Genomic DNA, 142,529 nt, shown 5'->3' on the forward strand with positions numbered 1-142,529 from the left:
TTTTCAATCGTTGATGCGGTAAGCTCGGCTATCAAAACAAACGACGGTGCCAGTGGGTCAAGGACCGAGTACTCGTCACCACGTCAAAAGTGACACGACGACGATGAAGCTGTAGCACAAATGTAAACTATGAGTTTTATAATGAGTTTTTTTTTTTTTCTCGCTAAGGTAAATGTCCCTATCAAGGAATATTGTCCCTATGGTGGAACGATTTCTTATTTTTTATACCAAAATTTGTATTGCTTTTTTATAAATTTACAAGAATACACCGATATGAGAATAAATAAAAAATAATTTAAGAACGTGCACTTTCTGCATCTAAAATTTATGAGAATAAGTGACACTTACTATGAAGAGAGAGCATTTCTTTACCCATGCTGTAATAATTATAAAGCATTATAAGTATCAGCTCGGAGTTAAATTTTTGTGCATGTATTGAAGCTATACTTTCGATTTATATGTATAGTTTGATGAAAAACTGAATATTTTTATTAATTTTCGCACGTTCCGTTCCATGTTCATTGTCGGTCAAAATGTACATTAAAAGGAACAGCCAAATAGGGACCCCGCGATAGGGACAATGACTGCAGAACAGAGCTGCCTAACTACTGCAGACGTTCCGCTTAATGTACGTTTTGATCACCATCTAATTTATCACAAATTTTTTAATTCTGCGTACATTTTGATATAAAACAGCAACTAACGTTCAAAAACAGATAACCCACCATTATTGATCGAAATTTTATGATTAAACGTTAAAAAAAATTTTTTATCTGTAATAAAGGTTAATCGATACCAAAATTCGTTCCGTGGTAGGGACATTTACCTTATACAAGATTTTCAGCGCAGAATGTTATGTTCGATGAAGATGATATTTCTTTCACATTCAACATAATTATAAATTTAAGTTAAATTTTAAATTAAAGTATTCATGTTATGCTAAAATTTAAATGTTTATTCCCCTGGCCTTCTAATATTAATTATTTTTCTGGCTAAGTTGAGTAGTAGCATTACACAAGAACGTTTGTATGGACATGAATGTACCGCAGAAGTACCTTGTATTTTCACTAGATCAACAAGTGTAACTAAACATAGTAAATCACATGCTTTTGTAAGAAACAAATTTTTGTCCTAAAACAAGTGTGGTCTGTGTATATAATATCTACTTTGCATCATTTGTGTAATCAAATATATGTGTGTAGGTATTGGGTTTGCATAAGAAATAGTGTTCATAGATTGATAATAAGGTTTTTCTTGTTTTCTAGCGATAAATGCATCTAGCCGTGCATTATGTATGTAAAGGAGCGTAGTATTTTTCATAAACTTGTCGAGTTTTCACGTTAATAATAAAACTTAACCCAAATGAATGGTAAAACATTAACTTTAAATATGAAAAGCGTGAAAAATAAAACATTGTGCCTAACAAGTCTCCTTAAACTTCACAAAAAAATTTAATCAATAAAATAATTTCAAGTCAAGCATAAACTAACAATCAATAAGTTTAGTTGCCAATAAATAGTATAAGTAAAAATCTGATGAAATTGACTGCACTTTAGAAACGTCAGATAGACAAGCGAAGATTATTAATTTGACAAAATCCTTCGCATTATTCTCCGAGCAACCTGCAAACATTACACACCAAAGAGCGGCTCCCTCTCTCTTTTGCAAATGTTATTTCTATGGATGAATGTGTTTATCTCCACGATGATGTTTTACGACAGTATGGCTCGCCTGATCTCACGAGTAGGTGGTGTATTAGGACGTAGGCCGCGTGCACCTATACACGAAGCATATATTATATATCGCGGCGGTGCGACAAGAGAGACGCTGTTTTGTGTGTCCACGGATTAAGCCGTTATCTCCCGCCCGGACTCGGCTCTGTAAATCACGTCTCGCTCAAACCTCGATAAACAAGAGATGAAAACGATGGGATCTCGTTCGCCTTTATATCGTACCTGCAAACACTTCGGCACCACCGAGCGGATGAATGATTTAAGACGCAAAAGTACACAGAAAGCCGTTAAAAAAAAAGGGACAATGGTCTCGAGAGCTTCGCAACATCGAGATTGGGTATAAGTTCACGCGGTAAGGTGGATTTTTGGCCCTTGCGTGTGGTTTTGCCAAATAAGATTTCAAAGATTTTTCACGCATCAAAAACCATCGCATCGATAACGGCGGGGAAAACAATTTTCAAAAATGTCCCTTTCCGCCAACAGCGAGAGGAGATGGAAAAAACGGTAATTCCGTACCTATAGATATACATATATTATACGTACATACAGTGAAAGTGCGTACAGAAAAGAAGTGAAGACGTTGCAAAGCTACTATACTCCTGCGGGAGCGACGAGAAAAACGATCACGCCGTAGAAGCGAGGAGGAATGAGCGAATATGATTGATGCGGTGCCACCTCCGTGCAAGTTCGGTGAGTTGGGTAAAGTAAGTAGTCATGGGATAGGAAAAAAAAAGATCAACCCTTGCTGTTATTTCCATCGCTATATAGCCATTGCACTATATCAACAGCTGTCGGTGTAAGTTCAAGCCCAACGTTGTCAATTGTATACACCCGTATACTCGAGCAGTTGATCGATAAATTTTTTTTATTTATTACGTATAGGTGTAATTATTACGTATTACAATATGTACCCAAGTGGGTGACAAGTGTATCATCGTAAGGTGAGTCAGTTTGATTTTCAATGTTAAGAGTCAACGAGTGGAATCGCGTCGCGGTCATGGCCATCGCGGGACAAAGACGCTACGCGTGAATATGCACCTTATACCTATTACTTACTTACCTACTTAACAGAATTATCGGACGATTTGCGCTCTGGGGTGATAAATCGATGCGTGTGTATGAAGGCACGATGTACGGGTATTAACTTTTAACGATAAGCTATAATACGTAGGTGTACGTTATTATCAATTATTTATATATATATAGTTTTGTTCGACGTTATTTTTTTATTTGCATCGCGTGTACAGGTATGTATATACATGGCTGTAGAGCTTTGCTTTGAACAGGGGAATTTTCGACCATTTAGCTATACGTCGTCTACGCATGTGAGTGAGTGTCGCAATAATAACGCACTTGTCGTTTGTGCAAAAAAAAAAATCATGTTTCTTTATCGTTTAGTGGCTTATAGCCATATCGCGTCGGTCTTTTATTATTTGGAATCATTTTTCTTTCTTCTTTCCTGTACCGCTAGAGTTTAATAATGAGAGTTTTTCGCATTGTCTCTTTTATGTTTTTTTATTTCATGATTCTAAATGTGAAAATACTTGCATTACGTGCAATATCGAGGAGTTAGTGGTAATCAGCAGCTTTGATCGGTCAATCGAAGTATCGTAAATTTTATTGGTTTTATAGCGCCTCGTGTACGGGTTTTTAAGCTTTTCACGAAAAACGCGCCTCTTGCGAGTAAACATTACATCAATTAAACCCATGTACGAGTCCAATTAACTTTTTGGATCGATTGTTTTTTTGTTGTTATCAAAATCACGACTGCTCGTTTTTAAATATCTGCAATCGGAATAAGCAAGAGGCACTCGAACGAGGATCCGATACGACCGAAAAACCAGATCAATCGACGCAAGTATATAAGCACCCACTCTCGCGTTCGGCGCTACAATGTGGCATCGATATCAATCGGTTCAACCGTTGAGTTAAAAATAAACATTCCAAACAAAATAAACATATTTACCCGTAGTGTACCTATGTATAAGTACACTATGATAAAAATATGTCGCTCATATGCTTAAACGTACACGAGAAAAAATTGCAAATCGGGGTATTTTTGAGTTCCACCGGCCAGTATCCATACTAATTGATGATATAGGTATAGCTGTGAGTACCTCCGTGGGCAGCATCCAGTGCGATTTCGATCGCGAGAAGCGCCAACCGTTAGTCCAGCTGTATCTTAGACGCTGCGCACCGAATTAAATCGGTGGTCATATATACGGATCAAAACGCGCTGCAGCATCATAGACCCTCGCGATTCGCGCGGAAGCAAAGGGGATGGTAATGTACCAACTTGGCTCTCTGATTCCGTATACGATGCGACTGGAAATGGTTATACAAAGTTATATGGGGAGGTACATCATCCGCGCCGTGCAATATCCTCGTATCCGATGAAAGAAGTGACGCGCCGCTAAACAATAATCTCGCGCCTCGCCCCCTTCGGCACTTGTACACCACGCACGTGTGAACTGCGAGCTATAGTGGGCGAGCGGGGGTGGCTCTGCGTATACGTGTGGACGGGTATATATATGCCACTGGACACAGATGAGCCGAGGAGAGGGTAAAACGAGTGTGTATGTATATACACCAACTTACGTATAACAGAGGAGAGACCAAAGTGTTCACGGATGAGAGAGTGCGGGCGGTGGAATGGGCGTTCCTCGGAGCTCGCGGGTAGGCGGAGCCTGTCGCTCGCAATCCTCTCTCTCTCCCTCGTCCGCATCACGAAAATCCCGGCTTCGGAGTTTGTCGTCTGCTGCTCTGGGGCTCGTATACATATATACTTACACACGCACTCGTCCTCGCCGCCGTCGCTGTTATTGACGTCGTCGACGCGCTGTTGTACTCTCTCCCTCGTAGTCTGTTAGCTGACGGCCACTGCGTCGCGCGGATCTTCCTCGGTCGCGGCTGTACGTAAACTTACCACATCCTAGGTATATATATATATATATGTAATATTATAACTCGTGTGATTCGTCGATCGCCCGTCAGTCGGTGGCCGGACAATTTTATCACGTTGACACCGTGCAATACAGTGTGTGTGTGTGTGTGTGTGTGTGTGTGATTATTATTATCATTATTATTATTTGTATACTTGCTCTGATGATTCGTGTGCAAAGTAGTGACCGCGATGACGGACGATAACTCGAGCGAGGAGACTTTGTGCTGATTGATGAGAGGATAAAGAAAAAAAAGAGTGCGTCGGTCGAGGATCGAGTTGTTGTCGGGATTGTTTTTTCAACGAGTAGATACGTACAGAGAGAGAGAGAGCAAAAGAGGAGGGGAGAGTGAGGGTAAAGCGGGGGTTGTGTGACTCTTTTATATTTCCCGGGTTTACAAATATGATGGAAGTGCAGCAGCAGCACTCGCCGGTGGGGGTGGGACCACTCGACTTTTCCCGGCGAGGAGTAGCCGAGGCGTCGGCCTTTCGCGTCGTCAAGCCCAAACAGCAACAGCACCAGCAGAGCCCCCACCAGTTGCGAGCTCTTTCCGAAAAGAACAACAACAACAACAACAACAACAATATCAACACGAACAACAACAATCACAAAAACGACAATCCACAGGAGAGCACGAGGATAGTGACCAGCGATGCCGAAGGTAGGTGGTATACCGCCGTCCTGTTTTTTCTACGACAGATTTTTTTTTTTTTTTTTTTTTCACTTTCAACAATCACCTCCACGAGGTCTCTCAAGTTTTTTCCTCCATTCGACGAAATATTGTCATTGCTGTACGCGTTTTAAACGTTTTACCCGCACATCTGATTGGAAGGGGTTGACGTTTTAACATTCGCGCGTGTATACCTGCTCTCACGTATAGGAAAAAAAGCTCATTGCTGGGGATTTTTTTCTTTTTAACCAGGGAAATCGTTCGATTTTTTTTAAAACTCGTTTATTTGATTGATGCGATTGTTTCATATACCAAATGTTTTCGTGTGGAGGAACTTTTGTTGCGCCAGGCACTAATCGGCGTATAAAATTTTGGAGTCAACTAGAATAGCGTGTAAAACGTATGATCGACGGGACAAGGGAGAATTTGAAAGCTTTTTCTCATCTGAGCGAAAAATAGTCATTCATCACGAATATATGTTCAGTCTACTTACATCGAGTAAAATATATTAACCAAAGTTTGGGGACTAAAATACGAGCACAATTATCATGATGGCTGTTCCTACTGTTTTTTTTAATTTTTTTTTAAAAGGTCGAATCAGAAAAGCTCTCATCACCCATTGAAGTTACTCTTGAATGTACCAGTGCACAAAAAAAAAAAAAAAAAAAATAAAAACGCGCAGTACCAATGCAAAGCTCGATAGAGTCTCACCCTTGCCCTCTATACATGTACAGGTATACGCACCCTCGGATGGTTTCACCCGCGGCGATTGTAAAGCTCTCGCATATTCCCTAGCGAAGCATCGCAGCAGCCGACAAACGCGCGTCACTCATCGCTTCTCCTGTACAGATACATCCCTCCTCTTTACACCCCGCGCATATAAACACGCAGGTACACGCACTGCACCCTCCCTGTCATCGGTCTGTCCATTACACCCTGCTATTATACCGCTGCTCCCTGCAACCGAGCTGCACTCGCACCCACACCTGCGTCCCGCAAGCTCGTTTTCGCTGCATGTGCTTGCACGCACGCACGCCCGCGCCCATATAGTGACACGTTACGTATATATGACGTATATACGTATGTAGACACATCGGCAACGCAGCGAGGCTCCCTGTAATTAAGCGCGCACTTTAAGCCTCGCGAGGCACGCCAAAGCGCATCCCCTCTGTTTGTGCGTCTCGCGAGCCCTCTATGTATATAAATATACCGTATCTGGGCGGCAATTAGCCGCCCATTGCATCACAGATTTTTCTGATGCAGGTAAACCCTCATGTTTTTTTTTTTTTTTTGTCATCGTCATTTTTTCCATTGAGATACTTACGTGGCTACAACGATATCACTAACATCAGTTTTTGTTCAATCATGTGACACGCATACGTCTATAGGGATTTGGTAATACCGATCGTGGGACAATCAACTGTGGCACATCCTTGGTATAAAAGTTTATCATTATTTCTTATGAGCAACATTACATAAGAAACGTTGTAATTCATGTATAGGTCATATTGTTTGCTCGACTGTGTTGGATACACTTGTGCTCCTGCAGGGATACCTGCATACGAGGTAATAGCATAATGCGTCACACGCGTGTTAAACACTCAACACCTACGCATATTTTACTATTGTATGGATGCACATCGAACGCCTCACGTGTAACAATTTGTTTGCTCGTGCGTGCATGCATTTTCGTATACATATAGGCCTATTAAGAATATGTTACTACAGGTGTGACTATAACGCGTAAGTATAATGAGTGTTGTTCAACAGGTGATGATGTGAAACCACCGAACAAGGCTCTTGTGCGTCTGTAAGTCCATACTGTCCTCGCTAAGCTACGGACCATCATCACCTAGCTGTGTAATTAACCCAATGAATTGCGAGTTAACGCAAATAAGTAAACGATAGCGAAAAAGTGATGATTAAAATTTTACAGAAACACCTTTTTTTCCTACCTTGCAATTGCCGTGCATATATGTACGTCGTGGTCTTTTCTCGCACTGGTTGCCTCCTTTTTTTACGTGTTTCACTTTTTTTTTTTTTTTTTTTTTTACGGTGACTCTGTTACTCCGGATTAATAAAACCAGTTTTATTGAAAAATAAAAAAAAGGATAAATTTATCTTTCAAGAAAAAGCAAGTTTACCTCGTACTCATCCGCTCACCGAAAAGTTTGATCCAATTGTACTCGTAGTATTCAAATAGATAAGTGTCAGTCAGTTATGAGGTTACTCAACTTTTCCTCTCAATCGGTAAAAAAAAAAAAAAGAAAAAATGATGCGCTTTGCTTCTACAATAAAAATTGTCTTAATTTTTATTGCTGCAAACATTGACGGGAGTACATGCATCATTTTATACATTGTGTACACTGCGAATTTCCAGACAAAATGTACCAAGTACGGCAATGCTCACAAGCAAACAAATCAACGCCCCCAAAGCTATTTCATCAGCTCCATCTCAACGAATGATGTTTTACAGAAAAAAAAATCGACACATAAATACCACAGACGAGTATTTAACAATTTTTACACACTTGTCCAGACTTTGATTTTCAGTGAGATGGTCAAATCTATGCGTGCCCATTTACGCGCACTTGCACGAGATTTTGCCTTTTTTGTACCATTTATTGGTATAATCACCAACGATGCAGCTTGGCCGGATTTCACGTGAACGAATTGCGCGTCCAAAAGCTTATCGACGAAATGTTACGTAGTTCGTGGAATCGCGCTTTTGTCGATCACACAATTTAGTATTGTTTATCGGAGGGGAAAAAAAGATGAAAAAAAAAACGTTTTCGCAATAATTCGCAACTAGATAGAAAGAGTCGAAGGTGCATGTTCGATCGATAAGGTTTGCAGGTGTAAGCAGCTTATTTTTCGTCAAGCGTATGGATGTGCCGAGGAAATGAAAAATCTGGATATCGCGCGCTCGCGGCAAAGCTCGCGCGGGCAATAAAGCCGATGCATCGGTTGCGAAAAGAGTCACGGGGATTAAGTGTGATTTGCCGGATAAGATCCGCCAAGATTGCAAAGGCAATTGAGTTCCCAAAGTTTATATAAATCAGATCAGGTGTATCGTCGGTTTAGTTATATTCAAACGACAACGAACGCATACCTGCACCGATTATTGATTCGAACGTATATTATCGAGTACCTATATACCTATACATACTTATTGATGCCAACGCACTTCTCGAAAGGCCGATACGTCATATCTCTGAGGAATAAAAATGTTATCGTCACGTTAAGAAACATTTAACATAAACACCCCAATTAGGCTACCCTAAAATCGAACATCCAGCACTTGTAAGATAATAGTCAAGGATGTGCGTTGTTGTAAAGAACCGAGTGATAGCCGTTGAACTTTTGTCTAATGCACGATGTGTAGCAGGACGTAAAGGTATATATATATATACTATTAGGTGTACAAAAGAAAATCGTCGCTTTGGCGTTATCTCTGTTTCTGCCCTCATAGGTATACACACACGCGTATGGAGAGAAACATGATTTATTTTCGCTAATCCTGCCGCGGCGAAGATAACTTTGCGGCTCGGCTCTTTAATCCTCGGCGGATTATCCGAGGAGCCCGGCGCGCTTCTATTACCCCGGATTAAGGATTTTTCATTTTCCCGCGCGTTCTTTCGCTGCACACAGGTACACACAATAGCCGCTGGTGTACCTATAACCGATCCGATAAGGTACCGTGGTGGTGTAATCTTCGGGGACGACACGCGTGAGCCTCTTCCTTTTATTGGGCGCACGGTCAACAATAGCACCCCGATCTGTCGCGAGGAGAACAAAGTTCAAGCACATAAATACACATTGTACGCCACGGCTAAGGTTTTATTGGTCCAAGCTTAAAATCTCATTCCTCCTTGTTTGCCGTCGTTTTTTTTTATCCCGCTTGTGCGTAATCGATACCTCAGAAAGTAATTTTGTCCTCCCCGATGAGCGGCAGATTCACCGATAAACGCCATTCAAGACGAACGAGCGTATTTTTTAATCGAGAGAAAAGCGCGCGTTTGGATGGAGGGGGGGCGATTTACTCGCTCGGAGCGAGCGAGGGAGGCTGATAAATAGAGGAGAGGCCCTCCCTCCCCGTACTTTCTAATGAAGACACCACTACTCGCGGAGGGGCAAATTTTTCCGACGCTCGAGGAATACGTAATTCATCAGAGCTTACTCCTCTGCCAGATTCACTTTTACATTTTTTTTTTTTTTTTTTCCCTCCCCAATCCAAATCAAGCCAAGTGCCGCAATTTGAGAGAGAAGCCGAGCGGAGCGGCTGTTTTTGCAATTCGTTGAATAATCAGTCGTTGTTGCCGTTGGTGTAAAATAATAATGTTTTGTTTGTTGCAGGTTGCGACGTACGGTTGATGTTTCCACGGCTGTGGGCTCCGTTCGCCAACGCCAGCGAAGTCACGAGCCTGCCACCCTTCCCAAAATCTGATCCAGGTGAGGGGGCTCGACCGAGCCGTACATTATACGATAAACACTATTATCCCCAACGGCTCCGTAACTCACGGAACTTTTCTCATTCGGGCGATACGTGTATGTGTTTCTTCTCCTCCCCGTGGAAAGGTAGAGGTTCGCCGATATCGATGATCATTTGTCATATAGCGCATCAAAAGGTGAAACCTGTACAAACTTTCGGGATAAGTATACCAAAGCCATCATCCCCCCACCTATGTATCGCTGGAAAATGAGGATAAGTTGTATGTATGGTTGGTTTCTTTTACGCAGACCTTCTGAACGATACTCCATACAGGGGAAAAAAAGCTCGCTTGCAAGTTATTTTTTTGTCAAACGCTCGGTTTTCCTGGCAAGAAGGCTATACATTTTTTTTTTGGTGGGTTTGAAAATGTTCGTGTTGGCCAATATACTTGATTCAATACTTTACGGGCTAATTCTTATATAAATACCAAGTAATAGTTTTTCGTTGATAACAGTCAATATATTTATCGAGCAAAAAAGTACATAATTTCCAGCGAAAATCGGTAAAAACAACTAATTTGCATGTCTCTGGCTAGGAAATTGATTACCTTGTCACGTAAGACACGATCAAGTAGTAATTTTTCAGGGCTAAATATAAGAGAGAGAGAAAGGAGTATCTACACGGAAAAGAAAGATAAGTTCAATGATTGGAATAAACGGCAGCACGCGCCCGGCCGTTCGTGTCCGTGTACCCCCCCATCACCTATATTGTAACAACCCGCACAAACGCGTGCATTCGTAATTATGTATAAATACATACATATGTACCGTAATCCTTTCGGCGCACCGCCTCTGGCCGCCCCTCTGTGTGTTCCCGTGGTCATCGGAGGCCCAATTGAGGCGGATCGCAGAGCCGCACGGGCAAACCGGATTTGGAGTCGGCTTCTTTTGCGCCGCGGCACCGGCCTCCTCAGCCGACGTTGTTGATGTACACTATTCTTTCTCCCCTCCCTCCCTCCCTCCGTTCTTTCAATCACTCGATCTGCACGCGCTCGTCCAGTACCGGCCACGCACGGGCTATCTTTGAATTAACGAGACATCGTCTTCGTTCATGCCGCCTCCGTGCATACGAACCAACCCAAGTACTCATCTGTATATAGATTTTATAGGTGCACGTGTATATATTATATACATACGCAAGTACCTACCACCGGGGCAGCCGAGCTTTTCTTAATCCCTTTAGCTTGACTGCAGCTTCCTCATTATACTCCGCCTATAGTTGTCTGTTGTTCGGCCGAGCCGCTCGGCCGCGCGTTTATTCGATCGGTGATTGCCTACGTGTACGTAATAATGCGCGATGCACGTTTCATGATTTACAATCCCTAGCTGTGTATATAAGCAGGTACTTGGACGTGTATGTACGTATTAATTCAGTGGCAGGCGGATACGCGGAAAATTCACATCGGAGATGAAAATCACGGAACATCATTATCGAGGCTTAGTTGACAGCTCTTGCTTTTCCATGTATATACATTGGGATGAGGTTGCATCATTTTGCAATAACCATGAATAACTTTTTAAAAAATTTGCAATTCTTGCTTTGCCTTTGCGTACAAAGTACGGCATCTATGCATTATTGAGCACTGTCCAAGACAATATCCACTTGCTGGAGTATGGTGAGGATTTTTTTGGGCAAATGTCTGGATCATTTCCACAGGTTTTTTTTACAAAGGCCTGGTTTAAAATTTTTGTTTTACGGGCATTCATCCCCGTCCAGTATACACATTACAAACAAGTGTCAAACTACCCTCAATGGCGTGGGCTCGTCTTTGTACACGTACCAAATACGTATATGCCACTGTGAAGGTAATGAACACGTAAATAGACAGCGAAGCAGCTACCCCGACAGCTCTTACACTCATTGCAAAACTAGATTAATATTTTATTTGACACCAGCTCGCCTGTGTACAACAAATTCTGTATAGCTCGTCTTTTTCTGAGATTCAAATTTCCTCGAGTGGAATCCTGACGTCCCGCGATTGATTGAGCTTCGAGCTTACGTATACACCTTCCGCGCAAGGTAAAAACTATGTCTACGGATGTACCTATAGCGTTTCAAATATTACGTGTCAAGCTGTACGTATCATCCCACAGGTGTTGCATTACTGGTCTGTTGGAACGATCGAAAAAACTGAAAGTTCAATATGTACGTCCCTCAGCTCGCGCGCAAAGTTGGCCTTTTTTCCTTCATCGTATACTAATAACCCGTTGATGTTTACGGCGGCTAAACTTCCGCAGTCGAGTAGCACCGATCGATAAAATGGGTTTTCCCTCGAGAATGTCTCGGTTGCCGAAAAATCAGGTATGAAAGATGAGCCACCGAAATCGTCGCTCTGCGTATATAAGCGTAGTTAAAATATCGCCTGAAAAAAAAAAAAAAAAAAAAAAAAAAAAAAAAGAGCGACAAAACACATGGATCTCACAGTTATAGTGCTCGGGCGTAGATTCGAGAATTCAATATATAATTGAATAAGCCGCTGTCGCGCGACATCCTCTCTCTCCCTCTGTACTAATCGAATCCATCCATTCCGCGCAGCGCGAACCGATGCAATGTATAATCGGCAAAACGCATGTGTGTGTATATATATGTACGGTAGGGATGGATCCATCATCGCGCGCGATTAGAGAGAAACAAGACTCGAGTGCACCCTCGCGCTCCTCCGTCCAATGAAATCCTCGTCCGCGCGAACACAAGATGGAGCATCGTCGCGGCGTCTTATACGTCCTCAGGAGAATGACGTACAATATACATCACGTATACGGTGCAGAGGCCAATACTCGGGTTTTTTGTGCCGTGTACGATTGTGCATATACATATATAACGTCAAAGTGCATCAGCGGAGCGGAAGGGTCCGCCGCTCGGAAGCTCGAGCGTACGACGGCTCTAATAGCGGCAGATCACTACGCAGTAAACGACTGACGGACGACAGAAGATTAAAGTTGCTCCGTTAACTCGATCTAATTGTCTCCCCCGGGCCTTCCATCCTCCTCCTCCTTCGTCTTGGCCTTCTGTTCCTCTATTAATCTTCTAAGCGCCCGCGACTACGCAATACATATATATATAAGTGCTAAACTGTACCTATACTTTTTTTTTGGTCTTTTTCTCTTCCTTTCCCCCTTTTTTTTTTTTTCGTTTATTACAACTTGTTTGTTCCTCGTCTCCTTTGCTCGTGTCACTGGACGCGCACGTGCTGTCGTCGCGAGACCCGTCACCGACTCGGTATAGTACATATACTTACGAAAAATCTGAAATCCCGCCTATACATACTTACTACACGGGAGTACCCGATGCTGATGCACTAATGGGTCTCTGCTCGAGTACATACGGGTGTTGACTCAACGCGCTCTGTCCTACTTTGTTGTTCGATAAAAAGCATGGAATAAACATTTGTAAGAAGAAGTGCTTCCACATATTTTCGAGACTACAGATTTTATGTACTTTTTCTTTTTTTATTTCATTGGCCCTTTAATTTCAAGGAGAAAGATTTACCCTTATGGTATTACTGTTGGAAAATGACTCATTTTTCATTACTAAAAGGGAGTTTGTTCGTGCCAGGAGCCAAACGAATCTTAGCTGACTACGAAGATCGTTTTTATTAACACTCGAAATTTGTAACCCGAGATGTGTGCCGGCTAATTAACGATCTTTCCGATTTTTACGAGTTTGTGTACTTTCCCATTCAAGTTCCCCCATGGGCTTGCACCGATAGAGAGGTCCACTTGTTAAGTACTTGACGAGTGATTCATTAACAACGAGATTTTGGATTGACAACAAACGAATATTCGTCAACATAATTTACAACTGTAATCAGAAATATACTTACATCCGATGTTTCCTGTATACCCATCGATCCAATTGGTAATGCTACATATCTGTCATTGACCAACTCAGATAAAGCACTGCTGTGCATATATTGTAAAGTAAATCATAGCAAAAATGTTTTTTTTTTTTTTCTTTCATATCGCATGCTTTTATTATTTAGTTTAAAATCAATATTCTCGTAATTTTGGGCCCGAATAAAGCTCTTTTTCTGATACGATCATCGCGTTGTAAGTGCACTGCCTGAAGATGCGATACGATTACTTTGTATAAACATCGCACTCGAATGACTGTACACGAGTACAACAATTAAAAAAAAATCTTCTATACGCCCCTATAATGTGAGGATAGCCGAGAAGATGGTATCAGATTAAATAAGATGATGATAATAATAACGGGTGGAGTCGGTGACTGGCGTGTGTATAATACACGTTGTAGAGCGCGTCGTTCATATATACCTATATATATACGTATGCAACAGAGACACGCGCGCGCATTGGGGAAGCAGCCGGTGGCAACGAACTGACTTCTTTCTCCCTCTTTTTCCCTTTGCTCTTTGCATTACGCAATTAATTTGATTTCTCTCGCATGTCGTCGTGCGAACCAACCCTTTTTTTTTTTTTTTTTTTTTTTGCCCTGCACCAACTGCATCGAGCTGCCTTCATGGAACACACGACGACGAGAGAGAGAGAGAAAGAATTCGCGCATACAACGAAGGGCATCAGCCGTGCTTTTTACGTCCGGGCGCCCATCTGTCTCCCCCGTGGTGCGTCTTGCGCGTACCGAGAGCCTCTCTCTCTCTTTGTTTTCTTTTGCTTCGTCTTCATCATCACCACATTATATCCTCGCGCTTCTTTCCCAGGCGCTTTTTTCCCCCTCCTCTCCCCCTCTCGTGTGCACTAGCTGCGCCGAAAAGTCATGAGAGCCGACGAAGCTGGTGCTCGAGCAGACCCTGTGCAACTTACGTGTATATATATGCATATACACATACGCTCGCAAAGTGCATTTCGCTGAGCTGGAATTTGATTTATGTGCACCGTCTTCCACAATGATTCATCGCCTATACATGACGACGTTTCTCAAGACACCACAAACTATTTTTTTTTTCTTTTTCCATTCCTTATTGCGGGCCTTTCTTTTTTTTGTTTTTTGCAAAATCTTACCCCCCCCCCCCCCATCACACTTAGCGGGTTCACGTTCGCTACAGTTTCCCTATATGTATATATAAGCTGCTAATCGGTCGTCTCCGTCAACTTAATAAACTTACCAACCACTCGCGAGTGGTCTCTTCCATCGAGCGAAACAAAGTCCTCCCAATACTTGAACGGAATAATATCACACGTGAAAATTGAAATTGAAATAAGGGAAAAACCAGCCCCTCCCAGAATTCGATGCAGATGTACGGGTATCCTGATCGTGCGTTATCCATTAGGTGACGCGTGCGAGCAGCCAAACGCCGCATTGACACTTTTGTATTAGTATTTGTCCGTAAGTAAGTATATTATATAGTTGGGAAAGCCATTCGCGTGCAGATATGGATCACAGACAGATAGACAATCACGATGAGGAGGGGCGGGAGGGTGTCCGAAGTGGCTCTCCGACCGTACGATCAAGCTGCAGCTATCCACCCACGTACCATATATATATATACGTGGGGTGGGGGAGCTTTAAACGCGATTAGTCGGCCGCATAATGGCTGTGCAAGTGTATATAGGATGCGGTCCGTGGAAGGGAGGCGAGACGTATAGAGTAGTCGGCACGTGCCCGCGTGTCGCGCGCACGGATTACGAGTTTAATATCCAAAGGGAGAGTGGATGAGCGGCATGATATTATAATAATGGGAGAACGAGTAGGTGGTGAGGAAAAAGGCGGGGGCGCCCGATAGACACAAGAGGAGGAGAAACCAATGTGCTGCGTATGGGCGCGATCCCTTTTCGCTCGCGAACCGATCGGTCGAGTTATAAATCACGCCGGGCCCCATTGAAATCTTCAACTGCTGATGCTAGCGCCTACTCTTATAATTTTATTTCATATTGCACCGTGACTCCAGGGGCTGCGGTCGTTTTGTTTGAATTTAGCTGGGACGTGGTGTAGTATCGGGTATACGACGTATCGATCACCGCGAGATGACGGACCGTGCACTGTATATAGCGGCGATGAGCCGGGGAGGGGCCGCGTGTCCTTTGCACTTTAGACGATTGCACTTGCGCAATTCCTTTTTGGCTCCTCGGGCGAATACACTCGGTAGGGGTGAGATTTTACGTTTTCCTGCTGCCCACAAAATCGTACACGTGTAGGTATATATATGTGGGACATAAGACTCGTCCTTTCGCTCGTTTTTGCTGCGCAACAATTTTTTTTATCATACTGCACTTTTGTTTTCCGTAGATTTTACCTTTTGCTGAATATAGCATCCATATCATTCATTGTACGTTACTTTGATCGATACGCGGGTATATTTAGTGCTGACAAACATGAACAGTGGCTGTATGAAATATGTAAATTGTACTCAGAAACAAAATCTGTTGTGGTAATCCTTATTTTCCAAGTACCGAAGTGAAGGGGTTGGTTAATTGGAATAGTCAGGATTACCCAGTGGCTTGGTGTAGGCGTGCAAGCGGAGGAAAGAAAAAAAGAAAAAAAGTGAGCCAAGTCTGCGGAGGTGAGATTAAACGAGAAGCGAAAATGTATTTGATCCGAGAAACGAGACCCATTTCACGAGATTGCCTGGCTCCTCTCTGCTCTGGGATTCCACGTTTCTGATGGTGCCACGCTGCAGCCACCCTATAGGTAGGGCGCCTCGTTAGCGTTACAGAAAGCACCTCCTGCTCCTGCTCTCCGGAAAAAAGACGTACACTACGTGACTCAAATTTCATTTCCGTGGGACTTGCTCTCTCTCTATCTCTTCTTATCTATGTATAAAGCGTACGAGGGTGTGCGTACAAAAGTTACACGTACATAACAGGTACACACACACACACACCCATACATCTGCCCCAAAAAAGAGTAGTATAGGTACAAACGCATATCTGTTATAAAGCGTATAGATCTCGTGCTTGGGATTCTGGAGGGTGCACGTCGCTCCACTCCACCCGACCCTACCCTCCCACCAATGTCTTTTTTAGCTTTTGTCGTTGTCTTTTTATTTTCTCTTCTTTCTCTTTCTCTTATATTCACTCGGACCAACTGCAGGAAAATCAATGGAAAATTATAGTATGATTTACGCCGAGAGAAAAAAAAATTAAATATTTTTAACAGTAAAAATTTATTGTCAGTAAAAACTTGTATGCGGAAAAGTAAAATTTGTTAACCAATCATTTTAAGGTTGACCGTTCCAGCGCGGTAATGTTTACAGTTCAAACTTGTAAATTTGTAATAAAAGCTTTCACGTATATTCGATATTGACCGTATTGTATTAAAAGCGCCCAAATGCACTGGAAAACATTGTCTAACGAAGGACGTTTGAACGTTTGTCTGGATCCACAGATCAGTTGTCGTTCAGCGTGGGCCGGTTGCTCGTCCGCTCCCCGCTGCTGAGGCTATCGAGGAGCCCGACGACGCGGCGCTCGGCCTCGCGCTCGCCATGCACGGACTCGCCCCGCACCGAAGACGGGGAGATCGACATCGACGTCGAAGAGGTCGACGAACACGTCGACGACCACCTCCAGCAGTACGACGACGGCTCGAGCCCACCCCGGTCCACGACACCACCCTCGCCCACGTCGCCCCACTCGACGCTGCTGCTCACGCAGAGCCTCGTCAAGCAGCCGTGCACCGCCGAGTCGCAGCAGCGGGGAAAACAGTCGATTAGCAGGTCGGGCGACTCGTTCAGCGTCAGTGCCCTCCTGAGGCCGGACCCGCCCTCGGCTCACCTGCAACAACAGCAACACCAGTGCCCGACATCGCTACTCTACTCGACCTTACCCATGCAGAACGGCGTCGTCATCACGCCCCACCACCACCACCACCAGCCGCATCAGCAGCACCACCCGCTCGGCTACCTGCACCCCCAGCTGTTGCCCCACCACTTGCTGCCCCCGCATCTGCATCCGCTCCTACGCGGGGTCCATCCTGGCGGGGGCAGCAACGGCGGCGGTGGCGGAGGCACGTCCGTGGTAACGGCGGCGGCGGTGGCGGCGGCGGCAGCTGGACTGCAGTCCCCCGGTGGGTCCCACGCGCTCCACCACCACCACCTGCATCACCACCACCACCCCCTCGGGGACTACGGGTGCGTCAAGTGCGACAAGACCTTCACGACCCCGCACGGCCTCGAGGTCAGTATATATGTATATATTATATAGTACGTACGTATATGTTTGAAGCTGTTAAGTACATAACCAATGAATGAATGAATGATGCGAGTACAGGTGCACGCGCGTCGCTCGCACAACGGTAAGAGGCCCTTTGCGTGCGAGCTGTGCAACAAGACCTTCGGCCACGAGATAAGCTTGACGCAGCACCGAGCCGTCCACTCGGCGGAGAAGGTGTTCGAGTGCAAGCAGTGCGGCAAGGCTTTCAAGCGCTCGAGCACCCTCAGCACCCACTTGCTCATACACTCGGACACGCGGCCCTACCCGTGCTCGTACTGCGGCAAACGCTTCCACCAGAAGAGCGACATGAAGAAACACACGTACATACACACTGGTGAGTCTTATTTTATCATATACATTTATACACCTATACGCGCAAACTTTGTACTTTCAAATTACTTTTTTTTTTTTTTTTTTTTTTTTTTTTTTTTTTTTTCTTGCCTCCCGTTTTCGTGAATACTATACAAGGGACACTTGATAATTTTGTACCAATAAATATATTTAAAAAAAAAAAAAAAAAAAGAGAGAGAGATAGATCAGCGAGTCCAGGTGGGTCCTTCACCTCTTAAGCCGCGCACTGGATGGTGGAATATAACGAAAAGTAGAATTGCAAAATAGCCTCGCGAGCGAGTATATCAATTATGACGTTGGCCCGGCTTGATTCGGAACATTAATAATAAAAAATCCAACGTCTGGGGCGAGTCAGTTCCATGTATATATATACGCGAACCACCGTGTAGGTGCTCCGCAACTTCCATATGCACATAATATCACGTATATATATTCCTATATGCTATATGTGTGGCGCTTATTTGTGTTGCATACATACGTACATATATGTATATATATAATGTGTATAAGCGAAGAAAAGAGATCGAGGGAGATGGACGGAGGGGGTGGCGGGCAGAAGCTCTCGGGTGCGGCGAACCCTCGACGTTTGAGTTTGGTAATAATCGTAATGCCTTTTTAGGGCACCCGCCCGACTCTCTTTCCCCCCCCCACCCCCCCCTCCTCCAGCAGTTAGGTCCGACTTTCCCATGGATATATATGCGTATATATATATATGTACAAGTGTACGTCGGAGAGTCGGGCTCTTCTCTCTCTCTCTTTGCCGGGCTCTTCTTTGTCAGCGCCGTTTTGGCAGACGATGCCGTCCCCCTACGGAGTTCCGGGCGGGTGTAATCCTAAAATAGATTTTTACTGCCGACAAATTGTCTGTGGGAATCAAGTGCCCGCTGCTCCTTTCCGATGCCTCAGGATATCAAGTGCGCGCCGATTAACGACCTGCAACTTTATGTATACGGCATATTTACATACGTATATATACCCCTAATTATATTATTTTCCCTTTTTTTTTTTTTTTTTCTCTCCCTTTTCTCCAACACGAGAGAGAATCGTACTTTTGATTTTTCATCCTAAACAATTTGTCGTGAGTTTGGCGCAAGCGTACAAAGTATATATACAAGGAGAGGGATGGGCTACAGGGGTGTTAAATAAGAAACGAGATCAAGAGGAGGAGGGACACTCGTCTACGGTACTGAACTGGTATTTTCTGTATTATACATCACACAAGAGGCCAAGGGTGGATTTCAGCGTGAAGGAAAGGAAAAGATATATAGTGCCGCACCGCTGGCCCTCACCTACGATAGGCTGCCGAGACAGAGCAGATGAGCGAGGAAAAAAAAAAAAAAAAAAGTTCCAGAGCTGCGTGGAGAAAGAAGAAGAAGAAGTAGAGTAACCGAGAGTGGAGGCGAAAAAGGCAGTCTCCGGTCGCCATGGCAACCCTCCCGATGCCTTATCAAATTATCACCTCGGCCCCCTTCCCCGCACGCGTACACACACATCTGTATTACCCTGGGCGCTTTCTCTCTCTCGAAAAAGACGTTTTCCTTCCAAGGGGGGGGGCAGACAAGACAATGGCCGAGTCTGCTAACAACCTGGGGGACCCACAGGCTGGTCAAGAGCGCGCATACGCTCACGCAAAAGAGAGGAGACACGAATGGAGGGGGCCGCTACGGAACATTTAATTCATTATTCAGGTGGGATGAAAAATTCAGGCGCGGAACGAGCTGACCCGTGTATAATATGTGCCCATCCGCGTCATGGCTCCCGGGGAATTACCTTTTTCCCCCGATTGGCGCTCCTCTCTCTCTCTCTCTCTTTTGCCTCCCGTCGCTCTCTCCTTTCTCTTTAATTAAGCCAGCAGTTTCGGACTCTGTTTTTGTTTGGATCCCGTTAACGCTAGGGGCGTTGGGGGGTAAAATTTGATGAAAATACTGGTGGCGACAAATTTTTTTTTTCTTCTCTTCCCCCCCCCCCCAAAAAAAAAAAAAAAAACGAAAGACCAAAAATCGTGCCGCAAAGTGGTTCAGGTAAAGTTACGAAATAAATTACACTCGAAATGAGGGGGTATAGGGGGATGGAAAAATTAAAATTGAATCGAGTAACGAGAGCAGGGCCGGGAGGGGGAATAAAAGTCAATCCGAGCGAGGCACGGACAAAGGGGGCGAAAAAAAAAAAGTATACGTATAAGACGAGGTGCAAGGAGAGAGAGAGAGAGAGAAAAAAAAGAGCGGGCCATGTGCAGAGTAGGCACGAGGGCGCGGCGCCGTCAGATTCCCCGGGGGACCGTGGCGTAACGTGAAATCATTATTAGGTAGGTGGGTACCGCCACTGTGTATGTACGTATATATACCAGCGCTACAATAATAATAATAATAATACAGCACACGCTCCCACTTGTAGGGGGAGGTAGGTATACGGTAACAATCGGCCTAGAGAGCGGGAATAAGAGCTGAGCAAATATTGCTCGTGCAGCCGATGAGTAGTGGGTATACCTAAAGCAGCGACGGCGATGGTGGCAACAAGAGCCAACTAGGGGTGGAGCTGCTGTATATATGTTTAAGGGGAGGCTGGGTGCTGGTCCTTGCTCTCCGGTGATGGCGCGCGCGGGCGCAAAAACGAATCAAGTGCAACCTGCCGCAACAGACGCGAGAGCGCACGTGCCGAGTGCTCGGCACACGGTGACAGTTGAAAAAACAGACCCTCCCGATGTTTAGCCGTACAGCTTGTAATGGCGTGAAAAAAAAAAAATAATAATAATAATAATAAAATCATCTTGATCCCGGATGATGAGGAGCTTTGTTGTACATTACATCGGATACACCCGATTGGAGTAGACCTACGAGTTCTCCTGTAAGACCTGGATTGAGTTTTCTTTTTTTTTTTTAACTCAAAGTAAATACAGGCGCCACCGCATATAGAGACACCTACGACTCTCGTACTATATAGGCACTCCGCGATGCGCGCGTGTGTATACAACTCTCGTCAAACGGTACAGTGCCTCGGTTGTGCCGGCAATCACCCCGTGTGGCTGTTTTCACAGTAAACATTGCAACCTGCCGTAGACCGGAGAACCGCACCGATGGCATTAAATAAAATCTATAGCGTATGATACAGTGGGTAGGTGTGTAGCAATATACAAGGTCCGCTCACCCCTTTGTTTTCCCATCCTTCCCATATGACGCCGCTGCTGCACGTCCCTCTATCCGCTTGGCTTTCTCGGATTCATTTGCCGGTTGGCGCTATTACCTCCCGGACAATGAGCATTTTCTACTCGAGACTGCCGGTGTATGCTTCGCTGTTATATATACGATTGCACGATCATTTACTGTTTGATTTTTAATGGAAAGAGGTACTACTAATATATATATATTTGATTGACACAAATTTTCTTTGAATATATCAAGTCCAGTGGCCGATGTAATTTTTATGAAAAAAAAAAAAAATTACGCTCAATTTCATTCCTAGTATCTTTTTCCAGTTGGGCGTCGATACGCGCATCGGTGTCCAAGTATATAAATATGATATAATACTTACGTATATTGTATAGACACAAGTGCAGTGGTCCGCGTCGCGGGTGACGGGTATGAGGGCCACTCGAGCAGAGCCACAAGCCATTAGAGGTTTCCAACTGACTTGGCGCCCCAAGAGCATCCCTTGCACTATCCCTCTCTGCTTAAACTTTTCGACAGCCGACACTTGTTGTACATGCCACCGTATTGTGTAATCCGCTCCGCTGCTATACATGTATATATATATATTGACAGGGTACGACGCTTTGGATTATTCACGCCCCGGGGGCCTTTGGACCTTCTCGTCACAACACTGTCTCTCTGCCTTGGTGTATTTGATACTACTTTGTGACCTAATAATTTTGTTTTCTACATCTCAAACTAATCTCATTCATTGTACGTTCAATCGTCACTTATCGTAATGAATATTTTTTGTAATAAAATTTCTTTTTTTATTTTAATTTTCTTTTTTTTTTTTTTTTCACATAAATCATTAGTTCTGATGCAAAATAAAAGTAAAATTCACCCGGTAGATATCGCGTCTATTGATCGTCTACAATAAAAAGCCAAACGATAAAATCGTGTATGCGCATAAAAGTAACATGAAAAAAAAAAAAAGTATTTTCCCGCATTTCTCTGTTACGTCGATATGGATAAAGTCAGAGCTGCGTACATGTGTGGGCACACCTATACATATGGAGCGGCGCGGAGGCAAAAAAATTGAATTACCGGATTTTCGCATCGAACAGCAGCGACAGCCCTTGATAAGTATCAGGCGGGGCGTAGCTTCTGGCTGGTGCGGGAAAGCCGATTCCCTCCTAATGCGAGCCACAGGGAGAAACGCGATACCGTACACAGGCGCACCGAGAGATGCTAAGTCGGTTAGCTCCTTAGTGCTGTTGTACGTGGTGAGAAGAAGCCCGTCTTCGCTTCTCCTATACACGTAATCTATATTATACACAGCTCGCGAGAATGCGGGATCGTATATATAATCTCGCGACTCTACCAATAAAGTGCGCAACAGCTATATATTAGGTGCGTGCGCGCGATAGCCATATGGGCCTCGATTCCATTACGGGAATCGCTCGGCCGGCGGTGGAGTACAAATCCGATCTTTCGTCTTGTCTCTCCGCGTAACCAGCGTTTTTATGACCCTTGATTGATAATAATTGCGCGTCGCTTCTCCACGCCGCGATCGAAACGAGACGTGTGTATATGGATTTTTATAGAAACTGATTTATCCGGGCCGAACATCGCTGGCCGCGCCGGTGGGAAAGAATTCGGCCTCTACGTGTGTGCACACACAACAATTTATCGACCAACGACGCGAGCCGAGGGCGTTATTACTTTGGAAAAATGTCTCACGAGCCACGGTGTAACCGCACCAGCCGGAGACTCATAGAAATTCAATCCCCATGTATATATGTACAGGGTATCGTCGCGGCGTCGGGGCCACGTCTTCGCCGTCGTCGGTGTAACACCCATCTCCGGCACATTTGCATGTTTAATGCCGCCGTGGCGTGACGTTAGACAAGTGGCAAAGCTCTTCGGAAGCTCTCAAGGATCCGGTGGAGAGATAGAGGGGGTGGAGGAAACGCGACTCGATACAACGTTAATTCGCGACATAATACACGGGCATCTCAGATGTTGTGCCCGCAAGGGGATCGGTATAGTGCTTTTTTTCAGTATAGGTATCGTGTAATTTTCGCGTCTGCAACGTCATTGTAGATTCATTTCATTTCCGGTGGATAATCTTGCCGAAAATATAAAAAAAAGTCGTGTACCTCCAAGGGGGAAAAAAAAGCTCTCTCTGCGACACCGTACACCTATTCCCCGAATGCCCCAGATTTAAAGCGCTACTACTTGTAACTAACTGCACACGACCACCGGTGAAACAGAAAAAAAAAAAATTTCGCAACATCACGGGTGCTTTGGAGGGGGAAAAAAAAAAATAGAAACTCGGTCCACTACAGCTATATAGTGGGTGACGCGCTTCTGCAGTACACGCGCGCACCTACAGTCTCTGAGGAGCAAATTCCAGTCGTTACGTATATTGTTTCGTTGTTCGGTTCGACGGTTGAGAAGCGAGAGAGGGACACGGTACACTTGTAAATGATCGAGCTTTGCCTAGACTGACGAAAGCGCAGTCCTGGGGATTGTACTGTGTACGCATGCAGTGACGACGAAATCGCGTTTCGGCTGCAGCTCAACCGTACATTTTTACCGTATACGCGTGTCGTGCCCGTCTCGATTGATCGTCCTCCAGGAATCACACGTCACACGATATTTATCGATCGATATGCGTATCACTCGTATAAATGACGTAACGGTGAAAGTATAGATACTATGGGCATTTCCCCCATTTCACGTGACACGTTTGTTCTTCTTCATATTTTGTTGTTCCCTCCCGAGCGGCCATCATCGGTGACGATATATGTATATACGTTTCACGCTCCTCCCGGTCGAGCTGTCCTGATGTATCATTTAGGCGGGATAAAAGGTGATGCTCCCCCTCGGACCCCCCGGGCACGTAAGCCGAGGAATCCGCAGGAGGGAGAAGAAAAAAAAAAAAGCCCAGGTCTGATTGATATCGGCCGATAAGCCGGGGCTCGGAGGCCTCCTCGAAAAACCCACGGCGTGAAATATGAGTCGGCGTTGTCTTGTTCCATACTTCCTCGGGGAAAGAGAGACGCCCCAGACTCGCGGGGATTTGGATTGGAGGGCGCGCAGACACGGAGAGAGTATATCTCGGCTCTGGAAGAAGGAAATCAATGCGAGTCTCCTCTTCTCTCCCACCTCTCGCCGCCTACTCCTACTCCCCCCTCCCCCCGTGCACACGGATAAGTATATTCCTCCTCGGCGCCAATCTCCACCTTCTCCGTTCCGAGGCCAGAGGATGCGCGTGTGATGCCTCCTCCGATCCTCTAGGATGTCGTTGGCGCGGCAACGGGGTCGGTTCGGCTCTATAGGAATTGATTTCTCCCGTGCATCGGCCGATTGCATTTTTCCCTCCAGTCCTATAAATATAAAATACTCGTACGCGCAACGACAGTTGGTAAAGTAAAAAAAAATCACAAAGTAGGTATACCGTGCCTCATATACGCGGCAAGGTTACAACTCTCGCCAGCTCAAAGATGATAACAACGGGTATTATTATTATTATTATGGTAGATTCGGTGCAGGTGGGGTGCACACCCGGGTAACTTCATCATTCCCGCCCGAGTCGCTCGGTCATAATTAACCCTCCATTTATTTACCCTGAATTCACGATGAATATGCTAATCCTTGCCAACACTCTCCACTGTTGCCGTCTTCCGTGGCTTTCAAAGTTGGATGAGAGGAGGAGGGAGGAGGACCTACGCCGGGGCGTGCAGGTGTATACATATAGAGTGGAGGATCGACTGCGGCGGACGAGTTGCCGAGAGCCCCTGCGCAACTTAAGACGCCATTACAAGACGACTGCCATCGTCCCCCCTCGAACCGTATTAAACCCTGGCAAATCTTGGGGGGGTTCTTTTACCCTCCCCCTATACCCTCGCTCTTACGTATAAAGTACTGCCATCAACTTGGCTCGACCTCCCTTCCTCCCTCTCTCGTTTCGGCACGAAAAGTGGAAAAGAATTTTCCCGAGGAATGGGCTATGGTAGGGGGTGGTGGAGGAACAGGACGGCACTTTGATCGCTTTTCCAACGACCCCGGGAGTTGCAGGCGGGGCACAGGGAGGGAAGTTAAGTTCACGAGAACCCCACCTCCTCCTCCTCCTCCTCGCTACTTTTGACGTGGCTGGATTTTTCAACCTCGTTCGGACAACCTCTTTTTTTTTTTTTTCTAACTACATTCGTTGTTTTTCTTTTCCCACCACAACTCGGTGTACGTATATCCATTGCGCGGTCGTAACAATGATGACACGTCGATACGCAATCAGAGAGACGTCGAGTATGGTTGCGTGAAGAACCAAAAAAAAAAAAAAAAAAAAAAAAAGTATATATGCCTTACTGGGTAAAGAAAATATGATGAGCGAGGCCGTGCATGCAGAACAGAACAGACATTCGGGCTTAGCTTTTCCGGGGTACACATATATACATATACATGTACGAGTACAGGGCGGTAAGATTCCCGGCGTACGTGTACGCGTATGTATATATATGTATATGTTGTATACGTGTACGTGGGTACAGAATGGCGCGCACAAGGACGTGCAGAGCCCCCGACAACGTGAACGGACTGCGGGAGAGAGAGAGAGAGAGGGAAAAAGCTGTGCCCAGCCGGCGGGCGCTTCTTGATTTTTACGAGCCCGTAAATTCCCGAGAGCGAGCTTTCTCTCGGCTGTGAAAATTCCCGAGCTCCTTCCAGTCCGCCCTTGCTCCCTTGCACCCCTGCCATATATACTCCCCCGGACGACCCGCTCGTCCGGAATTTCATCGCAACCCTCGCGCGATTCCCGACGCGAATAGCTTTCTCGGGACCAAGTGGGTTATGTGTACGCTCCTCTTGGCCCGTCTCATACTGATTTTTTTCTTTCCCTCTCTCTCTCAACCGTACAATATATTGCATCAATACATATACGAATACATTATTGCACTTGTATCCCAGCCGATAGTGATTGCCAATCGTGTATATAATATATATGTAATGACGGGGGCTATGCTCATGTCACGAGTACCCCGCCAAAGGAAGGAGTATTATACGTATACATCCGTACGGGAATGACGAGTCTATTAGGAGGGGCTCTCTATCCTGTCGCGTCCTCGTCGCAGTAAATATACCAGGGCGGGGGATGACGACGGAGGGCAGCATCACGAGAGAGAGAGAGCCCAAGTCGCCCCTGGCTGGTTGTAGGTGTGCGCGCGTGTATGGGTATAGCCTACCTATCACCTCGTTTGTCTCCGTCTCGCTCGCGCGCGGGCCGAGGCCGTCGCCGTGGCAACCAAGGCCCGGAGCCGCCCCCAGCCGCCAATCAGGGTACAGCGCTCGCTCTTCTCTTTTCTCTCTCTCTCTCCCTGCTCCTCTCTTTTCGCAGTCGGTGGCGGCGGGGGCGGCTGAGATTCCCGCTCGAAAGGAAATCTTGACCGGGCGTGCCCCGAATCCCGGATACCACCACCTTCTTCTCTTTATTGCTCTCTCTGTCCATCTCTCGCTTACGCGCGCGCGCGCGCGCTCACCCCCTCCCGACCTGTATATATACTTATATGATGCTGGACCGCGGTGCGCTGGATTCACCCTCTCTGCACTTACTTATGCCGTCCCTTGCTTTCGGATGCCCTGCATGCTTGCGCATACGACTTCCGAGACTCTATTCGTTATTATGTATGATATCTTGATTCGAAGTACGGGCGGGTCATATAGCATTACACGAGAACACCCGCATGTACACTATGTTATTTAATTCATCATGATTTAATATTTATATTTACTTTTGAATATGGAAAAAAAAAAAAAAAAGGTATAGAGAGATTGTAACGTGGTCGTCTGTGCGTCTCTTGCAGGTGAGAAGCCACACAAGTGCGGGATCTGCGGCAAGGCCTTCTCCCAGAGCAGCAACCTGATAACGCACTCGCGCAAGCACACGGGTTACAAGCCGTTCAACTGCGACCTGTGCAGCCGATCCTTCCAGCGCAAGGTCGATCTTCGCCGGCACCGCGAGACTCAGCACGCCGACCTCAGCGGTGGCTCCGCGGTCCCGGTGGTGCAGCGCCCCGTGACCATGGCTTCGCTCGCACCGCCACCACCACCCCCGGGGGCCAACGCCTCCATGATCCAGTGAATCGCGTTTATGGGCACCAGTGGGCTCGGATGACTTGGTGTCCCCATGACGATGCCAAAGTACACTCGGTGATCAACGCCACCGAATTTTCCTTTTTAACCCCTCACGAGGGTAGTGTACCACCCGACCGGGTGCTCGAGTGCATTTTTTACAAATGGTTACATTACGCGTTGGTATTTCACGGCGTGTGTATGCACACATTTGTTCGCCAATTGGCTTATCGTGTGTTGTGCATTCGGTCGATTGTGCGGATAATTTTATTTTTTGACGGGCATGGAAAAAATACTTGTTCCGATTGATTTGGAGATGCATCTTGACTCGTTGGGCTTACACGCGCGTGATACCTAAACGGCAAAAGAAATTATCCTCATTCGACTTGCCGAATATAGTTGGATCGACACTTTCAACCATTGTCATAAAAAAAAAAAAGTAGTGTTATTGAAAATGTCAATTTTTAGGGGCGAGGGGGGATAAAAGTATATGTTATGTATAGCTCGATAAAGAAATTCAAACGTGCACCTATAGTTTCGATGCGTATAGCAATGTTGTGTATCAAATGATAGTTTTGTCTGAATTTCTCAGTGCAATCGATTTCGGATTCGCTATCGAATCCAATGTCTTTCGTTTTTGTAAGCAGATTGTCCGTAATTTGTTGAAAAAAAAAAAAAAAAAAATTTTTTTTTTTTTTTTTTGGTCACTGTTGATTGTTATTTAGTACTTAAGAGATAGAAATAGGAGGTCTATTTATTTCGCGTGTACGGAGCTTTGTATGACTAGATAAAGAATAAAAAAGCAAGCATTAATCCACTGTCTATAAATAGCGTAAAACAAGCTGTAATTAAACTAATTTTTTTGCTGAAAATAGCTTGCTCTCTAAGAAAAAGGTAATCGAGTGTAACGAGAGAACTTGTATATACATCATATGTGCACGTAGTCTTGGCCTGTCATCGCGATACGGACCACCAAGACTAATTATAAATATTATAAATATAGTGTAGATTATTATTATTATTATTATTATTATTATTGTCATATTGCATAAATTCATATTGTAAGGTATAATGAGAAAGACGAGAAATCTATAAATATACGACAGAGATGGAACGAGGGAAAACATTATTCGTAGAGATTCGATTGACAATGAGTTGAACGACACGCATATGTATAAATGAATACAAAAACAATTGATTATATCACAAATCACTAATAGAACTAACTGTCTCTCTCACTCTCTACCCGAATTTTCATTGTTGTAACTTTCACTCTCGTGTAAAATCATTGTAATTAGACCTCGCTATTATTATCATCATCATCACACCATTATTATTATTATTATTATCATTACCATGAATATTGTCATTTGATTATTAATATTATCATCATTATTATTATGATTATTACTATTATAATTATTATTATTATTAAAATAAATGCTGTTACTATTTGTAAATTACACCAGTTAACTTTCCACCCTTCTTAATAATTGCAGACTCATGTGTGTATGCATGTACTTATTTAACGCAGACAGTTACAGGTAACTTTGATTTGGTTCATTGTTGTGGATAAAAGCGAAAGAAAAAAAAAAAAAAAAAGAAAAAAAAAAAAAAAAAAGATGTAATTGATAAAAGCTCCGGCACGGCTTTTAACGGTACGAGTTTAGCGTCGCCATCGTTACAGTGCAGTGCTCCACTTCTGGGTAATAACAAAAATTGGCACTGCGGCAATTAAGCAAACTGTGCCGGCTCTCCAAGGTCCAATATGTTTGCCGTCTTGTGCTCCCCCACCGCGGCTTCCCTTTCGCTTCGCACACACGGCAACGCATAACAGCCCTACCCCCCCCACTCGGCAGGGGGTACCCCTCGCTTAATGCCTTTCCGCTTAAATTCGCCGTCGATTTTTCGTCCTTTGGCTTCTGATTTATTGTTTACTCTAAACATCGAGTGGCATACGGCGACGAGGAATGAAATCAGCTCGCCCCACCGTATCGTTAATTGAAAATCTGCCTTGGCTGCAGAGATAAATGCTGTGGTATTTCCCCAACTCACTCGTACACACTTATGCATACGAGTGCGCCTACACAAGACAATGGCTCATATATTGGTGGGTAAGTCACGCGCGCAACATAAAAAAATTTTTCCAAGATAAAGTATATATATAAATATAAAATCAGTAAAATCTAAAAGGACGGCTATTTCTCACTCCGTCAGTGCATGGTGTTAGACAAAAGCATATAGTTATATCTATCCAAGGTAAGGGTATATAATATATCCTGTAATATACAAGAGGAGGCATCACCAGGAGAGAGAGAGAGAGAAACTCGAGAGAATCCGTGGCTCGCGCCTCTCCCCGATGCCACGGGCCTTGGCTCTCGGGCGCGAGGAGCGCCGGAAAAGGGGCTGCTCCCGGTGACGTAGCCCAGAGTTGCCGGCAGATTGGACAGTTATTGCATTCTGGGCAAGATTAATTGCCGCGGGGGTGCGTCCTCGGGGTCCAAACTCGGGGTACAAGTACGTGCTCATAGGTAGAAGCAAAAGAGGGGTGACGAGGAGGGATACTCTCTCTTGGGCGAAGCGCAGGCGCGCCCATAAACAGATTGCCCGAAGGTGTATATATATGCATGTAATGATCCTCCTCTCTATCTCTCTCCCTATATAATAGAGAAGAAGGTATTAAACAGCTCGAGCCCATGATTCACGCATCTCGCGTTTCCCGTCTCCCGGCGTAAATATGCTTGGCCATTGCGATTTCAATACAAGTGTATACGTATAAGTACACTTATATCTACAGCGACTCACCATTTTTCATCTGAAGCAAGTGTGCCTCTATGTATACATATGTATATATATATATATGCGATGGGTGATGCGTACAAAGCGCGAGTCACCATCAATCAAACTCTCGGGGTGTAAGCCGGTGGATCGACATCAGTAGGAGACTCGGACGAATTCGTCCTCGTTCGACGTGTAGGCAGTGGCAAATTGCGCTCTCCTTCGGGCGCACTTATGCATACATATACATATACTTGTATACACCGGCTCCTATATGTGGGCGTACATTTTATGCCTGTTAAGGTATTCACAGCCCCTCGGAGGCCCGGCCCTCTTTCGAATATATGACCCTCTCCCGCCCTACGCCGCTTCCTTGGGAGACACTTGACTCCTGCCCGGAGGGAAGAAGAGGAGCTTGCGAGTACATCCATACGAATGAGACGGCTGAAGCTGTGTCGCTTTTTTTACACATATTTTTCTTTTTTCCTTCCTTTGGTATAAATATACAAGTTGAAATTTAGATCTTATTGTTCCTTTTTTGCTTGTGTCACAAATTTTTTACCCCTAATTCGGCAGAATGGGGATGCGAGTACCTATGCTGTTGGATTGGATTTTTGCAGCTTGGGAAGGAACAGTTTTATGCGAGAGTAGGACGGCGCTCGCGGGAAAAACAAAGTCGTCGTAAATCTAAGGTTTACTCAAAATGCTGCAGCAGCTTGACTGGTACTTACTCTGTGCGTACGGTACGACGGATATATATATATATATATATATATGTATATACTCTTTTTTTCCTCATTCACGATTAATCTTTTATTTTTGTTGTACATTTTGTGATTCCTCATCTCGCGTGAATCATAAAGTTCATTTTACTGAGTGCCGTCGGAGAGTTCTTTTTTTTTTTTTTTTTTTTTTTCTTTGCAATCCTTTTGCATGATGTCGATGTGGGCCATGGAGTGAAATTTAACGAAAACCTAGCACCCGTAGGCACCAAAAAAAATATATATAATATATACACGCTTACCGTGTACCTGCACGTCTATGTAGCCGTTCGCAAAAATGCTTCGATATTGATTGCCTCTAGTTCGACGCGAGCCCGATCTAATAGAGCGGGTCAAAACGAGCGGACGCATGGACGAACTAGAACAAGCCGTGAAAAAAAAAAAAAAAAAAAAAAAAGAAAAGTTGCTGATACGCAAACAGTGTATACGTACAGGTACAGCATCGAAGCGGACAAAAGCGCGCGAGCTTGTCGATAGGATATAGGTGCACGACGGACGCGGACGAAATCTCGCTTTGTGCAACGCGTGACGCGTGTACACGTATATACTATACACAGGTATACACCGAAGCGTGGCTCTCGTAATCGGCGCGAAAAATGTCATTTTTACCCCCAATTACGCTGCGCTGCAAGCGGGCTTTTTTTTTTTCTTTTTCTTTTATTCATGACGCCAGAGCGGCGCTGCGCCGGTAATGGAATTTTAGATGAACGGGATTATCCGTCAGCTGTCCTTAACAATTCGATGCAAGGACGCCTGAGCCCGTGCGACCGTACGTGTTGGATTTTTTTTATTTGTTTCATGCCACGTCTGTAACATAGTTTCTTTTGCAACCCGTTTCCGGACACTGGTGGCTCCCGGTCGTCCGAGAAATATAGATTATTGGCGCAAAGTCCGATCGAGTTACCACAGACTCGGGGACGTCGTTTCATATTTTTGTTTCAATCCCGTGCTCTTGGGGCACTGTGGGTTTTTTTTTTTTTTTTTTTCAGGGCCACTTGTAATTTTTAATCTCGAGGCTGCGCCAAACGCCCGCGAGGCGCAGGGGAGTTAATCGCCACCGTGGCAGGCACTACACGCGAGAAAGAGCTCGAAATGATAATAATAATTTCCACACGAGCCCCAGTCGCTCGAGGGGCCGCGAAATAATAAATTCCGCGGTCTCGGCGTAAATGGGCTCTTTTTTTTTTTTTTTACTGCTGCACGTTTGTTTATCCAGAGAGTTATGTGCGCGCATGTAAATTTTTTCACGAGCGGGGCCCGCACATGTAAATATGCTTCGGCGCGTAAAATGTAAATTTTGAGTTGTACTCGAAAATGAAATGCGCTCGTCGAGAGCCTGCGAAATTTTTGTTTAATTCAAATTTCATTTCCTCGTCCCCCTATTTTTTTTTTGTTCTCCTCTTCTCTGACGCGCCGTTTTTTTTTTTTTTTTTTTTTGTTTGGCGTGAAAACGACGTGGAATATCAACGGGGATATTTTTCAAACGGAAAACAGGGGGAGTAAAAAAAATGAAGGGCAGGGGAGGGAGGGTCCTTTAAAAAAGAGTCGATCTGTCAAGGCCGGGTCGTCTAATAAGACAGCGCCCGTCGAGCGGCGCGTGACAAATAGGGCGCCCGAGACAACGAGGAAAGGCTTGAACCCTCGGAGGCACGTGCCCGTGCAATTCTTCAGTCTTGGACTCGATTTTCTCGGGAACAACCTCGAGCCCATCAACGCGCAAAATGAACCTGTTCGGCAAAACAAACACGCGGCTCCCTCTGCTCGCTATTTCTATAGATTTTTTTTCTCTTTTTTTCACAGAATAAACCTATGTCAAAAAATTAATGAGCACCAATAAAAAAAAATATCATCTAACTGTACCTCTTAAGTAAGTATAGGTCTTGAGCCTGTTGATTAAATAAAAATGGTATTCTCGAGAGATGATGGAAAAAGGCCGTGACCGTCGCGAGGGACGAGCAAGTATACATACACAACAGCTAGGATGTAACATGTGGGTGTACCTGGATATACGGGGGCAAGATCTCGGGCGTCGACAGCGTCCTCACGAGGCTCGATTCAATTACCGGCTCGTAAATAAATGATCGGTAGACGAATCGGCCCCTCCCCCCGCATGAAAGTGATTATTCGCTCGCTTTCTTTTGCCCTCCTTCACTCGCGTGTACAACAGCTCGACCACCACTGGGTACTTCCTTCCAAATCGACCCCAAAGGACTCTCGCGCGGCACCCAACTCGATACAGCCCGGCTTACCGTGCCTACGTACATTTTCCGCAGCTGCTGATGCATCATTGATGCTCGAGCCTTTTTCTCCTTCTTCCTTCGATCCCCCCGAGCCTTCTCTTCGGCTCGATCGCTGTCACGGCTTCGGGAAAACTCTATTAAGAATTGACAAACAATTTGCAACGGGAACATTCACGCGCGAGCACTGACTGACGGTGTACAAAAAACCGAGTGTAGTTGTGCGTTGCGACCGCATGGGAAAAAATCTATTAGTTCCAAATTGGTCGATGAAGTAAAATCAATTGGCCCGATGGACTCGGGGGTGAACGCTTGGGTGGTATCGGGGAGGGGGGAGCATGTGCATGTACGTCTAGAAAAGACGGTAACTCACTTTTCCGTCCTTCCGCCGATCAGGACGAATACTTGATGCGGGAAAGGCGACTGTGTTCCGTTTAAGTATTCCGCGCATCGACGCGCGCCTATATGTCAGGGACGTCCTTGGCTCGGTAAGGAGATGCTCTCTTCCTCGCTGATAATCGCATGAGGCGTGCGCCTCTGGCAACTTTTTACGGAGGACCGTGTCTCTCCGGCCCTTTCGCGTTATTTCCCTTCCATCCTCCACTTGCGCGACGTATTCAAACGGACTTTAACTCGATATAACTTGCGCCTTCGCTATGTGCATATAGTTGTGGACTTATTCTGTCGAGTTCTGTACGTGCAATGTACGGGTATACTTGCGTATAATAGAGTTTCGGGAAGATATGACAGGTACATCGTGCAGTTGTTGAAAAAAGCGCTGTTTGAGGTGTGCGGTTTTTCATGATCTTGATCCCAATGTTATTTCCTTCAATGGGAAAAAAAAAGAATTATAGTTAATGGCGCACAAACTTTCTTTTATTTTTTCCAATATATATGTGGTGCTGTAGAGAGAACGATTTTTTCCTGATTAATTTAAAATGGTGATTTAATCTCCGTGAATTTAAGACATCATGTATACAGCGGACATAATAAATTAGATGTTTCAAACATGCCTAAAATAAGACAATTTTTATTTTATTGATCGTAAAATATTGCCTTTTCGCGATATCTACGTTCTTTACGGAGATGTGGGCATTTAAACTCTTTTGGGCGAAAAATATCGATTTTTGGGTAAAGCCTCTACTTCGTAGGTGATTGTACCAGATAAAATACCTATTTCAAACGATATTAGATCATCCAGAATTATTTCTAAAGAGCTGGTAAATTCCAATACATCAAATATATCTGACTTACAAATAATCCAAATTTTCTGATCTCAAAATACCGTATATTTTTTGAGATATCTCCATTATTTACGGAGATACGGGCATTTTAAGTTTTAAATAATTTTTCAGCTAAAAATATTGATCACTGCGTAAAACCTGAGCTTCTTCGTTTACATTGTAGGTATAAGACATTGTGGGTGCGACGTGACACTTTCAATTTGACCTTTTTTTTTTATTTATTTTTTTTTTAGTGTCACTGTAGGATTTTCGATAATCAAGCTGTAAAACTAATTTTGGTAAGTGTGTCCCATGGTGTAATACGTCACGCCTTATATTACATACGATTATATGTGTACGTGAGCATGTATTTTGGTTATCTCAAGTTTTTTATATATTTATATCTATTAAGGCTCAAACTTAGTAGTTGTTTCGTTTTGTGTTCATCTAAAGGTTTCAAATACAACGTGTTTCATAAAAAAGATAAATTTTATCAAACTTGTAGGACTGATGAACTTCGAGAAAAATTGATTAATTTTTCACGCCCAAATTTTTAAGCTGATATTTGAGGTCCGTGAACGATCACAAAACTCAAACTAATACATCTTTTAGGGGTATTTGTAAAAAAAAAAAAAAAAAAAAAAAAAGTGAATACCACTCCCGAATAATTGGGTAATAAGTATTATTTAAAAGACAGAAAAAATTGATTCTTCAATTAAGAATTCAAAAGTTAAAGTTATATTGTACTTAGCAAAAACATCTTGTGTGCAGCAACGATAATTGTTCTTGCATGGTTTTTTTTTTTTTTTTTTTCTTAATTCATCACACTTTTTAAATTTTACGTAAAATATCGGTCACCATCTGCCGATAATGTTAAAAACCTCGCATCGATAAACTTTTCCAACTCAACTGACTTCTTACCATCTGTTGGATGAATTACCTTACGTAGGTTACGGTATTTTATTTTCGTTACCGATTGAAGAAAATGTGAATCCCTTGAGCTTTAACGAAACTAATTTGAAATTTGAACTTTTAGCTGAAGCGCCAATTACTTACCAATGAAAATTTACAGAAAGTGAACAATTTTGGAAGCTGGGAGAGCAGACTCTCCAATATCAACGCCCCCCCCCCGTCTTTTAGTCCTTGTACAATGAGGTGAATATTCGAAGCTCCCAGAGTGGACTCTTGACTTCGAATCATCCCAAAATAAAAACACCTAGAATTTTACGCATGAGAGTGTGTCATGAGTGAGTTTTTGCGTGAAATTACATACGTGATTGCAGACTGTGTGAAAAGCACTTATGCACATAAGAGTGTGTGTTGACACTGAGCACGGAATGAAGTAAAGTACCAAGTTCTCACGATAAATTCAAGGTAAAAAAATGTGTTCAATTATTGTTTGTGACAAGTAGGGAAAAAAAAGGGGTAGGTATTTCACAATGTTTTTTTTTTCGAGGGAAGTAACTAAACAAATTTTTTCAAAGTGAATATTGTTTTATTTATTAAAACTACTTTTAACACAAATAAAGTCATATTACTATAAAAAAATGTCTTTTTGACAAGCTTGTCTTAATTTTTTTAGTTTGTCTACGATAGATATTTTAGTTTGCAGTAAGAATTGAATATCATGTAAAATTGTTTATCACGACGGAAGGGTAGTTTAAAAGTTCTTATAAAATCGTAAATAAAAATTGTATATTTAACCACACAATTATTTGATTCTGACGTATTGTTTGTTGTAGCAGTGTGAGAAAGACTTCTTATAGCACGATATTGTTTTCACATAATTTTTCAAGCAAAGCTTTACTTTGCCGGGAAATGCAAAATAATTTAAATAATACTATTTTTTCGCGACATCTATTATCAGTTCAACTAATTCAGTGAGTTTAATATTCAAACAATCGTTTAATAAAATCGTAGCATTCTTTTTTTCAACATTAGTTTTACATGAATAATTTATTTTTTTACATATATAAAACTTTCATGGCTTTCAACATTAAATAATAGTTATATAAGCACTTTCTCGGGACTACCGTTATCGCGATATTTTTTTGTTTTTGTTTTTACACATAATCAACAACAACAATGCGCATAATACTTTTCATAGTTAAGAGCATCCGAACCATAGGTATAACTTATGGTTCTAGAATTTTAATCTACCAAAGTTTTCGTTATCGTTATTTATAAACTTTTTTTTTTACATACAGGTACAATGCAAATGTAAATAAACTTCCTTTGTCAACGTAATTTTTAAATGACAGTTACTTTCAACTTTTTGAGCTTATTTTATACTTGAATATTTAACTTTTGGTATTGTTTGCGATGAATTCAGTTACAATAATCGATCGTGTTCACTTACATCTACGAGTAAGATAATTTTTCAACAAATAGATAGAATTGAAAATCCTATAATTTTTAAGAAAAAAATTTTTTACATGAAATTTCAAAGATTAACAAATTTAGCGCATCAATGTTTATTAGAAGTTCAACGAAAAATTTACTAAACAAAAAAATGTATGAACAATTACGAAAGACTCTAAATAAAAAAAAACTTACAAGTTAATTCAAGCAATGTGACAACCGCTTAAAAATCATAGAAAACAAATAGATTAAGTCTTCTAAAAATTACAGTGTAAGTATCTTCGCGTTGAAGATAAAAATGTTGTCATCTTATACTCGAGCACTCAATTTCACCTCGTCATTCGCATTATTTTATCAATTTAGTCGTAGAAATATCAACACCTACTCAATAATGGCTTTAGTTTGCAGTCTCTTAGATTATGTACATTACATATTTATGATGACGCATTAATTTGAGCGAATACATTATACTTTATTACAATTTACGTAGATATTAGAGGTAAATACTTCCATCGTTTGATCAAGGTGCGTTTACAATATAGCTTTTTTGGCACTTGAGCTTTACTCATTGGTATATTTTATTTTTTCATTCGTCAAATACTCATGTTTAGTCATAGACATATTGTGACCTTTAATAAAAATTTTAGGCCAGGCAAATTAAATTAAACGAGATACTTTAAAATCGTGAAAATTCGTCTGTTTTTTTTTTTAATTAATTGAGGCCAGTATTTCCTTCGTTTATCATTTATCTTACACTGTATCAACTTATCAACTAGAATATATAAACTTTTTTTTACCTATATAGATAATCACTTTTATAAAAGGTATGTATAGCAGGAGTACATCCAAGATCATTTTACATGCGCAATCACATTAAAACGGCTTATGAGAATTTGATTTTTTAAATGTAAAGTATGATTCTTGATTTGTGGTGGGATAAAGCAGTAAAAAATAAGTAATGTTGAATTTTATGTTGCCAAATCAAGGATGAAAACGACGTCTGGAAAATTTAGCAATTTTACAAGTTTTCGTCAATGACGAGTGATGTAAATACATGTTGTGATACTGATAGGTTTGTAGTGGCTTATACATACGCTCAACGCCCATAAATCCAAGCCCGATGACAAATTTATGATGATTATTATCCTATGACGTTTTACGATATTGGCGGCACTGGATTAATTATGCATTCGAGATCAGGTAACAATGCGATTACGCAAGGTCTCATTAATAAACTCTTCTTGATTCTTTGATTGTAATCATTTTTCTGCAATCAGCCGCCATTTATCCGTTTTTCTCGGAAATTCCAACAAGTTTATACATAATTATGCTTAATGACAATAAAGCTTCAGCTGAATGAAATTTAGTTTTTTCGAGAACGAAACCTTCACTCTACCTATATTGTACTTTTGTCGAGTTTAGGTTATTTTTTTTCTTTTTCTTTTTATTACTTGAAATTATTTTAGCACAGCCTTGCCAACTATAATATTAATGACGATAACAATGGTATTAATTGTAATGTCGATGACAATTATTGAGGCCTAATGTATGACCTAAATGAGCATATTACTACCATTAAGTCAAGAAAAAACATTTCATAGATTTTTTGTCAACTCAATTTAAGTCAACTTAAAATAAAAATTCAGTTGGTAAAGCTCAAAATATTTTAGAGTAGAATAGCAATATCACATATTAAAGTTAATTTTATAAAATACAGTTGTCCAATAGAAAATCTTAACAAATATTCGATGCACATAAAAGTCGACTAATGCTTTAGTAATAATAAAAAAAATTAAGGACACCTCGACTTCCCGAAACAGTTTATCATTAAAAAACCAGACTCTTCACCTCCCCCATCACCTGAAGCATTAATTTATCCCTATTCCAGCGCGTAATATCCGCACTTGAATCAGTTGCTACTGGATGGAGCAGGCCAGCGGATGCGTCAACGCGTGGTCAAGTAATACAGGCGTTCCCGCTGCCAATTCCGGCCTCGTTTCACACTCGTCATCGTATTGAAAGTAGCTGCTCTGTTAACCAAAGGATAATAACATGTTAATATTTCATTCGGACCGTTTGAAATGCGTATGTGTAAGTGCATTAGTCGACGTGAACGCTTCAGTGCTTGCCACTGAAACACCACTGAAGGAGTCTCGATTTTATGTATTCATCAACAACATACCCTAGACTCTACGGCTATTTTAGTTTCATTCAGAAGTTTTCCTATGATTTTTCCCAGGACTTGCAACAAAATGTTTCCTCCCCCCAAAGTAAGTTCATTCATTTGAAATTTAAGGATTCAGAGTTTTGGAGCTAATGGAGCTCCAAAGCTTGAATAATGTTTTTTTATTAAGTTGTGTAAGCACTTTAGGAAAGTAAACAAGTTAAAGTGAATCGCTGAAGATTTTACGTACTTTTAAATTACGAAAGTTATAAATAAGGTTGAAAGTCTGAGTTTATTATCATTTTTAAAATTAAATTATAGTCGTAAAAAAGAAAAAAACAACGCCATTAGAATCCAGAGCGTGGGACTCTAACGAAACTCTTATAAAAAGGGATTTACGATAAAAAAAAAAAACTTCTCATATCACGTAGCACAAGTTAAATGCGGGGTTTGGATATTAAAATTACAAAAATTGTATATACATTTGAGGTACTAATGTCCCACGAGCTAATTAATTTTCAACTCGGTGATAATCACTAAAAAGTTCGTAAGCTCAAAGTTAACTTTGGACGTGATAATCTTTTCAAGACTTAAACTTTCTTCCACTTTCAAATTGCAAAGATAAGTTTGACGACGACTGCTGTTGAAACGTATACCAAGGGAGCTCTTTAAATTAAAGAGACAGTTTTAGAGCCTAATGAAAAATAGTAACTCTGATATCAAGAAATGGGTTTGTTTTCATTTTAATTAAACTGTACCCGTATTCTTTCAAAAATTTCATTACAATACTCAATAAAAGAAACTGATCACAAAACTTTCATGTAAAAATAAATGGTATTACCTATTACTAAACTGAGCGAAAATTTCGTCAATCTTAATGAACATGTATAAGAATGCAAACAAATAAATATATATCGAAATAAAATAAATATTTATTCAAATTGAATAATATTCATTCAAATGAAATAAATGACTTCTTTGTAACGTAATACTCAATAGATTTCAATGATTATTTATTTTGATCAAATAAATATTTATCTGTTTGTATTCATATAAACGTTTATGTGGACAAATAACCGATTGAAAGAAAAATTCAGCAAACGCGCGTTCAAGTATTGTATAATCAATATACCTTGACAAAATCAGACACAAAAAAAAAAAAAAAAAAGCTGGGCACACGTGAAAATTCACCTGGCAGTCGATGCAGCGGCAGCTGTCGCTGAGCTTGCAGGTGAGCCCGAGTATCTCGACGGCCTCCTTGTAAAGCTCAGTGCTGGACTTGCGCTGGCGGGCCGGCGGCGATGCGGGCGCGCTCATCGTGCCACCCACCTTGCCCAGCCTCTTGTTGCTCTTGCCAAAGGCTCCGCGCTTCCTACGGCCCTCCTTTGTCATCGACGTCGCTGGCGTTGCCGATGAGCCGCTGCCAAAGCCCCGCGAGAGCGACGACGTCGAAGAGCCCTGCTGCTGCTGCGGCTGGCGCTCGTCTCGGGAGCTACTTCGCACCAACGCCCGGCCGGCTGGCGAGGCAAAGAGCTGCAGCATGTCCACTTCCTGCAAGCCACAAACACCGTTTTGACCCCAAGTTAACTATTTATTTATTACCAGCGACGCAAGTTTTGACGCAAAGCTTTGGTATACGTCTACCGAAGCGCACGATTAAGCGTATGCATCAGATAAATGTGTGGGGTGTACAAGTATGTAGGCGTGTCGCACGCGTTCGGGTGTGGAAACTTCGCAGTCTCGCAAATTGAAACGGAGTAAGCGGGAAAACGGTGGAATCGATTTATGTGAGGAATAAATTCCCAACGGTGTTGTAAGTACAACGGGGGTACGGGGTGGGACGAAAAAAAAATTGAGCAAAAAGTAGCGCAACGCGGCGCGACGGTGTATCATCCTGTACGGGCAAGTGGGAAAAAGTTGCAGCTCCAAGAGTGGAGCAAAAAATGGTATCGGAGATTTTTTTTCTTTTTTTTTTCTTTCTTCACTCCCCGACTGGCAAGTACTTATATTCCCTTCGCACTGGCGAGAGACTTTGTTACGGTGAGCAAAAGAAGCCTTGTATCTCCCTTCTCAAAGGCACGGGAAATAAACGAGATCTAATAAACAGTAAGGAGAAATTTTGTTTTGTTGCATCCGAGGAGCAGCGAGGGGTGCTCTGCTGCTATCTTTTATCCCTCCGTCATTCTACCAGTGGCTCTTATCTTCCCATTGTGTCTAGCACTCTCGTTGATACTTCTTTCGGAATTTGGGGCAAATTTTCCTTTCAGCCATTATTCGAAGCCACCGAGACTCGCGTCTTGCCCTTTTGCTTTTTTTTTCAGTCCGGGAATCCAAACATGGATTGTTTCTCCGAGCTTTGGGATTTTTTTTTTTTTTTTTTGTTACAATACGAAGTTGTCTAGGATACGGGAAAAATTGTTCACCATCAGCGTATTTTTGGTTGAAATATTACTGCCAGCCTTTCGGTCTTTACAAATTACTTTACGTGGAAAAACAATATTGATCCTTACGCAAAGTATCCGAATATTTAAACTTTGTAAATGCTAAACAATCTTGTGCATGAATATCAGGGTTAAAAAAATAGAAAATGGCATCCGCTTAACTATTTTGGAAAATTTCACAAAGTAGGTACAAGTTGCTAAAAAAAATGGAGAGAAGAAGTCGTAAAAAAAGTATTACTTGACAATTGTTCTGCAATTAGAAATGGAGTGGAGGATGGGTTATTTTTCTAAAAAAAAATTTCACCGTGATCTGAGTGATTTATTGCATAAAAAAAAACACACACCCATTTAATTCAATTTTCTTTTGCTTTAAATACTCGAACTATTTCTTTTCATTCTTTCCTCCCTTAGAGCGCACAGAGAACTAGTTTTTCGTTTTTCTTTAAGCGAAACGAGAGACGGTACTACACGACTTATGCATGCACATAGCCACTCGTACACACACACATAACGAATGTGAGAATAATGTGACATTTTTTTATCTTCACGTGCGAAACCGTACAAATTTCGATAATAGCTTTTTCATGTTGATGCATGTTATTGGTGATCTTGTCTCCTATTTCATTTACATAAAAAAAAAAAAAAAAAAAAAAAAAAAACATCAAAAAATACTCTCCACACGTCACAGAAGTTGCCGATATGGTACTAAAATTGGCTTTATTTTTGTTTTTCTACGTATCGATGACGCCATCAAATTTTACATTCAACATGCTTCTAGGTCGGGTAACCAAAATTTTATCCGACAAAAATGCTTATTTTGGTTGATAACACAATCTAATAGACAATAACTTCACAAAGGTTTCATTATTTAGTGCTTGCACATCGACATCAATAGAGTTTCAATGCAGATTAGATCAGATCACTTTTGCTTATCGATGGCTCGTCTTATCTCGTCTTGTCTGTTTCTACTTAAGAAGCGGCAGAGTTTGTTTTCAAAGTGAGTTTGTTTTTAAGTCTATATACCGTGAGATAACACTTTTCTCCAAATAAGTTGAATTCCTTTCATTTAACGCTGGGAAAAAATAAAAGTAAATAAACAAACAAGCAATAAAAATGAACAAACAGGCAACATATTAAAAGAGGTAGGGAGGCTCAAAAAAAAAAAAAAAAAAAAAACCTAAATTAAACATACTTGTACGAATAAGTAAAAATAAAGAGAGCCGCGTATTAGTATGCATAAAATGCGTATGGGTGCGCTCGTTTGGCCGGATTTTCCCTCGGAATCACAGAGCGTGTGCTGCGCGTCAGCGGCGTCCAGGGCGTTTTTTCCGTAACCAGGTGCACCACGTACACATGATATGCATACCATGTATAAGCTGGCCCCCGCGTGTACACACCGTACGTAGCGCAAAAAAGTAAAACGAGGAACCACGGGGCTCTTGATGTATATGTAGCGATACCGGAATTCATTGCGTAATATAATAAATTTACAAGTGGGGGGGGGGTAAGGGGTCCAGCGTATCTCTGGCTTCGTCTCAAATGTTAAGTTTCGGCTACCACGCAATAGGAAGGAGAATACAAAGAAAAGTGGATACGTCGACGAGAATGCGACGGAGGGTGAAGAGGAGAATTTGAAAGGGGTACCTGTGTGCTGTACGGGCGAGATCAAAGGGCAATTGTTTTTTTGTCGCTCTCCCGTTCCCTGTAGCCAGCGGCCCGGAGATGTGTCGCGAAAACTGGCCCACTCGACCGTTGCTCGCTACGGAGTAAAAGAATAACACCCCTCCCCCAAGACGCGTTTCTCTTTCTCTACCTTTTCCCGTGCTCGCTTCGTAGCTGGTGCTGCTTGTAACTGACGTTATTGCTATGCTACAGAGGAAAAAGAAAGAAAAAGCTCTTCTGTTCAGCGAGCTCTCGTTTTCTCCTTTACTGCTTTTTTTTTTTTTTTTTTTCTTTTTCACCCTTTCGCTGCAGCAGCTGCAATAGAAATGGCATTTTCTAACTTTTTTTTTGCCCCCCCCCTCGTTTCGCGATTGCTAAGACAACTACGTGTGAAATGATATTGATGAATTCTCTGGTAACTCTCCTTATAAGTGTTAATGTAGGGGGGTGTAGATGAATCGGCTGGTGAGTGAGTTTTTGTAGCAAAAGAAAATTGTATATAAAGTCATTAAATCTTTGTTTCATTTGTTTATACGTATGTGGACACATGAGAGTTACACAAATCATTAAAATTCATGATGATCACTATTAATTTACTAACTTCGACGTGCAAACATATATACATTTACGTACAGCCACGCAAGCAAGTCCGACCTTCTATTAAAATTCATTATCTACAGCTTCTACAAACACGTAAAAGTTTCAAGCAAAAAAAAATGTATTGAACTTGGGTTGTTTTGTAAGTGATGCATTTTTGGATAGTAAACGTTGAACCGACTCATACTTTAAAGCATATTTTTTACGCTTGTATATACATATGAAGATGCACCACCATCACATACCGCTCTACATGCAGCGCTAGGTAATCTCTTTAAAGGTTTCTCGAAACCCTCGTTTATCCACGTGCTGTATCAGGTCGATTTGCAAGCTCGACCATACCAGGTTCATAGCAAACAGTGCACTCATGACTTGGGTGATAAAAAGCTACGCGCGCGTGAGTCAGCCAATTTCCCTTTCAATTCATTATCGACTCCTCGGTCCAATTGGGAGTAATGGTCCGCGATGAAAATTGAAAGCGCAACAACGATCCTCGTTCGGCGTACGTCGGACGCGCGAGAAAAACAGAGCACTTCAATCAACGCAATATGTGCCATTTGGTATATTATGTAGACACACATGGCTTTTTGCACGTGCACACACTCGCAAAGATTTTTCCACTCGAGGAAAAACGCGTATTATATTCCTTTGGGCAATTTGGCCGGTATTCAGGTAAGAGAGCGCGCATTCATAAATCTCGTTTGTCATCAGCGCGCATTCATGAAAAAGAGGCGCGCAAATTGAAAAGGCACCGGAAATCCCGCGCTCGACTGACTGGACGGGGGGAAGGGGGAGGGGGGTTTACAGTTGGCGGGACGCGCTTTGTATATACATACATAGGTGCACGTCGCGAATTATACAGTGCCAAAAGGAGGTCGAGAATCCGCGGAGTAGGTGTGTTTTATTGTGTACAGGTGGAAGGGAAGCTCGGGGAAGAAATATATATACGTACGTTTGAGCCCCGAGAGATTTCGCGGATTTTGATCATCCGTCTGCCTCTCGTAAATAAACGCGGAGTACCTACTGAGCAGTCGTCGGTCGAGAGCCACCGATGCATGAATAAATCATTTTCACTTCGGGATTCTAATGGCACACGGGTAATGGTGGGAGGGTCCGTATTATGTTGGACACGTAAATATTAAATAAATCGATACGGTTGATCGGAGGCGAATTGTCATTCAATTTTTAATCCACATCACTCTTTTCGACAATGATTTTCACCAATCAACGGTGACTGGCTACCTGAATCCAAGTTTTTTTCAGTCCGAGTAATTAAAAAATTAAACAAATAAATCAACAAAACCATCAAATTTTCCCAAATGATTTGTCATCGATATGCCGTAATTACAATTATCAACACTTTCAAAATATGCATCACATCAGTTGCTGATAATCATTTCAGAAATAACTTGATTGATTTATTAAGCAACTTTAACTGCTTAATCAGCTTCCGTTACGTCGTACAACTTTTAATAGTATTAAAAATGAATGCTCAAAAGGCTGCATAATGGTCCCCAATTTAACGCGCTGGGAAGTGCGTTCAGTATAGTAATATTTTGCACTCCACAGCCCTTCTGTGTCAATAGTTAAAAAAAAAAAAAAAAGAAAAAGAAAAAAAGGGATTTAGTTCGGTGACATTAAACTACATCGACGCCATACTGTTTTAATTTCATCTACTTGTACACCTTGAAGGTGCAGGTACTTTAATATACTCGGATTTATGGTGACACGATGGGAGTTTCGCGACTATACGCAAAGGGAAGCCCATTTGTCGCGTTCCCATAATCTATTCGGACAGTTGCCGTGCTTGCCGGTACAGTGTACAGGGCTTTATCGTGATAAATCTCTTAACTTCAAAGAGCCGATTGTCCTGGTCTTTGTCTCAATTTGCGTGGCGTACAACTTTAGCCGAGCCCTGTACTATTGGAAGATACCTTACGAATGAGCATCCGTTAAAAGGTCATTTTTCCCACTCTGGCGTACATTTCACGCAAACAAAGTATACACGCAAAGAAGAGTGTAGGTAGATGTATAGGTAAATAAACTGGCCGCGAGAGGTAACGTGGGGTTCGCTGCTCGGAAAGCAATTAATTGGTCACGAGCACCGGCTGCTGCCGTCCGTGCATTTCCTGCTAATCAAGTGTGTCATGTGTGCGTGTACACGTGCAAACACCCATATACACTCATGAATTTATACATAATAAATACATTACCCACAGGTGTATGGATTTCACGTGCAACTGATATTTGCTGGCTGGATAAAGTATCCGCGCACACTAATTACTGTAATTAGGAGCACTTGACGTTTGGCGCTCGCTCGGTTAAAAGTGGTAATTCACGTGATTTCATGCCCATCTCAATAAACCATACTCATATATAATCGTTGCAGAGCTTCAAGACCCGCATTTACTGGCATACGACTTGAGCTTATTTTTGAGGTTTCAATGAAATATAAGTAAACCACACAAGCTAAATTACATACTTGTACGAAAACGTAAGAGTTGTTCGTTTCAAGGTAATTGCATTGATATTGAAATATTTGTAACTCGTGTCTCTATTATTTTCTCCGAGCAATCGTAGTAGTGGTCATTTCCACCTCGTCGCGCGTATAAATAATTAAATAATTGACAGTAAACAATATGGACAAGCAGTGAGATGTAACGTGACAGTGGAGATATCAATAAAACAAGCAAAGGATCCAACGCCGCCAAATAACCCAAAATATATGGACATTTTGCTCGGCATACATTAAAGCAACAATCCTAAGAGGGACAGGATGGAGGAGTAGACGCGCGTTTTAACAGTCAACGAAAGCGTCGTTGATGGGACGAGTTACAGGGGACAGCATCGCTATCGTGAAAAATAAATCAGAGTTGGCCGTCATATGGGCGAAATCCATATACATATTGTGACGATGCACTCTCCCCCTTTATTTCTCTCTTTCGCGGCTCGTCGGTGAATAATTAAAAATTTGGTTGATCGTCGGGCACTACAATTTTCGCCGAAAATTGCTTTCAGCGCGCAGGTTATCCTTCACGGTTTTAGGACTCCCTCAGCCGCTATAAATTTGATTGGATACGAAACCTGTGCTCTATTTTTTAGTACAGCCCTACCACCCCGGTGGTTTGGATTCGGGGATGTGACTGTGCACCGAAATTGGCTTCACGTGCCTTAAATAATTTCGATCGGTACTCCCTTGTCTGTTATGGCATTCAGCGCGATGTATATACCATAACTGTTTACCGTTTCGAGTATACTAGAATTATTGTACAGAAAATACGTGTACCAGTTGATTGGGCACTCGTAAATGGCATCAAATTATTATTTTAATAGGCAATTTGTATCCTCCGTATGAATAATACTCGTTATTGATACTACAAAAGCATCGGTGGATCGAAAATTTTGCAATTTAAATTCTGTAATAACCAGGGCACAAAAACGATCTGACGTGCGGCGCGTGTATTTTTCAATACAATTTAAAACAAAATATGCTTGCGATACAATATTTTTCACTGTTACTTGTTACTTTTTTATTCATACAAATTTTCACGTCACAGAGCAAAATTAATTATTTCACAAATAATTTTTCCATTATCGAACAATTTTCTTAACTACTCAGTTACACTGTTTCGTTATATATGATGCGATTGTTAAATGACTCCAAATTTCGTTGCAAAAGAAACTCAATGGTATTGTCATAAGTCATCCACTCCGGCAAAAGGGTTCTTGGCTAAAAAAACCTCAGCCCGGAAAATCTGACCTCGTTACCGTTAAAACGAAAAATTCTCAAGAGCTCCGTGGAATCTCGAGTGGAAATGTTCCTCCTCTCCCATCAGAGGCCACAGTATTTGGCTTCTCGTTTCTCATTGACAACTAAAATCAGTTGTTTTTTTTTTTTCCCCGGGAGTCCGCAAAATTGGTAACCACGCAAGTTGCCACTCGAAACTTTAATTAAATTTCGCAGTAAAATCGCGGGATGGACTTTGACTTTAATTAACCAGCCTCGAATGGTCAGAATAAAGCGTTTGCGGACGAGCTGTGTTCCCACGCTTGTCGAGAATTTCCCTTGAATTTATCGGCGAATTTAAGGGTGCAAGCGCATTATTAAAATTTTCCGCCGGCAACATCAGCAGCTTGGATTTCAATTAATAATTTACGGAATTAACATGCCGCTCCACCTGCCGTTTTTCGCTCGGGATCAGCACTCGCGTCAAAGCTTGTTCGCAAAGTGCGTGCACACACCTGCTGTGTACACATTATAAAGTGAACGAATTAAAGTGTGAGTAAATATATACGTACCGGCAAAGATTCAGGCGTGTGGTCCAACACGTAAATACTGTTGGTGTAACCGTACAGCATCGTATCGAGTTCTGTAAATGAGAAAAAAAAAAAAAAAGCTATTTAATACGTTGAAACTGTGAGTAATACAAATTGATTGATTGATTGATTACTTGATTGATTCATGCATTGGATAATGCTATTTGACAGAGATTGTGACAAGATTATATACCTGAACTCACTATTTCATAATTTTACTAGACTTAATTGTTAATTTGGATTAACAATTTTCTGAAAATGTCGTATAAAAAGTAAATTCACAGCTATCGATTACATGATAAAGGTGAATAAAATTTTTATTCGCTTTTTACGAAAAAACAATGAATTGGAAAGCGAAAACTATTGAAAAAGCTTATGCACTTTGGGTGGAATTAAATTTTATGTCGCCTAGAGCTCCGAAAAAAATCAATATTGAAAAAAATTGAATTTTCAGTATATTTTATAACCAAATATTTCCATTGTCATTCCAGCTGTATCGTTGGTGGACGTACGAGAGTTGAAGGGTTTTAAAGCTGTTTTCGTAAAAAATATAAAGTGTACAATAAACTCAGAGGCGTATTTATATATTCGGTATTTTTTAATTGAATTGTACACATCCATGCATATAGTCACCCAGTATATGTTTGTCATTGGATTGGAATTTATTTTTGCGAACAATATGAGTTACCAAGAAAATTATATGAATAAGTAATAATTCTTGAATCTAATAAGTAAACTATTTCAGATGATATGATAAAGTTAAATGCTGCAAAGAAAAAAAAAATACTAAGTAATTGTTGGCACATTTTCTGTTACAATAAACTATTACTTTCCATCAGAGCAAAGGATATGAACTCTCATAAAATAACTGTTGAGTTATGAAAATAATTTCCAACATAAAAATCTTAAGATGACAAGATCGTCGATGTAGGGTCCAGCCAAGGGATATAACATTTTGCAAATTGGCTAAGCCAATGAGTAACGTCGTTCTCTGGGCTTTGGTCACTCTAAAGCTCATCGAAAAGTGCGCCCTTTGCACTTGCGACATTACTCACCGAGTATATAATATACAGCCCACGCAACGGTTGCATGTCAGGTAATGAGGGCTTTTTTCGTAGTTGCTCGTTAAGGTGGCCTCCCCCACTCGCTACGTAATCCGTCGTTTCAATGACTCCGACTCGAGCGTACTTCCTCAAAAAATCTCTGTACTCAATGTACCAAAAGAATACCTTTATTTTCGCAAACTGTGTATGACAATGTGTACCTGGCAACAACGGTAATTATTAAAAAAATGGTAATTGGAAAAGTAACCAGACAGTTATCTCCTTTGAATGCTTCGTGAAAGCAAAAAAAAAAACAAAAAAAAACAAATAGTGATAACAAAGAAAATCTCTTCCCGCTATATCGCAAAGCACATCGCATTATACGAAAATCTTTTCAGCCTTAAGGTTAATTAGGGTAATGAAAAATACTACCCGCACCCCTAGTACGGACTCCCGTACGAAAGAAAAAAAAAAAAAAAAAAAAAAAAAAGGCAAGTGCTCGTACTTTTATGGCCTCGTTACAGGTGCAACACCCGAGCTCCTCAATACCATCTACTAATTGCGTGTAATTTTTGCGCTACTCTTCATAATCCGTATTTCCACCCCACACCCCCTTGAACTTCCCTGCTCTCTCTCATTCTCCCATGTTCGCCTCGGCGAATACGAAAAAGCGTGCACGAGAGGAGGTGAGATCCCATTAAACACATTCTATACCATACGTACGGTAACAGCGAGCGCAAAACTCGTTCCCTTTTATTTACGAGAGGCCGCGTTCGCTTGCGCTTTTGCGTTATCCCGAACAAACACGCGCATACGCGCACACACGTGTACGATTATTGTCGCATTTATTGGTGTACACGTTGTGTGTATATACATACGCCAAAGGGAAGAATCAGTTTCCGGTCAGCTAATTCCGTTGCTATAGATGCTAGCCGAGCAGAAATAACAAATTAATTTGTTACCCCCTCCCCCAACCCTGCAGACTATCTCCCCGAAAGAGAAAAAGAGAGCCCGCGTTTTCTGTCCGATGTGTCTATGGGTATACATCGCCTGGATTACATGAATTTTCGCGGCTGTGTGTATATATACATTCACCAAAACTAACAATTCATTCCAGATAATTGTACTCTGCACACACGCGTAGTTTTTACTTTTTAACATCATAACGTATTTGGAAATCCGTTAATGTTACCTCGAAATCAGGAGTTTTTGTGAATCATTTAGTTTTCGCAGTGAAGTAGTTACATTACTATGAATTCGGTCATTTCAATGGCTTTTCAGCCATAATCGGTTTAGGAATTAAATTTTACTGAAAATTATCACTGGAACAGTGAAGGGGCTGCACAATAATCACTGTAGAGCTGTTACTATTTTCATCATACGCATACCATGATGATACGATTATATTTTCCCCCCTGATTTGGCAGAAGCACTCGTGTGTTATATATATATATATATATATATATATATATATATATATATATATATGACGTACACATGTACGTCGTTTTTTTGGGGCTACTTTATCCCAGTATCCATCGTACCGGTGTACCTACGATTTGCGGACAGCCGCTGGCGAGCGGTTTAAATAAAAGCCCGATCTCCCCCCGAGCTTTTACACAACTCGTTTCGCTTGTTAACCTCGCAAGGCGTCGCTGCACTTGTGGCGCGCACTGCGAATCCAAGTGGGGTAAAACTAAACACTCGCGGGGTTAAATTAATCCGTCGCACATTTTTTTTTTTTTTTTTTTTTTTTTTACACTTTCATTAAATTACTTTTACAGCGTTTCAAGCATTGGAAATGATTTCAAATTAAAAACTCAAGCGTCGGATGTAATTGTGTGCTGTGGGTGCACTTTGGGATTTAGTTCTAAATGACTTGGGTTTTTACGGAGTGCCGGCTTTTTACGTTATGGAACTTGCACATTACGTACGCGTTTTTACGCACCTAAGATGTATACAGCTTTTGACAAAACATCATACTGTTAAAATAGATAACTGATAAAAATAGACTGTTATTAAAAACAAACTTGTCAGTTAATTTGATTGTGTCGTCCGTGACTTTAGTTGATAATGTATATCTAATTGTATCTTTGATTTTGTTTGCGCTCAAACATTAGATGTATGAATTAAATTTACACAGTAGAAATGAAGCAAACGACTACATTACGAGTAAAGGGGGAGCGCTATGTGCCAAGGAATCCAAGGGGCAAAAGGGTCAGAAACATCAGGATTGCAGGAAAAGAGGGAACTGGTAAGGTGCACATTTACCGAGGCTGATCCGCAAATAGCCTTGGCGCTCTCCATGTGCAAACTAATCTTAATACACCACCACTGATTGCCTCTCTTGTATTCATCCAACCATTCATCAATTTTACGTTTACATTTTACCTGTTTTTCGTTTCGTACTATCGCGTACCTATGCTGTATCTTGTACCTATACTCTCCCTGCACCTATACACCTTTTTATCTCGAAGGTGCGAAAAAGCAGGTATTTAACAAACAATAAAAAAGACAAGCAAAAAAAAACCAACTACTCGCTTTTTGCTACTATATACTGCCGCTTGAGATTCGATCGGGCATTTTCCTCGGGTTTGTTGTTTTGGTTGTATCCCTAAAGAGTCGAGTGAATTCGACAGAGGAACACCAGAGTTGAGATTTCCCCGATGCAGATAAGGAGAACAGTGCACACAAAAGATTGATCAAATGCCAATGCCAGAACAGCACAACAACCGCGTGTACAGTAAAGTTACCGCGAGCACGCAACATCAAAGAGCAAATACAAGCTGGAGGTTGGGTGCTGGGTAAAGCGCACACACACACCTGCGTTGCAAAGCGTTCTCATTATACCTGTGTACATGACTTGGCGGACCTACGTACGCGCGGAGCGTGTAATGGGACAATCGAGTAGAGGATCTCATCGTAAGTCGCGATCTACACGTGTCGTGCGACGCCTCGCATTTAGGTGTACAACTACAGTGTGTTTTTTTTTTTTTTTTTTTTTTTTAGTGACACGCCTCGTTTAACAAAAAAAACGCAAGCGCGACTATAGACCCACAACGGAAAAAAAATGTTTGTGGTCAAATAACTGATGGAAATGCAATTTCGGAAACAGCGAAAACAACAATTTATTACCGAGATCTGAAAAATCAACGTTTCAACGGATGGATTCACCCTTTTTTGCACTTTTCTTTTTTATTAATGACCGAAAAAGTTAATAATCTACCTATTTGCCACTGATGACGCGGCTGTAACCTAAACGGCCGCGTGAGCGCAATTTCATTTCTGCTACCCGTTCCTGGCACTCCCCCTGTCCCAACTTGAAACAATTTTTTCGTCACTCACGGTTTTTTTTTCTTGCTCGCAGTGGCAACAGATTTCCCGAGCACGCGACCTGCCTGTACACAATATACACCCATGTAAGCGCGCAAATAAGGGACGTAGTGAAAGCAACGAGATATCCTTGCACCATCGCCCGCTCGATTGCACAACTCGCTTGTACGCGAATTAAGTACAGGTGTCGAGTGACCATCGGGATTTTAAAGGAACGCTGACACACACTCGCCCTTCGTTTCTGCAATTTTTCATTTAAGCACCGGACATTGCGTGTAATAACTATACGCGAGGCAGCCCCCGTCGAGGGCAAAACATCGTATATAGGAGTTAAACTTCGGCGCCAGGGCTCCCCGAGCAACTAAACAGATTAGAAGCCGGTGCATCGATCGGGCGAACTTAATAACGCGAGTGGAATCAGCGAATCGGCAAAGTTGTCCTTGGGGCTCGTTGGGGCAAGTTCGTACGGTATAATTATCGGATATTGGGGAGCCAAGCGGTAATGTATGCACGATGATGCGCAGCTTACACTATACTCCCAAGTATTTTAGCGGGGGGATTGTTATGACACGCGTATATACGCTCCGCTCGCCCGCCAACTCTCAAGTTAACCATTTCTCGACATAGTTTATGCACCTACGTCTACGTGGTACAGGGTATACTGGACCCGTGGCATGTTTTATGACTATGCGAAACGCGATGTGGGGAGGCGGGACGAGATCACCTCGAGGAAATATTAATTTTTGCATGAAAAAAAAAAAAATGAGAAAATACAACCAATAACAATACAAAATATATACGTATGATAGTAACAATGATTAAATAAGATAGACGAAATGCATCACAATGTATATATAATATATACACGAGGATGACAACAAAGTAGTCTTTGTGCGAGTCGCGTGTATGTACATGTATACTAATAAATAATGCAAGTGACGTGTGCGAGCGGCTAGAGAAGGCGAGAGAGTTACGTTACATTGATCGCGGATAATACCACTCACCGCGGGGTACTTATCTCGCAATTAGCCTCCTCCTCCTCTTGGCTCGCGGCGCTTGAATGTCGCTCGAATTTGTCTTTCTCTCGCAGCGATGGCCTTACGGAAAACAACCCAGACCGGCATTCGCACGAGACCTACAGAGAGAGCGTATCCTTCCCCCCTCCCCCCCAAGGTCACCCTCGATTTGACCTTGCACCTTGCCGTCGTCTCATGCACCATGTGGCGCTCGCTCCGTCGGTTTCTTAAGGACGGACGTGCGAACGAGCGAGTCTTTCACACGATGGGCACGCCCGGAAGCCGAGCGGTAACTTGTCAGCAGTCGTCATCGGCATCACCGTGGCCCTCCACCTCTCAAGGTTCAACGAGAGCTTATACATTATGCACGTAAAAAAAAAAAAAAAAAAAACATTTTATCCGAAACATACGAATAAAAGTGATTTATTCAACATTATTCGTAATAATCCTTGATTTTTTTACTCAACTTTGATAATTGTAGTGTAAGTTAAAATATAGTCTAAAAAGTTTGAGTGCACGGATCGATGCATCGAACTCCCGCCGATAGAAGAAATAACTCCTTTCTTTCCCCGCACTTTTAATGCACATAGCAACACACCTATACGAGCTAGAACAATAGTTTCGTACCTGGTCGTAAAAAAGTGGTTATGCCACGAAACGATTGTTGGTCATTATTCCCAGTGTGCTCGAGATTAAAGCTGTTGTATTTTTTTTTAATTCTCGTTATGTCATCGTCCACGAGCGCAAACACACGCGAAAACTAAGACTCGGCTGCATACCTAAGCGTCAAATGTTTGCGAAAGAGAGTCGGCTAGTTCTTTTGTCGTTGTAACGGTAAAGCGGCCCCTCGGGAGGCTCATATTTGCCCTCCTCGGGAAGTAATGATGAACTTTGCGAGGTACCTAATTACGCAACTAATTCTTACTCCACGAAATTTGAAAACTTGAGCGGAACAGCGCTATGCCACCTACTTTACTTTTAGTTCCCGGTGAAATCGCGCATCAGAATCACGTACATCCGTCTTTTGGATATTCAACATTATAGTTTCCACCGAAACTCGGTAATCTGCAAAACTGGTACAAGAGACATTTTTGTAGGTATACGTGAATACTGTTGACCCGGCAGCTAAGCGTTAATTTTCGTCGGTTACAACCTAACCGCGCCCAAAAATTCAAACATTGATGACTTTAGAATCCAAGAGTTCAATACCGATAACTTGCCTTGCTCCTAAAATCCCAAAAGAATGAATTCCGAAAGTATCGAAGAATCAGTCACTTTTTCCTGATGCGTTGAAAAGAGCCGTTGTTGGTCTATTTCTGGCCCGTGACATTATCATCTGAATTTCCTCGAGCGAGATTGAGGCTCCCGTGAGCCGAATCTTGTACTCACGAGCTTAATTATTTTACAGTAACCAAAGTACGGGTATCCCGAATGAAAAGCGCTGTGATTCAGTGATTTATGTATCGCGACACGTACACACCTATACCCACATCAGCCATTGTAAACGTACCTATTAAGGTATAAACTAACATTATGATCGGTTAAACATTAAAAGGACATGAGCACTCAATATCGCTGGCCGTTTATAGTTTCATAACTCATAATTAAAAAGTGTATATACACATGTATACTTGGACACTCATTGGTTTGCTACAGCAGCGCAGAGAGTGCAAGGCGAAAAGTCTTGCGTGAAAAATACACGTATGCGCCTCGCATTTATAAAATGCCTCGGAAAACCAGCTATTCGCAGTCTATTATTACCCTCGGTTGTCTCGAGAGAGAAAAAAAGATGATTCCCAATCAATCATCAATTAATAACCAGCAAAATAATTACAATACACGATCAAGCGCACGCAACAATTTCTTGTATACGGGGACGTTGGTGAAAGGTATGTATTTATTACGTCTTGATGAACGTCTAACGGGAGCAAACGGTTTTCCTGCTTCACGGAACATTATACAGGTAAGTACGTACAAAGCGCTGCCACTCGATAGTAAGTAAAATTTTTTTCTTTTTTACCTCATTTTCATCGTTTGAATGAATAAATGTCGTATCAATAGTGCGCGCAATTGATTAAAAAAACGTTGAAAAAAAAAAAAAAAAAAAATACTCTAGTTCGCCACAAATCTTTACGTAACAAAAATAACACCCACTCGATAGATACAGGCGCAGGGCGGATGCGCGTGAAAACAATGAAACAAAGACCCGAATTTGATGAATCACGGAAACTATTGGATCATCCACTATATCGTGTTGATCGGGCACAGAGAGGCTCTGGAATCAATATCGCAAACACCTTGATAAGCACCTCATCACCAACGGACTCGGTGAACTGTAATATACGTACAAAGCGCTCGCGGCAACTATCAGAAAATATTATAATTGTTTCAGTGGTGATGATTACGATCGTACATAACAACACTACGTGACACACGGAAGCGTGAGTACCTATACGCGTACATGCTCAGCCCCTCCTCCAATACGTGCGCGATACGCGCCCAGTGGCTGGTTCAAGCTGGGGACGCAACGCACCGGGTTTTATACATTGAAACTATACGCTTATTAGGCCAAGCTCGGCAAACAGACTATGCTCTCTCTCTCTCTCTGGCTTTTATTTGTTGTTTTGACGTTTTCATAGTTGTACGTTTCTAACACACGTGTATACCATAGACGAGCATAAATGACATTAATTTTTACTTTTGATAAAAAAGTGTCTACGTTGTAATATGCATCTGTATGATTTCGTGAGTGTGTCCACATGCATATATATTATATAAGCTGTGCACTGTGCGCACGATGTCACTGCCACTGATTAAAGACAATGAAAGATACGTGCAAGCTTATACGCGTGGCTCTCCTCCCACGACTCGTAACTGGCACAACTCTGTATGGTCGATGTACAATGCTTACTTCTGAGTAAAGAAAATATCGAGCGATTCGCGGATTGTAGGTATAGTTGACCCAATCATTGCATTGCACGTCATGACGGGGGTACACGGTACACCCCTAAGGAACCAATTCAAACTAAAAAATAAAATAAATACGGTCGTCCATTAACTATATGTAGATTTTAAAAATAGTGATTGCCGATAATCACCTTCTGATGGACTTTAAATCGAAATATCTATTGTACAAAATTATCATGCTAAATACAACTATGAAAAAAATACGCGAAATTCGCTCGATCTTTATCTCTTGACATCCACCCTTGATACATTGTAAAGCTACGCATACCTATTATTTATCGGTAATCATTGCCATCATGTTTAAAATACAAAAGTGAGGGTTAATTGCTTCGGGCATGAATAATCACAGGAAAAAATGAAGAGTTTGTAAGGAGTACGGAGGGAAGGGTGCGGTTGTTTCTACCCTATAGTGACACGTTCGATGTGCGGTGGTATTACTCAATAAATATTAACTTCGATGTGATCATTAGGCCCTTCTCCGCTTTTGCTTGTATGGAATATTAATTTTTTTCATTTTTACTGCAAATAATAACACATATTAATAACTTGTACCTATACATGCAGCATCCAAATGATATTATACCGTTTTATTACATACAGGTGCCCGATACGTTAAAAAAAAAAAAAAAAGAAGTTTTTCGTGAATAAATACCCAATGGTGCAGTGAACTCGACAGTGACGATTTAATTCGCTTAGAGCTTGCGAGCTTGCGAGCACGCTATTATTACCGGCAAACTCAATATCTTATACGACGAAAGAAAAGTATACACTCACACTATTATTTTGTCTTTATTGTTACGCAAGGGCGTAATGTATTTATGAATTATCATTAGACGGCGAAAGCCCAACTCGAACTACAACCAAGATGCACTCGTGTGCCAATAATAAGAGCACGTATATATGTGCACGGACAAGCAAACGTACCCAGTACAAGTGCTAATACTCATAGCTACGCAAGTCTTTGGTGTACGTGGGCAAATGTATACAACACGTGTGTGTTGCTATGATGTATACCTACAAGCTCGCAGTAGGTAAGCACAGCTTGCACGAAACGGAGCGACGAACGGCCGGACAGACGGACCGAGTACCTACAAACGCATAAAAAATAAACATAGTAGTCATTTGGTGTAAAAGCGAGGATATAAATTAAGTACGCGAGTATAAGGTACAGGCGTATAGGTAGATGTGATAGATGTCGAGTGCGCGGGGCGCTGTGCGATGCGAAGCTGGTACATAAGATATAATATAGGACTGACTGATAATAATGAAGTGGGGCTCGCACGTACATTGAAAAGGCCAAGTGTGCGTCCCCACAGTGTATGAGCTATTCGCCAGCGGTGGCTGGCGCTCAGTCGAACTCTGCTGCTTATACCACCACCACAACTATATACGATCGTAACTATAACCGGGCGCAATCGTATCATCATCCCGAGCGACGAAACATGTCGAAGAAAACGGACACGAGCTTGATCGTGTACAAGGTGCTGGGGGACGAGCACGCCGAGGATGCGATCGAGCTCCAGATCAGCACCTCCTTCCAGGAGACCCTGACCATTGGCTTCGGTATCGCCGACGTGCCCGGTGGCACCGACCACCAGGGCTTCTCCGTCCTCCTTGGCAGCATCATTGCCGACGGGCTGAGCATCGGCGCGTTTGACACAAAAACCGGCAAGCTCGTCGGCGTCTGCTTCAACAAGCTCCACGTGAGTATATACACGTACACGTTAATCGTCACGAGTGTGGCTTCTTCTCTCCAAATGAATATACCTATACCTACCTCTCGTGCAAATGGCAAATACAATGTGATGCACGATGTGTGTGGTTCATCTCCCTCTGTCCCGTCAACATCTTTCGGTTTATTTTTGCCACTGTAAACACCGACGCGACGAAAGCACCCTATACCCATCGAGTCTCTATAACGTGTCGTAACAACGCCTATGCCCGCGGGCGACGGGCCAAATCGTCGCTTATATACCCACCGCCGCACTATTTTCGTGACTATCCGGTAAACGCGGACGCGGCTTTAATCAACGCCGAGGCGGACCTTTGTTTTTGTTGTTGTTGTTGTTGTTGTCGTTAATTTAATTTGACGTTGCATCAAAACTGATCTTTGATTGTACTTTGGCTGAATCATTTGCGTGACTGATGATTTGTCGGCTATTAGCTCCACCCGGCCGAAGTGACGTTCCGATTGTTTTGGTTTATTAGTGCGGTCATCGGTACATAAATATGTCTATGAGGACTGTCCGCACGAGACTTGACCGGAGTACATATAACCTCACTTTTCTTCACACATGATTATTCAGTCGTTGTTCATCATCTGGTTTTTGACTCGTGGAGTAAGTTTTGTGCCAACGATCCTCATAAATCTGTTGAAAAACGCGTCGCTTCAAACTTTTAATCGAATATGAGCAGCGATTTGTTTTGCTTTGCAACTAAAGCCCATGGAAACGCGGAGCCAAATGTTAAGAAAAATAACTACATCTGACCGAGGCAATGGTCCAAAGAGTACGCGACTGTAGAATGTCTCGGAGAAAATCGTATGGCCGGAGCTTTTTTGCTTTCGCTCGAATGTACATTTTCACGGGCCATGCTTCGATGTATTATTACAAAGTATTGGTGACATGTCGTTACAGAGCAAATCCGAAAGGGACAACACCACGCCTCTCGAGGAAAATGTCGAGGAGAACATGAAGCACCCGGCCACCCTCGACCTCATGAGGTTCATCTTTAAGGTATGCGTCGTCTCATTAAATATACTTACCTTTTATCACACACAACGAGGACGTGCTCTCTTGATAGTCATTTATATTTTTGTTTAACTTTTATGAAAAAAAAAAGAAAAAGAAAAAAAAAAGGATAATTAAATGCGTACCCGTTTGTCCTTCTTTCGATTCATCCGTTACGTGCGCGTATCTGCCATCGTTTAATCTCAAATCAGCTGCACTACCAGTCGTTTTCTAGCAATCGATGAAAATCTCTAAATTATATTGTCATTGTTCTTACGTTCTCTCGTGTTAATGAGCGATAAATTGTTGTCCGATTGGATTCTATTATACTCGACTTAAAAACACGTGATTTCATTTTACAAACGATTTCCCAAATCAGCCAAACGATTCGTTCACTCCTTAACGAAAAGAAAAAAAAAAAAAAAAAAATCATCTGCCCCGATGGTAAATGCGGATATAACCGGATGTTTACACGACAGCTCGTAAATACTTCGATCCATTCATTTCGTTTCTGTCGTTCGGCTTCCTTACAAGCACAAATTAATAGTCTCTCGTAGTTGTTTTCACGGTAATAGGATAAGGAAAAAGCAAAAAAAAAATTTTGACAAAAAAAAAATCCGAAAATACAATTGACCTCGTAGAGTATGGTATTGTTTTTATTCCCGATGCCTACCGCCCGCGGCGCTACCGATTCGAGAAAACGCGGCACTTCTCAATAAGCTTAATATCTGCAATTAGCTCGAGCCATTACGCAAAGTTAAAGGCAAAGGCGCCCCTGAAAGCGTCTGAATCCCTAATTGCCCGACATTCATACACACCGGACAAGGCAGGCCGGCAAACAGACGCGCAACACATACAAGTAGGCAGACTTTTACTGCACCTTGACTGGTAACGGCCCATCGAAGTGGAACAGCAGGTCAATAACGCGTATCCGACACCTTATTTTTCCTTCCTCTCACTCTCATTGTTGTTCTTGTGGTTTTTTTCTCTCTCTCTCTCTCTCTCTCTCTCTCCTCTAAATAAATACACTCTACTCTCCTTTTTATCCTCTCTTTCCGCTCGTGTTATCTAATTAATGAGGGAACAAGGAGACGATTGTCGCGATCGACAACGGAACGCAGAAATCGAAGGAGCTCTCATGTAATATGATTAATCGGCGCGCTCAGCTCCATATCCGTATCCTTGACACTTTTTGCGCGCTCAAGATTTGCTGCTGATCGGTTATCGATGTCGTCACTTCTCCTCTCTCTCTCTCTCTCTCCATCTACCTATCTATCCGCAGGCATCTGCAGCGTAGGTGCAACAATGAGAGAAAAAGGTACAGAGGCTATCTCGTGACATTTGCCATCGATTACCACAAGGATGCATTCTTTCGTTTTTTTTTCTTCCCCACTTTGAATTTTCGACGTTTCCACCACCGACACACCCCTGCGGGAATTTTTATTTCAACCTCTGACTCATATGTTTATTTTTACATCCAACTCACCGTGAGTTTGCATATACATTATACGTGATATCTTTTGTTCTTCGCACTTTCAAATCAACAATCAATGATAGCGTATACAGTAAGCACATCGTGTTATTGAAAATTAGTCGTCAGTTGATCCAACTCGTATTGCAGTACAAGCATTTCTATTGAAAAAAAAGTACACCTATATGCTGTCATTGTTATTTTCCCTTCGGCTGTACAACTGCATAAACTTAAGACTCAATCAGACCTTCCTAATGCGACACTTTTGATTTAAACGCGATGACAAATGTCCCGCGCCTGCTCTTGCTGTCAACGTGAAAATCATTTATCGACACGTAACGAGTGTATACCTCGCACCTATTACACGCCAGAGCAAAAAAGAGAGGATAAAAAAAAAGAAAAAAGAAAAAAAAAAAAAAAAAAAGACAACGTGACAGGTGTACTATCATCGAATCAAGTAGTACCTATACCTAAGGAAGGTCACGCGCGCCGAGACGTAATGTATAGGTATACACGGGAGTATGGGTGTATACTTGTATATGGTAGAATGTCATGTAATACAGGTGCTTTTGTACACTTGCATTGTGTTCGCGTGACAGCACGTTTCCGTGATTCGTTATTGACTCTGTGCCGTCGCAATGGCTTTCCTTTTCTCCGTAAATAAGCAACTGTCCCCTACTGACCGGATTCTGTCGTCCATCTGGATTTCCACTATTTACCTCTGCGTACCTTTTTCAAGCCTTACAAACCATGGCTCGTATCGTAACGTTACATTTTTACTGCGACAGATCACTATTGGGTATTGAGCAGCTGGTTTTCGCACGAGTTGAACATAAACCCGAGTCTTTTCTTAATTAAATGAAATTCTGATTTTTTATACCTCAACCTGTATTTATAATTGAAAAAAAAAAAAAAGGTCAACTCTGTAAGTGTCGAAAAACCAATTTTTTACCAGCTCGGATGTTGTTAACATTTGTCGTTAGCGTTTGGTAAATTTGTTAAATTAATCTCTCTCCTATTCCTCCCAATTTCGTGACGCATCGAATAAAGATGGTGATTCTTCCATTAGCTGGGCACAGTATCCACCTTATATACTATATGTATATTCTCCTCTATCATGAAAGCAAGTTAACCCACTATGGGATCTCGATTTATCACTTAAAAAAGCCTCCAATAAAAATCAATAACCCTACGTATACCTACTTATTAATAAAATCAACAACTCGAAACGCTCGATCCGTCAGGCTGATAAATGCCAGATTATACATATACACTGCAGGACGAAAAGGCGAGAGACGAAATAAACGTTAGCCGTGCAAGTTGCAGTAAGACTATAGTGGGAAGAGGGGGGAACAAAAAAATGAGGGCAACGTATAACGTATGCGCAGGAAATTGTTAAAATCTATACTTATGCGCGGATGTACGTAACGCGTGTGTTTTCGTTTGATGGCCAGATCGAGGGTAGCGTGGACCTGTACGAGTTGTACGACGCGGAGAACGCCCTGGAGATATTCTACATAGGGGTGGACGGGCGGTACCGGCGGTACGGCATAGCCACGAACCTGATGCGCACGAGCATAGAGCTGGCCCGAAAGCTCGCCAGGGAGAACGGATTGCCCGAGCCGGAGATCGCCTACGGGGTGTTCACCTCGAACTACAGCCAGGCGCTGGGCGAGAGGTTCGACTTTGAGTGGCGGCACAGCGTGCGGTACGACGAGTACGTGTGCTACGACGGTAAGGTCGCGTCGGAGCGCATAGGGTCGCTGCACCAGCACTGCAAGCTCGGCGCCAGGCGCATCTGATGAGCTGCACGGGGTGGCCGAGGATCGAGAGTGTGGTGCAGCCGATTGGTTGGCCTCGAGTCGCTGCTGTTGGAGGATATGTTGTACACGCGCTGGTGGAACGGCTCTCCTCGGTGAGCTTTGCTTTGCGCTTGGGTCGGAGGGGAAACAAAAACGCGGACATGCTGGCGGCATGCGTATCGTGAGGGAGTTTGGTAAAATTTGGCCCCAACTTTTTTTTTTTTTTTTTTTCTTCCATGTGAATTCAGCTCGTTGCCGTTGGCGCAGCGTTAAATTACCTCAAGATAAATACTGCGACCAATTTTTTTGATTTTTTTTTTTTTTACTCGTTTAGTTCTTTTACAAAAAAAAAAACAAAAAAAAAAAAAAAAAAACCAAATACAATTTCAACCGTGGATGAAGAGCACAAGCTGTGAATTTACCTGGTGAAATGGGAGCTCGTCGTACGGAGCTGCTTTAATAGCTGGAACTGGAACTTTTTGATATCTCGGCAGTACACGTTTTTTAAACATTTTTCGCGCTCCTTGTTTCTTCTAGGTTAAAATAAAAAAAATTTTTTTTTAGAAATGCCCGCCGTCCCTGCACTCATTTGTTATTAAAAAAAAATAAAAAGAATCTCGCCACTTTATTCAAATAAATTTTAGTGCGGGTATGGCATATCGTAAAAATTTCGCGTTGAATTAAGGCATAACGTGGATTGAAAATTAAATTGCATTCTTTTATTAAAAAAAAAAAAATAATAATAAATAAAAAAAATATCATCAGATTATAAATGAACACATATACATCGTGTGTGTATATTAAAAGTTAATAAAAATTTTTTCAAATTCACAAATTTTGTACCCTTAATTAATCAGTCATCCGTCCTGTTACCAACTATTTTTTAAGATTCTTAAATATACTTTTTTTTCAGGCAAACATACGATGGCAAAACAGCTGCATCCACTTTTTTTGTACACTTTGTTCGAACTTATCCTCATAGATGAAAAAATCAAGTGTTAATAATTCATGCACGTTCACCATGCATGTGTACACATGACAACACTTTATATAAAGCTTATTAAAAGCTTAGAATACATACTGTATCAGTATCTATTGATATGGACCATGTAATATTGAACGGCCTATCCTTATTCGCTTGGACGTGCACGTATGTGGATCCGTTGAGAGGACAGTTGCCAATATCAATCGAATAGAAAAGTTTTTATTGTTGCTTCTTAGCAGCATAAGGCGTCTCAAATGATGAAAGCTCGCAAGCTCTATGGGTTGTATTGCTTGTTTGAAAAGAATTTTTTCTCTTCAAAATAATGTTAAACTAATTTATTTTATACCTTTGCAGTGTAAATTAATTATTAATGTAAAAATAAAAAATTGTACGCGAATGGGCTTTCTTTAGGCATAACGTGGAGTTGAGTCATAAAAACAAACGTGAGGCAATTATACAGATTTGACATCATTTATATCGATGCCATTACTTGTATCCGATATTCATAAAGGCACCGACAACTTTCAAAATAGCGAATAAATCTAATATAAGCACCTCAAGTTACATAAGCAGTTGGCGTGATTCAGCCAATTATAGATTAACGCCTCGGAGCTTTATATCGGAGATTGAATGAAAAAAAAACCAATATTTTCATTAATCAAAAAAAAAAGGGCATCAATAATGTAAAAGTTGAAAACACGTGGGTAGTTATCAAAGTTGCCATCGAAAAATATCACGTGAAAAAATTCATCCGTCGAGTTTTACTTGTTGTTGAATTCAATTACCGATAAATATCGAACTGCCAAAAGCAAAACAGGAAATATGGCGCAAAAAAGAGCACGTCACGGAAAGAAAAAAAAAAAAAAAAAAAAAAAAACAGCTCTACCTCTATATACACTCAAAGCACAATGTTCCCCCCCTTTTTGGTCTCGAGGAATCGTCGCACGGAGAAAAGGAAGAGAGCACAAAAACAATAATGGCACCGACCAAGGTGAAGAGAGAGAGAGAGAGAAATATAACCATTATTTATCGACTCCATATCCATCTTGAGCCGGAAAAAGGGATGTACGAAAAAGCCATAGTCATGGTCGTCATTCATACAGCCGTGATATCTCTCCCGTGGGTAACGTATTGGGCGCCCGAGAAAAAGGGCGAGGGAACAAAAATGGGACACGTATTTACACACGTACACACGCAGTACGTAACATATATAGCTGTCGCGACGTTAATGAGGCAGAGTAGGGGAGGGAGGGGAATTTCTATTGCTACTGCTTCCGCCTCTCACTTACGCGGGCATTAGCGGATAATGACGCTGGCGCGGCCTACACCACTATATAGGTACTATCAGCTACATGCTAAATGAACGGCCGATTTGAGAGCCGACGAGGGTCAATACGCTTGATTGCCTTCTTTTTTTCCAGCCTCGGTACTGGGTAATGCCTAGTTTCCGCTCACCGATAGCGCGACCTTTTTTCTCTCTTTTTTTTTTACACGTCATTGATGCACCATTTCTCATCGTGTCCATACCATCGTATAGCTACCACCGTCAAAAAACCATGTACTATGGACCTTTCTTTTATCGTTTTTGCAAGTGACGTAGAAATTCACTGGTTTAAAGAGTCGGAGGGGGTGAATACACCCGAAAACAAGTAATCAATCGGAATCCGTGCCAATAACCCGTGGTACGCACGTAAGCCCAAAAAATGTCCCGATACTCGGCGCTTAGCGCTACGGCATACCGAGTGGTCGATAATTTCGCCACGGGATCGGGAGATGCGGACAGCAGTGGTGATTCGCGTGCCTGGACTGGACAGCCTTTTACCTCCGACTGCGACCGTAGCAAATAGGAACAGCAACTGTAATATGTTCCGCGAGCTCGCGTGGCCGTGCAAGGGCGGGAGGTGGTTCGCATCGATGACGTCAGCGGATATATTCTCCGTGACCGGGTTAGATAACACACGCTCGCGCGTGAAAATATCGTTGGGGTGGGCTTGAAACGGCGATATTCAATTTCTCGGGAAACGGGGAGATGTAGAATTCGGTGGCTCTCGCGCAAAGGCTTTTTTTTCACCTCTTCTCTCTCTCTCTCTCTCTCTCTCTCTCTCTCTCTCTCTTTGTGTTTGTCTACCTGTCATTGTCCATTAGTTTCGGCGCGAATGTATACCGTTTACACGTCCGTTTTCCCCTTTTGGTCCATTCTCTCCGTGACTTTTTTTTCAAACGAATCAAAGATTCCAATGCGAATAATTTGACTTTTTGTTCAATACAATTGACTAATTGGTGTTGCCCAATTTATATGTTGCTACTTCTGTACTTTCAAGGGGATTTTTAATAGCGTTACGGGGCTACGTGAAAAGTCTTTCATTTTTCAAAACTCCGAAACTTACTTTCGTCGGTTGAAGTATCCTTTTTTTTTCCGAGTTTGAAAAACAGCGAACTTTCGATCTAATGGAATCATGTTTAATTCAAACTCACGGACTATACTCTTTGACTTTTTTTCCGTAACTTATATATTTTACAGAATATAAAAAAGAGACGAGAAAAACAAATTTTTAGATTGAAAAACAAAACTTTCACCAACGATCGTACTCATAAGTGAAAGATCGATGTCGCAGTCGAGTGTGCGTCACCTCGACAATTACACCAAGCCCATCCCAATTATTTCCCTCGAGGCACGTAAGTATATACGAGCTGCGAGTGGCTCCCAGTGGAAAATCGTCATGAGATCTCATGCGCAAACACTTAACCCTTGCCCCTCCTCCGCTCCAAACTACCCCAATCGTCAAAACTCTTTGTACCCCTGACTCGAAGTTCGGAAAAATTAGGTCGCGTCGGAGAGCCGAGCTAATTAATACAAGTACGAGAGCGAAGCGGTGAGAAGTATGACAAAGTGGAGCTTCACACAACTCTCCTACTGAAAAAGAGATGGAAGGACATGTAGTGCTTCTTGTTATTGCTCGTCAGAATCTTGGTCTCTCTCATCCACGGACATCGTGGCCGATTATTGAAACGCATCTCACTGTGTTGTTGCTCATTTTTGGGAAGCAGGAAGGACGTACAATGGTGCGGCAATGACAATCGATGAATAAATCAACACTACGAGGGAAAAAAAAAAAAAAAAAAAAAAATTTGTAAGTAGCAAAAGTCGCAGAAACGTGCTTGGACGGTCGAAAGAGCATCGCCCCTGTTCGGCACATTGGTGCGCCCGACCCTCCATTTTCTCCCGGCAAACTCGGTCAAACTTGGCAAACTCAGGCGAAACTCGGTCCTTATATACCAACGACGACCAAGTACACCACAGGTACGAGCATCAACATTATTATATATGCACCTATACGGAGCATCTCGAAGGGTTAATTTGACGTAGGCCATCACAGCAACGAAAGCACCACGTGTGGGTGTACACTGTGCGCGCATAATATTATACAGTATACAATGGACGAGGGAGGCATAATGTACATGTGTTGGACTAACCGGATGGCGAGCAGGGCGTCCTCGCCGCTTCCACGAGGTCCTCGCGACTGCCGGGCGGTGCTTCTAGCATGGCTGCGCTGCTCGTCGATGTTTTAACGCACAGCAGGCTCAGCGCTGCAACAGAAGCAAAAATAAAACGCCGATGTGTCGGTCACGATTAATGAGCTCGAGATTCCCCCTCCGCATTGCTATACTACAATGCACATCGATGGCCAACTATAGTGTTTTTAAAAAGTACAGTGTCATTATTTGGCTGAAGGATGACGCGTTTCTAGAAAAAAAAAGGAAAAAAAAAGAAGAATCTATCAAGGTTGAAGATATGATGTTAGGTAATGAAATACATTACGCAATGGCTGCCGGAGATTTGGTAAACAACCAAACAAAGAGATGTACCGAAATAAGCTGAAAATCAAAGTGGTACCCATATATACATATATACGTATAAAATCTCACCGTGCGAGTATTTCAATTCAAGATTTAGAGGACGCAGGCTTTATTGCCATCGCTATATAGTAGTAAATAGTCGAAAAAACGCGCGTGGCTTCCTGAATAACAAGTTTACGCGAGCACATGTCAAATCTCACCTGCGCTGACGTGTACCCGTATAAGGTCGTCTCACGTATATATACCTATATACTTAACCAAGCGCCAGCTGCAGGTGTACATTATCGAGAACAATGGGTATATAAGAGTGACGCGCTGTATTAGTACCCTGGCACGGGAGAGAACGGTCGGCGAATCAATCCAGTCGACGCAAGACGGCGGCTGCTCTGAGGTGCCAACAGGTAAGACTCTACAATTATGCATGTGTACCTATATATACACAAATATATAATGGGTATATCCCGAAGCATCCGGCGTCGGAGTGTCCTTCCTATACAGCGGCTGGGGCATTTATCAAAGTCCTCTGGTGACAATTGCTAATGAAATGATCGGTAATGGTGTAGTTGAGTATCGGCAGCTCCGTACCGATTAAAAGGTGGAAAAACCGGGGCTCGTACATACACGGGAACAACAACGACGAGAGACTGCATGCATATATACATGGCGAGCGGTCGAGAAGATTTATTTGCCTATATTCCCGTCGATGGGGGCCCGATACGGCGGGGATTGAATCGTGGCGAGCAAAAAATTCATGCGCATCGAGGTACCTGTACAATGTACATGCTCGTGGTTATCATGTTTTTATTCTTGTACGTATAGCTCACCGCGCGAACTTGACTGTCGATACACACGCGCGCGTATATTGTATACTTATTACATGGCGCGCGTGCGACATTCGAGATTTCTGGGTCGGCTATACGTGGTGAGGAAATGCACGTAATAGGTGGTTCGCGGGTCGCTTTGCGACAATGGATATCAATTAATACGTGCGCGACAGGGCAAATCTACGGGCTCGGGGGAGTCCGTTGATTTTCTCCTCATTGTGAGGATTTATTTGTGGTTTTGAAATTTTTTTTCGTTTTTTCGAACGATTGTTAAAATTTGACGAATCGAAACGGATAAGTATTCCAGCCAAGTGAGAAATTTCTCAACAATTCTGATGCTTTTTTTTCGATTGAAAGAAAATATCGAATCGGAGCAAAATTTTTGTATCATGTAAATTATTGGCCCTCGGAAGGTACATTTATTGTAAACAATTGTTAATTTGTTATTCAACTGTGATATAAAAGGAGTAACAAAAGCAGTAAAGTGGAAGCGTTTCGATGAAATGGCGAGCGAGTTTTTAATTGATTTTATTTATTTTTCTATTGAACTCGCTGTACCTACAATTGTTGTACATAATATATATAGTAACTTGAGAAGTGTGCGACTACTGATGGACACTTATCACCCTCTCTCTTTCTCTCATTGTAGTATCTCTATAAATTATTAGTTACTGCAATAGCATACAACTGCCATTGGTATCACATTATTTTTTTCCTCAATATGTTTAATTACAGCTCATAGCATTTGTCTACAACTACAAACTCCTATGTTTAAATAAACAAAAAAAGGAATTGCACGAATATCGTCGAAAGTTTTGTGAGTTGCCAAGAAAAACAAACGGACAAGCCAATTAAAAATGGTTGAGGTCCGAAAACGTTTGCCGAAAACGCGAAGGAGAGAGCGGTCCGATATGAAATTGGCTGAAATTCTGAAGCTCAGTGGTGGAAAAAAGGAGGAGTCGAGGAAGACAATAAAGGAAAAAACTTGGTTTTGCGCGGTACAGCATTGCACGCACACGCACGTTTAATTGCATTTTACAAGTGCGCGTTCGAGTATTGATACAATGCGGGCGTATACACAACAACATTACATAAGTAAGCTCGCATGTGCGATGCGCGTCAGTGCTGTAACACTACATTCTCCTTTTCTATTTACGAGCTAACGAGATGCTATGCGTTAGCTTTAGGGATCTTTTTTTAAAGGGAGGAAATTAGAGCGTGCACGCGAAAAACTAAAATTGCGGGTCAAAAGGTTAACGGGAGTCCCTACATTGTTATTGCTCATCGGATTTCCGAAGCTTTTTATTGCGTTCCAGATACTAGGTAAATAGTTACTCGCGCGCGCGTGTGTTCATTGCATTAAATAACGTAATACGTATGGGTACTTTTGAATGAAAATAAAACTTGGATTGGCAATGAACGAAGAGTAAGGTTTCTAAGGTAATATGGGTTAATATATGACATGCAGGTGATGTATAGGGTTGAAAGACAAAGTATATGGGCTACCCAACAAATAACGAGACATCATTTTTCAAAAGTAAGCTCAAAATTCTCGAGCACGTGTATGTTACGTATATATATGTTACCATCGTTATGAATAACAGTTCGTCAAGGGAAGAGAAAAATGACGTGTGCTTGCAATAAGGTAATGAAGGATAGGTATATAAATATTTATGTTAGAATGCATGAATGGTTCTATACCCGCGCTTTTAATACACCACGTAAGAAGTTAATGAAAAAAGTGAAGGGAGGAAGAAGCAAACATTGCCACCCCCGGCGCAAGACAACGAGGTAGGGAAAAAAAGCTCGGTGCACGAGGTCGGCAATATCCGCAAAGAAATGGCCTGGCTTCTTTTGAGGCGTCTCTTTGAAGGAATAAAGCTTCCCTTTTCGGAGTCCCAGCCGATATATCGCGAGCCTCGACCATCCCCTGGCACATCTCTGCGCTACAAACTAAGCCGTTACCGCCACCGTATACGTATATAATATAAATATATACATCTCTGTGCCGAGCGCGGAGCCCCGGAAGGGGATTGCCGAGCTTTGTGAATCGTTAAACACGCCTCGGGCGACCGCCACGGGCTCACGCGCGAAAGGAAGAGACATCAGGGGGCCGGCGTGCAAGTGACGCGCGCGCACACACTTTTATTCGCTCGGTGGCTCTCTCCGATGCAGGTCGGAGCGGCCTTTGGAGAGGCGCCACGAGTGCAAGGAGTAGAAAGAAAAACTTTCGCGGGTGAGGGAGCAGCTACGCATTCACATGTAGGGGGGAAGGGGGGGGTTTGGTACATTAAATTTATACCTGCTCGCTCGAGCGTATGTTTATAACGTAGGCGCGCACGACGAGTGGGTGCTTCTTCGCGAGACCTAATGCGCATTTGGACTTAATTACACGTCGAGGATTACCGAGGTAGATCCGCATTACAAATTTAAGGATGGGAAAAGGTATGGCGCGACACGCTCCCATTGTATAATTGCACGTGAGATGGGGAGAGCCAAGACAAGGGCGGGATAATACAATATATGTATATATATAGGTCGAATGGCCAAAGGGAGGTCTTACACATATTATACACTTATACATATATGTACTGACGCCAAGTCCTCCGAGAGGGCACAACCACTCAACCCCCTACCTCTCGCTATATTTTTCCGACGCGCGCGTGCAAGTAGAAAGTATATGGGCTCCCACGGGAGCAAAGAGGGTGCTCTCCCCCACCGCCCTTTTTTACCGTGTAAGTGAATAAAACAAAAAGAAGAAGAAGAAAAGAGCTGACTCGACGACGAGCCCGGGTGGGAGGGGGGAAGGCATCTCTCCTCGATTTGCATAGGTTAGCGTAGGTATACCCGTGCCAACTGAACGTCAGAGGGGATGCGGGGGAGTAGTGATACGGCGCGCGGGGAGCCCTTCGTTAAGTCGTAATGCAGAGACGAGAAAAGGGGGAAAAAGAGATGCGCTTGTATATTGTACGTAAGGAGCAACGAGGGACCGCGCGTGTATATGTATATATATATATATATATATATATATATATGTCAGTGGTCGGCGGCAGTTTACGAGCTCTGAAGCTGCAAGCCCGCATGGGTATACACCTATATACTTATCTATTTTTCACGTGGAGAGGAAGGGTCGAGCGTCGGTGTGTACATATAGGTGTTACACTGCACGTAGGTAAGTTACGTCCATTCGAGAGATACTGAAGGATACGCAACCTCTGCCGGGAGAGACTCGTTGACCTATACCCGTATAGAAGAAGGGAAGAGATTTGCTGGTGACGCAAGATTCGTTGGGTTATCCGCTAGGGCATCTTGATCATCGAATTAAATTATTGCTTTTCACTCTGCTACAACGTGGAAAAGAAAAAGTAGTCACGGCTGCAGAGCCTGATTTTTTACATCTCTGCGGCGAGTCACTGCAAGCTCACTATACACCAGCTGGAGTACTTGTTTCGCGGCGTAGGTACATTCTTATAAAGCGATCTAGGTTTTTTTTTTTTCGGGAATAGCTCTTTAAGCATATACTTTGTTACATTGTACGCGTCTTTTTTCGAGCAAAGAACAAAAAATGAGAACGATTGTGCTTTATCTGTATTCTGCGACGCAGAGAGCTCTTTCTATGTATACGTATTTTATATATATATAATAATTGTAGGTAATCCGTGCCACGTCGCCCCGAAAAGAATCGTCGCAGTGTAATCCGTGATGGTGATGGTAACTGCGGCAAAAGTAGGAAACAAACGCTTCTCCTGGCACCCCGATAAATAAATTCCAAGCTGCTGCTGGGCACGGGGAGTCTGGGGGGGGGGCGGACGCTTAACTTTCGAGTCACGCGTTTGCCCATCTCTGCCCCCCCCCACCCCCTCGGGCGACGAATATTCGGCACGAAATTCCAGCACAAGTACGGGTACGGTATAAGTTTTGGACTGCGGGCAGCAGGACTTTGACGCGCTGCGCTATGTGTATAATACGTATACCGAGCCGGCCTCGGGGCATTTAAGATTAAACGCGTTCACGTACAGCCTTTTGAGCTAGTAGCTTAGGGTCAAGACAAATGCCACCTTCGCCCCGTGAAAGAGAGATGAATACAAAGGAGGTTTGAGGATCGTGTGACGCGTGCACGCGACAAAAGGGGTTCCCCGGTCGCGCGTGCGACTTGGCGATTGTCATATAATTCCTGGACCAAAAATCACCGAAACAATACCTACCCTCCCGAGATCTCGTTAAAAAAAAATCAGACATGAGTGGTGTGTTTTCAACATCACCGGGGTGATGTATACATAAATACGTGGATTTTTTTTAAAAATGTGTGTGAGCGTGTATACATGGTATATATATAGAACGAGACTCACCCTGCTTTACGTCTCGCCAAGTACTCGTGATTTTCGACGACGAACAATCCGCTCGCTGAGCCGGCGTTCTTGTTTTTTTTGCGCTCCTACTGCAACTCGGTCGGTTATCCTTGCCTCCGTTTTTTTGTTTTTTTTTTCTTTTTCGTTCCACCAGCCTGTCCTGAAAGCACATGGAAAGAAAAATGCATTAGCCCCCCTACACACGGTCCATTCGCCTTTAATGTATGCCTCAGTTTGAATAATTTTTAATACACACGCATAGCTTATCGTATAAATACATTTAACGTGTTCTGGATCACGGAGAAGGTCACGCACCGAATAAAACATGTAAAACCATGAAAACAAAAGCGACTCAGCCGTTGGAAATTCAATCCATTTTCCATTACAAACATGTAAAAAAAAAAAAAAAAAAAGATATAGAGAGAGAAAAAGGTGATGGGCAAAAAACGCGCGTACGTCAGCAGATGGAAAAAAAGGGAATCAGGTCTGCAGTTGGTGCAAAATTTCTATACACCGTGTAATCAAGCACACATTGTGTTTACGCAAAAAGAGAGGCCCACCTGCAGCCCCGGTATAGCTTATACTGAACGAGGAGGAGCTACTATATATGTATACACTGGGTAGATGTGCATCCAAATTGGTACACCGAAAGGGGAATGGGAGCAAGTTGACGCGGCACTTTGTTGCGTAGGCGGTAAGTACCTGCTGCCCTGACTCGGCTCGTCGCGCTTGATGATCCGCACACGTATACGCAGCAACATATGTTCCTCCCTCCCACGTAGTTTTCCCGGACACTGGCCATTAACGTATTCGCTCGACGTCCATATACGGCTGATGGCGCAGCTTGTACACGGCGGTACATGTATACCACGGCTATATTGTGTATCTGTGCTGCCTGAATACTGTTTGGTGGACGGGTGCTCGACACCCCCACTGGATCCTCCAAATTATCCGGGCTTTCTTCCTCCCCCGAGCGCAAGAGTCAAAACTGTCTGACAATAAATACAAGTGATTCGCTTCTTACAGGTACGGCGCGTTCATTTAACGTATACGTATTTTTCACTTCTTCAGAGCTGTGCGCAATATAATCGTAAATGAATTTTATTAGAAATTGAAGTGAGTCACAGTGATGTCTTGTTCTTCCTGCATCATTTTTTTTTTTTTTTTTTTTTTCAAAACCCCAAGTTGATCGCGTACGTAAAACAAGGAGCACTTGGACATGATACAGGTATATCTACTCTCGAGTCTTTAGTGCCTTTAAACTACGTAATTTATATTATAGTCTCGGGTACATAAAACTGACACTGGACTACAAGTACACGGTAATAAAACTGTCCGTAAATTTTATGACTTATCTCATCACACAATGTCCTCTTTCCTCTTCCACACTCCCGAGTGCGAGGAAGTTACAGGTATATACATGTATGTATGTACAGGTATTACAGAGCAACGCAGTTTTTCCACGCTACGTGTATATTTGTATAGTTACTTTTGCTTCGAGCTGTTCCGCTCTGTATACCGCGCTCCTTCTGTACCTGTTCCATATCTCCGCGCGCCTAAGAAAAGACCGCAGAAATCGCGGTCGATTTACAATTCGATACGTCCCAACTCCGATGGGGCAGGAGGAGGGTGTATTTCAATCACTCGTGGAGTTCCTCGCAACCGCGGGCTGTTTAAAATTCAGGATATTACGCAAATATTTATTCGACCGGAAATAAATACCCTTTCAATGGGGGGTTTTCAACGCAATATACATATGCATGTACAGGTAAATGTATTACTTTCGCTTAAATTGGAAATGCTCGAAAATATTGTTTCCTCCGCCTTTGGCAGGACCAGTGTTGAATCCAGGTACTCGTAACTTTCTTTGCCGCCCTAAAAATACTATTCTTTCACTTGTTAATGGACCAAAAGAAATAGGAATCAAGAATGGCAATGTAAAAATTCACTCGCTTTTTCGCATAGTTCAGGCATCGGAGTGATCGAGACAGCGTTCGTGGAGAGACAACTGGGGCTAACTGTCACTCTGGAGGAATTTGGAGAAGCCGCAAGCTTGCGACAGAGGCTCGAGAAGTTGGGTCTCGGACACGGGAGCGCGAGGACTAAAGGACTCTCTTCCTTCCTTCGAGGGTACTTCGAGCGTACACACCTATCAATTAAACCTTGTATTTTCCTTCCTCTCCGCCATCGTGGGCCGTACACACGCGCGTCGGGTCTAAGCGAATTTCTCGTAACATTAACATTTTCAAGTCATTACGGCGCCCGTAAAAAGTTTCTCCGTTGCGTGTCAAGAAAAGCTCGGAGCGAGTATAGCCGGTAATAACCAAAGTTTAAAAGGCTTGTTAGAATAGGGCTGATGGTTTTTTTTTCTCGATAATTCTGTGCGTATACATCTGTCAAAAAGTTTTCTCGAGAGAAAGCCAATTTCTTGTGAAATAATGCTTTCCTGAGGTGGCAATCAAAATTTATAACTAGATTTTTTAGTGAATAATGGGGATAATAATAATAATAATCATAAAAGTGGAACAGATCGATCATCAATCTGCACGATTAGCAAATTTTGCTGTACAAAAAGTAGAAAAACGATGAGCTCACGATGCGCCATCCAAGACTTTTGTCTTCAAACTAAATAAGCACCTTCCCTGTAAATTAATTAACTGATTTACTCGTGCCTTTTCGCTTACGCAAACTTGTTCCATTCCATCTAAACTAAATCTTTCAATTCTAAAAGTAAAAGATCCACCCCTTTCCGGAAATAACACCCTTTTCCCTTTAACCTCGTTCAGTGCCGATTTTTTCCTGCCATTACCATTATGTATAATATCCTTTCCCTTGGCCGTTATTTAACTTTGGAGCAGTTTCATGTTCCCCCGGCACATTCTTCATCGTATTATTAGTTTTTATCGCCAATACCCTCCGCACCTACAGTCTCCTTGAAAAACCCTCCCTCACCTTGTCCTATTACTTTCACTTCAAGCCTTCCATGTACAGCACGAAAAGCTTTCTTGAATCTTTCCTATTTATACCGTCACCCCTTTACAAATCGATAGGCCTCGCACTTCATTTCTTTTGTCATTTTAATTCCACGAAAATGTCACTGTGTCTGTTTCACAGTACAATAAATTCTATAGTCACAAATATTGCGACAAAAATAAAATACCATCGAACAATGGGATTTCCTCGAAAATTGAAACTCGGATTCTATATAGTTTTTGCTTTGTCGAGGTGTGGAACGAAGGGAAAAAGCACCCATTTGGCAAGTTGAAACACGAGGCTCCCGGGTGATCGCGAATCCCGTGGAAATCTGAACGCGGAAAGCCTCCGACGCGAAATGAGTAACAAACACTCGAGCGAGGAGAGATTTTGATTTCCGCTCGAGAGAATAAAAAGCCGTCTCGAGGAAAAGAAGGGGGAGGCAGAGTGGTATCGTGTATAGGAGGACTCGGCGTGTACAATCAGGAAAAGCAAGAGGGGATGCAGAAGAATAGGGGAGTGTAGCGGCAAGCCGGCGCCATCTACGGAGAAAAGGAGCTTTTCCGCCCTTAATCTTTTGTGTAGTCGCGCGCCCGGAATGCAAAGAGCGCCCCGGTACTTTTCGCGAAGATGTGCCCGCCTGCCTTTCTACGTGTGCAGCCGCTCACGACACCGACGCGAATTTGTCAAAGGCAGGAAAGCACGGGCGCGTCGTCGAGGTTGTTACATGCAATGTAAAAAAAAAAAAAAAGGAAAATTTTAAAAACAATGCATAATTAGGACGGTATCTGCAGGTAAGAAAAAAAAAAATATTCTCCAAAGTAAAAGATAACCGAGCTCCAAGGGTGCAGTTTGATGTTGTATATCTTGGCGACTCTGTGAAGTAACTCCGAGTATCATGGGTATACACACCCTAACTGTGAAATTCGAGTTTCAAGGGACTTAACTCGAGATTTGGAAAGTTTTGAGTTTTGTTTCGAGCCTTTGAAATTCAAGGATTCAGGGAGTGATAAGTTTCGCGACGCGCACCCCCGAGATGAGCTGGAATTGTTACTCTCTCGTGTCCAGATCACTTCTACACGGAGAGCAACTTCGATTCAAAAAGTTTTCATCTGTATCCCTGTCCTCTGTACATTATATGAGCAAAAAAAGTGATGTTTATCCACGTATCTACTTGATGAATAATTGTAACATTAAAGATTTACCAAAAGAAAAGAGAGAGCGAGAAAAAAAAAAATCAATATTCCAGTAAAAGTGACGGGAACATCTGGTTGCACGTGTAGCCGACTAGCATCCTTGGCTCGAGAAAGTTCGTGTACTTGTGCGTCACCATCGGATCCTCTATGATTTACTCCGAAGAGGTGCCACTCGCATTACCATTGTCAAGCGTACACGCGCCGCTCACATGGTTACTTGCAATTTGCATCGGCTTACCATCACAAGTACAGATACTCATACTGTTCCTACCGGTGCTGCTATAGGACTTCAACGTTCACAAGTTGTGTACATGTACGAGTATATATATATATATATATATATATATATATATATATATATATATATATATATATATATATAGGAGAGAAGAAAAATATATATATGTATATGTATCTCGTGTGGTAGTATCTCTCGCCCCCTCGTTTGCTCCATGACTGAGAGATAATACCGCCTGAGAGGAGCCAGAATCATATCTCTCCCTTTCCAGTTAGTCTCCTGTGGATTTGCCATCAGCTACGCAACCGAGCCAATAAATACAGTTACTATCGCATCCTCCTCTTTGCCCCCATTCGCGTCCATACCGTCTGATTGAGAGTACTATTATGCACCATCACTGAAATACACTCATCGGAACTCTTTTTTTTTTTTTTTTTTTTTTTTAGTTAAGTACTGTTGTTCAAATTTATACTTTTTAAACACATGATTGGTTTTGGGGTATAAACTTGCCCACTGTAATAATTGTTATAAAAAAATCAACTGCCCTTGACCTGCACAAAATTATATAACATCGGGCTTTGCGTGTAATGCTAACAACATACACTAGAATTAGTAACTCTCTTATACTTGGGCTGGAAAAAATCCATAGAAAGTGTTAAATCGCATGAGTAAGAATAATGCGTGAAATTTAGATTGGGAAAGCAGAATTCGGGAGGAGTAAGCAGTGGCGTGTTTATCAGTTTTTTTTTTTTTCCTTTTCAATTTTTGTTAAGTGAAAGTCAAACCATAAATAAGTCAAAATACACAACGTCTCGTGAATCATAATTACATAATAATATATGTACTTGCCAAGTGAAATCGTTAATATATGATATTATAAATGTCGATCGCGCCATTAGTTGGCATCGCTCGACTTGGCGTGAGAATAGCTTTAGATCAATTTCATCGATAGTGAAGTATAAAAAAAATGCCTTTGCCACGAAGCAAAGAAGCCGTCCCCCATCGCGGATTTAATGTATGCACCGAGTATAGATTCAGATCGTAAATAACAATTACTGTTTCACAAAGGTGACCATGAATACAACAATAAAAATGATAATAGTTGTTTGTGCGTGTTTCTCTTGTTCGCTCGCTCTCGCTCCTTATACACCGTAATGAATACACAGTTGCGCGTCAATTGGATCATTGAATTTTTCTTTTCCCTTCCACTTTCACCGTAGACGCGTATGTACCTATAGGCACACCTAAATGCTCAATATTTAAGCAGCAGCAGCACCGCTAAAAGCCCCGTTCCCGCTACCCTAAGTGCAAAGATAATTGCAGAGGACGCTGCAGAAAGTATATAGGCTTTACCTCCTCTCTCTCTCTCTCACTCTCGTACGACCGAACGCTTGCTCGAGCGGCAGGGGCTAATTTTAGAGGAGAATCTGCCGTAATAATATTTGCCGTGGGAGCCCGGGCGTGCATTCGTCCGTTGAAATAAAAACCCTTCCGCTCTTAATCCTCTCTCTCTCTCTCGTAGCTTTTAATCCGTAATGTTGAGCTCCGATGTCGGTGCTAACGATGCTACGCTCGAAATTATTAACGCGCCCTGACTCGTGTCGCTCGTTCGGGCCAATTAAATTTCCCAGCTTTTGTTAATCACTTCGAAATATTTTATTGCAATTTGATTTGTCATCGTCGCCAATTTGTCTGATTTTTGTGTTTTTTGTACCGAGCGAATTGTTTTTTTTTTTTTTTTTTTTATACGTACACGCGATGGTGTTGACGTTCAGAGATTACTCGGTGGTGGAAAAAGTAATTATTAAAATATAAAGAAAAAATAAAATGAAAATCAAGTGAAAAACGACTCCTCCCACGTATAGAGATAGTCTGGCGCTGAGATCGGATAAATTGTCCCCCGGAATCACTTATTTCTTAATCGATGCTGAAGACGCGACCCTATCATAAATTCAAAGGTAATTGAGGCATCCCGACGGCCCACGGGAACCTATCTCCTTCTTCCTCTACCTCGTCCTCCTTATCGGGTATTGCATCATCCCTCGAGCTACAGCAGACTCATCAGCTCTTGTGACATATTTTGAAAGGGGTAAACAAAAAAAAATCGCAGCCCTTCGTAGTAAGGAATAACATCCTTATAGGTATATTGTACCTGCGTATAATCAACTATGGTAGATCTTCCCAAATTTTTTAGGCAAGACTCATGCCATTTTATTATTTTTTGTGACACTAATGTATTTATCATATTGTGTTGAAATTGGATATATTTTAGTGCAGGGGACGGGGGAGAGCTAGGGGGGTCCTGCAGAGCTCGGCTTATGCTAGCACCGAAAAGACTGTGTTTACGCGTAAAAAAAGCGCTGTGGGGTCGTTTTGAAAATAGTTTTACCACGAGCGGTTTCACAGTTTCCTTGACAACGAACGCTGCCCTGGACTTTGTACATGCGGGTAGAGGGTAATATGGCCTCTGTGTCATGTTTGTTTCTCGGAAAATAAAAACCCTCGGGTTTTTCTGCTCTAAAAAGAAAACCTCCGCTTAAAACTGGCATACGTTGGGCAAACTTAAAGCCACACTGGAAGTTGATGGCAATCGTTTGCCAACAATGATTTTATTTGGTAAACTTTTGCCAAAGAAAGAAAATTTTTACTTTCCCCCTTTGTATTGATTACGGGGCAATTTTGAAAATCTAAGATTTTAAGACAATTGAATAAAAAGTAATCAAAAATGTAATTTGGAAACGACCGTAAACTCTGTTTGAAAATTTTATTCACAAAAAGTATAGAGAAACAAAAGTTTTTATTCAAAAATACTTATTTAACTTATTGGCTCCATTGACATGTGCCATTATGAAGAAAAAAGTGAAAATTTGTCAATAGTTTGCACAAAACTTCAGCCACATTAACGCAGGAGGCTCGTCAGCAACACGTAAGAATTTTCATGCTTCTTTTATTAACTTCCGATTTAGGACTCGTCACCCCCACCCCCTTTATCTGATGACACTGGAAATGAAAGTTTTCCACATTAAAATAAATTGATTGGCAAAGAGTACTCGAAAAATTAATGGACTGCACCGATGGATGAATCGATAAAAAGTATCATTTACGCTCAAGCAAAGAAAGAGTTATATGACGCTGTCGGTCTAAAATAAATACAATTTTAATTAATTTTTTCTATTTGTACAGAAAAAGTACCGAGGGATTGAAGGGGGGGGGGTGGGGATGGTATGGCTTGAAAAACGAACAAAAGAGTTTATACCTATTTGTCCGAGAGTATCAATATTACTTTTAAAGCTCGATCGACCCTTGGAACAAAAGACAGGGGGGGGGGGGAGAGAAACGGTCGGAGAACCGGGGAAAAATTGGATTTGAATTGTTGAGCGAGGAAGCAATAAAAATGCTTTCCGGCCCAACAACTTGACGAGCAATATCGTAATCCCTCGTGTTTGGCGGTGGCCAACAACCGCGCGATGATCTCCTATGCGGTTACGCTAGTCTCTTGGTGCGAAAAGTATGAGAAAAGGAGGTAAATGTTATCTGTGATGAAGGAATCGGCAAAGAGCGCGATACCACAATGAAGGCAATTTACCACGGGGTAACGGGAGTTCGATGGAATTACATTCCGTCGAGAATGGAAATGTGGATTGATCGAGTGCAACTGGCCTCTGGGTTGCGCCGCCTCGCACCAGAGAGTGCATCGAACACGCGGGTCGAGGGACTAGGGGGATGGGAGGGGTTAAAAGAGAAAATAATCGATCGGCGGCAGCATCGCGCAGCCGAGCTATAGGAGAGCCATTTGGTCCAGTTCCCGCGACGCGGTTCTTTACCGGAGCCTCTCTCTCTCTCTCCTGTCCCCGAAAAAACTTTTTCCATCGCGTGCACCCCCCTCTGAGCACGATAAATTTCTCTTTTCGCCCTCTTTCGTTTCATTTTAGCGGGGAGGCGGCGACCACGGTACGTGGTAGTGACCCAATAATACGAAGAGGTTTATGGACTGAAAAGAAAAAAAAAAAATTCAAATTAGAGCAAAAGGCGAGAACGGGGTAGCGAGAGGTTTGAGGAAAGATCTGTTGTTGCCGAGAAACGATACGCAATCAGCAAACGACTGGACACATAGGCATTCAGACAATAGAATGGAAATAGCCTCACTCGTACTCTTCTTCCCGTACTCTTGTACTGATCCTGTTACTCCTTCTAAGCGTCATTTCCCCAAATTCTCATTGCCTAACAGCCTTTTGAAAACCGACAATCCTCTTTGAATCAACAGTTTGCCACGAAGACATCGTTCCAACGCAAAGGACAAGTATAGTATCACGGCACAAACGAAAGCCAAGGTGTAACAAAATGCTATATCCGAGAGAAAAAAACACTTGTTTTTGAGCCTCCTGTTCAAAAGTCGTAGCACAGTTACAGGAACGAGCCAGGAAACTGTACCTACCCCGCAATGATAATTCAGTCCCTTGTTTTTAAACCATCTCAACTTTTCAGTGGGAGGCCAAAATGGAAAACAGTTGTTTATTTTCCTTACCTCAGCTTTGGTCTGGATTGCCCCCGATTCTCCGTCTCGTGGTTTTTGCGTGGGAAAACACGCCGAACTTCCATTAAACCCCGGCACTTTCCTCGTAAGTGGAAAAGTCAATGAATGAGTCGACAGCATCAGCGAATGCACGAGCACTTTGCGGTGCCTACGACGCGCGAGCTCCTCTAACGAGTTGAATTCAACGAATTGGCCAAACTTGGAGGGACCGACGAGGAGAAAAGCGCTAAAAAGCCCGCTAGTTGCGTATGCGGACCGGGTCGAGACCACAATTTGATGCACGGCTCCTCCTCTTCGGTCCATCCATCTCGATGGTATGAAAATTTTTGCTGAGCCGGATATTTTCGGGCACTTTGATGATATATTTCGTGCGAGTAACCGCTATCGGGGGGATGCAAATGTTTTCAATATTTTTTAGATGCCACGTGCAGGGTATCGGCAACGGAGCGATTGGTTAAAATGCATCCCACATACGTACCGGTCATTGGAAAATTTCTCATAATTGTTTATCTGAGTTACACTGAAACATTTTTTAACAATCACAAATTTAAGGGTGCATTGCTCTTCACTGTTTTTAATTGAAATATCTAGTAAAAGAGAATAATTGTTGTAGCGACACGATACATTTTTTTTTTTTTGTTAAGTTTCGTGGAACGAAACTCGTGAATAAATAAACTTAAACAACGTCAGATGAGACCGACAAAAGCATCCCTTCGCTCGTTCTCGAAGTTGAATCAAAGTATTAACAATTTAAACAAAAGCATTGTCTTTGGATTTAAAAATCTTTCAATTAAAAATGAAAAAAAAAAAAAAGAAAGTTTTTTTTGGGTGCTCATTCAACTTTGTACTTACTTTTGGAAGGAAAAAGGCGATAGGGGGTTTTTCTGTTAAATATTATCCTTGAAATAATATTCCCAGTGCAGCGCGTGCACCTCCTCGTAACAAAGGCGGGAGGGAATTAAAAATTCACGAGTTCAACCTTTCGCGGGCTTTCAATTAAAGTTACGGCCTAAAAAAGAGAAGTTTCTCGTTAAAACGATACAAAAAATATTTGTTAGCCCCTACCCTCACTGGCTCTCTTTTGTTTTGTGCACTGTTTCCTGGGCGTAGCCTGCATATTGTTATTTTAACTCGGGCACCCGTGAAAAGCCCAACAATGAAGTACCAAACAGAACAGATTCGGAAAATCGCACGCGAGCTGCCAGCCTCGTCAAAAGCGTGTAATCTCGACGGGTTGGGGAACAAATGAAGAAATCACGAGAGCCAAAAGAAAAGAGACGCACAGAGGAAGATTAAAGACCACGATGTGAAGAAATTTAATGATCTCGGGTGGGATGAAAGAAAAAAGCTCCGCGAAGGGAAGAGACGCTCCTCTGGTATCAATACTTTTCGCTCGGCCGAGCGACTGTGAGACAATTCTGGTCACCCGCACTCCACGATCATCGTTTCCTGTGCACGAGCAATTATCAAGACAGAGATAGGCCAAGGGGAGAATTATCGAGGGAGGAAAAACGACGTTTGCCGCGCTAAGCTCTCGGTTGCTGACTGATTTGCAACCGATTTACATGTGGTGGCTCGCTAGGGAAAACGTATAGAGCATCCAAGCATTTCCATTAATTTTGTACTTCTTCCGTGTCGGTGCTGCCCTTTTTTTTCAACAGAGTTGCGCGTGAACGCGAGCTCTTACGGTCCAGTGCGGTATCAGGTTTACACCGTATCGTACGACTACTGCTACAGCTGTACTACCAAGACAGGTAATAAGACGCGGCTCCTTTTTCTGTAGCAAATCGTATATATACCATACGATGTGATTATCTTGTACGCCTACGTTGAAAAAAAAAAAACCTATTACTCGAATGAATCCTAAAAACGTTACCCTTGTCACTAAAATAAATACCCCGTAACTTTGAGCAAATGTTTGTGCATTTTGGTATGCATACGAAAGGCACTAAGGAGTGGAATGCCCACGCCCACGCGATGTTATATACTTTTATGGGTGCATTTACACTCGCATTTACATAAAATTACTGCAACATGATACACGTATGTAATAATAATGCGTGCACAAGCATGATAACAGCAAAAGCGTACGGCGTTGGTACGGGTAACGACCCATTCACGGATACACGTATACGCTCGCGTGGGATAGATTCAATGCAAATTCATGGTTAAGGAAATAAAATAACTTGCGGAAGCACGAAAAGCTTTTCGCTTCAAAAGAGGGAGCGAAAAATGTTGAAGAGACGCACGTAACAGTGGCCAACGGAACTTTAATCATAAGAAATTCACGCGCGTGAAACCACCTAGACAGTAGCGCGAGACGAGACGGTCCTCGATGAAATAATATCCTTTTGGCACGCTCGTCGTCTGCAATTGTAGATGTTCTCGGGACATTTTTATCACCTCCTTGTTTATCAAGCACCTCGTGGATAATGTATATCCGTGTTCACGAAATGATGCCATAACGAGCACAGAAAAAAAGCACTGGTCTTGGTAATCACGATGTCGGGAAGGGCGTCAAGTTATCTTAATCCTCGAGTTGATTCAAAGGGTCTTGGGCTATTTGAAGAAAACAAAGGGAGACTTTGAGAAAAGTTTCGAGACGAGGACAGGAGGTCTAGCAAAATTTCACACGAAAGACTTGAAGAAGCGACATGGCTCCCTCGTTTCTCGTAAACGTTGTTTGTTATCTTGGCGTACTCTGTGCAAACGCACGCACGAGCCCAATAGACAGCGCGACCGGCAATTCTCCCTCACGTGTCACATGGATCTACAATTTGTTGTTTTAGTGTATTTTACTCACGATGGATTCACCTAACAAAACTGCTCGAAAGCATTTTTCTTTATCCATTACGGGAACAAAAAACTGACTGTCAAATTGGACAATCAAAAATAAAAATTTTAAAGAAACACTTCTTTGAGGAGGGCCAGGAGTGAGATCGCAAATATCTTTTGCTTGTACAAAGATAAAACGTCCAAATAAACACACGTGGAGTACTTTAACGCATTTAAATAACTCGCGTGAGCCATTACATCACTCGAAAGTTGGATAAATGCAGGGTCTTGATTAGCTGTAACAGCAACAGCACTTGTAGTGACGGAGTGAAGTGGCATAAATTAAAAGTTGCAGACAATCAATTAAATTTGTTCGAGTACCGTATACACAATGAGAACGAGTCAAGTTGGGGCAAAATTTTAAAGGAAAAATTCATACCGGTATCGGTGTGCGGGAGTTTTCCCCTCCTCCCTACAGCCTCTTTATTTCTCTGCTTTGCATCGGGAGGTAAGCCAATATCGACGTTTCCTTCGTCCTATTTCTCCCCTCCGGGCTCCTGGAGAAACCAAAAGCTGCAAGGGCTTCGCCCGATTTAGGGTTGCCAAAGGTTTACGACGCCAAACTGCAAAGGGGAGGGGAGCTTGAAAAACTAACGGGCCAACGCGCGCTATTTGTCAGGATATTCCGTATTATGTTTTGGCTTTCTCCCTCTCGCCTCGCCTTCGGCCTTTTGTCTTATTATTGAAAGGGGAAAAAAGAAAGGCGTTTCGAGTGAATTTATCATCGACGGCACGTGTCATGATTTTTTCACGTGCGCTCGAGCTGAAAAGAAAAAAATCTGGACGTAAGCAAGCCGAGTACATCGATATTATTTTTTTCTTTTTTTTAGTAAAAAAAAAAAAAAAGCAATACGTCATCGTGGATCAATAAAAAAAAAAGCTACAACGAGGAGAAAAACCTTTTTTTTTCAGACTGTAGGTATGGGTTGTTGTTCTTTTCCACCGAATCCAATTATTCGTGGGTCTTGACCTCGACGTGAATCTCAAGGGGCGAGCCACATTCGGGAGAAAGTGAGACCGAATAATTCAATTCGCCCGCTGGTGCAATATCGTTTCAACTTTGATCGTGGCGAATTCCAGTCCGAGGCGCAAAGTGCCCGACTGTAATCATATCGAATAATTTAATTACTTGGCGAACACCACTTGCCATCCATTCATTTTGGGGCTCAGCAGTGATAAAAATATATATATCGGATCATGGTACACCCGCATCTTTGGAAAACCGAGCAACGAGTCCGAGATCAAAAGATTGAAAGGAAGAATACAAACGAATTTCATCACTGTCGACTCTTAGTATTCTCGTGGCCACTGCAAAACTTGTTGCAATAAACTGCAGATCCACGAAATCGTGGACTCGCGCATCCTGCACTTACCGAAAAGGAAAGAAACTTTGTATATGAGCTTGGAGTTTCAACCAAACGACCAAAATTATAATCGTATCGAGCATAAGTGCATGATAGAGATAGTCGGAGGGGGAATGTGCACATTACGGAGAGACAAAATTACAGAATTGGAAATTAATTTCAAATTATCCTGGTATACGAATAACTCGAGCCACACTGTCTTGACAGAGTAAGTTGGCACTTGTGAACGTGTGGAGTACGAGGGGGGCCTCGGTGTGCGACGCGCGACAATATCTGCGTATACGTGCCGGATGTTGGGTGCACCAGTATCAGCATCAGTTTGCCGGATAAAAGAGGTTTTCGGGAGCTTCACCGTGTGTATACTCTGGAGCTTTGCGGGAATAGCTTGCTTTGAGTTTCGCGAGATTGAAACTGTTTGAGTCCTTGAGGTGTACCTATCTTAGGGGCAAAAAAGTTATCCCCCAAGCTTCCAGTGAATCGGTTGATAAATCATTGTTTCAGTTGGTACAAACATTTGATTATGCGTGTGTATGTACAAACATTTCGACGCTCCTTATCGTGGTGGAACCTAAAAAAAGAGCCAAAAAAAAAGATGATATAAGAAAAGCTGTCTTGGCAAAGTCAAACAAGTCCACAAACGCAAAGCAGCCATCAGTTGGCCTGTCCGGATATTTGAAAGGATTATTTATAGGTATTATATTAATTAAAGGGCATTGCGTGCACAATGTATACATACATAGGTGCACACCAAGACTTTGACGACACAATTTGCGCACAATACAATTCTATATGTGTGTATTCGTGTTGAGGTGGCGACAAGGCTGCGTATAGCTGCAGTTAGCCGTACGTAGAGCTCAAAAGCAGTAATAAATCTCGGTGGGGACGAAGTAAGAGCGGAAGTAGCGGCGTTTCTGGCGCAGCCGAGGGCGACTGTTCCCTTGGAATGACGTCATGCCGGCACGTCCGTACAGTGGAATAACGAATGCCGAGGGAGACCCGCTGCACTATAACTGGTATATATATATATATACGTATCCATGTGCAGACTCGCAGGAAATGACATTTGGGAGGAAAATCTCACGTCCAGAAGGCCGCGCGGCAAGAGATGTACATATAATTAACTCTCGCTACGTAACAAAGGGGAGGAAAAAAAACAGCGCATGGAGAAAGAAAGGTTGTACGAAAGAGTCCACCGACTCGTTCTGGGGTATTAGCAACCTCGTCAAAATGTACAAAAAAAAATGTAATAGGAAAAAGGACAGGATGATTGTTCAAGTACTGGAACGAATTCTTGCAAAATTTTCGTGAAATGCAGCTGTGTCTCGGTATACGTACTTGTACAGCACGGAATAAGTAAAATGACTATTAATTTTAACAAGATGCACCCAAAGTAAATTTTCACCGTGACGTGGAAATTAATTTTTGTCATTTTTTTCCGCAAAAGCTGCCCCTGTTTCTGTTCGCATTTTCTAGCTGACTTGTATGCGAGGATTACATATATCGTGCTTTTTGGACAATGCCCCTTTCGCTTGAAAACTCCGCAGTTTTCATTACAGTACTACTTTCCCTTTAATTTTACTTGCAAAATTCATGAATCCTAAGCGAATCGATCGACCAATTATTTTTTTCTCTGTTGCTATTCGTACATAAATAATATTAAATAATTTCCCTACGATGCAATGGATATGTGGTATATCGACTTGATGGTAAATCTACTTTGAAACTGCGAAATGTAAAAGCTAGATGCCGCCATGTAAAACAAAAGCAAGGGAGTAACTCAATAATCCCCGGAGAATTGGACTGGTAACGAGGCTAGCTCTCGATAATCGGAGAGGCAACGTAGCGTTTTTTAGAGCTATATTTTGGAAACCAAGCGATTTTGCAACTAGGAAACCATGTCAACCGGAGAGAAAATAATGACCCATGAACCGATCGATTGGAAAGCGTTTCTCGCCTGGGACTTTCCTCGAGCGCAACGCCCCAATTCCTGTCAATGCGAAGGAAACATTTTTTTTTACTCGTTTTCCAACTCAATTATCTAATTGCGCCATAGCTATAGCTCCGCCTGTTGAAGAGAATTAAAAATCGAAACGCGGGCTTTGTTCGCTCTTCGCTGCATTGAACAACAGTAGTGGATGGAAAAAAACAAAAAAAAAACAGTGAAAGTACGAAAACTTGTGTAACGTAGGCTCAGATGGAGTCTCATCGTAATTGGGAGTTTGAGAAAAATTTTTTTTCACTCACGTTTAGAATCATACAACGTACCAACTCGGCCAAAATTGAATACGACATAATTTGCTTTCTGCAAGCATCGAGCGTATACAGCACATCTCAGAGAAAAGTGTATTGTAATGGAATCTACGATTTTTTTTTTCTCGGGACTTGAGTGAAACTTCAATTTGCAAGAAAAAAAATCTTTTTCTTCTTTGGAGACCAGTATGAAAAAGCCTGGGATTATTTTCCCCTTTGATGAATGAAAATCATTACGGTCTGTTACATAAAAAATAAGACATCTGGCCTCGTCCAAGTCCCATTGAATTAAAATGACTCGAGTTAGTCCGCACCAAAAATTGGTGATTTACGTATAATGTGTGGTAACCCGCTGACCAGATAATTTATTTTAGTACTTGCATCTCAATGAAATATGGACTCGTTCAAGAGCTGATTTACAATATCCAACGTCTCATTAATTTCTGCACTCACTTATTCAAAACAATAAAATGATCTTCTGTTTAAAAGTACTTGTATGTTGGATGTATATATATGCATGCAATAACGCGCATAGCCCGGTGGGCCAAGATAGAAAAAAAAAAAAAAAGTTGGAATGACATCAGACAAAAACGAGAACGAACGGTATGTACAGTAAATGGGATAGTGCGATACTTGAGTATACTTATTATATTGCAGGGTAATAGCCACTTGGCGCTGCGCATCCGATCGGACAGGCCTTTGTCTGGGTCAGCTAGTTGGTTGGCTCATGTCACCTACACGTATATATAAATACACGCACACGCAGACAAATGTAATGTAGTCGTGTGTGTGTGCCTGTGAGGGTGTGTGTATACGTATACACATGTATAAAGTAAGTACATGCATAAACGGGCAAGCCCAGACGAGCGTGAAATGGCAGACACGTCACTTGACTCGGCGCGAGAGCCATCAGACACCTCAAATGTCCCGTTGTTTGCCTCCCCCGTTCTCCTAACCCCCTCCGCCCCGCCGTGCGATCGCACCCTTTTTCCCACTTGCAGCAATCTAAGCCCCATACGTTCATACCTACACGTGTACATGGGCATTGTATAACGTAGCGGCAGCTTTTATTTGCTCTCATCGTTCGTCGGTTGATGGGTACATATATGTATATACATATAAATGGCTGTGTGTGCCTGTAGCTTTTGTCCTTTCGATCTGCGCTCGTTTACTGTGTACTTACGTCGAGGAAGACAGTTCGACTAGCGAGTCCCTTTTTTGGATTCTTCCCTCCTACCTCTTTTTTTTTTTTTTTTTTTTTTTTTTTTTCCTTCTTTTAGTGAAAAAACCAAAAGGTATTTTCAAGAATTGACCATTTATTCCCCGAAGCACGTCAATTTACAATTTAACGCGCACTACTACTCACCCCCTACACTTGACTGTTTTATATAGCTTTGAAAGGGTGTAGCGGAGTATTTGAGAGGCAACCGAGAAAACGAGAAAAAGGAGGTAAAAGCGAAGTTGAGGTGTACAGTGGAAGGTTGTTTTGAAATTTTCGACGCCTGGGGTACCAACACTCGACGAGGGAACGAGGCTTTCTCTCTCATCAACTCCAGTACTTACGATGTTTATTCTTTAATGATCATCAGCGCACAACAAGAGCGCAAGTACCTCCCTCCTCGCCTTTCCTCGTCCTATGTATGCTGCAATTTACTTTTGGTTACCAAACAAACCTGCAGAGCACGGAAATAAAACAAATTCACCTCTCCTCGAGGGTTATTGACTTGGAAAAATAAAGTTTTTATTTATTTTTTGTTTTTTTTTGCCGGATATAAGAGTATTTCCACCCGCGCTTGTTTCATACGATGTGTAAACAACGTTATTTTGCATACGTATAAAACTCGGATGAATAAATTCATTAAAATAAAACAAGTTTTTCAAGCGCATTTCACGACGAATTAAAATTTAAAATGCAAATAATAACAATGCGGCATAAATTGACCGTGAAATGGCCCTGAGGTCCGCATAATATGTGAAATTATCAAATTATTTTAGCGAGCCGAAAATGACTCTTTTGATGTCCGTGGCGGTAAGCAAGTGATGAAAGACCGGGGGCGCTCTCATGCTGCGGAGGACATTATTTACTTTTGCTTCCTAAGCGCTTGCATTAGACTTTTGGGACGTGGAAGAGTAAAAGGACGCGAAGAAATGGGCTCAGTCGGAGGGAAAGCACAAAGTTACTCAGCAAAGTGTAGTGCGGGGCCACGTAAACTTGGTGTTTGCCGCCGCGGCAGCGACTCCGGCCTGGCGAGAGTAAAAGCCCCCTTTGCTTGCTCCATGTATATACGCCTCAGTTTGGTCTTGGCTTTTTCACCTCTTATCGGAAGGAAGGACCAATTTTCCGTGGCGTCTAAGTGGATTCGAGTTTCGCTTCCGCGCCACCTCCAACAAAATATCGCTCGGAGAGATGCACACATAAAATTGGAGACTGAGTCGCGCTCTCGAAAATTGATTCGTAGTTCTGTCACCTGCTCGCTCATCTCTTTCTCTTACTCTCAGAATAATCTCGAGTAACAGCTTTACACTGGGCTCGACTTAAAATTAGTCGAATCGTTGATTAGAAAAATGTTCACATGATGATTTTTGTCAAGTTCTGGATTTGCAAATATGCAATTTTTCGATTAGTACTCAAAAGTAACCGAGTGTCCAGGAAAAATGATGTTTTATACCACGAAGGTACAACTTGAAATGTATAAATCGGTGGAACACAACTTTGTGGTTGACTATTGTGTGCTAAAAGAGCAGGTATAGACTGCCAAACTTAGCATACCTAAATTTACAAGTATCTCGAAAAAGAAGACACGAATAAATTTATCGTAGCGTCAGACCGCGGGTAATCCAAGAAAGTCGTGTAATCTTGGGTTAACTCTGTCGGGCAATATAAATTGAATGTAACGATAAAAATAGCAACAAGAATAGAAAGTTTGCGTTACTCCAATTAGTCCTATAAATAAACAATTTGATGAGAAAGTTCGCTTACTTGTGCTGCGAAAACTTTATTTTACTTTCTGGAAACTCGCTGGATGCCATCTCGAATGCGACTTGAGCGCTACCGAGGGTAACTTGTTTTATCCAATTGATTTTCGTAAACTTGTTGCACACCGGCTTCATTTGATCGCCGAGTGCCACTACGCTTCAGGTGCACCTACTTTGCTCGAAATAACAATAACATCGTTTTAAAAGATAGCTTCCGCTTCGCTTTACCGGGTTTCCTACAAAAATATACCCCGGAAACGAAGCACCGATTGAACCCAACAGCGGGGCTCTACCGTCGAACTTCAAAATTTATCAATCGACTGCAATAACCATTAGGGCTCCAGGGGCCTCGAAGCTTTCAAAAATAATCAAACTTGACACGCTTGCCCGCCCATCGACAATAAACACCTGGCCGTGCACGCGCCCACTCACATATATACGTGCTTTCACACACGCGCGCGCGCTTTTTTAATAAAATCCATCGGGAATCCGGGCTATTTTTCCACGGCCAAATATAGTCATGTATTTACCAGTGGCACGAGCGTGATGTAAGTGCAAACAAACGTTTCCCATGATTCAGGTGCTCTTCTGTACTCTTGAGATTAGCTGAGCAACCCCAAGTGAACTCGCGATCCAGGCATCTTTGTATTTGCAGTAGCACCGTACACAATATAAGGTATTATGGTTACCCAAAATTTTGTCAGATAAAATCAACGATTGCTTCGTGTAATCTTTGGGTGAGAAAAAAAAGAGCACGGAAAAGTATATTTTTATTATTCCTACAAGCTCGGGGGTTGGGGGTGATAAAGAGCAGAGGGGACTTTGAAAATTTAAAACCATCCCAAGACGTTGGTTGGGTGAGTTGGATGTATAGGGCGGCTGTTTCATTTATCCATGCACGGAGCAGCCCAACAAACTTGGGAGCCAATTGAAATGGGCCGCCAGGATTCGTGGGAGCGGATCTACGGATGCGGCTGGATGAAGCTTCGTTTGGCAAGTTCCAAAGAGCCGAGTTCTCCCTCTTTCTCTCGTTTGATTCAGAGGAACATCCGAAGTTGTAATCAGCTTGGATGTATAGTTGGGAAAATAAAAATAACATTTTGGGGGCCATGCGTGTGTGTTACGTCGATGATTTGGTTTGACAAGTAGCTTACATTTATGAAAAATACTACGAGCTTTTGAGCGTTTTGCCAATGCTGAGCATATACATTGTTATGACGAGAAAGTTGGAATTTTTTTTTTTTTTATGTAGGCACTAATTTTGTTTTGAAGTTTGCATCTTTCAGAACGAAATTTTTACGGCTCATTTAATTTATAGTACGTTCCACAAATCTCCCTCATAACAAGTTTTTGCAAAAAGAGAGGTTTTTTTTATCTGAGGAGCTCAGTAAATCATCAGTTTTACAACGACAGCGAAATCATCTGCCAAGCTCGAGTATATGAAAATTACTCGAGTCGGTCAGATTTTTTTTGGAAAAAAAGGGGAGAGAAAAACCGTGTGTTTCAACAAATTCAACATTAATGGCCATTGGAGGTGCAGGGTAGGCACATAAATGTTCCTCAAGCTCACCCCCATTTCATGTACTGCAACCCCGGAATCTCTCAAGTTTCTCGGATTTTCCCTCATTTTTTCCTTACCCCATGCCCGTTCGTCCAACAGTGATTCGTTGTCAGAAAAAAAGGCGAGGAAAATAAACCTTTGGAATAACACAGCATTTCCTCAGCCTATAATTTTGCGATTTTCTTCCTCTTTTATAAATAAAGTGCATGAATCCACACAGCGTGTATTTATATTCACAAGTGCCGCAAAGGAGGAGGGAGTCTTACCATTGCTGCTGTAGTCATACCGGCGTTTGGAATTGAAGGGAGGCAAGTTTATTTTCCAACTTTTTAAATATGCATCTCCGTGGTTTTGTACTTCCTTCGACCCGAGGAAATCTTGAAACTTGAGGTAGGTACTTAGGTAGGCCAGTTATCACCCCAGCTTTTTGTCACCTGTTGTGAGAGCGTAGAAACTCATTTCCATCCATATAACTTATTACTTACAAGCTCAGTAGGGGCCCTTCACTTCGAAAAAATAAAAAAATGATAATTCTAGACTCATGTAAATAACATCCGCTGAAGAAGAGAAATGGGACTGAAAATTCAAGCTTAATAATGATAATAACAAAAACGTGTTACAAAATACGCAACTTTCGGAATATCTATCATTTTATATAATATGTAAAGTAATCATAAACATAAACAACATTGATACGCAACATGAGCAGTAAATTGAACAAAAGGTACTCCATTAAAGGTGGACGTACCTATGGTTAGCAGGTGTACAATTATCTTTGGCGGTGAGCAATTTCATGGCATCGAAATCCACTCCCCTGATGTGCATCTAATCGAGAAGCAACAGCAGCGCCTGGAAGCGACCGTAACCCATCCGCAACCCCGAGCGCCAACTCAAAAATACACCGTCGAAGCGCACCACCCCGCCTCTCGTTGAAATTTCAAAGCAACGTCTAACGAGCCAGCCAACTCCCCGAGAACGACGCTCGCGCTGCCGTAGCTATATATACACGTACGTATGTATCTATTTCCACAGGTGTACGTCTATCGCCAAGGGAGACGGCTCAAGGGCCGCGTGTAACGGAAGCTGCGCCAGTAGCCCTGCGGGCGCGTAGGTGTATAAGGCGGGTACTTGCGTCAAACATTACGTATAATAGATACATACATACGTAGGGAGAGAGGAAAGAGGAGAAGCTGTTGCTGCTGTCGGCGCTCGGGGAAATGCAAATGTTTGACTGCGAGTGCAATTAAGGCTTTCGTCGGTGGCAATCAGTGATGCCCCCCCGTACGCGCACGCAGTCACCTTTTGGGAGTTTAAATGTGGCGCTATTCATCCGAGGATATTATGTATACGTGTATAATAAACACGTGCAGTTAAACGCCAGAAGAAGATGCTGCTGTGGGCTACAATTTACGGGGGAAGATGTACGATTTTCACAAAAATTTACATATAGGGGGCCTGTTTTCGTCATGATTTTCTAGCTAGGTACGTGTCCAATAAAAAAATCCAATATAAATAGATCGTGCAATGACATTTTCGTAGAACTCGGAATCATTTCCCTGTGCGTTTTATTTTTTCAAGAAACGAATAAAAACCCCGTAGACGAGAGAGAGAGGGTGTTTTCATAAAATTATTCTTCTCATTTTCTCACCAATGGTTCGGTACACCTCCATATTCCGATAAAATCCTCTTATTCAAACTCCATCGAGCCCATGACTGCACATGAAATATAAGTCCTGCAAAGTGAAAAAAAAAGGCAAGCTATAGTCCGAGGTGCTCAGTTACTGTTCAGAGACGAATTAAGGCGATTTACGAGCTTTGGTGGTGCCGAGAACGTGATAAGTAGCAAGAAAAGTCGGGTGACACTTGAAAAACACTCTTGAAATCTAGCTACTTTGGCATGAGACGAAAGTAGCTCTTTTAAGTTTGTTGCTCTGCTTCAGTCGCACCCCCCGCCATCTCCTTCTTCACTTTTTTTTCTTTTGACCCTCATCTTGTATATATTATGCTTTTCCACATGACTCGAACACTGAGATACAAACCAACGTTCTAACGTATAAATTAACAACAAATTTTTTTATATCGTTTTTAATACAAAAGCAGCAGTGTTAGGTTCAACTTAATGAACTCTGTAGTTGTAATCAGGTACACCAACACTATTTTTATTTTATTACTTTTTTCAGGCAATCTTGGTGAAGTGTTTTAGATTAAATAGGAATTCGTTTCTAGCCCATCAAAATGCTAATGGAGTATTTGTTGGCCGTTGCATTTCTTGGATTACACGAGCTATGTTACAAATGAATCGTATTTCCATACATTTGCTGGAATTTCCTGTCCACAAAATATAATATTTGTGTAAATTAGGGCAATACAATTTTTGGACTATGATAATTTCCAATTTGATTACGCTGCACGGTAATTGGACTAATAAGCCGTGTCCCTGTGTCCGGTGTCTATTTACATGCAATCGTAGCTTTTCTCGTTCAAATGTTATTCGCATTAAAAAAAAAAAAAATTCATTTATCACGACTAGAAAAATTTAAGCGGTAAACTTGTTCCCTGGGTCTCACTTACTAATCTAAAACTTTTTGAGAATTTTTGTATTGTGATAAGGAAATATCACAAGGCAAATAACGCATCACAGCACAGGTGTGAATTTGAAACATGCTTGTCAGCTACCACCTGTCAATAACCATCGAGTGGTATCGGAGTGGTATATGACACCGTGCACTCGGCGGTTGCTCGTCTTACCTTACTCGCCTGTCTCTACTTAATTTTGAGCCAATGAACGCTTAGAGATCGAAAATTCTGAATGAAAAGTAAAAACTGTAAAATACACTAAACAATAGTTTAAATATTTTTTTAATAACGTGAAAAAAAGAGTGGAGTACTTATGTACATAGGGAGATGAGGTAAAGAATCGCACGTGTATTGACACCAAAGACAAAGACGAGCATTTTTTACTATCATTCGTGGTAACTTTGCTTTCACCCAGCGACAGAAGTAAAATAATTTTCAGCATAAAAATCAGGGGCACTCTGGACAAGAGTCCATGCGTAGCCATTAATCCAGTTCTTCAATTTTTGCTAAGTAATTACATATTGTTGTACAAGCTAATAAGATAATAAGAGTCCGATCGGAGTTTATATATCGGATTATCGTGTACAACTTGACTCTGCAAGAAAGCCGATAAAAGCTTTTAAGCTATTGAATGAATATTAAATTAATCAAGTTGATTTGATTAACTCTTTGTTGAATTTACTACAAGGAAACGGATATCGAGTTTTCCTTTGTTTCTTCGACGGATCGAAACTGAGGTTCTCGCTGATTCGAGTAACTTTCCAACTTTTAATTAACTATATTAATTTTACTTTCCGTGTTTTTAGGCTTTGATGAACCAGAGTCCAATTAACAGCGGTTTATAAAACTCTAGCACTCCGACAAGGGAAACTTCACTCTCCAATTTGTCCGATTATTTGTATGTTTTTGTTATTCGAAAAAAAAAAAAAAAAAAAAAAAAACATAGCACAAAGATTGCTTGGATTTTTTTTTAATGGAAATAACCTGGCAACGCGAGCTCGAAGAAGCCAAGGCGTTATTATCACGCCCATTCGGATGGCCGTTCAGAGTCTCCTTTCTAATAACCGAATCGAGCCACGTTTTATAACCTCCTAGAGCACACTCGAGCTTTCGCTGGAAGTTCTATTGATTTCTTCGCTTAAAATTGGAGTGATCGGAAACTTGTTCGACAAATAAAACTTTGCCGAGGATTTGAAAAAAAATCCAATTACTTGTGTTATCAATTTTCATCGTTCCACAAGACAAACTTACTAATTAATAAAGAGTCAAGCGTTTCATATAGGACACCGGCTAGTGTGACCTGAGCGAAATCGTAAAAAAAAAAAAAATAAAACCCTGTGCAGTCAACGACTACTCGCGGGGTCTGGCAGCCTTTTAAGCCTTAAACCAGAAAAGCATCGCCCCACTCCGGGTGATGTATAGAGAAAGAAAGTAAATTGCTCGGAAAAACGTCACTCGCAGCTTAGCCTTCAACGCACGTCATCACATCTCGCGCCTTCCTCTTCTTCCATTTGACACGTGAGTCCGCGTAAAAATTTCTCCTCGGGAAAGGAAAAAAGTGTGAGCGTCGGAAAAGATATCAGGATATTGGATGGTAGAAAAGCACATCAATAATAATTTCGAAAAAACAAAGAAACCTCTTCCGAGGAGCTTTGCACTTTGTAGTCATTTCGAAAACTTTTTTAACAGAATTATAGCAAAACATGATTATTAACTTGGAATAGATTTTTCATCAGAAAAACAATCGATAGATTATTGGTGAAAAATGTCTTCATCCCATTTCAAGCGCAGTTCAATAGTACATTTTTTATTCGTTCTAATGAATGAGGAAACTAGTTGTCAAAGTAATTATTTATAAAAAGTTATTGAGGCTTCATTAACAAAATACTTTTGAAGTTTTTCACAAAATTGTCATAAAGAAGATTCCATTTTTTTATCTTCAAAATCCCTAGCAGTTTAAAATTTTCATTATCTTCTAAAATCTGTATAATTAACTGATCAATCTCAAGGCATGCTTCGAAAAAGCAGCTCAAAGTACTTACTCACTTGACGTTTCCAGATAAGAATTTTTTTTTTCCTTTTTTATCCTCAAAAAGCCACCGATAAATATGTACTGATGTTATCGTGAAGCAAAATCGCTAACTACAGTATCCGCTATCGGAACGATGCCTGAGCTCGGATGCAAGCAAATTTGCTTCTCATGAAAATGGGATTAGAACGTTTATTAAAAGCTTGGAGCTGATAGCATGAAACGTAGTATAAGGAAATTTTTTTTAATGTTGACGTTTTAAAGTTTCATCTTAAATTATTTTAAAATGATGCCACACGTGACGGAGAATTACAACATTTTCAAAGATTTATAACACTGTAGCTTAAAATTTTGTCATAAATAGATAAAGTTAAATTTTTTAGAATCAACAAAAATTCCCCATTGATTCCTTGGATTCATTATACCTCTAGCTACTCTTTGTCAAAAGGGCATTCTAATAAGCGCATCAAAGCACATATTTTTTATTTCTGTCACTCCAATCTTGATTTCTTTATTTGTCCCGGAGGCACAAAAGAAAAAAAATCCCTACGCACTATTTACTCAACATTTGACCGTGACATGGAAAAAAAAATGTAGTTTCCAAAGTGATGGAGGACCGTGTTTTCATATAATACAGCTCGCCGGTGGGTACATACAAACACGATGCAAAAAAAATTGTACCTACAAAAGGCAGGGTAAAAAAAATCGGCTGCATACAGCAGGACGAGGGAGTATCTCACAGGGACAATGTTACCTGCGCAATTTCCCGTGGTTGCTGCTGTTGCTGCTCCTGCCACGGGACGTTTTTCCTCCCCCCACCACCACCGGCCACCTCTCCCAAGGCAGGCTGTCAGTTTTCGTATTAAATTAGATTTTCCAAGGGCAATTTGACGCAACTTTGTATCCCTCCCGCTGGTCCTCCCTCGAGGAGAATATATGCTCGTTCTTTTTTCTCTTCCTAGCTGAATAACCACCTGTGCTATCCCCTTTTTTTTCGTAGCTATAATGAAATAAGATAAGCTAACGAGGGATGAAAAGCACAGCACAGGGTCGCCACTCCCGATCCTCGTCGTTGGTGAGTTGAAAAAAAAAAAAAAAAAAAAAAATTGTGACACCATCAGAAAAGGAAGCAGGGTCCAAAAAATCCCAGCTCCCCCGGCTCTTTGAAAACATTTTTCCGTGTTACGGGCCACGAGAAATTTCCAAGCGTTTGTTATTCTCCCGCCGCGTATAAACACCGTGGGAGGGAGCGAGCTTCCGCCCAACTTTCCGGAAGAAGCCAGGCAGCCGACTCAAGTTTCTTTCAAAGAGCGGCATTATCGCGCTTTTCTCCTGCGAGCGGGGAAAAACGAGGGCAAAACAAGAAGGACGCTAACCGCCGGCTGGTATTCACGGGGAAACTTTGCCATTTTGGGTACTTGCGCGCGGCGGAAAGTTGGCGATGCAGCTCGACCGCCCGATTGCCATTGAGGATGACCCACGCATACGAACGTTAATCAACCGAATAAATTTGATAGATGCAACTGGAATTAGTGCATACACCAGCTAGAATTGAACAAAATAATATCTCTTTGAATGCTGTGACATGTGGGAAAAATTATTTTTAGGCGGAACGGGGATCGGTTGGGCCGATTGTCAGTCGTGCGCTGGCAGCGAAAGATGATTCTTTGTCGTGCGCAGAGCTCGAGTTTCAGTCGGAGAGATTTCGATGTCAAAGGGAAAAAAAATGTTTCTGATTTACGGGTAAAATTTATCTTTTCTCGTATACCTTTCGGGCGGCATGTAATTTATGGTGCTTGAATTTTTTGTTTATACCACGTGTTGCCCAGTTCGCGGGGGTCCTTATACATCACATCCAGGTAGTGCACGCCCGATCCTGTTATTCCGTACCCTTTTATACATCATCATTAATTTTTCTTCTCCTCTTTTTCATACAAATTTCATACAGATGTATCTTTGCTGCTCTTCCATTCTGCGAGACTTCCCGTCACACATTTGCATTGGCTTACTGACTCAACATTTTTGTTCTCTATTGAAAATTTTCTAATTATTACGTACGTTTTTTTCAATTCTGCTCAAGATTTTTGAACAACCATACACAAGTTGAAAAAAAAAAGAAAAAAAAAAAAACCAGAAAACCCCCCCAAAAATAATAGTAAGAAATTCTAAGAAACGTCCACCTTGAAAAAGGATGTTTTTTTCGTTACTCGTGCCCGAAACTGTTTGAACGAGCATTATCATTATCATCATCTCTCTCTCTCTCTCTCGTTAAAGAAAATTACGAAAATTAGCCGTATCATCGTTAAAAGTGCAAGAGGAAAGCTCGTTCTAATTATTGTATCTAAAATTCGGACCGACGCGTCACTTATGACTTTATTAAAACTGTATGAACCAATCAAGGAGCATCAAGCACGAATACGTAAAATGAGTATTGTGAAAATGAAAGATAACAAAGGAAAAATGTGGAGGATGGTATTATACAAATTTTAAAATTTATTAACTAAATACACTGGTTGGGAAATTAATTTGAATTCTTGATCTTGAGCTCTTGAGAAAGCAAGGGTAAATATTACGTGAACAGCGAAGTTCACCGAGTCTCGTGAAAAGATAGTGGCAGTTTCAATGTAATGAGACAAAAAAATTAAAATTATTCAGTCCTATTTACACGAAAAGAAACAATCGTTCCAGCAATTATTATTGTTATTATTACAACAACTACTCTTTTTGTTGTATAAAGTACGGGCAATCGGAGTATACTGTTGAGAGAATGCATGAGAGGGAGTAATGTATGTGGCGACCAAATGGTTTAGGATCCAATGAGTATTCGATATCTCTGTTTATGGTAGCGGAGACAATCGGTACACAACTGTAAACAAAAATGCAACTAGCAAGCCTCGTCCACCGAATATGCGTACTCGAAACAAACGAGGCTATCAGAGAAAAGTGGCGAATAATACGCATACCCATGGAGGACGAAGAGCCAAGTGAGAGGGCTGGCGTCGGTCCACACGACCAGGTCGAACAACAAGCCCTTTTTCCCTGCCCATCGTATATCCAACCAATTATTCCGTACCAGGAAACGTATGGTATTACTCGCGGGTCGGCAATTGCGGTGGACTCAATACGTATACACGTAAAATGTAGTACACACACGTGCACTGCCCACACAATATGCCCTTACTTCCCCCCTCTATAGTACCTGTACACGCTGGGATTAAATGTTGACATAAGTACAGCTGCTGCAAGCTATACACGTTGAATGTCACGTGTACTGAATATTTATATGCGATGTTATCTGCACCCGTACTCGAGTACTTGACGGTTTACTATTGTATATATTTTTCATACCTATAAATATCTACTTGTGCATGCACACATCATATTTTGTACTATATTGTAGGCCCTGTAGTTGTACCGTCGTGGCACGACCGACGTCGATTTCAAGGGTGGCCTCCGAAGGCAAGGCATCAAACCAGTACGATGTATGGCATTATTGAAAAATTTTCTCACGTAACCCATCTTAAGGTCACACAGTAAAAATGCCGGGTATTTTCGAATACTGTAATAATATGTGGAACTGCTCTTATAGAGCCCCAGGGAGGGGGGCGGTCGAAGGAGGTCTTTTCTCCTACCTTTTGAGGGGGAATATCTTTTCATTGTTTCTTTTACCCCTTGAAATAGCGTCCATTTGTGGTGTAAATTTATTTGTTGCGCACCTTTGTTTCGGAAGTAATTCTGATCTGATGGTCCTAATGGTATGTTACCCATTACAGTGACAAATTGCTGTACTTCAACAAAGTTGTTGATGATGCAGTTTACCTTTTGACAACTCCGTCTCAGTGAAAAATGATTTTCATGTTTTCTGTTTTTTTTTCTTCGGTAACATTATCATTTAATTTTTGATTACAATCCATGAATGATCGAGAAATTGTTTTATACCTATGCTTTAGAAGGATAATTTGTTAAGTTGATTAGGATAAAATTAAACTTTTCCCTGACAGCCGAAAAGTAAAAAAAAAAAATATTCGAATAAATATTCTCGATCAAGGATTCAACTCATTTAGATGTTTCTTCAGTCATCTATTATAGTAATCATTATTTTACTAGTAAGTAATATATAGTAGTCGTACCCTAAACAAGAAAGTATAGATTTTTCTTTAATTTAGCCACTCATTTGGTGAATTATTCTCTGATCAATAAAGCCAACAAATTATTTTATTATTTTCATGACCACATGTATTCATAATCCTCGATCTGAACTCCAAAAAATTACCCTACACAATATAATTCCAAAGAACACTTTTTTATTTTTATACACCTTAATACCACAGGCTTAACTTCTAGTTAAACTTGCCAGAGTTCTTGGAATAGACACGGCGTTTCCTGTTTTCGGCAACTCTCACACGGAATTTGACGTGATTTTGGGGCTTCAATGAAATCGTACTCGCGTCCCATTAGCCCTCGCGAGCTCAGCACCGAGAGGAGTCAATCCGGTCCCTGGAGGTATTGGCGATTCCACCGAAACTTTTGCCGGTTCTCATGAATAATATTACCATCAGTGACGTGTAGTAGGTACAGATAGCTGATGCCAACTCACACCCCAACGATTAAAATTCAATTTTCGATGAAAGCTCAATCGAGACGCAAGTGCGCCACAAAGTGTTAAAACTATTTCCCAATAATCCCCAAGACAGTCGCGGCAAAGAAAAAGATGAGGAAGGAGAAGAAAATAGGCTGCAGAGAGGGAGGGAACAAAGTAATAACAAAGTTTTCCTCCGCAGTGGGGCAGGGAAGTGGGAGAAAAAGGAATTCCACGCGGGTCAAAGGAATCGGAAGAACTCCGGTCTTGGCGATCGACGCGAAATGATACTTGGAAAGTCGGGCCGGTGCCAAATCGCAAATTGAGGGATTCAAGGGATCAAACGGGACGCAAGAATTCATCTTGTTTTTGCTCGTCCCTCTGACGAGCCAACGAAACGCTTCATGATTTATATCCAAGTTTGCGAGTCGCGTACAACCTGCCATGTTTCACTGGCAGTCAGTAACTATTTGTTCGATTTGGCTCGCTGAGCCGTGGACCGGATGATTCACGCGTCAACACAAAAACATAAATAAACAAACAAGTAAACGTGTGTTGGTTCACTGCTTTTTCCCGGATATATGCTGGCATAAATTCGATTCAGCCTCCGATGAAAAGAAGAATAAATCGCTTACGCGGAATTGGCAATCGAGATTAACTGGCCGAGTGAACTTTTAAGGGGCGCCGATGGCATTAAACCTCGACTTTCTACAGCTGGCATGAATATTACACGATGCGGTTTTGCCGCTATGGATTTTCAACTAAAATGCAAATGGATTGCCTGCAGACGCGGTGGCTCTGTGACAATCGAAAATAATAACTTTTCAGGCTTACTTTTCAATTTTTGTTTTTTTTATTGTTATTTTACACCGTGAATTTACATCCGAGCTTCATTACTTATTTTTAATAATCATTCGATTGATCTTGGAATGATGAGTGTTAATAATCAGGAACAGAGGAAAAAAAGAATAAAAGGGGGGTCGAGATGCAATCGAGAGCTTTAATCAAAAGAGAGGAGAATCGGACGTTTGTTAATGAGCGGCGTCATTAGCTCGGAGGCGGTATTCTGTATTAAATTTAACGCAGATGCAAGTGGATCAGTCTACCCTTGATCTCGAATCGTCGAGTGCTAGGCAATCACCTCGATCGTGCCGGAGTAGCAAAAAGCTCCCTCTCTCTCTGTGCTTTTTCGGTATGTATATTAACAATACAGGTTCCGATTCAGAAGTACCTTCCTCTCAACCTTTGAAAGCCTCTCCACCCTTTATTACTACTTTTTATTTTTATTTTCAACAGCCTTTGAAGCGCGTACATCTATATGCACTGCTATTCCTACCAATTTCACCGCCACTGTATCGCCGAAGCTGCCATTCGCATGTGCCGTATACATATAGACACACGCAAGAGCAGCGGTATTGACTTTACATACATTACCGACCCAATTTTCACCCGGGCGCCCAGTGTTTACCCCCGGCTGACGATATCCCATGTGCCTATACCTGTGTGTAAATACATCGCACACGTGCGTGCGTACGTATATGGAGTATGAAGTTCACGACAGGGAAATCAGTCGCAGAGCAACGACATTGCCGGCGATGACGGTAAAAGCTTTGTCGCCAGTCGAGTGTGTGTAGGTGACAGGTACATGTATGATTGCGAATTCCAGCAACTGTTACTGCGACAGGGGTAGAAGTATGAGAGTTACTGCTATACGTATATGTACCTATAGATAATCCCTAGAAAGCGACTTCCGAGCATATTCTCTAGGTTCCAGAAAATCAAGCTCCCATCCAGGGTGAAAATTCCTTTGCTCCGTGAGAGTAAAAAACAGAAAATAAAATAGAGAGAGGGGGTGGCTGCAGGCTTGATAGCTGGCCAAAGCAAACGGCAGTTGCTACGATGGACCAACGTTTTCCGGCACTCCGTCAAGTAGCGGGATCACGCCTCCTTGTTTGTTTTGCTGCGTGTGTACGCCAGCGCGGGAGATCGCCGCATTAACAAATCATTGCCTTCAGCGTGCACAGCAGCCAAGAGTTGACGATTCGAGACCACCTAGACACGGGATCATTTTTCGTCGCGCTCTCTTTTTTTTTTTTTTTTTTTTTTTCGTTTCAGTAACCCAAATACAATGTGGTTGTGCGCGAGTGAATTGCACCGGTGCAGAGTGTCGCGTGTTGGGAGGCAAGTCGAAAACTCAAAACTATATTATCCGCGGGTTATCAAGGGCCGGAGTACAATTGGGGTGAATAGCTCAAAGTTTCTGCGAGCCTCCTCTAGATTGAAGACCGAGCGAGAGATACTTACTGTGTGTTGTTTTTCTTTTTTTTTTCCCCCGCACATACAGCTTTGAAAATTTTAGATCTCCGAGGGAAAGCGTTTGTTACTCTTTCCCTCGAAATGGGTCACAGTGGAAATTAAACAAGAACAAACAATGCGCGCGTGCAACGTGAAACAGGTCACACGCGTTGTTGTTGTTTTTTTTTTTTTTTTTTTTTTTGGTGATTCGGTGTGGGTTGAACATTTTTGAGAAAGAGAACTGTCGAAAATGTCGACGTCGCATGACGAATGCACTGTTGCTAGTCTCGTCGATAAATGATGACTTTGGTGCGCTATAGTATACATGACAAGTCATGATCAAAAATTACCAAAGGAGAAAAATGGCACTCTCTTTACTGAACTTGAAATTTTCTCCTTACCAATACATTGAATCTGTTGTCTAAGAGATTTTTCTAATGGCTTCACCAAAAAAGGCGGCATTGGTATATATGTCAACATAGTACAACTTTGAGGGGTATAGAATAAAAGATATACGAACACGATCCTTTTGTTTATGAAACGCCACCAGTTTAAGGTTCGTGATTTATTTCAGCGCCAAAGGCCTAAGCTTATCCGTAATAAATTATGGGTGCAAGCGCGCTTTCTCGGATCTTAACACGCGCCATCTCGGCTTCTCTCTCCGTTTCATCCAAGGCTTGACAATTTGACGGATGCGATAATTCCGACACCCTCCACCTCCCCTCGCGGTTTTAACGTTCATAATTTCAAAACCGTAAATCAATCGAGCTGATACTTTTATCATTGATTTTCCGACAAAATGAAGTATGCTACGTATTAAAATTATTGTTTTCGTTCGGTTAAAAAAAAAATGACAAGCAATTCGTGTGCTTTTTTCCAATCACAAATCCAAACTACGATGTATCATTAAATTGTTAACCTATTCCAAACGCAATGATACTACAAAAACAAAGATTTGACAGTTCAATCACGTATTCGAATACAACAAAATGATTAAATTTAAATTTCAGTATTGCAGTCGTGGAGAGGTAGTATATTACAGATTTCCAGGTCACAATCGAGCTGCCGGATAAGCTTCATTTGTGATGAATGCGAGCTGATTAAAAATGAAAGAAGGAAGGAAAAAAGGGTTTTCCGATTCACTGCCGTCACGTCTCACCGATCCATAATCCAATAAGTATCCAGCTGCATGCGTCAAACGACGCTCGCTGAACGCAGCGACTGCGAACGCGCTAGTATAAAAAAAGGAATGGAAAAAAAAAAAACAATCTTGACTGCGGCGCACTCTTGGCTTGCATAAGGTTCTTCTTCGACGGGAATGGAAAAGAGGAGAGAAAAAAAGGTCGCTTGTGTTCGCGTTGGCAAATCCTTTCCTGCTCGGGTCGCGCGTTACGATGCTCGAACTACGTGTGTTGTGTATGTATGGTTATATAGGTACGTGCTCTGCGCGCCATTTCGGCACATCTCCTCGGGGCCGTTTGCCCGCAAATCGTTGTTTAATGGGCCAAGATCGAGACGCTTTTGTAAAAACAGGCCACGACATTGCTTCACCGAGTTTCCAAATGCATCGACAATATCTCTCTTTTTGATCAACGAATTTTTATACAAAAAAAAAAAAAAAACTTTGAACGAAAACGAAACTTTACAATAAAAGTCTCGTTCAGCGGGAAATCTGGTAACGTGGGTTTAATTTTCCACCAGTGATACTCCCTTTGCCCTCGATTCTCAATGCTTCACCGATGACCACAGCCACGCCCGTCGCATGCACGCAATCTCCGACGATGTCCACATATACGATACCGAATGATATCCCTGTATATATAACGCGTACGATGCGTCCTCTTTTTTTTTTTTCATCTCTTTCCTCATCGATCGGCTCATTCTCGATGAAACAGTGAAATTTAAAGCACCGCGGGCGCGGGAAAATGACCTCATTTGTTTCAAGTGAGAAGCTTTCAGAAGTTAGCTCGGTATTGCTGCGAAGAGCCCCCTCGCGAGAGCAAAGTAAAAAAGAAATAGGCATTTTTTTTTTCCTCCACTGCCCGGAGCTGGAAGGGGACAACCTATACGCGTCGACCCGAACCAGCGACAGGCTACAACAAATTGATTTAAGAGTTTAGTTGAGTTTAGCGAGTTATCAGAGGGGCTACGAGGCTACGGTCCCAGCGTTACAATGCGCAAATGTAATGGATTTATTCGACACGTTACTCAAGGTGCAAAGTCTCATTTTCGAGTTGTCAGTTTTTACGTGCCGAATCGACAAGATTCCTTACGTATAGGCACGAGGTACGAAAACTTTTGAGGCAATTTATTATTCTCGTCGACTCTCGGAGCTACAACGGACGGGAAGAACAGAACCTCGAAGGATACCGACTATGTCATTAGCTTGCATCCTAATTTTACCCCGTGTACCATGGATATAGTCCGAAAATACGTTCCGTGTACATCAAAGTGGACTCGAATTTGCGAATGGACCAAGCGTCCCTCCGAAGCGAGTGTGCGCGGCTCGTTAATCGGAGTTAAAACGAATGGTTGAGGATCAACAACACGAGCAAGCTGCGCGGTGTACCCAAAAGTTTTTCAATTTAAATTACGCGATCGCCCCGAGGTGTATAACCATCAATAACACACGTGTGGTTTGTACACATATACACAAATATATATATATATACACACAGGCAAGCTCTTGGATCTCTTTGCTGGCTTTCTCCCTCCACCTCTTTTTCTCGCCCTCGCACGGACGGATCCGTCTCCTCCGCAAACCACCAAGCGCTATACTGCAGCAGCTCATCAAATTACAACTCCAAGAGCAATCCTCGCTGATTCATACCTCGGAACACTCAAAGTAATGAGAATTCATTAGTGCAATTAATTTTAGAGAGAGAGTAAGACGTGGCTTCGGGTTGCCATCGTTCCTCTTTTGACGTTCGTTTTTTCTTCTTCTTTTTTTACACTTTTTGGATGAATATAAAAAGAAAAATACCGTCTCAAAGCCCAACGTCAAAGTCGAGTGGTCACTTTGTAGGAATAGTTGATTGCAATTTTCGTAATACAAGGATTATGATATTACATGAAAAGGTCAAAAGCTCGAGTTTTGTTAGTTTTAATGTAACGATGTATACATCTGTAGCTCTTTTTGGGTGAAATAATTTGACGACACGAAATGCGACGCATCACTCCACCTATTCAACTAGCGCCGAGTTCTTTGCTGACAAGACAACATGGGATGAAAAAAAAAAAAAATTAATTCTGAAAAATAAAAGAATTTTCCCAATAATCAGGCAGCCGAACAGCACAAATTATTTTCAATTTGTCAATACACCGCCATGCACCCAACCTCCGCGTGCTCTCGTCCCTCTTTGAATTCTATCGATTTGACTAATCTGACCGAGTCCGCGTACACACCGAATTAGAATGGGAGTCAGCAGCGCCGGCAAAGGCATTCCCTCTATTTCTCGATTAATCGCATTTCGAGGGGTAGGTATATATATAGCGTCGAATCCCGAGATCGCATAATACGTATCTATAAGCGCACAGCGGAATAACAAGTAGAGCACCTCTCTCTGATTTGCCCTTGCAGCGGTCAGCTTGAACCGACGCATCCGCTATCGAGGCCCTAATCCCCCTCTCTTTTCAAGCATCATCCTTGCGTCAGTGGATGACTTTGTTTTTTTCCATTGCATCAGTTATTTCTCCCTTAATTTTCCGAGCTTATGAATTATTCAGCCGAGAAGCGAGGGTGTGGGCCGAGAGGTTACTCTCTCTTTTGCCGCGCTCGCGGGGCTTTTTCCTATACGGACCCGCCGGAAATTTGCCGCAAGGGGACCAAACTATATCGGCCACCGTCGATAATTTCTTGCGCGAATAATTAATCACTACTGTTTCAGAACCGCATGTTGGATATGACTAATGGGCTCTCGACTCGGAAGAGCTCTGCGTGTGCCATCAGGCCTTTTGGTTCGATGAGCACTTGACAAGATCGAGTCGGGCTTCTCGGCCGATGTTTCACTGGTTGATGTAATTTACGCGCGGACCATTCATGTCGCTATTCTAAAAGAAAAAGGCTTGGACGTCATTCCTATAGGATATTTTTGTTTTACAAAATTTGATGCTGGACTTTAATTTTTTCCATCTCCGATGATCTAATATCCAAGCAATGTCGATGTAGAACAACTTTTGGTGTACTTCTTTGGGAGGGATTAAAAGTGTAAATTCTCCCTCCAAGTATCAAAAAAGTTAGTTGGACCGAAATTCAAGGAAAAACTATGTGAAAAAATTGTAATTCTCACACGGGCTATATACATATGGAAAGCAGTAGGCTACTTTTTTAACGCATTTTCACAGCTTTAATATTCTTTTACAGAACATGTATTTTACAACAGAAAAGCATTTCGAAAAATATTAAAAAAGACATAACCCAAAGATATTTATGGTAACGCAACTCGTTAAATACATCATCATCTATATTTAATTTTTAGCCATTCATATCTCTGAGCCTATATTGATATTAAAACTTCTGTACTCTCATAACCCAAGATATCTTTCATCACAAGAAAAATTACAGCCTTACTCATGAAAATGTTCAGAATAGTATAATTTTCATTCATGGAGGTGTCACAATTCCATACTATTTTTCTGGTTTGTCATGTTTTTCTCATACAATATTCTGCCAGGGTATTGTTGGGGTGTTCTCTACCACCAAATTTTCTGACGCGAAGAAGCGCAATGACGAAAGGGAGAACTAATTAACAAATAAATATGTGTTTGTGAATTACGAACTCGGGATTCCAGAAAAAGTGAGAGACAAAAGCTTGGAAAAGGTAATTGCGGCCTACCCGAGTATTGAAATCCAAACAAAATTATCTCGAGTATGGTAATTAAAGTTTGTTGGAGCAAGCCTTTGGTACGAAAATTTTTGTATCGGAAGAATTTCTCTTCATTACTGAAAATAACAGGAACAAACTAACACCTTGTTTATTTCTGATAGCTACTAGCTCTGTTGATGTTAGTGTCAATCATAGGTGGAAGTAATGTTTCGCTATCTATATAATCATCCATATATTTGGCTTCAACACTTTTTAATTCTATATACGTAGTCCAGGACGGTGGTGGCTGTACTGCTCCCAACTTCTCAAACAAGTTTGGCCTCAACTTGGAGTTTAGAGCTCACCCGAATCGAATATTCTAATGAAACTTCCGAGCCCGGCTTACTTTTAGCAGTTTGAGATTAGAATCAACAGCATTAAGGCTAGCAGCTCAACAATCTTCCGAGCTTACGCGCGCCATAGTCTATTGTACAGGTATATATTTACGGTTGTTGTTTTAAATTTTGGAGCGCTTTTTTCAATGTCCCGTGCTTTTATGTTGGCGAAGAAAAGTTTTTATAGCGTTACACGGAGCGGCATCCGTGAGGGTTGAGCACTGCTCACCGGGGCATGGGAATACCAAGCGTTGGAATTGCGTTGTCCCAAAAAAATAAAATTAAGAGCATCACCCCTGACATTGTCGAAACTTTTTAATAAAAATCACGTGAAAATGCCTTTAATGCTTCACGGCGGAAGTTTTTGCATGCATAAATTCAACTTGCGAACAAGTTGCAGGTTTTTTTTTTTCGCCAAGTTTTCGCCCCCGCAGTTTATGGTCCGAGCAGTTTACTGACTCAGCCGGTCAGAAATCTCGACCGAGAGAACCCGAGGGGGAGAGAAACGGGCACATTTTTTTCTGATTTGAAGAGTAGATGGAGCAGGAGAGTGATGGAAAAATCGAAACGTCAAATAAAAATACAAGATCTGGAGGGTTAATAAGCAATGGGGCCCTCCCATGTGTAGTTCAACTCCAAGATTGACGAGCACGAAAGTTCGTGTCAGAATCAGTCGGAGGGTGAGATATTCATGGAGATTATTCAGCTGCTGCGCCATTTGATTGCAACCATCCTCTTCGTACCGAATGCGCTCGATTATCCAATTTTCACGTGGCAAGGAATAAGAAAGAAGAAAAAGAAAGAAAAGAGATGGAGGGGCTGAATCAAAGTCGAGATTTTATGCAAATTTGACGCTAGTAGTACTGGTGATTCTATGCTTCGTCCTTGCGAGAATAAAAAATTAGTTTATACATATTTTATTAAAGACAATGATTAAAACCGAGTGAATTGATAATTATTTTGGAGAATAAGGAGCGCAAGACTCATAAAAGATGCAAAAGTAATTTTTTAATTGTTAGAACTGTACTACATGATTTTCAGTCCTCTTTAATCATTTGAAATGTCAGATGAAATGCAGATATGCGCGTAGTGTATACATGAGTGATGTTTATGTCAAGTTAAATAATTATACGAATTGTGTTGTGAGCCACGTGACCCAGCACGTGTTTTTTTTTTATAAACATTCATGTAAAAGTTGTTCGCTGTTAAAATACACTACAATTTTTTTTTTAAGCTAATAATCATAAGTTTGCGATTATGAAATACTTTTGTTTTTCAATTCTACTAAAAATATAATTCTATGTGACAGGATGAGCTTATCTATTGTAAAAGAAAAATAGGGCGAAAAACAAAAATTCAGTACTTATAGATAATTTTCATAATTTAGGAATAAGTTTACATACAGGCGTACAAGAAAAAAATTTCCATTTTATGAAAACCGTTTGAAAAACTGCCAAGTCAAAACGCACTCCAAAAAAAATCACCAAAACCACGTGCACCCAATTATATACATATAAATTAATTATATATACCACATATACTTATACTAATAAAGAAATAAAATCAAGAAAGTAATGATTAATCAATATCATAAGTAGCTAACCAGAAACTTTGTAAGTTATAAAAGTATAGATTGTACTCAACGCTTGGAAAAATATCTTTGGATCACAAAAAAAGGAGTATAGTACACAAATGACGGCACAATGTGTACTAAATGTTTTTCGGAATGTTGAAAAAAAATCTGACGCCCTAATAGCTCCACCACGTCGCAAATACATTTAGAACAAGAAACACGTGTCGAAAAATAACAATGCTTTCACCGAATATTATTTGACTCGTAAACGACGACTCCATGGGTAATCACAAGTTTAAAAAAATGGAGCAACCGGGTATTCAGACACGTGTCCAGCATCCATAAAAACAATCATGCCATGCCATTTTCATGCACTTGACCTTTTTTTATTTTTTGTGATCCGAGGTACTTATTTGCATTCAAAAGCCATTGTTGTTGAAAAAACCATTCAAACGCTCGAATCAGCTGACGCGACGAGCCAGCTATAAGCAACGAGCGATGAGCCGGTCTCGGGTACCAAGTAAACGCGTGCGAGCCCAGCATTGTCCTGCCCCCCGATTGCAAAGTAGAGCCACGCACGATGGGGTCGGCGTACTTTGTTAGTTGTTTTGAAAATAAGTGTTGACAAACCTCAGTGGGCGACGAAAAGGAGGAAGGAGCCGCCGAGCATCAGCTGACCGGAGGGCGAAAGAGTTGCGCGAGGCATCGACGTTGGACCCCTCATTTAGCTACGTATGCACGAAAAGCCTGTCACTGGGGATGAGTCGCTGGCGGGGGATGTGCGGCTGCTGCAGCGGCGCGTACGGTGTATGGGCGACTGAGGCCACCCTCTCCGGCAGAGGGTGCGCGAAAAACTGAGCCAGCCAGCTGGCAACGTGTGGGTGCAGGCGCCGCCAGATGGGGCGGACCAGGGAGGGGGTGAGTTGAAAAGGAGGCCAGCGCCAGAAAGAGACGGTGGTGGCTGCGGCGTTAGATAAGCGAAGGGGATGGACTGAAGGGGACGACGGTCGAGCCGCGAGAAGAGAAAATCGTTAAGAACGTCTCGAATGGAGTTATTAACTTCTCGAGCCTATATACCCCCCTTGCGAAGCCCGTCAATCCCCTCTTCGAGGAGTTTCGGATTAATTAAGATCGGAAGCTGTATAGGGATGATTTTTTTCTGTCCCAACGCGGAAACTAAATAAAGCTTAGCACGATGCGCCAGTTGGATGGGAAAATTAACTATATACGATTCAGATCAACTAAACTAATTTAGTCTATATCTCGCGGAACTGTTTAACTGGTTGCACCCTGTTTTACTGCTTATGCAACGAGAGCTACATCTTGAGAATTTTATCGCTCTTCAATCTATACAGATTCGAGGCACTATTACAAACACGTGAACGTATTTTACCACGTGAAAAGTAATTGGGGGATATCAAGTATTAAATTACTTTGATTGAACATCAAAATAACGCATCTACGTACAACACAATATTTTTTGGTATATAAACACACGCTTTTTTCTACAAGCCAAGTGGAAAGCTCACCACTGTTTTAGAGATACTACGTTTAACAAGTGATTCTTATACAGCTTTTTTGTTTAGATCCTGCCGATTTGGCCAACTTGATGAGTCACCCAAGTGAGAAAAGTTCTCTCAAAGAGAGTTAACCTCGAGCTGACACCCTTATCCATTTAAAATACGGAAACACGCATACTTGACTTGCAGTAAAAAGACAAGCTGTTGTTTTTCAATTATTTCCAGAACAACTTAAAAATCAATGAAATAATTTTGTGATATGCAATATTTTGTAATTGAGAGCCGGCAAATGTTGGGCGTTAGGTAAAAAAAAAAAAAAAAAAAAAAAAAAAAAAAAAAAAAAAAAACGCATCTTATAAAGGGCGAGAAAAAAAGTAATTAGTATTTTGCCAATAGTACCGCAAGCGCCTTCAGCACGGAAGTCTTACTCTCGAGTGCAGCTGTAAAAAAGGTAAAAAAGAAATATACCGCAAAAGGTCTCCGTTCTCGGGTCGCCGTTGCCGCTACCAAAGCCGGTACTTGCGCCCTCCTCTTACGTAAAGAGAGTAAAAGGTATACTGCAAAGATAAACCAAACGGAGAATGGATCTCTCTTCTATTGCCGTGATAAAATGTATGCAAAGAGCCATTCGGAGAGCAGAACGGGCAAAGACTGCCACGACCGAATGAAAGAGAAACGACTCGAGTGCGATCGATCGATGGATCCGCCATTAATAAAGTGAATCTCGAGCTAAAGAGCGTCGGATTTCAGGATGGGATTTCATTCCGAACTATCTCTTAACTTGCCGAAAACGCCTCATATAAATTTCATCCTTTGCTTTATTTTTCCGAATTTCATTACGTTACTAATGATAACCAGAAATCACGTACATGCACATACATGTGTATTGTTCAAATTTTTTTATTCACGCCGTACTTATTGAGTTATTGTGTATAATGCAGAATGTATTTTGGAAGCTATTTTTTAACACTTGACTATAGGCGTGTAAATACATTTAAACTATAGGTTTTTTTTCGTGGGAGATTACTTTACGCATAGGTGCACAAAAAAACTACCTAGTCCATGGTGCTAGAATTGGGCATCCCGTACACTATATGTGCAAGCACGTAAAGTTGAGCTTTGCGCCCAGAGCATCGCCTAAATATATAATTTACGTAATTTCGGTGCGTAGCAAGTCTAGCAATTCAGGTATTCAGGTATTAGTTAATCGAAACATGGCTTCTACGGTCGATAAAATAAAATAAAATTTTTCCAAATGATTCTTTATTCGACGTAGTTTGGCTAGTTTCATCAACAGAGACTTTTTTTTCCTTAAACAAGCACGACTTTTCAGATAATGTCCACCAAGATGAGAAATCAAAATTATAAAATTTAGTACGATAACTTAGAGTGGTTTTAAGGCTTAAAGTTTTGGCAACACGCGAAAATACGCGATAAAAGGGGCGAGAGTATGCTTGCGCGCGTCGTCAGAAAGTCGCGTCAGCTAGGCGCCTCCGACTTAGCACTGCTGCGATTAATCAATTGTAACAGCAGTATTGGACTCAGCAGCTTTTCCGAGATTTCAATTTTATTGTTTTCTTCTTGAAGGTTACCCGAAAGGCACCCGAAATTTTTTCAAGCGTATAGTATAAAGTGTTGGGTTTTCACAAAATTTCGAATGTCAAAAAAATTTAAGCATATGTATTCTCATAAATTTTACAAATTCTTTTGCCTACTGATGAAAATTTTCTTACTATATGTTATAAACATTGCAATGAGACACGTGAGCTCCGAAACGCAATTAAAATCGAATCAACAGTAAAGCCTTGGTCACCTTCGTCTTAAGATTATTTTTTTTAAATCATTTCTCCTCCGTACAAAAAATACGATTAAGGATGATTATTAATATTAATAGTACAAATAAAAATAGTAATGATTATGATAATAATAGTGATGATAAAATAAATAATTAAATAGGAAAAATAAGGAACAACCATCATGTTAGCAATAAATGGAGAATAATTTATTGAACTTTATAATATAATTTTTAAAGCAACAGTTACAACAAATCATGAAATTTACAAATTAATGATATTAACTATGTTATTTCTATTATGTACAAAAACTATCGGGCAGTTTTAAGATTAATTACAATCCTTATAGTTAACAATAAAATTTATTAATTCACGTTTTACGTGGCATTAAAAAATAAATACGTTTAAAATCCTTGTCACCCACACCTTTAATTTAATGTATACCTCTGTAAAAATATGTATTTACACCATAATATAATAATATTTCGAGATTTTTTCTCATATTTTACTCGACAATATTAATTTAGCAAAAAAAAAAAGTATAAAAAATGATGCTGTATTTTTCACAATACAAAACTATATATATATATAGAAAATACAATTACATGATTTTTCAAGTTTTAATTTAACGTTAAAAAGGATTCTGTTTCAATTTTATTCTCAAAATTTTTCCCGACGCATTTTTGGGTAAGCAGTCAATGAATTGAACACCACCTGTATAAATCGTAATCAACAGAATTATCAGTTTTTGTATGGTAAAATGGTATATAGTATGAGACAATAAATTTTCAAAGTACCTTGAAGTTCTTTAAACTTAGAGACTTTCCCTTTTACAAAGTTCTGAATTTCTTCCGCACTTGTTTGTCCTTTGTTTTTGAGGACAACAAACGCTCTGGGAACTTCCCCACATCTTTCATCTGGAATGCCAACCACACCAGCTTCGGCAATGTTAGGATGCTCTCTGAGAATAGCTTCCAGTTCAGCTGGGGCAACCTATAAGAAAAATTTATTGTTTGATTATTATTTATTTTTCACGTTATCTCAGTCTCATGTGTGAATTATAAAAGCCATAACGACTACTGGTAAAAATGGAACCGAACAAGCAATTATATTACTCACTTGGAAACCCTTGACTTTGATGAGCTCTTTTAATCGATCGGTAATGTAGAAATCCAAATCTTCGTCGTAGTAAGCGATGTCGCCAGTGAGGAGCCAGCCATCAATAATCGTCTCGTCGGTGGCCTTTTGATTATTTAAATATCCCTTCATAACGTGTGGCCCTCGAATCCATAATTCACCAGTCTGACGGGGAGATTCGACGTCTTTCTTCGTAATTGGGTCCACTAACCGAACTTCGCAATTACTCACGGGTTTACCTATGCTTGAGTATTTTTTTCCTGTTATTTCGAATAGCGACACTGGAGATGTTTCCGTCAACCCGTAGCCTGTAATTAAACATTGAAAACGTCATTCCGTTTTTTTTTGTTTTCTCTTGATGTATACTGATATTTTTCATTGACTCTGCCTCAAAATAAAAAAAAAATGAAGATTCCATGCAATGCAGAAAAAAATCTGCCTTACCTTGAAAAAACGAGACTTTTTCTTGGTCTAGTTGAAATTTGTTATAAAATCGATTAATGTCAGTTTCAGACAGAGGAGCTGCGCCACTTATTACTGTCCTTACACTCTCCAAATGTTTTCTAGAGAGATCCTTGTGAGTTGACAAAAAAATAACTATGGGCGGCGCTAATGACAACGACGTGACCTGACACACAAATATAGATATTTAACATGGAGTACAATAAATATTAAAAATTGTATTATTTTTTTATTTGATTTAATATAACTGAATTAACCTTGTATTCATCCAAAACTTTAATGTACGATTCTGGAGTGAATTTGGGCAAAGTTATGAGTTGAGCACCAATTGACAGTCTGATCAACATAACGGCGCTCATTCCATAAATATGAAACAGTGGTAATACAACTGGACTTATATCTTGATGAGCTCCTACAACAACAAAAATAATAATTTTTCGATGATTTACAAAATTGAATAACGATTACACCAGAAAAAAGACGTTTGAAAGAGAACGAGAGAATGAAACCAAGATCAAACGATTGTATTGTTTGATACACAAATATATTTTGGTTAAAACAACGATTGACTGAACTATAATTTTTTGACAAGCCGAGTAAAGCCAAAATATTCAAAATATTTATCGTACTTAACAGTACTCAACATCAAAATAACGCAATCTGTCATTTAGTAGTTAGCAAAAATTAAAAATACTTATTTTTGGAAACCAATCAACTAAGAAACAAGTGTAATAATATTCTAACCGAATTAGGTTAGCTGTTTTGTGCACTTTAATAAAACACATATACCAAGTAGGCGACGTATTTATAAAATTATCAAAGCTCACTTGACACATCTGCACACATTTAAACTTTGTTTTCTCGACGTCATGCGTCGTACCATCATAATAGTTGTAAGTATTTAAAACGATTAGTTAGAAATTTCATCACAAGTGATGCAACCGCTAAATATTATATCTCTAATTTTTTCACTTATGTGCGAGTCTAAACAAGATAAAATCTAAATGTGACCAAAAACTTACGTTCACAGCTTATGAATGATAACAGTTGATTATAGGATCAAAGGCTAACATAAACAATATCAATGCGATAAAACAGTTGGTTATACTTTGATCGAAGTTTCGCAATTTTCAATTGACAGTATTTGCTGCTTAGTTCCAAATCAAGTGTAATATTTAAATTCTCTTTCTTTCGCTCTCTTTTTGCCACGTATATTATCTCCTGTAAAAAACAAGAGCAAGATCTAAGGAACTAAAATATGCCTGGGCTCGAGACGGATACAGTTTTGCACGACGAGATACTTAACACGTACATCAATGTATTTTCACAGAATCAGATTCATCTTTTTTTATTATGATTGGCCCAAATTGGCATTGTTTCTCGCGACTACTATCAAACATTAATGAATTTACATTGTACCAATTTGTAATAAACAGACGCGACATTTATATTTTGCCCGTCACTTACTTTGTATCATTTTCTTATGTTTCGTTTTTATCATGACTATGTAACACTACTTAGTAATTTGCCACTCGAACGTAACGTCCTTGGCATAAATCAAATCTCTCTTTCTCTCTCTATTATCTGTCTCTCTGCAACTGAATGAAAAATGTTACAGCTTTTGTGATTAATTGAATAGTAAAAAATCAGTGACGATGCATGAGAAATAGGCAATGAACAGCAATAACTTTGGTATTTTCAGTAACTATGATCCTTAACCAAAAAATTTTAAGCAAAAAATATTACCATCAGCAGGCGGAAGTATATTGTCGCTTAAGGTTCCTCTTAACATTTCTATGTTTGAGACTAAATTTTGATGTGTCAACATGACACCCTTAGGTAAACCCGTTGTACCACTCGAATATGGCAAAACTATTACATCATCAAAAGACCAGGTGTTGGGTACAAGTACTGGAGGAAGCGACTGTCCCTTTGTCATGAGATCCTAAGCATCCATAAATTTCAATTAGCCACTAGCTACTATAAATAATATTAAAAAGCAAAGCAGAAGATTTAATTAATATCCATTAACTTTGGTTATCGTTTTGCTGCTAAAATACGTAAAATGCGGAAACAAGTACGTTTTTGTAACAAGAGAACTCTGTGTCATCATATAATTTATCTTTGGTAGAGTAAACTGGAGATTGTGTCCACGATCTGCTGTTAAATGAAAGTGGGTAGATTAAATGAGATTTATTAGTCTGTCTCACTTGAAACTGTTCGGAGCTTCTTGAATCGCACCCGATAGAAGATAAATTGTGTATTACATAACAACTGCGTAAAGCAGATGATTTTCACACGAGCCAATTTTTTTTGCCACTCTGACTTTTGCTAACTTATAAAATGTTTTTTCCTTTAGTTTGGCTGTGGCAGTACTGCTATTTTATTTACAAGAAGATAGTTGTTCAAGGAAGTATTTTTAATTATTAAATTTTTTGCCAATCGGGAATGAACATGTGATTTATAAATCATGTAATCATATCCGCATGTGAAAACTATTATTCTGTTGCGGGATAAGATAGTTTTTGTACACCATTTAAAACATTTTTTTTTTATATTACCCTACAAGTGATTGTACACATTTGATACACGTTTTATACATTTCAGCAGCTTAACGATGATAAGTTAAATTCAAATAAATTATTCGGTCATTCGCCATATCTCCCACCATACTTTTTGACTATGTTTATGTACTTTCGTAGTTCTATCAGTGACATAATGGTGGTACCTTTATCCACCATAGGGTTAATATCATATAATAGTCATCATAACAAATGATATCAGCAATAAAAACAACAGCAACAATAATAAGATTAAATGTATATATCTACCTCAAATGGAATTACTCCGTCTGGAAGTGGTTTTATCCGATCGTTAATAACGATGACTTTGGCACCAGGAATACTTTTATTTACAGCTTCCAATATGGTTGAAGATATTTCAGTTGAAGTAATAACTGCCTTCGCACCAGATGAAACCAATTGTTTCGCGATTTCATCTATAACATTAATTTTCGATTATCGAAAGAATGCAAGAAATGGAGGGAAATTTTCACGCGTCTAAAAATTATGAATTGTAGAAGTAGATGTCAAAATAAGTGGACATAAAAATAATGAAGTGCATATTTACCGGCTGTATACATAGGATTCACTGTGGTGATCATAATACCGGCCTCTAAACACCCGAGGAAAGCTATTGCAGTTTCCGGAAGATTTGGTAGGACCAGAGCAATAACTTGGCCCTGCTTTATGCCTATATCAAGCAAACTTCTAGCCACATAATTTGAAAAATCTCTCACTTGGGCATAAGTATATTTTCTGCCCGTTACTCCACACACCTACTTCGAAAAATATATAGTTTTTTAATGAAAAATTTTTTTTTAAATCATTTTTCAAATGAAAAAGTTGTCAACCAAACGGAAGGAAAAGTAAAATTAACAAGCATTTTCTCAAAAGTTGCTGACAACTTTTAATACTAATACTTAAATAATATTTATAGAAATATTATTTAAATGCTAAGTCCACTTGACTATTATACGATAAAAAAAATGAATGGCACTATTTAATAAGAGTTTAATATTCCACTGAATAAGTATACTGATGAATTGAAATATTAAAAGTTATAATAATAATAGATACAATTGATAAATTTTATTTTTACACAAGTCATGCTTGGAATGCAAACTATACATATAACTTGATTCGTTGCCCGGAGGGTGTGTCCGATTGACGATTAAGCGTTTTCTTATCACTTTTCGTGCAAAAAATAAAACTTGATAGCATATTATCAGTTTGTGCTAATTTAATACCACAAATTAAGAAATAACCAGACGTCTGCATACTTAGAGAAATAAAAAGCAGAAGTTGTTCTAAAACTATGGTATTTCGACTTTAGAAAATTTTTACGGCTTAAAATGGTTATTTTATTGTTAATACTGAAATGTTTACTATTTTTACAATAAAAATAATTTTACTTTCTAATAAAACTATTTTTTTAGTTTTTAAGCAGTAATTCTTAGACATGACCAATTCATAAGAGTGCTTCATAATACTTTTGTCAAAGCAAAAAGTATAATCACTCATAAATCGCTTATTTTTTATGTGAAAAAAATTATATATAATTAACATACAACAGACACGTTTGAGTTTGTGGAGAAAGTTGTAGATTAGGATGAAATACAATTTTTTTTATACTGCACGTTTTAATGTAGCATACATTAAAAATGTTTTTTGTGCAAAAAAGATACGAAAACAGCAAAAAAAATCATTTTTCCTGCGATTGAAAGAAAGTTAAATTCAATAACAAAGTAAATACAAAAATTAAGGAGCGTAGTAAAATATGATCTTTTCATACAGTAAATTTAATTGCTGTGTCAATCTTATCACTTTGAATGGTAAACATTGTTTCAAAATGGATAAAAAATTGTTTTATAGCGTCTTACTTTCTTGTTTGCCATTAACCGATCAAATGCTGTATTTAATACTGGTAGAGCTCATAAAAATACACTACAATGGAATCCTAATACGATAAACGGCAAAAACCGTATAGCCCCTACGTAATTTATTTGACTAAGTGCTAAAGATAAACGTTGTTTTAAATAGGACAAAAATCTAAAGAAATTGTATTAAAATAAAATAATCAATAACCCAAAACCCTATGATAATATTTTTCTGATGTCTTAAACGTATAGGTCGTACCTTACACGCGAAACCGTAGCATTTTGTATAAATTTAGCTGCTTGTTACTTTTAATTTATTTCAGTGTGACAATTTTTTAACTCGAATTATTACGCATACCACTGCTGTCATGTTCGAGTAGTTTGGTAAAGTATTCCAGACATACTCGTGGAGAGGCATCTCTGGGTAAGTGACCGATCCGAAAGGCGATGAAATAATTTTTTCGCCATTCATCCCCTCGACAACCTTGGTCTGAAAGTCATTAGAAAGATGTCTCGACGGCAGTAGTTTCGTAAACTTGTTGTTTAAAGTTGCATCCAGCTTCATTGCTGTTCGCAGTGCTTGTCGGATGACGGAAGTCATGATTTTTGACTGCGAATTGTTTCTTCTCACAGATATTCCCTCGTAATCCTATAATCAGCTAGGCATGCGTACTTTGTCTCTCCTTTCTCTTGTGCGCTGTTTAATTTTGTCAATCAAAATCTGTGCAATTTAACAAAAAGTCCAATCGGTTCTTTTTAGCAACTATAAATTTTCGTTTGAAAAGTTTTATAAACACAGCATTAATCTTGAAACTAAAAATATGTCATTGAGACAAATAATTTGACTTTTAATGGTGTTGGTCGTCAAATAATGAAGATTCTCGTCCGATTCAAGAAATAATCACTTTCGTGCTAGGTGGGTGTCTTTTCTTAGAAAAGTGAGAGCTCTGAATAATTGATATTTAAAAAATAATTTTTAGTTAATGACTATTTTTTTCCGACAACAATATGACAGATAAGACGTGAGGTCACAATGCTTAAATGGTAATATATGAATACATCAATAATAAGCAAAGTATATCTATACTCACAGTTATAAATAATAACATTAAAAAGCTCGTAAAGAATGGAGTTCATGTATTTGTTTACAATTTTTCGAAATTATGTAATTTTGTTATCTCGTATAAAAAATTCCTTTAGTTTTAGAGCACAAAAAAGTGTACATTTTTTATAAAACAAAAACACCAAAAATAAAATCTTAATGTATTTTAAATGGTTTTACTTCCAACATTAAAAATATTTAAAAATCATACATAACAGAAGGCCAACTTTATGCGAAATCACGATTACAAAGCATTTTTTTTATATGATGAAAGAACATAAACATACTCGTATGTCATACTTCACCAAAAAACAATTAGTATATCATTTTTAGTAACAGTATAACATAACTGTTCTAAAACTATGTGTGAGGTAAATAATATCTGTCATTTAAAAAATATTTTGTGGGCATATAAACAGACAATGAATAGTCGTTACCGGCTCCAGCTGAATTACTTATACACGTGTGATCTGCATTATTATGAACTTCAGACAAAACGTAGATATAAAAATGTCCCACAATCATTAAAAAAAACAGTAGGACACTAAGCTACAACTAATTTTTACTTAAGATTCAGTAGTGTATAAATAATGTGATGATCTTTATTAAACACTATAATTACCGTATCATAAAATTTTTTTTTCACCAAACAATCATGATAACTTGAGCAGTCGCTCAGTGTACCTATAGATTAAAAGCTAAAAAAAACTCTGGATTCCTACTTTTCCTCAATTTTAAAGACAACTCAGACCTGTAAGGCTCAAAGAAATATCGAAATAATTTTCAACCACACAATTAACTGCATTCTTAGCAAGATTTATTTTTAAGACGTCATTTAAAGTTCAAATTACTTTTTTTGTAGATAAAAACACACATTAAACTAATACTTCCCGTGATTCTAATTGCAAGTGTATCATTCACAATTTACAATATTATCTATATTACGCATCTAAATTTTTTTTAATTAATTGTAGATATGGAACAAAATTTTGTAATTTGACCAATAGTGACTATGACGTAATTCCTAAAGAATAATTTATTTTTAAAAAGTGAGCGTTCATCCATCATAAAAAAATACTTCAAAATCATTGAGAGCTGTAAAGTATTAATACTCATACTATGTATGCCTAGATAAATTAAAAAAAAACTATTATAAACTTCTTGTCAAAACAATTTTAATGAAAAAAAAAAAAAAAAATGTTATCAAATAAACAATGATAAACAACAATACATTGGTATTCCTGTAAAACTATTTAATTTGTTTCTAAAACATTATAAGTGCAAGAAAGTGATTATATGTATATATTATCCACAAGCAGTAGCGACGCTCTTCTACTTTATCTAATAAATTATTGAGCTTTTATGTAGGCTTGCACCTGTAGGACAGGAAATAGCTTGGAAATATAGCTTACGTCAAAAGTTTCTTCGGTAAAACTAACGTCCAAGGCCAATACTAAAATCGAATAAAATATTATCAAATATTAGTACTTCCGAGTACGAGTTAAAAAATAATCGTATCTAAAATTTTTTGCAACATTTTTTACCCGTGATGCTACCGTGTACAATATGTAAAAACTATATACTAACCTCGAAATCCAGTTGGACTTGAAACTATCACAGTTGACCAATAGGTAAATCTACTGATTAAAACTTTTCTTTTTCAATAGTATTATTAGGCATTCGACTAAGGACGCACTGGGATAAAGTAAAGTAAAATAAAAAAACGAAACAATCGAATTACAAAAAGAACGGCAAAGTATTAATCATCAAAGTATTCGTCGGGGCCTGCGTTAAAAAAGAAAAAGGCCGCTTGGTTTCGATCCAGGTACAACCGGCGATACTGGTAGACACAGTAGCAGATATGCCGTCTTATTTATAACGCCAGTATTTATACTTATGAATGAAAAAAAAAAAGTGCCACTGTTGTGAGTTAAAAACTTGGAGGACGGCAGCAGGCAGACTGATGCTATTGCCGCCTGTTGATTCGTTTCTCGCTGATATACTCTCTGCAAACGTGTTTGAGAGAGGAATGCGGCGGAGATGAGGGGGAGGGGGGAGGGGCTCACGGTCGGAGTCAATAACTATATCATCGTTCTTCCTAGTCGACGAGACGCTTGATAAGGGAACTTTCGCGAGCCATATGCCCGGTAATGTTGAAATATTGAAACGCTTTTAAACGCATAACTTTCGTCACATTGCTCTTGGAACCCGGAGATCTACAGTTTAGTGTGCCAAACAAGTATTTTTTTGTACAATTTTTTTGTTTTTTAACCACAAATCATTTTTTCAAGTTAATTTTTTGTATAAATGGCTTCAATACGTACTTAAAGGGCAATGTGCATTCAAAATTTGTACCATGTAAATAATGGACATGCACCGTTAAGTTATACTCGTCTTCATTTTCTTGCACACAATAAAGATATTCGAATAACTTTGCCTGAGCCAATTTATTACGTTTCTTGATGAAACAGTTGCGTAACTTAAATACACTACAATTTTTTATTAAACTTAAAGATAATGAAATGCAATGTAGACGTTTACGGATAAAAAGTTTAACAAGACTACAATCTGAAGTATGATTAAAATAATTTAGTGCTCCAGCATTTTTAAGTAAACACGAGTGATGGATTATGAAAATGTCAAATAATGAGGTATTTTTTTTAACTTTGCAAAAATATTTTACAAATAAGCACGATGTAACTAACTGATCGGCATGACTTAACAGTTTGCAGTTTTATTAACATACTTGATACATAGAAATCGATACTATATAGGTGTAACAATAAAATTATTTTGTATATTTTGAAAAATCCAAAAAAATGTACTTATATTTATCCGATTCATTTTTCATTTTTCGTATGAAAATTTTTTCACCTATATTGTCATTATATTCTTAGAAATTCACTAGGAGCTTTTTTTATTTTAATTTACAACACAAGTCACTCATACGTAGTCTCATATGCTGACTCGAGGGAAATCAATTGAAAGTTTGCTTACAAAAATTGGATAAATTAAAAAAGCGAATTGATAAAATATAAAAGTGTCCACACCAACAGCTGGTACGTAAGATACCTGTGTTGTCCAAATAAAACTTGGATGATAAAATAATGTATGTCCGAGTGTATGTGGGGATAAAATGGGTAAATGAAAAAAAGTCATCACGTTCATTCGAATTGAAAGAAACGTCATTTATTTATAATATATAAAATCTCAAAGCAAAAACAAAAGGTTACCCTAGGAAGCACCACCCTCGGAGATTGGGACGTTCAAACTTTCGAATGGGCAGATTATTGTAAGGGATGGCTACTAAAATTTGGCGCGTCGAGCTGGCGCGCATGTTGGCCACGTGGTGCGCGCGACGCCGTGCCTGGAGTGCCACTGCTGTGTATATGCACTGCAATGCAGCCTCATATTGATCTTGGCTCGTTGGTGCACCAACAGCAGCAGCAGCGGCGGCGGTGGCCCGAGATAGCTGCTACTGCATGCTGGGGTGCAAGCAGGTGTAAGGTACTTCGCGGGTGGACTCGTCTCGCGGGCGACCCCTCAGGTTTTGTGCGACTCTTTGCGAATTTTATCGCTACTTTTTTCGCCTTATCAGGTATTAGCTTCCCTACCTCTTTGACTTTCAGGTTGCCTAGTTTGAATTGTCTCGTAGATCTCTTAGTTGGCTCCAAGGAGCTTTCGGCAAACGCGCTTGCTTGGATCCAGACTTATTCCGTGCATGTTTCGCCAATGCAGTAGAAGTACTCGTATTGGCCTATTTTCGCCTCTGTTTGAAAGTACATTGAGCAATGGATGCTTGAGGCCCAGGTGAGACAGACAACTCTTTTTTTTATAATTAAAAGAAAATTTCGCTTTTCGCTGACGATTGATTCAACTTTTATAATTATAATTTTTCAGCTTTTATAAAATATTCGGGTCGGGGAATGATATTTTTTAATTATTTCAAAGGTAAATGAAAAAAAACAACAAAAAAAAACACTTTCGTTTAAAAAAGATTGTAGAAGCTCTTTCGTGCTTTAAATAAGTAGAGCTTTTAATATTTGTAGTTCCAACGCCAAAAATTTATGTTTTATGTAATTGTTAGTTCTCAATCTATTTTTAATGCCAAAAGTGTACCTTCAAAACTTCAAGGACGTTTGTTTTCATCAAAATAATTTACTTGAGATCTATTTTGCGGAAATGTGCTGTGTAATGAAACTTTATTAGCACAATTTTTTTTTTTTTTTTTTTTTTATGTGCACTTACAACTTATTCCGAATTCAATATATTTAATTTTCGAAAGATAATTATAAATAAAAGTTAATCGTAGATAGAAACAAAGTATGAAAGTGAATTACAAATGGGAAATAATAAAAAAACTACATTGATAAATCACCAAATTTTAGTATACACACACACAAAATTTACCAAAGAACAAATTTATGCTTCACGTCAAAACATCGAATGTGTTTGGCACACTTACCCAAAACATTAGCTATAACAATCCTTTTACCCGACCTTACAAAACCTCAAAAGTGCACTGCTTAAATGTTTTTTAAGTAAATAATGTGATTAATTAAATGGTAATCTGCGTAAAGCTGTGGGCAAGTACAAAACAAATTTTTTAAGTTTCTTTTCTACGTTCCTCTCAACTATAATATTGCATGATTCTATCTTAAAATCACATCTTTTAATTTTTACATTTCCAAAAATTGCAAAACAATAGTTAAGTTTTTATCACATAAACTTTGATAAAATATTTGACAACTATTAAATTTTTCAATGAGTAAGTAAATGATATAATAATGTGTTGAGATTTAATACAAATTTGAACCTTTTTTGATACAATTAACTGAGTTCTCGCGTGAAGGTTTGTCAATAATGTATTTCGTGCCTTACGAAATAGCGTAACTGCCAGCGTAAGTAGCTGTAGATTGAATGAAAATACTCTAAAAATGATTTAAAAAATTGTGGATTGTTTTTTTTACAAAGATTAGTTGTTTAAAACAGCTATTATTTTTTAATACCAACAGTGAAATACTACAAAACTTTAAAAAAATCTTACTTATTTGTAGAAAATGTTATTAAAAAATCTTAACGTTAAGTAGAATTGTTACATTAAAAATTGAATAAATATAAAGTCACCAATTTACAGTTTCGTAACTTGCAGGTGACGATCGTACTAAAAATTTAAGACAACCAAGCCTTTCTAACAATAAATAAATCAGTTGGATAACCTTACTCCAAGTACTTGAAAGGCTCTGTAAACATGTATATTCTTCGAAGGTGAGATTTCACACAAGGAATGACTACTGAGTAAAAATGGCACCCCATTATGGTACTGCTGGTGAGTAAAGATTTTTTCGCTTTTTTTTTATATTGCTTTCTATAAATTTCCAAGTTGTACCATACATTCATAAAAAATTAAATTGATGCGTATATATTTGTGCTGTCATTGATTCCATACTATTTTTTTTTTTAATTGTGTGATGAGAATTTTATGCTTAGAATCACTTAGTGGAGTAGAAAAAATCAAACATCTTAATCATAATTGCCTTCATTTCTTCTGTTTATAGTATTTCGTTCTGATTTACATTAAATAAATGTTTCGTCGTTGAGTTATACAATCAAATAGGTATTAAAGAAAAAAACAGAACATGGCAAGTATGGTAAGTGCCCAAAATTAGAGAACAGTCAGCGATGTTATCGTCATACTCTTATCAACTTAATTCTAAGGATTAATTCAGTCGGATAAATAATGAATGTGAAATTAATCGTTTAATTTATGTAAATGACAAATTTTTACAGTAATAGCAGTACTAGCTACAATTATCACTCTCTGCCGTTCCGAGTGTCAAAGTAAGTATTTAAATTTATTTTTTCCTCTTGAAAGACGTATTTGGATGAATTGTAAAAAATATTCAACTTTTTTTATTTTATAAATACGACTTTTACGACACAAATGATTATCATAGTTAGGTGTCTGTATGAACATATATTTAATGAAACATTTAACACCTCATAAGATTTAACGTTTTATTGTGGCTGGCTAGTTTTAATGTATATATATTTCTTAAATCCATTTAAAAGACTTAAGTAATTTAAAACAGTGACTTTGGACACTATCGATCGCACACAAGTAATATATTTGAGCCTTTTAATCTTTAAATTGTATCATCTCAGATTTCGTCACCCGTTCGTTTGTGTTTTTTATCGGCACTTGAAACATTTACGAATTTCCGGGAAAAAAATGATACTGAAAAATGTAATCAATTACTCAATCAGGAATCAGAGTAAATTTTCAATACACTGATAGGAAAGTATATCACAGCACGGATCATGTGCCTAAACGAGATATACAGCATAAGATGTTTTTTTATACATGAGGGGTCAAATATTTAATTTTTGCACAGTCTCGCACAGCTCTAGCGAAGCATTTGATTTTTGACAGAAATCTAAATCGACTAACGAGATCAAAAAATGTCAAAATGATTTTCAGCGAGATCCGTTTACTGCTACGAATGCGACTCTTGGACAGATCTTCGATGCAAGGACCCGTTCAATTATACGGCACTGCCTAGGGATCAGCCGCCGCTTATGACTTGCAACGGATGCTGCGTTAAGATGGTTCGAAACGCTAAATCACGTAAGTTTTAACGACGCGTGTGATTTCATCAATCGGCAACCCTCAAATCACGCAATGAGAAGAGCAGTCATTACAATAATTCCTGTTAAAGACACACGAGCCTAAATTTTGTGTATCAGCATTTATTCCTTATTTATTTGTTAATTTTTTTTTTCACCTCTTGAATGTTGCACGAAAAAAAGACATGATGTATCGAAAGCATCGGTCACATAGGCGTGCCATACAACACCAATGAGCTCACATTGCCAGCAGACTAAACAGTCGAATAACCATCAAAAACAATCATGACACGATGCAATAGGGATACAAAGAAAATAATGCATAATAACAATATTCATGACATTACGACGGCGTGTTGTAACGGCCACATATTGATTTTCACAGCCTACGAGAGTGTCCGGAGAACATGCACGTCGCAACTGCAGATAAACTTATTCATGGTGGACCACGTGTGCATGATGGAAAGTACCGGTACTGGTCACATGTGCTTCTGTGAGGAGGATATGTGCAACCGGGTTCCCTCCACCTACCAAACCAATTCCACCCTCCCTTGCCTCATGGCGGCACTCTTGGTCCTCGGCTCCTTACTCAAGTATCCTGGCTTGCTTCGTAGCTCTCTGTGATGAATATCGTCTTTCGACTAGTAGACTAACCTATATAATATCATTTTTTTATTACCTTTGTTTTGATTTTTACTACTATTACTACAATTATAATATTTCTCAAAGTAGATGACCCCTACTACTCTTGAATCACGAAATCACAAACAATAGATAACAACAAATGCGAGAGTGATCGAGATGTGGCAGTTAATGAATATTAATAACGTGCAATAATTTTTAACGAATGAAAAGATGCATCACAACTTTGAATCTCTAATTTTCTCGGCAGCCTGTCTCTATTTCGTCTCGCTTTAATTTAGTTCTTGAAATGGATCGCATTGAGAAATCAAACTAGTAGCAGTAGCGGTATTTATTATTTGTGAAAAAAAACACGAGTAGCTAATTAATGTTCGATCAAACTGCCTTTTGAATACTGAAATCGAAGAACCATGCGATCTATTTTCGAAAATAAATGTTTATTTTAATGATTTTTTTAAATAGATTTAATTGATCATGAGTTAATGCTAGTTTAGTAGCACGTACATATTCGTATAGCAATAACCAAGTAATATTTCTTTGGCACCATACAACTAATTATCTTGTATTATATCATACGTGCAAAATACATCACAGGCTACTTACGATGTGTTTTATGCGAATCCCCGATAAAGTACGAATTCCAAACACCGCAAGTATATTGTTGTACAACTGTAGCAAGCGATAATATTCAATAGTGTGTGATGCGCGGCATGCAACGATGTTAAAATCACCAACAATGTTTATTATTGTGCGATCTCCACCTGTACTCTTACTGTCGAAAACCTTTTTATTGCTTGAACGTGCGGCTGAATTGATTTTAAGTGTTTTTGGCTTTTATGATCCAACATCTTGACTTAGTGGAGCATCACCGCACGTTTACAGCACAGTGCATGAATATCGTATGATTTTTTTATAAATAGTATATCTTATGAAGGAAACGAAAGTAATGTCGCGAGCTTCGCTTTCAGCTCGAACGACATCCATTTATTTTCTATCGTGATACTTACACGATTTTTCAACCCTCCCTCATTTTTTCTCGACAGCACGAATTAAAATATTATTATATTTGATGAATATTTTTACTATTATTCTCTTTATTATTTTATGGTAAATTTTCGTAATTGACCCAGTATCTTTTTCACTTGTTTGCCTCGATCCGAAGTTTGATTTATATGTATTGATTTTTTTTTTTTCTATCGTACTAACTGTAACATTTCCCTCTTTCGCTATATTCTCTCAATTGCGATGCAAATATTGATGTAAATAATAAGTATTTGTAAGAGTCGGCAAACGGATGTTTTTATAATCGACGTGGGTGCTGGTCATCGTTTTTTCTTTTTTGTTTTACTTTTCCAACGTTCGACGTCTTTTACAAAGTTCGAAGTTTTTGACAATGTTGGTGCTGTGTTTTCATAAATTTTTTACACTTAAAACACGTAAAGATTATGAAAAAAATTTTAAGACAAAAACTATCATAAGAATGTATTTCTTGAATTGGTTTCGGTGTTGTAAAGTATGTTTTGTAACAAGCACGACCGCATGATGGCATGTCATATACCGTAGAGAATGTTTGGAACGTTGACTGTTTACGTATACAATTGCTTGCTTAGAACATAAATGTCAATTCTACCAACGAGTACTAATTTTTAATTAATGTCGTTCTAAACAAGCATCTTGCACTTTGATTGCGTAGAATTGCATCTACAAAAAGCAAGCGATTTGCTAGTGATGATAAAACCTACCTTCCACCCTGCTGCTAAATAAAGAAAATAAAAAAAATATCGTGAAGAAGCACTTTTAGGAGCCTTCAGGTTGAGCTCAGTCGTCTAAGGCTGCCAAGGTTTAAGCTGAACGCTCTTATTCCTCACAGAAAGGCTTTGTAATGAAGCCTTTTGCCAAATGAATGTCGCAGCAGCGCGATATTTCCTTGGCAGGCCATGCGCTCCGTGTCGAGTCATTTGTTCATTGTAGCACGCGCGGCTGTGAGGCCACACTGTTAATCCTCTTTCTTTTAATTATTGTTTTATTTTATTTATTAATATTTTTTTTTTTTAATTTACTACGGAACTGTTTAATACTTGTAATAGCTTTTTTAATTTTACATTAATTATTTGAGTTATGTAGTAGTTGTATGTAAGGTCTACGGAAAATATGCAAGTGGTTTTGAATACATTATACAGGTATGTTACTATCTCGAAAGCTTTCAAATAATATTGAACGATTAGAGAAAATTCGGACGTTATTCGCGCAGCTTGAATAACTTCTTTTACGAATCTCACGACAACGAAAAATTTATGAATGACTGAATACTGTTTTTCAAGGTCTAGTCAGAGCTTTAATTATTTATTTATTTATTTCCTTCTATACTTAATGGTAGATGAAACATTTTAATAGTATGAAAGGCAAATATAGTTTCATTAGATAAATGATGATTTATAGTATGTCTTATTATTTCGTTTAGTATTGGTATATTTTTGCATCAAGAGTAGTTAATATTTAAGTAGAGAAACCTATGTAATGGGAAAAAATCATTACTTGATATTTAAAACATTCATTATTCTACATAAAAGTTATGTGTTTTTTTTTTACAAACTGTAATTAAATAAAAAAATTTCCAACAATAAGTTAAAAATTGGTGCATTAAATAGGTGATGAAATGATTATTGTTTGGAAAAATTTTGTGTGGTACATCAAAGAATAGGATATTTATAGCCAAGTAAAGTAACATATTTGGGCTCAGAATCTCTGTGTAAATTATATCGTCATCTTCTGGGATTTAATTGGTAAAATTATCAATTGTCAATTGATTATTGACTTAAAAACCTGTTTTCAACTATGTTACCTTAAAATATAGAAACTTGATTCGATTTTGAGCTAAAATGAAACGAATGATAATAAAGTGATGATTTTTTCTTAAAACAATAAACGTCAAGTAAAACTTGATAATTTTTAAGTTAAGCTCGTGTGGCCTCGCAGCTGTATACTCCACTTGCCATGTGAGGTACTATCGCAAAAAGTTTTCTACACGTTATGTCACCAGTCAGAACTCTTCAATGTTGACAGCAAGAAGCTTCTTATGATTATGAAATAAGATCGTGTATAATTGTACTTTTGTGATTTGTTCTTATCTATGTATAAATTTTACTGATATTTTCATTTTTTTTTAATTAAATATATGCGGAACCTACTGTGCGTTGCGTTTATCATAGTATTTGTAAAATTGCTAAAAAAAATTCGGTTATTTTTAAAAATTTACCACAATATCTAATTTTCAAATAATTTTCAATCAGACTAACATAACTAATTCGTACTATCAGGGAAACTTTGCGTAATGATATAGCCAACTTATGAATCACGAATAAACTAACAATGGAGCACTGAAATAATTTTTATACAGGAAATATTAAAAATAAGATAGTTTTCAACACATAAGTTTTTAACATTTTTTCAAGAATCAGATTCTAATGGTGAATGCACGCGTACGGAAATACAATGTGCGACTATTGTCAAAAACATAATTAAAAATTGAATTATTCCATACTATGTATTTACAAAACAAAAACTCTGTTAAAAAAAGTACTTTTACGTTGATAAACTGTATAAATACAAAACTAGATACTGTTTTTAAAAGTATTATAACAGATAAGATCTTAGTTATATATAAAATTATTCCTGTAGGTAAAATAATGTAGAGACTGTTAGACATATCGAATTCTTTCAATATTGAGTAGGTATTGCCTCATTATAAAAAAAAATTCTTAGTATACGAAGCGTATAGTTTTAACTAAGAGAAAATATTGAATTTTTTCTTGAAGAAAAATCGTATTAATGTAGCAATCACAATTTATCCATCATAAACTTCGTAAAACAGTTTATATGAATAAAAAATGAAAAAAATAATGTATGCGTTTTACCGAGATTTATTATGAAAAACGTACTAGTTATGAAGAGAATAAAAGTTTCAAAACTATAGATAGATCTCTATTACCAAAATATCATTAGTTTATAAGATAGATATTATTGTTTCCAAGTAAGAGATATAAGAATCGTTGTATGAAAGTGTCAACTGCCTTTGTTAAAAAAATAAAAAAAATTTTACGAAATAATATAAAATGTAAGGAATTTCGAAACTTGGCAATTACATCATATCATCTATCAAAATAAAATAATGTATCCAACAAGTCTTCTAATATTATGATAAAATTATAAATCTACATTTCATAAAGAAACGTTATCATATTGTAAAATATAAATCAAAATTAAATAAACGTGACAATAAGAACACAATTTTTCTATGTTTCTCACACACTATAATTTATTTTACACATCTTTATACTTATTAACATTTTTGAAGTAGCAAGAAGAGTACTTCGGATCAATTGTTACGTGAACATACAGTTAACATTTATAATATGAAGCCAACCTGCGAACCTACAATTGACTAAAAATTTGAGACAATATTTTCTATCCTGAAGCTAATAATAGCCATTCAAATTAGTCTTAAAATTTATGTACACGAAACAAATTTGATTTTAAATTGTTCTTTTCAAGGCCAACTTTTTGAGTTGATAAAGTAATACATTTCGACGCTTACTTTTCAAAGATGGATTAGTAATTTATGCTTTTTCAACAAAAGCAGACAACAACTATAAAAACAATTTCAAACATATATTGTCCACAATATTTTTCATAATCCATAATTCTATTTGAATTTAACTGATGATAATTTACAACAATTATATTTATTTAAAGTTCTTCAATAATGTTTTTCAACTAAAATCATCTTTAAATTGTCGGATGCATCGCGTAAATTAAATATATTATTGCTGCTTGATGTAGTGGCCACACTTCCGACAAAGTTGCATAGTTTCCTTTTGACTTTCATCATTAAACTGTGACGAGACAGTATCGTCAGCAATGGCGTTTAAACAACTGTTAATAGCTCCAATGGTTTCGCTTTTGGATATTCCTTTAGCAATCCGGCAATCAGCCAAGAAGCCGTCATCTTTGAAAAGGTGATTTTTGTCAAATGAGCCGTTTGAATCTTTTTCGTCGCTGTCTTGAGAATCACAGTGATTCGTGAGACTCGTGCAAGAATCTTCTAAATTCAGTTTTTGACTATATTAGGAGGCTTACAGAGCTTAGTAGGGTCAACTTAAAGCAGAGAAAAAGGAGGAAAAATTTATAGAGCTTCGACTACTGTAGATCAAGGCTTACCAATTGTAGATTCTGACTTGTCAATGCTCAAAGAGGAATCACTTTTACCGGCAAAGTCTTCATCTTCCTTTACTTGCAGTAGATTAGCATACGGCTCCGACAATGGGCGCGCACAAGAGGCATAGCCCTGGAAAAATTTGAATGTTTCACTCTTACAAATGAATCGTACGTATTTCAACTCACCTGAACTAAATCCATTCGAGAATCAAGCGAAAATTGTTTTCCCGACATGAGAATCCCTCGAATACGTCGACGCATAGCTAAATAAAATTTAGTTCAATCTATTTAGTAAAATAGTTTTTACGAGAACAATAAAAAACACCAAGGCAAGCCACGACACATCTAACATGAATTATTACGTGATAAATTGTAAAAAAACAAAATTTTAAAACACGAGAGGTACTCGCATGCAAAAACGTGTACCTGGACTGTCCCGAGCCTCCAGACGAAGCTGGCCAAAAGTCTTCATGCACTCGTTGAAGACGTCGGCCGCATCGTATATGGCAGCAAAACTGCCGTTCACTATCTTTGGTGACATCGGAGAATTGGCCAGCAGGAGGCTCGAGCCGAAATTTTCGTTTCTCTCGCGAGTTTCTGAAAATTTTAGAAAACTCATTTGCCGTGGCTAGTATAATAATATACGTATATATGCGTCATTATGTTGAATTGGATTTCATAAAGCATTTGCCATCGTCATCATCATTATGATCGATGAATAAAATTTATATTGACCTGCTAGTGGAACTTTTGCCCTTGATAGAGAATTAACGCTTAATCCTAAAACTTCGGTTGCTGTACTTTTAATTTCAGCCCAATCTCGCAGTATATCGTCATTAGTAGTGCTGAAAAGATGACATTAACCTTTTGTTCAGGTACGTTAAATCATTTTGGAAAAAACTTACTTAGTTGATGTTATCGTAAATCTAATGACATATTTCCCATGCAGTGCAGCTGGTACGCAGTGCACACGACCTCTGCTATTCATTTTTTTTAAGAGCTGCTCTGTCAGTGAATTTTCACCACACAAACGAAACACAACCATTCCCAAGTATCTTGGTGCTGGAATCTCAAAACGCGAATCAGCCAATACCAATGCTTCAAATTTCTTGGCCAATCTCACGCCCTATAATTAATGATATTCGATATTCTCATAATCTGTAGCATTATTGGGCAGACGTAAAGTTTAATTTTTTCAAGTTCACCTCACGTATGTGTTTTTGCAGTCCAGAGACTCCGAAATTCCGAATTACAAACCATAACTTTAATGCTCTAAATTTTTTTGACAGTGGTATTTGCCAATGCTAGGGTGATCATTGAAAGTGATCAAATTACAATTATTTTTAAAATTTTCAAGGTTTATCAACTTTTATAAAATACATGTAATCGTAAATCTTACCATGTAATCAATTGAGAGACCTAAAGTCCAAAAAAAATTTTTATTAAAATCATACATATTTCAATCTTTACGAAAGATTACTTGCTGTATTACCTGTATTTTCATGTTTGAGATAAATTGGATCTACGTTAAAAGTCCTATGCAAAGATTGACTATTTTTCACCCTAGTATTTTGACAAACAATAAATACTGTTACGCCACAACATCTCGATGTATTTGAGACAAATTTAAACAATTTTTTATACAACTTAATTACCACATGGCTGTGCAATCGAAGTGAACCATGAGCCATTTACTTGGATTAAAAGCAAATGAATCGGCGTGATCTATACCTTGCATCCAGCCTCGAAACTCTGGACAAACAAATGCGCTACCAGCGTAGGCAGCATCGATGTGCAACCAGAGACCATTTTGTTCACCTAAATGAAAAAATAAAATTTTTTTAATTTTCAAATTAACAAATACAAGAGTAAAAGTTTTGTAAGCTTACATATGGGACCTATTTCTTGCAAATTGTCAAAGGAACAAGCTCCAGTTGTTCCCAATGTTGCACAAACCTAAAAAATAAATGTCGTGACTGATTGCATTATGGTAATAATCTTTACCGCTAAGTTTGAATCAAGTGAATTTATTTAAATGTCTTTTGAATCATATAAATTGTATAAATTTTTGCAATCGAATAAAATTTTTATACAAAAACAGCATATATTATTTATTTTCAGTTTCTTGTATATTGAAGAAATAAAGAAATTCCCATGGGGGCCAACTAAATGTACAAAGATCAGCTTAATACTGGAAAGCAGAAAATATTTGAGGTAACGTTCATTAGAGGAAAATAGAGTCTTGAAAGCATATCGTAAGCGGATCAGCAATCACATCATTAGTTTCTTTTTACATTGAAAAATATTTTCAAAGCTAAAATTTAATAAAAATTTATTTAAACAAAACGCAAAATTTAATCATTGAATAAAAAACGTATAAATAAACTTTCAATTTTTTTTAAACGCCTTGCTATTTGCAAACTATCTTATATGTATATAAATTTCAATACTTAAATTAAAAGTAAAGCTAACGTTTAGATGGAACAAATATTTGCGTTATTAATTAAAAGAGTTCGGCAACTGTACTTATGCATGATAAATAATTGATCAATCTTTTGAGTATATTGTATGAATGTAGAATTGAAACAGCATTATTATAATTAATCATCTCGCAACTAATATGTTTGTGACCAGATTTATTTGTTATTTTATCATTTGACTTGAGGAAACCTTCCAGTATTAAGTTATATGAAATGAAACTTTTGAGTTACGAAAAAGAATATAAAACAATGGAAATAGAACTCACAAAAAAAGGTACAAGGCCTTCGTTCCTGTCATATTGCAAAGCCTCGACTAGCTTTTCACCTCTCATGCTCAGATTATCATCGGACTCGATATACCTCATTCGTACTAATCCGATAAGTCCAGCTTTTTCCACACTAGAGTGAGCCTACGATAAATACAGACAATGATTTCACGCTCATGGAAATTTATTTATTTATTTTTTTTTATCAAGAGCCGATTGTTATTATAAACCTGATCTGAACAGTAAGCAACAAGTCTAGAATTAATTTCGGCGGGAAGCAAATCTGGTTTCGTTTCCTGTACATCTCGAATAGCCCTCGTTCTAGCTGCTAAAAGACAGACTAAAGTTGCCTCGCTAGCTGTTGTTTGGATGACACCACCTCCTGAACCACCAAGTTGGTGAAGGAAATCTTCTGGAAGCCCGATCATTTTTCCTAGCCAATTCATCACAATCGCTTCTAATTCAGTACACACTGGACTCGAAGCCTGTTTCAACGAGTACATCATAACAACAATTATCATTATTATTATAACTATTCTTGTTAATGTCAATTGTAAAAAAATTACGTATACATGTTAAAAAAAAACATTAAAAATATCAAGAATGTTGTGCAACGTAATCATTTTATGTGGAAATAATTTAAATTTTAACGTAAATTATAGTCAACCTCATTCATTTTTGATTCGTGAAATTTATACAGCTACTTTGCCAACCGTTTGCTTACTGTATTATCTATAGGTCGGAGTCATTACTTTTAATATCAGAGGAGTAAGAAAAAAACCGTACATCCAGCTTTTGTTTAGTTATAAGAAAACTTTTGTATAAACCTTATAAAAAAATATTATATCAGGAATACCATACTAAAAATCTGACCAAAGCATTAGTGTAAATTATATATAAATAAATTAGTAATGTATTAATAATGAATAATAATTAAGTATGCTACATAATTATATCTTTAATTTACTCGTTAGTTACGATGCCAAGAGCAGAAGCTCGATGCGAAGGCAAGCTCTATTCATTTTTTCCCAAGTGCACATAACGTCGATTTTATATAAGAAAAGTAAAAAAAAGTTTTCTCTTTTAAAACGCTACGGAATTTTTTTTCTTTTATTGTTAGTAAAACGTAAAAGTGGTTTGAGACGTGTACATAAAAATCCGTATTCATGAGGTACTTTTTACCGAGAGCAACCTAATTTAATTTCGGAGGGATCATGTTCCGTAGTGTTACTATTTGGAAAATATGTTAAAGGAAAAAAAAAGTCATAAGCAGTACGAGTTTGAGGGTTTAATCGTAAAACTGTTACGCAGAGGGATTGGAACTTACCCAGGTGAAACCTAAACAATTGATTGCATCAGCCAACATATCGGCTAAGAGACTGGCCGGTGAATTAAGAGCTGGGAAGTAAGCGTGCATGTGAGGACTCTGCCAGTGGGTGACTCCTGGCATTATGCACTTCTCAATGTCGTCAAAGATATCGTTCCAAGGCTCGCCCTCGATCGGCGCCGATGATGGTAAGATGTTCCTCAAGTATCCTGGCGACACTGCTGGGTACACGCGCCTTTCCCGGATGTTTTCCAAATAATCAGCTATGTAGTCCACCATTTCTTTGCCTGCTCAATCATGCCATTAATGCTTTACCTTGCATTACAATTAACAATTGATTTTTTATCAGCTCGCAAAAAATTTCAAGGATCCCCAACGTTATTTCGATCCAAGATTTATGTCATTTAATTTTACTCTATTTTTATAGTAGCAATTTCATTATCTACTAGAAAATAGTGGAAATGTGTAAAAAAAAAAGGGACAAGAGACGAATCGTAAATCGTTCTAAGAAAAGTCTATTGATTAAATGGTTAAAGAACAAGAGTACTTTGTAGCTTGTATACGAAGATTGTCAACGGTCAGCACAGCTACACTGTCATTCTTTTGTTAGAGGAGAGTTACAAACAAATAAAATCAAACCAAGGAACATAGATGCTTCCAAACACTCGACAGAGAAAGCTTTAGCGCGTTGACAAACGTATTGCAATCGCAGCGTTAACGAGTCGGTAGACAATCTCTCGGCGTAGTGGGTAAATAATTGCTTGGTTACTTAAAGGAAACCATACTTTTTCTAGAAGAATAAAAAAGTACTTGAATTAATGGATGGAGAAAAATTGATGAAAAAAATACGGAAGAAGCGTAGACTTTTAAGTAAGTAAAAGGATAAATTTTACAACATTTTTGAAGGTTAACAATAAAATAAACAATGAAAAGGTACATCTGCGATGGTCGCAGCTGTACGAAGCTTTAAATTGATATACAATCACTTACTGTCAGCTTAAAGGGTTTCGGAAGTGTAAGCTATGGAATTGGACTATTGGTAAGAAATAAAGAGACAATATCGCGCCCGTAAAATCACCCCAGCGCCGAGATTTCTTCTCATTGTCGTGAATTGTAACATCCGAGGGGGACCCTGTACATAGCGCTTATACTTCTCGTTTCTTTTTCATTCGAATACAGATTGTAAAGAAATAAAATTCATTTAACCAGAAATTATTGTCGTTTACTCATTCAAAATAAATTGTTAATTATCATCAGTGATGCTGCTGCAACGATTTATGCACCAATTTTATCGAGAAAAAAAAAGGTCAAACACAAATAAAAAGGATTAAATAAATAAGTAAAAAAAAAATAATGTTACGTGTAAAATCAATAAAAACTTACCATGCTGCCGATACTCGTCAAGATTCATTTTGCCTGCAACAAACACGGAATTCTAGGCTCAGCAGTATCTAGACAGATAAAAATTCTTTAAACGTGCGACACGGGGACACAAAAAAAATTTTTTTTTTTTTTTTAAGACACTTTTCTGCGGTCTGTTGTCACGACCGGCAGACAACTCGAAGTCTGGTTATAGGACCCAAATCTCGAAATTTCGATCGCAGCGTTTGACGCGCATGGGGCCCAAATTTTTGCTCAGAGAGCCGAAAAAAAAAAAAGAGAAAAATCGAATCAAAAAAGATGCGAGGGAAGAGGTCGGAAGTCGCGGGCACGCCAATCTGATCGGTGGATGCGTCGCCGAACGAAGCTGAGGTGAATCTTTGTGGATGTGAAACGCCACCCGATTATTTGTACGGATTCGCACATCGATCGGACTGTCATTGAGTCTGAGCTTATTAGGATAGTGTCAGAGGCGCATCATGGCCTAGAGCTAAATACTTACTTTCGTTGCCTTTCGATTCTCTTTTATTTTATTTTTTCTCGCGCTTATTTCTCGATTGAGCAGTTTATGGGCCAAACTCAAAGATAAAACGACCAATTTTAAAAGTAATGATCTTTAATTGGAAATTTTTTCTGGGCATACCATACGCTCAATTTTTTTCTCCGTTTTTTCAACCTTTTGTTTTTTATTTCATTAAATATGATTTTAAATTAAATGTACTGGCGTATAGCTATGTTACCTAATGCATATCTTGCAAGAGACAGAAAATTCAATAACAGAATATTTGACTTCTTCATTGTTCAGGTTAAATTTAAGCAAAAATATACAGAAGCTCTTCAATTATGCGTTCAAGTTGTGCAATTAACTTTTGGAAACATCGTGTCAAAATTATTTTAAATCACATTCAAGGTTCTGCTACGTCAGGGAAACAATTGATACAAAAAGTTTACAAGAGATTAGAATAAAAAGCTTAGATGAGCTTTAAGCGCTTCCTATCTACGTATCCTTATGAAGAAGTCACAAAAGTGATGATTACATGCAGCCAGCATTGTTCTTTATTAATTGGATTAAACTGACTTTTTCGTAAGCAAAACAACATCTGACGAGCACACGGGAGCTTTTGTTTCAATGAGGTTTCGAAAGCGTACGAAAGACGATCGCTATAAAAAATAAACAATGCAAACAAACTATTTTTTAATGGATAAATATTAACAAAACATTGTTTGCATTTCAATCAGACTTTTTATGTTAGTAATTTATTTTAAAAATCTATTTGTGATTTTTTTTAAACAAAATCGACTGATTACGAATGAGTCGTTCAAAATACTAAATGGTACATGCAAATATAACGTAATTTAAAGGAAAAAGATTGAAAAGCGCGCTATTCTATACATTAACCAGGGTGAACTCGATATTATTAAAAGCGCAGCTTTCAGCCGCATCCGCTTCCGACTTTTGTAATTTCCCGTGGGTTCTCTGGGATGTGGTGCTACGTTTTCCTTATAATTGGCACATAAAATTTCACTGTATTACATAAAAGAATAATATTTTAATAATACTTGTCACTGATTTGATACTTTTTTACAAACATCGAAAAAATAATGGTTACGATTCCATGGCAATGTACTAGCTGCCCGTCATTCGATCAGTTTCGGTAATTTAAAAAAAAATTGGCTCACCCTTTTCAAAGTACTCTAACAGCGACAAAGTTTGAGTCGATCGCAATGAATCGCACTGAATGTCGATTAAAAATTAAAAAAAAAAAAAATTAAATAAACGAGATAATCACAGTGCGGTCACTTCGGCCAAAGCTTGCAGAAAATCACTTAAAATTCGTGGAAACAATCAAGGTCAGATGGAGCTTGTTAAACTATAGGCCGACGAAGATATGGTGGAGGTATGAGCATGGCTCAACAAGTATCAGCTTTTATATAGGAGAGGGATCGTGGTCCGGTATCCAAGGGAAAAGAGAAGGAAAAAGAGGCGCAAGCGCTGCTTCTGCTACGGTTGCTGTTGAGGGATGCTGCTCCAAAAGCTTTTGTTCGAACGATGTTCTCCTCCTCTTACCATTTTTATCCCCATTCCTTCGAGAGCGCTTGCTTATTTTTCGTAGTGCGCGTGTGAATTTATCTTTGAGAAAAGCAATGACAAAGACCAAGTTACCCAACTGATTAAAAAGCCTGCTTATGATGATGCATTGCTGGACAATAATTATTATTGCCACGGTGATAAAAATGCATGGTTTTTACTCGATACGTTGGAAACCAGAACATTTAATGATTCTACGAGGATGACGATTCGTAGTTTGTGGGATATTTCGCAGACGGGTTTGCCAACATATTCAGATTTTATTAATAAAATAATATTGTTAAAATAACATTAGGAAGAAATAATTAATAAAGCTTATAAATAAATATAAAAATAATTAATAAAGAGGTAATCAGGAAAGCCGCCGTCGAAATGATACGAACTGTAAAATATCGTTGCTATTATTTTATTCAACGTATCCGCTCTCAATAGATCTTTGCCTGATTTTTCAAACATACTTTTTTAATTTCATTACAATCTGCAATGGTTAAAGCAATCGTCAAACATATACTCAAAATCATTACTATGGATTCTCATGGTGGTTATTAGCAAAAAATATAAATATTATTATTTATGCAAGTATCACTATCATCGTAATCATTATAAATAACAATATTATTTTTATCATTATTAATGATTATGTGACTATCACTTATCGTTCGTCAGTCTATAATAAAGTAAATGATATTCGTTAATTTATATTACATACCTGCGTGATGGACTAAACAAAACTTAACTAGTGTAAAATAAATATATTTGTACTACGATTTAAATTCTAAAAAATTGTTGTATTACATTTGAATGATAAGAATATTGAATCATTATAGTTATAAGTAAATTAAATATTATTTATAAAAATTTTATAGAAACTTATATGGATCAAATCTTATCCATAATTTTAAGCTATAGATATAATGTATTGCATTTCAATTTACCTTTTCAAATGGGCTCCAGTATCTACTGTACCGACTGCAGCTGAAAAATCTTAGTAATTTAACATGTACCAACATGACATTTTATCGTTTTTCTGCAAAAAAATTTTATAAAATAAATTTAAAATTGAAATGTTTCATACTTTGTGATTTTAAGCTTTTACAGTTTTGTAAACAAACATTATTTCAAATCATATGATGCTTGGTACCAAGATCCAGAGATGGTGCTGCTCCGCATCTTTTAAGAATATTTCGCTGATCGCTGCACGAGCCAATGAACACTATTAAATTAAAAATTATTCGCTGAATGCACCTGCTCAAAAACTTTAATTGTTATGTACACTTGTGGACATAAAAATAATTTACAAGTAAAATTCCAATTTTTACGAGTAAAAACGTCAATTTATAGTTAAGATTTTTTTTTTCA

At 39.9% G+C, this 142,529-nt stretch overlaps 6 protein-coding genes across 16 annotated transcripts; 3 read left to right on the forward strand and 3 right to left on the reverse strand.

Annotated features, from left to right (window-relative positions):
- The first annotated feature begins 5,070 nt into the window (after positions 1 to 5,070).
- Positions 5,071 to 32,958, forward strand: LOC106642461 (uncharacterized). Its single transcript, XM_089590502.1, has 7 exons — positions 5,071 to 5,336; positions 9,702 to 9,797; positions 17,143 to 17,930; positions 18,024 to 18,300; positions 27,307 to 27,497; positions 32,693 to 32,863; positions 32,935 to 32,958. The coding sequence occupies exons 1-7, from the start codon at positions 5,078 to 5,080 to the stop codon at positions 32,956 to 32,958; spliced, it is 1,806 nt and encodes a 601-aa protein (XP_089446628.1). The 5' UTR covers positions 5,071 to 5,077.
- Positions 32,959 to 38,633: 5,675 nt separating this feature from the next.
- On the reverse strand, positions 38,634 to 72,839 carry LOC106642495 (uncharacterized). The gene is made up of 5 exons (XM_014357295.2): positions 72,514 to 72,839; positions 66,957 to 67,070; positions 48,119 to 48,189; positions 40,311 to 40,670; positions 38,634 to 38,985 (listed from the first exon to the last, which is right to left on the reverse strand). The coding sequence occupies exons 1-5, from the start codon at positions 72,683 to 72,685 to the stop codon at positions 38,872 to 38,874; spliced, it is 831 nt and encodes a 276-aa protein (XP_014212781.2). The 5' UTR covers positions 72,686 to 72,839; the 3' UTR covers positions 38,634 to 38,871.
- Positions 57,539 to 62,725, forward strand: LOC106642496 (uncharacterized). The gene is made up of 3 exons (XM_014357296.3): positions 57,539 to 58,198; positions 59,132 to 59,230; positions 62,150 to 62,725. Exons 1-3 carry the CDS (start codon positions 57,815 to 57,817, stop codon positions 62,495 to 62,497), a joined length of 831 nt encoding a protein of 276 aa, XP_014212782.2. The 5' UTR covers positions 57,539 to 57,814; the 3' UTR covers positions 62,498 to 62,725.
- A 41,752-nt stretch (positions 72,840 to 114,591) lies between the features above and the next one.
- On the reverse strand, positions 114,592 to 123,109 carry LOC106642494 (uncharacterized). Of its 2 annotated transcripts, XM_014357294.2 has the most exons (11): positions 122,733 to 123,109; positions 122,558 to 122,598; positions 120,402 to 120,764; positions 118,735 to 118,942; positions 118,437 to 118,603; positions 117,352 to 117,550; positions 115,863 to 116,017; positions 115,588 to 115,771; positions 115,126 to 115,451; positions 114,804 to 114,999; positions 114,592 to 114,720 (listed from the first exon to the last, which is right to left on the reverse strand). In XM_014357294.2, the coding sequence occupies exons 3-11, from the start codon at positions 120,642 to 120,644 to the stop codon at positions 114,638 to 114,640; spliced, it is 1,761 nt and encodes a 586-aa protein (XP_014212780.2). In that variant the 5' UTR covers positions 120,645 to 120,764; positions 122,558 to 122,598; positions 122,733 to 123,109; the 3' UTR covers positions 114,592 to 114,637. The 2 variants fall into 2 exon arrangements, with proteins under 2 accessions (XP_014212780.2, XP_014212779.2); XM_014357293.2 differs by lacking the exon at positions 122,558 to 122,598.
- Positions 123,110 to 124,591: 1,482 nt separating this feature from the next.
- Positions 124,592 to 130,461, forward strand: qvr (glycosylphosphatidylinositol-anchored protein quiver). 4 transcript variants are annotated; one of them, XM_014357250.2, is made up of 6 exons: positions 124,592 to 124,652; positions 124,775 to 124,955; positions 126,298 to 126,474; positions 126,936 to 126,986; positions 127,627 to 127,773; positions 128,158 to 130,461. In XM_014357250.2, the coding sequence occupies exons 3-6, from the start codon at positions 126,450 to 126,452 to the stop codon at positions 128,394 to 128,396; spliced, it is 462 nt and encodes a 153-aa protein (XP_014212736.2). In that variant the 5' UTR covers positions 124,592 to 124,652; positions 124,775 to 124,955; positions 126,298 to 126,449; the 3' UTR covers positions 128,397 to 130,461. The 4 variants fall into 4 exon arrangements, with proteins under 4 accessions (XP_014212736.2, XP_014212735.2, XP_014212739.2 ...); XM_014357249.2 differs by having other exon boundaries at positions 124,641 to 124,692; XM_014357253.2 differs by lacking the exon at positions 124,592 to 124,652 and adding an exon at positions 124,659 to 124,743 and having other exon boundaries at positions 124,801 to 124,955.
- Positions 130,462 to 132,707: 2,246 nt separating this feature from the next.
- Hdc (histidine decarboxylase) lies at positions 132,708 to 139,448 on the reverse strand. 7 transcript variants are annotated; one of them, XM_089590154.1, is made up of 15 exons: positions 139,085 to 139,448; positions 137,702 to 137,988; positions 136,605 to 136,859; positions 136,375 to 136,518; positions 135,518 to 135,584; positions 135,284 to 135,446; positions 135,121 to 135,191; positions 135,028 to 135,047; positions 134,834 to 134,932; positions 134,534 to 134,754; positions 134,364 to 134,473; positions 134,055 to 134,225; positions 133,815 to 133,891; positions 133,632 to 133,758; positions 132,708 to 133,473 (listed from the first exon to the last, which is right to left on the reverse strand). In XM_089590154.1, exons 1-15 carry the CDS (start codon positions 139,110 to 139,112, stop codon positions 133,235 to 133,237), a joined length of 2,079 nt encoding a protein of 692 aa, XP_089446280.1. In that variant the 5' UTR covers positions 139,113 to 139,448; the 3' UTR covers positions 132,708 to 133,234. The 7 variants fall into 7 exon arrangements, with proteins under 7 accessions (XP_089446280.1, XP_089446279.1, XP_014212792.2 ...); XM_089590153.1 differs by having other exon boundaries at positions 132,708 to 133,512; XM_014357306.2 differs by having other exon boundaries at positions 132,708 to 133,515.
- Positions 139,449 to 142,529: the final 3,081 nt, after the last annotated feature.

Source organism: Copidosoma floridanum, unplaced genomic scaffold (genome assembly GCF_036245765.1).
Source record: "Copidosoma floridanum isolate Cflo_tuat_1 unplaced genomic scaffold, Cflo_Japanese_pri ptg000012l, whole genome shotgun sequence".
In the NCBI taxonomy this organism is placed as follows: Eukaryota; Metazoa; Arthropoda; class Insecta; order Hymenoptera; family Encyrtidae; genus Copidosoma; species Copidosoma floridanum.

Coding starts and splice junctions, on each gene's coding strand:
- Hdc (XM_023392544.2), bottom strand. CDS start 139,112: ATGAATCTTGACGAGTATCGGCAGCATG. Junction 135,048..135,120: donor TCTCAAACATGAAAATACAG/GTAATACAGCAA, acceptor TTTGGACTTTAG/GTCTCTCAATTGATTACATG. Junction 134,226..134,363: donor GGCAAAAGTTCCACTAGCAG/GTCAATATAAAT, acceptor TAAAATTTTCAG/AAACTCGCGAGAGAAACGAA.
- LOC106642461 (XM_089590502.1), top strand. CDS start 5,078: ATGATGGAAGTGCAGCAGCAGCACTCGCCGGTGGGGGTGGGACCACTC. Junction 5,337..9,701: donor AGTGACCAGCGATGCCGAAG/GTAGGTGGTATA, acceptor TGTTTGTTGCAG/GTTGCGACGTACGGTTGATG. Junction 17,931..18,023: donor CGACCCCGCACGGCCTCGAG/GTCAGTATATAT, acceptor ATGCGAGTACAG/GTGCACGCGCGTCGCTCGCA.
- LOC106642495 (XM_014357295.2), bottom strand. CDS start 72,685: ATGTGCTTTCAGGACAGGCTGGTGGAACGAAAAAGAAAAAAAAAACAA. Junction 67,071..72,513: donor TTGGCGAGACGTAAAGCAGG/GTGAGTCTCGTT, acceptor CTTCTGTTGCAG/CGCTGAGCCTGCTGTGCGTT. Junction 48,190..66,956: donor GACGCCCTGCTCGCCATCCG/GTTAGTCCAACA, acceptor TCTCATTTACAG/AACTCGATACGATGCTGTAC.
- qvr (XM_014357250.2), top strand. CDS start 126,450: ATGGCACCCCATTATGGTACTGCTG. Junction 126,475..126,935: donor ACCCCATTATGGTACTGCTG/GTGAGTAAAGAT, acceptor AAATTTTTACAG/TAATAGCAGTACTAGCTACA. Junction 126,987..127,626: donor CTGCCGTTCCGAGTGTCAAA/GTAAGTATTTAA, acceptor AATGATTTTCAG/CGAGATCCGTTTACTGCTAC.
- LOC106642496 (XM_014357296.3), top strand. CDS start 57,815: ATGAGCTATTCGCCAGCGGTGGCTGGCGCTCAGTCGAACTCTGCTGCT. Junction 58,199..59,131: donor TCTGCTTCAACAAGCTCCAC/GTGAGTATATAC, acceptor ATGTCGTTACAG/AGCAAATCCGAAAGGGACAA. Junction 59,231..62,149: donor TCATGAGGTTCATCTTTAAG/GTATGCGTCGTC, acceptor TTTGATGGCCAG/ATCGAGGGTAGCGTGGACCT.
- LOC106642494 (XM_014357293.2), bottom strand. CDS start 120,644: ATGACTTCCGTCATCCGACAAGCACTGCGAACAGCAATGAAGCTGGAT. Junction 117,551..118,436: donor ACGGAGTAATTCCATTTGAG/GTAGATATATAC, acceptor ATGGATGCTTAG/GATCTCATGACAAAGGGACA. Junction 115,772..115,862: donor AAGTTTTGGATGAATACAAG/GTTAATTCAGTT, acceptor TTTGTGTGTCAG/GTCACGTCGTTGTCATTAGC.